At 41.3% G+C, this 118,030-nt stretch overlaps 1 protein-coding gene and 1 long non-coding RNA gene across 2 annotated transcripts; both read left to right on the top strand.

The window, feature by feature from the left end:
- Positions 1 to 40,384: 40,384 nt before the first annotated feature.
- On the top strand, positions 40,385 to 45,804 carry LOC130147045 (uncharacterized). Its single transcript, XR_008821081.1, has 4 exons — positions 40,385 to 40,815; positions 41,044 to 41,132; positions 42,203 to 42,436; positions 45,557 to 45,804. It is a non-coding gene; the product is annotated as an uncharacterized LOC130147045 (long non-coding RNA).
- A 16,175-nt stretch (positions 45,805 to 61,979) lies between these two features.
- EMCN (endomucin) lies at positions 61,980 to 117,761 on the top strand. Its single transcript, XM_056333804.1, has 12 exons — positions 61,980 to 62,225; positions 79,453 to 79,521; positions 82,209 to 82,310; positions 82,721 to 82,834; positions 89,752 to 89,868; positions 96,279 to 96,308; positions 99,327 to 99,380; positions 100,972 to 101,067; positions 102,767 to 102,791; positions 103,777 to 103,838; positions 114,737 to 114,799; positions 116,040 to 117,761. Exons 1-11 carry the CDS (start codon positions 62,165 to 62,167, stop codon positions 114,793 to 114,795), a joined length of 789 nt encoding a protein of 262 aa, XP_056189779.1. The 5' UTR covers positions 61,980 to 62,164; the 3' UTR covers positions 114,796 to 114,799; positions 116,040 to 117,761.
- Positions 117,762 to 118,030: the final 269 nt, after the last annotated feature.

Raw genomic sequence — 118,030 nt, 5'->3', positions numbered from 1 at the left:
TCTTATTTCTTTTAGGTCCTTCCCTAGCGTTCATTACTGTCCTTCCCAGGGGAACAGTGGATAGTGGGCTGGATGGACTTCATCAGTACATACTGATGTTAATGACCTATTTGGTCAAAGAAAATACGAAAATAAATCTGCAAAGACTTGAAATGGCCTTCTTCGCAGACCAAGGGGACTAGACCTGTAGCTCACACCTGATAATGTATTTGTCCTGTAGTAAAAAGCAAAGTCACTTTACACCCTTCTTTTTTCCAAGCAATGTTTTCTAAAACAGGAATGATACTCAGCTGGTTAAAAATGCCTATGGTGAAGACAGAGAAAAATAAAATTCTGATGTTTACGCAGAACGAGAAAGTGGTGAGTGTGGAAGAGCTACATGCCTGTTGGTAATTTTTCTGTGAGGTTGGGGGTGGGTGGGTGAGTGGGTGTTTTATAGAGAATATAATCTGGCCACCCATAGAGAACAAACTTGGACCTTGGTGGGCGGGCTTGTTTGCCTGACAGCGATGCAGCTGTGCTCTTTAAGGAGCAGCATCCCATAGGAATATAGCCCACAAAGCAAAACAGGCTGGGCTTTTTCTTTCCTCAGATTTGAACCACTTGAACAAGTTGGGGGGAAACATGGAAAGAAGGAAGCATAGCAGAGACAGGGTATTGCACATTGCTATTCAATGTCTGGAGCCACAGGTCAATGTATGCATCAGACTGCGGGTGGTGGCTCTTCTGCCCACAGCATCCCTGTGTCACCGCTGCAGCCCCTGTTTCGTAGTCATATCCCTACCTGCAACTCCCCTTGGTATGTGTCCAGTGACGTTTTCGTCAGTGAAAAAGCACAGCCTCAGCAGCTTCGCCAGCTTTCCCTCCCTCAAGAAACCAGTTTTCTGTCTGCAGCAACATGCAGTGTGGAAGAGTGGTTTCAGTATGTTTGCATTTCAGCTTGCTTGCTTTACTGATTTAGTATACATTACACCGATTTCTAGCAAACCCAAATGCTCACAAAATTAATGAGGCAAGAGAAGAGCATTATACATAAATGCCAAGGAGCAACCTGTGCCTCTGTCATTTATGGTTGTATTTCACTGTATTATGAAAGCTCCCATTGAGGTACAAACCTCTCCACGGTGAACAAGTTTTAAGACCCCAATAAAAATAAGATTGAATACAATGACCAAGAACTAGACACTTAAACAAACTGAAACCAGGCACATACTCACAAAAGAGTAATTATTTTCTCCATACCACTGTGCTCCTGTCTCTCTGGTGAGTTGCAAGGTGGCATGAGAGCAATCATCTTACTCTCTTGCTGGATTTCATAGCAGCCTCCCCAGATAGGACTTCAAAGAGACAATTAATGGGAAGCTTATCCCTGAGAAGGCTTTATTTGCTGCTGAGCACTGGGCACTCTCACTGCTCTAAGTCAACGGTGTCTCTCCCAGGGCAGGATGACATGGTTAGGTATGGGCACATGGGCCACTGCCATATCCTGAGCCAGACAGAGCAGAGCCAGCTGCAGTTCAGAAGCTGCATTAACTTCGGTCCCAGCCCTATAATGTAGCTGATTTGTTGGTCAGCTGCTTTTCAGGACCACGACTAGTTAGTTTCCTTATGTCTGAGGGTTTGGAGGTAGCCCTTGTGCTTCAGTACTCTGTATACCTCTGCAACAATTGCTCCTGGAGGACTTCAGTGTCTTTCTGCAACACATCTTCTGTTGTTCAAGCACTGATAAAGGCAGATGTCTTCAATCCCATCTGCCTGTACAAAACACTGATAAACACATCAAGTACCTGCTGGTTCATTCCTGTTGGTAGTCACTCCTTCCTGCTAGGGACCAGTCTGACCAACACTGCATAACATATTCTTTCTGTAGGTCTTGAATAATTATGTTGAAGGAGCTTTTGTCTTAGACCTAACAGTGAATCAGTAAATGCCTTCCCTCACTTCTAAGATCAGTACAAAGTCACAATCGTGACTCCAGAAGCCATTTCTCCCACTGAGATGTGCCAGATACCAATGCACGGCACCCTCTCGTAAGAAGTCCCTAAGAAGTAGGCAGCCGAGCTGTGCTGGCCCTGGGCATGAACAGCCAAGAAGGTACACCAGCATGGGAAAGTATCTCCTGCTTCAAAGCTTTATCTCATGGTTTTTTTTTCCAGCTGCTGCGGTGCTGCCTGAAGAGACTGCTGCTTCTCACATGCTGTGACTGCCACCTCCAACCCACCAGTGCAGGGGATCAGGTAGGTCCTCTCGAACATCTTTCTATCCAAAGGAGCCAAAACAGCAACAGCTGCTGCACAAGAGTGATCAGCTGGTTGTAACTGAGATATGGTGAGAGGCTGCCACTCTGGGAGGGCCATGGCCTCTGGCAGGGGGTCAGTGAGCAACACAGCTGCTGTGGGAGAACCCAAGCTATGTGGATGCACAAGATAGAACTCTGGTGTTTGTGGGACTGTGGTTTTCAGCTGAGAAATGTGCCAGGCCCAAGGTATCTCTTTATACTCTGCTCTGGTGTTGGCAAAAAGACTCTTGGATCAAGTAGAGCTTGGGTCTAAAGAAACCTGGATTTGACAAACCATAGGTACTTTTTAATTGCATCCTCATCCCAACTTCCTAGAGATTTTTGTCTTTTATTTCACAGTAGGGTGTCAATGTTACTGTGCATTTGGTGCACTTACCTCTGAATTTAATTTGTTCTCATTTCATAATTGAATCCCAGAGGAAACTTTGAGTGTACTACAGACAAACACAAGAGTACAGTCTCTTTTCCAGGTCTGATGTGTGCTCTGGCAGAAAGAGGTCTCTGTGGGTGCTCAGTCATCCCCAGAACCCAAATTGTCACTCTGATCTGATCACAGTTCCCAGCCCTTCTGCTTGAAGACACCTGACCATATTTCTGGCACATGTAACAAGCAAAAGGGGAGACAGGTGCTTTAGATTGAGACTAGGTAGTTCCACTACACAGATATGTGAGCTGCTCAAATGCTGCCAGAGGTTTCCTGTGGACTTTTTACTAATGTCTGACCTGCTGCCTGGATTCAGCCAGGAGGAGAAGTTTGCAAATGCAGGTGGTGGTTGCCAATTCAGGACTCCTTGGGTTTAGGTGATGAGTGGAGATGTTCAGCTCTTCTAGCAGATCTATGCCCAGGTGGCCTTCTGAAGTAGAGAACCATTAACTGCTCAGCTAGGGAGGCATTAACTGTGATGCTGTTACAGCTGCAGCTGACTATTTCAGGCTGTAGGCAAACTGTCCTATGGTGTCTTTTGGCCCCAAGATGCTTTCTAGGCTATATGGAGATTGCTACGGCACAGAAACCTTTGTCATGGCAAAAAAAATAATAATCCATTGAAAGTATCAGTGGGAGAAAAAGGGAATGACTGGCCCTTCAGGTTTGCTGGACTTGCTTCAGCCAGAGGTGGTGAGCCAGCCAGAAGGTAGGTGAGACATGGGGGAGCGAGCTGCATAGGCGCCTGCCAAGTCTGTGTACTGCAGCCTAAAGGACCCATCTCTTATCTTTCTCAGGTATTTTTTTAGCCTTATTGTTTAGAGATGTGATGCTTCCAGTAATGAACTTTGGAGGCCTCTGTGCTGTTAGGAGGTTGTGCTTTTTTATGGAGGCAACAGTTTGGCTTGGGGGGGGGGGGGGGGGGGAGGGGCCAAGCCTACAGCAGCATAGGTGCACAGGGCTTCCTGCTCAGCCCTGCAGCCCCAGCCGTCCCCTGGCTGCAGAGTAACCTGCAAGTGCTACTTTCAGTGCATTTTCCTCTGGCCTCTGCTGTGACTGCAAAGCTGCAATGAGTGGTGCATATCTGAAGTGTTCATTTTGGCCTAATGGTTTCTTAATCCTTAGCAGTCAGGGGGTGGGGATGATGCGCTGGCATTATATGAGCAGCAGACAGCTCTGTCCTCAATACCTCAAGGTACTCTAAATTAATGCTGATAAAGCTGGCAGCCTATGCTAATCCTCAACTAAATGCATGAAAACTGATTAATAAAACAAAGCTTCAAGCTCCAGCAGCTCCTGCATTCAGGTCACTGACCCTATTTTAAGAAATGGGCTTTTGTGCTCGTACGTGGTACCCGTTCCTGGGGTGAAGGGGCAGAAGTGACAACCAGGGCCAAGTACTGGTCTCTGACATGGCATGGATTGTCTCAAGTTCTTTTCCCCTGAACAGAAAAAAATTGCTGCTATGTATTCTTTTTATCTATTTAAATCCCCACTTACATCCTATTAAATGTTTCCTGATGTTTTGTACTGGTGTTCTCATTATTTAGTAGTGACAAAAGAATATATTTTGTTTCCAGGAGAGCAAAAGCCTTATTTTCTAACCATATTTATTTCACTTAGGAGTTTATTCTAAATGCAGTGTTACTAAGACTGCATAAACTTAAGCCAAGAGTGGTTTATGGCATGCTTAAAGTGTGTCTCTAATTTATTTATACTGGTGAGTTGGGCAGGAGGTAAAATGCATATTACTTCTTCTGGACACAATCTGAGGGCTTAGTTATATGTAATTCAGCTGAAGCTAATGAAATATTTCGGTCCAAGAAGCAGAGACCTCTGTCTTAAGGTCTCTGCCTCAAAGGGAGGGCAATGGGAGTCCTTCCACTAATGCTTTCAGGGTGTTGTACTTGAGAATCAGGGGCGGCAGCGTCTTGCTGCTGCCACTGCTGTGGTCTTATACCCATAGAACAGCCAGGAAATAATAAATAGCTGTAGGCTTGCTGTACTGGAAGACCAGCACGTTTGTCACCTACCCCCTAGGAGCTACCCTCATGATTGACTGCTTTGCTGTGATTAAGCTACAAAGAATTCAGAGATCCCACCAGCCTCAGTGCTGGGATTTGCCTTTATCCTGTTAAGAGGGCTGTTATTGTTATCATGTTCTTTGCTAGGACAAATTTGGTCAAATGTTCCATCCCAAACAATTTGAGTTTGTAACCCATCAACGTGGGCTCCCTCCATCCACCCCTTGGCTCTCATCCTTGTCTGTCTCCCTCGGGGCCAGCTGGAGCAGATGTGGCACAGGGTAATCTCCAAGGGTTAAATGCAGAAATTTACTGGTGAGAGCTTATACTAGCTGAAGTCTGAGCCTGCCTTCGTGAGCTGTTATCTCAGCAGAGGTGCCCTACCTTCTCAAAATGTTGGAAGGCAGACATCATTCCTTAGCCGCTTGAGCACGGGAATTCACGGATATTTTCTTCAGCCTTAGCAGGGAACTGTAAGCTGCAATTTGGATTCTCTGCGAAGTCCTCTGAGCACAAAGCCTTGCACCAACAGCTAACGCTCACTCCTGCTGCAGACCAAAGGGTACATTTGCAAGCAACAAAGATACAGAAAGCATTCATCTCGTCTGCAGTTTATAGACGCCACATAGCATCCCCAGCTTTGACTTCCAAGTGCATTCTTGCTTCAGTGCGAAACCTGTGACAGAAAATTGGATTTCACTGAAGTATGAGGTGTTCAAAACACTTATTCTTCTGTCTCACTTGAAAAACAGCTCTCTCTCAGCCCCAAGATATATTAATATCCTTCCCCTGTCACTTCCCCCAAGTTCAGCTACAATAGGAATGAAATTCAGTGGAAGTTGCAAGTACCAGATCATCTTTGTCAAGAGATGGCAACAAATCTTTATGGAGCAAGTTATATTTAATCAGCATTTTTTTAGACACTCTCAGGCTGGGTTTTTTTGTCCCAATTTTCTTTCTAAGGTAAAATTAAGTTCCATTTCAAAACTGGATGAACCTTCTGTGTTTGCTTAGTCTAGTTTTGACAGGGAAGCCTGAGCTAAAATAAGGCTGTGCTGGTCCTGAGCTCAAACAAAGGAAACTGAGGGACCCAAGGGGTCTGTGCGAGGGAGGGAGTGCATCTCCATCCAGTGTTGAGTAGAGCTCATCCCATATTCTTCCTGAGCACTGGAGATTTCACTGTGTGCTCTTTTCATGAGGACTAGCATGCAACCCCTTGAGGAAGGCATGGTGCATCTCATGTTGCTCTGTCAGAAGTAAAATCTAAATTAAGATGGAGGAGGTGGTGGGTTTCTAGCCAAGGAGAGGAGCAGAAAGACTTGCCTTGGAGAGGAATATAACCAGCAGGGCTCTGTAGGATTGTAGGACTTGCTAGACATTTCTTTTTTAAACCTACAAAATCTGAAAAGCAAATTAATAGGCTCTTTGAGTCATTCTGTGAAACCTGTAGCAAGTTGTGAAATTTTACTCAATGGCTAAACTTCTGTGTAAGTTTTTTGGGCTATTTTTCCCCCCATAGAGAGGGATCAAGAGAGAAAAGGAAGCTACAAACTGGGAAGGACTAATGCTGAAAAAGAGAGACTCTCTGCCAGAGTTTAATTTCATTCCACTCCAGCATTTCAGCAGAAAACCCATGAAATAGGTTCAGTCCCAGAAGGTTTAAGTGGGGGGTTGTACATGACGCAGCAGGTTTGCACTGGGCAGCTATGCAGGGTCCAGTGAAGGTCATCAAAGCCGAAATCTGGCACTAGAGGTACAAGGACACACAACTGTGCGTGTGTGCTGCATCCTCCGGGAAAACTGGGACAGTGAAAAAAGGTGCTCTGGGTAAAGAAAAATGAGCTGATTCTTGAGTGGGTTATCTCCGTTTTATGCTACGTCAGATCAAATCACCACTGTAATATTTGGGCTATTTTATCAGATCAAAATTTTGAGTGTTGTATACTACAAATTATTTTGCTGACATGATAAAACTTTTTCTACAATGAGAAATTATGAGGCATGGTACTGAGTCCCAGTGAAAGATCTCCTTATTTTCCTGGGATACCAAAACAGGGACTAGCCCTGGTTCCTCTGCCAGTTCCTTGCCCCCTCTCTGTTTCTCTGTCCTTCTTTGCTTTCAGTAAGTCAAGGCTTATCAGAGGGTCACGCAAGCATCCTCAGCTAGGGCTCTCACAACTGACAAGCTGCCCCCATTTTGTAATTTCTTTCCTTTCCCCAGACCCTTCTTTCGCTTTAAATTCACTGCAGGACCAAATAAACCTCATGTTCTTCCACAATGCTTTGTGCTGGGTTTGGGCTAGCACTGACAGCGAGCCCGTGGTCTTCAAAATCTCCCAAGGGGCCTGGATGCTGTTGCACAGGGAATCTGTACTACTCAGGCTCTGAAATACCCCAGCCACAGCCCTCCACATTTTTGTCAGGAAATTAAACTGGTTTTATGGGGGGGTGGGGGTGGAGGGGAAAGAAAAGAAAAAAAAATAATTTTTCCTCTACCAAAGAGACACAGTAATATCTTCTGTGCTCAGGGGCAAATTTCTTCTCTTGGATCAGCATGAAAGTTTGCATCTTGTGTTGGGAGCAGCTCAGGCACATGGGGAATGGGGTGGGGACCCATTTTCCATGCAGCTGCATGCAACCCTGAAACGCTGGTGTTGGTGTGGCAGGCCACTAGTCAGCCCCTTGAAGTCTAAGCTGAATAAGGATTCAGCAGGTCTAGTGATTATTTGAAATGCTTGAACTGGCAAGATTAATCTGGTATTTCAACCTCTAGACCCACAGCTTCCTGCATGGGATTTCTAGTACTCATTAAGTCTTATACTGATTGAACGCAGCAAACAGAAAAAGCCCAGCCATTCTGCTGTGACAAGGTCACAGAAATCAAAGACAAAACAAGAACCATTCCACACTTTTATGTAAGTAAAATTCGAATTTAGTTTTAAAAAAAAGAGGGTGGAGGTGGGGCGGGGGGTGGGTGTGGAGAATGCCTCTGTTCTTTTTCTCTCTCTTGTTTGTCCCATATACTTATTATTCTGCTTTCCTACATGACATCTGTAAGAGTCCAGCTTCTATCCCAGGGGCACAGCAAATCTTTCTTGGCATGACACAGAAACATAGTATTGGAGGATTCTTTAATCCGTATGGATCTGGTTCAGTTTTAAATAAGTCTGAGAAAGAATGCTGTTCAGTTCACATAAAAAACTTTTGTCCTTTGCTGTCAATGGCTTTTCCCCTTTCTCGTATATCATTATAGCATTTCTGTGCTGTCTGTAAGACCCACCTTTACATGCGAAAAAAAATTATTTTATTCCACTTGTATCCTTCAACTTACTCTAATAAGAAGTATTAACGTCATGAACATTATACACTGTGGGGTTCAAGCAGTCAGTATGAAAAGCCACATTAAGTGTAGGTAATCCGTGCCAGTGCACTGACAACCACGTTAGTGCTGAGAACCTGAGGGTTAAAAGAATGCTTTGTCCCCCACACTCACCCCTTCTGGAGGTCCCCACATGTCATACAGGGTCTGGAAAGGAGACGTGTTTCCCTGTTTACTTTAATAAGAACATGTAGCTCAGGGCTAGTGCTTTCCACCAAAGGTTTTACCAGAACCTGTGGCAGGTTTCTCTTCAGCATCTCCTGTCTGTCTGCGCCTACTTTGCTCCTCTTCCAGGGGTGGGGGAAGGAAACGTGCCTACATTTTAGGCACTGCCAACATAGTATAAAACCACTGATCACTGGTTTGCATCACATCAGGACTGTGATGAACCAGAGTGGCTAAAGGATGGTCACATAGCTTGGTCTACTGCCTTTCCTGCAAGAAAAATAATGTTTGCTAGGATGGCAGCTGTGGGAGGGAATACCTTTAAGCCTTGCATCTAAATCACTCGGACTTCGGCTTTAATCGCTCCTCCACAGGCCTGAATAGGAAGTTAAAACAGCTGGAGCCACAATTTCAGTGGTATACATGAAGGTGGTTAGTCTCTCATTTGCAGGATTTTTTTAAAGTGCTGAAGTATATCTTGTGGTAATTAAAAAATTTAGCCATTGTATGCATTACAGACAGGCAAAAACACTTGGGTGTTGGGGTTTTTTTCCTCCAAAAATCCAACTGAGCCTTAAATCAGAGTAACCAATATGACGTGTTTACACTTGAGAGGAGTGGGGGAAAACATAATTATTGCAAGAAAATACTGTTTTGACACCACTCTTTTTCTGCTGGGAAACTCAGCACCTGAAAGGCCTGGAGCCGCTCTCATGCAGGGAAGATGCTGCCATGCTGATGAGCTATGGCTTGTGGGGAAACAAGTCCAAGAGAGAAGTCCTCAAATTACCCTGAGTCTTGTGTTACGAAAAACAAAAGCAGCCTCAGGTATTTCTGCAAAAAAAAAAAAAGGATGGAAATGTGGTTATTGGGAGGGTGGAAGCTGGGGGAGATGAGAGCTATGAAATGCATTTATTTCAATCTTGTGAAGTACCATAGCATATCAAAGCACTTCAGAGAAAATTGGGAGAAATGGATTTTGACACAAATGTGTCTTCTGAATCAGCTAGATGCACATCTCCCTGCCAACATTATTCATAGGTGAACTTTGAGAAGTGCTAGCCTCATCAAAATGAAACACCAGATCACTTCTTCCCATCTCCAGACAAGCTAAGCTCTGAATGAAAATATATCGTTAGGTGCAGGAATGTGAACTTTGATGAGCATATAGGACTGGATGGACCTCCAGAGATAAGCTACTGATTATTTTTTTTCTGAGAGTCTGAGTAGCTCTGCAAGGAAAATGTAATTTTGTGTTACTGAAATATAATAAATTTCTCATTTCTTCCTATTTCACACAGGCCCTTACTTTACCGGCTACTGTTGCAAAAATAACTAGAGTGTTCATAACTGAGAATTTAAATGGAATATGAGGTGCTGTAATCCATCAGCACACTCAGCTTTTCTTGCATACAGGGCAGGAGGCTTATCTGGAGTAGAGGCAGAATCTCTCTTCTGACACTACCAGGATCCATTGCACTGTTATGAAGCTAAGTTATCTCAAACAAACAAATAAACTATGCAGTTCCTGGTGGTGTCAAGCAAAACTTTCAGCTTGTTAGTTTTTTTTCTCCTCCAGTTTTCCAAATGGGTGTTTTCTGAGGAGTTACTACCAAATGTAACTTACAACCACACTGGTCAAAATGTTATTGTGCTGCTCAAGCGGTGCAGAGCTGTGTTAATGCTGTGAAAGATGATGAGGGGTGAGCTGGGGAGCTAGAGATCAGGAGCTTGAACACCTACAGCTACTCTGGCCTGAGGAGTCTGCCACCTAGATGAAAGGAAAATGTGCTCTATCTTCACCTTACTGTAGTATGTTGTGATGTTGGTGAGATTTGTGTCTACCTGTTTGTCCTTAGTTAGAACACTTTCTTTTATTTTTTTGGATGTTTCTGTGGAAGGATTATAATAGAAAGAGAAAAAAGATATGAAATATAGGATTATCTTTGGAATAGAGTCCTCAGACCAACAAAGAACATATCTGAAAATTATTTAGGCAGATTTTTCAGTCTGCAAGATAACCTATTTTGCTGCAAAACCGTCAGTTAGCATTCCCTGAATACTTACATTTGATTCAAAACCCACAAAACTGTGCTCCAATGTGGTACAGGGAAGGTTTTTAAGATTCTCTGCTCTGATGCTGATGTCCAGAGTAGACCTGTAAGTAGCTAACGTTTACATGAACAACCCAGCTTCTTGGCTAGCTGTTGCCCATCGGGCATGCTCTGACCTCTGGCAAGGCTCTCCTGGCCCTCCAGTGCACACCCTCCCAGTCAAACCTGACTATTAAGTCTGGAATTTAGAAAACTTCAGGCTTTTTTGCCAAACCTAAAGAAAAGCCTTGTTAGTTGTCCATACTGGTGAACATTCCTTCAAAACCGTGTCGAGGAGCAACGCCCCATTGCCCCTACCTCTGCTGACGCTCACGGTAAAAATGAAAAACATTTCTCTGTTGACATCAGCGAGGCAAGGAGTGGGCCCAGCTTCATTCACACCCACACAGTATGTTTAATTAGAAACTATTTTCCTCTAGGAGCAGGCATTTGAAATTCTTGAGATGTTGCAATGAGCTTCAAGAAGGAGTTGCTGTGGGGTGGGGGTGTTTCAGGTAGGAGGAGGCAAATAGTGATTGGAGGAAAATAAAATAAATTAAGGTCTTGGATCAGGGTAGTTTTGTAATTATCCATAATCAAAGGCTGTTTACATGTTCTTCAGATTTTTCAGTAGTTTTGCTTCTCTTGCAGCATAAATGTGACTAGAATTTGGCTAAATCTGTTTTCTAACTGGAGTTAACATGGGCCAGGATTGCCCTGTGTCAGGGAACACACTGCAGCCATGAGGAATAACCGCCTTGTGCCAAAACTTGCTTTCTTTTAGATGTCCTCTTCTAGCTTGCCATGGACCTTTTCCCATTCTGTTCTTTCAGCCCCATTCCGAGGGAAATAGTTATTTATTAGTGTTGAAAAGAGAAGGTTTGCGCTCAGCTTAATTAGCAGAAACTGCATCCGTAGCCTGCTTACTGCTCAGCTGCCAGGATTTATGAAGGAGCCATTAACCGTTTGCTTTGTATGTGCAGGTAGATGGAATTACTGCAGATTAGAGCCCATGTGTGACAGTTTAATGGCAGAGGTAAAACACAGTTGAAGTCAGAGATTTCACAAGAGCTGTCCTAATTCGTGCCCTAATGATGTGCTTGGAAGTTTGCATTTGTAAATGCCCTCATGGCTTGCGCAGTGTACAAAACACAAAACTGGGGGGTGAAAGTTGATCTCTGACTAACAGGGACATCACAGGCATTAATTAAAATCCCATCCTTATTGCATCCAACGATACCCAATCCCTCCATATGTGAAGGCTGTAACTGAGATGACCTTCGAGAAAAAAGTCCTTTGAAAGCAGCTAGTAATTTTTTTGCAAACATGGGAGTGAAGTGTTTCTGAGGTTGCTCCTTTCCTCTGGGACTTATAAAGGAGAAATTGCCTTTGGCCTTCCAAAGAAACCACACCTCCCACCATGTCCATCATAGCTGGTGGAGCACAGGAGGGATCAGGAGCACTGACCAAGCACAAGTGCTGCTCTCAGTTAAAGGTGTGAGGGGGACTTGCTGGGAGGTACGAGCAATTTCAAGCCTTCTTATTAGACTCTTCAAAGTAGATAAAGATAGGCATGTATGCATGCATGCATAACTTGGTCCCATGGACACAAGCTGGACTGACAGCTGTTTCTGAAACCTGGTGATAGGTGTGGCAGGAGGAGCTGGTTTCCTGGTGGACTGGAACTGCTCAGAGCTGCCAATGGCAGTGGAGAAGAACCCAGGGGGATAATGAAAAAAGGAAGATGTGCAGTGACACTCCAAAGCACTCCAAATGCCCACTGCTTTATTGGATCCTAGTGGAGTCCTTCCTTCTGCTGCTTAATTTATTCTCATTACTCCATAGCTGTCTAAAATTGAGTAAAGCTGTTGCTACCAGCAGTGAAGATTAAGATGTGTTGTGCTACTCTTGTTTATTTTCCTTTCAATTTGGAGGATAATGCAGTGCCGAGACACAGCAGTGCTATGCTTACACCACAGCCCCCCATTTCTCTGTGGCAGTCCCTCGGCCCTGCTCATCCAAGCAGGGAGGAGGAGGAATGGGGGGGTGGCACAGGGACCTACCCTCTGAGCATCTCCATCCCAGGGGACAGGATGTTCAAACAAGCTGCTGTAGGCAATGCACTGTGTGCAGCTCATGAAGTGGAAAAATACTGCTTCAGACTCGAGGGTGGAGGCTATCATAGAAAAGATGATGGTGCTGTTTAGCCTCAGCATGCTGGCTGCCGAGGTGTTCTGCAAAAGCGCTGCAGGAGCGGGGTGACACTGGGGATGTCCGGGAGGGGCAGGGAGGTTCTTAAGGAGTGTGGCTATTTCAAGGGAGAAGGGTTCTTCTGAAGGCAAAAAAAAATACCTTAATCTTATGAAGGAGGGACTGTGTAAGAGGCTGTGAGCCAGTACCACTTCACTTTGCTGTGCCATGGGTTTAGCCCTCTTGTACTCAATAATATGGATCCGATTACAAAATATTACTAATCTGTTACTGGATATTTTAACAGCTGACTAACAGCTGCTAGGCTCATGTAGTCCCGTTATTCACTTGTAAATACAAACAAAAATGTTTGTTAGGAATTTCATGTTAAAATGTAGCTCTTCCATTATCAAACTTCTACAAAAGAATTCTGGTTTTCCAGGAAGGAAAATGCAAAGGAAATCTTTTCTTGCCATGGGGTTAGCACAGACTGAAATCTTCATATTTGAAGCATGGAAGCAAAATACTGTAGTTTGAGTGAGTTCAGCATTGACCTACACCACCCCCTAAATGCTTTCTCGGTGATGCATGTTTATGCCCGTTTTCCCCTGCTGCAGCTCCCCAAACTGTGATGTTCCTGTCCATCTGGAAAGAAAACGGCGCATGTAGCAGGCCAGTTTAACTATATCCCACAGTGAAAAATGCCCTCATTTTTTTGGGCAGCTGGCAGCCTCCTGGTGAGAACTAACCTGCCATAAAGTTCTTTATCTGAGGCCTAAGCTGCGCAATAGGAAATCCATTTAGCACGGGAAGCTCCACTGTGGGAGGCACGTGGAGAACATGCAAACCATAACTCAGGGAGGCACTGTTAGGCCATGCAGAAATACTATTTCACTTTGAAGGGAGCCAAAGCAACATATTTTGATTTGCCTCAACATACACAACTGAAACATTTTGTTTCAGTCAAAATTAACATGTTGAAAAAACTTCAACTTTGCATTAGAATTTGTTTTTTACAGTCATTTTAAACAAACGTAGAAGTTCCCTTTTGCATAGGAATTCAGAGTTTTGCTCAGGTGTGACTGTAATCATCGATGATTGTTTTGAGATACTACATTCTGACAATTGCTGTTTTTCTGTATCAGTGGCTCATCACAGTAAGTTTTACAGACAGTAGCGAACTCACTTCCAGGGACATAACTTTTAAATGAGGAGAGATTGTTTAGTACTATTTACTGGCTGAAAACAGTGACCAGAATATGAGCTAACTGTGGCTTCCTGCTCTAATGTTTTCTTCTGGCTTCACCCAGAATTGTTCCTTTCTTCCTGACAATTTATTAGACTGTGTTTTTTTTATTATGGTTTTGTACAACTACTACTTGAGAAAGGGCACTATCCTTCCATTATAGGGCTTCTGGCACAAGGGGAAGCTGAGCATGATTACAGCTTTAATATGTGATCATATTATAATAAGGGTTTTGTAATCAGGAACCTATTATAGATAGATGACTTTTTTCCAAGATGCAAGTTAAAATGTCCTGGTTTCAATAAAGCTTAAAAAGCAGTGTTAAAGTGATCTGCTAGAATTGTATTTTGAGTAATAATAATTTCCAAGATCCCACAGTCAAGATCTACAGGCTCTTTTTATTTGGGGGAACCATATAATAAAGGCTGTAGTATCTCATGCGCTGTGGGAGTGAGTTATGTGTCCTCTGTGGTGGCAGCCTGTGATTATGGGGAGCCGGGTTTCCTCCTCACACAACTGAGAAACCAGAAAAAAGCTGTGGTCCTCACATGGAGCAATCCAGTTACTTGCTGTGTGGCACAATCATGCCTAAGTAACTGCTCCTGCTGATGCTGCAGTCCCAGGCGCAACCCAAAATGAAACCCCAGCCAGCAATCAATGACTGAACCAATGTAGCTAATTTTCTTGTACTCTTTTTTTTTTTTTTTCTTTCTTTTTTCTTTTGTGCAATGAAAAGAAATAATTGGATGCCATGGACAGCTGCTTGATCCAAGGCCTATACCTTCTTTCTCCCAGTAAAGATAACAGTGAATTCCATGTCATTGTCATCCCGTCGTCATCCTCCCCCCCCCCCTTTTTTTTAACGGTTTTTGAGCAGCTCAGTGGGAAGCTCTGAATCCTTCATGCAGTAGTAGGGAATTTATTCTACTGGAAAATTTACTGTTCCTAAAGACTGGAGGTGTGGCATTAAAAATCACTAAACCAGTGATGTTTACCAAAGACAATGGGAATAGTCAAGTTTTACCCTCTGGTAAATTGCTGGTGAGCAAATTCAAGCAGAGAAGATAAAGGGTCTGTCTTTGGTGGGGAGCAAAGCTCCATGGGCAACTCTACTTTCCCAGAAATAATGATGGTGTCTAAAAATATTAGTAAACGATGAGATGTTCCTCATTCCAGTGAGATTGTTACTGATTCTTACCATGAAAACCTCTGTTCAAAGGTTTACTGCAAAGGAAAAAAAAATCATGAATGTTTCTAAACTCACTCAACCTCTGGTTAAGGCCAACCTGTTCATTCGATAGGTTGTTATCAAGTGATTCTTAAACTGATTTATAGTCCTGGTTTCTGTGCTTCGAGAACTGGAACATTCGCAAGTTGAAGCTTACTGCTGAAGCTGGCCTGATGAGTTACTGAACCTTGAGGAAGATGGCATTGGGAGAGCATCTTGTTGATCATCTCCTCACTCAGGGAGTTATGAAGGGGTTTTCATAACAGAAGACAAAATTACAAGTAGGAGTTTAAAATTAGGCATGAAAATGCAGTCATTCTCAAATAGATTATAAAAATGCAAAATCCAAAGATAATAATCTGAGTGTAGGTTGGACAGGTTCTTGAACATTTTTAGATTGATGAGGGTCCTTCAAAGTAAAATTTCTGAAAAAATAGTGGAAAGAACAAGGTTGGGGTAAGAAAGAAAGAAGGCAGTAAAGCTCAGAGAAAAGTGCCATTTAAGCAGCATTTATGTTTGTCTATCAGATGAGGTATAGAAGATTCATGAAATGAGAATGACTCCTTTTATATGATTTTTTCCAAATTCAGAAAACATGGTAATTGTTCCATGCAAGCAGCAGAGAAGGGATGTCAGCCAGCTGTCCCAGCTGAGGAACCCAACAGTGCTGTTTCCAGACCAAGGAGGAAATGAGAAAGTAAGCCTGAGGCATTATAGGACAGTTGTATCTGGTAGTTAATTCTTTCAGATCTTGTTCAACAGTTGAGTTTTCCACAGGACAATATCCCAGACATGAGAGTTTCCAATCTATTTTGATTTAAGTGGCAGTGAGTTAGTCTATAGTGGGGGTTTTGAAAACCTTCTGTCTGTCAGAAGATAGGTCTGATGATCATTGTGTTCATATAGGATGTGGATAATTATAAGTGCAAATGGCATTATCTTGGGTGAATGTCCTTCCAACTGGCAGTTGCCAGCTCTGTGGTGTGCCTCTCCCTTTCTGAGTTTCATGCAATTTCTGCTCTAGACCTCAGCAATGCTGCCAGTGAGTTTCATCAAAACTAGTAAGTTACTGCAAAAAGGGTCAATTTTGACACTTTTTTTTTTTTTAAATGAAAAAAGTAATTAGAAAATTCTCAAACCAGCTCTCATTTCAAATTTCAATGTCATTCTTCCCGTAGAGGAAAAGCTTTTTGAAAGAAGAATTAAATTTTCATTTTACCTATCTCCTCCAAATGTGCATTTCCAGAGATGGATCCCTTCAAACACGAACATTTATTCTGAGCCATCAGAAGCTTTATCCTAGATTATTTGGGCTTCTTAGTTTCAGAAACACACAGCAATTGCTGGTAGTAATACACTGAAATTCACTGACTTTTTCATAGCTGGACCTTGAGTTTAAAGCCTTAACCACACACATGAAACTAAGGAGTAGAAGGGCTGGAGGATAAATCTCAAATATTCCTCTAGGCACAGAGAAGGCAAGGAAGTGAGCAACCCCATACTCTTTCCTAACTTGTGCCCTAACATACCCTTTGTACCTGGCATCAGGTAAAGAGGATGCTTGCAGATGAGTCACAAATATAGGGATCATTCCGGGCAAACTCTCATATGAGAGTTGCGAGCAGGGTTTCAGACCATGAACAATGCTGTCTGGTCATCCAGGCTTAGCAGGGTCAAATAGAAAGCATGTGTTGCAAGACTTCAGCATGTGGAGGAGATAGGTAGGACAGGAGAGCGTCTTCACTGGTTCTCCAGATTTCTCCTGTTTCTTGCTTGGTTTTTGTGACACTCACTTGAGCCAAGTGCTTTTCATTTAAAAGCTGATTTCTTGCAACCATTTTGATTTGTCAGGAATGGGGTGGGGCATAAACCCATAGACCTTTAAAAAGTAACTGCAGTTATGAAATATCTCTTATGCCAGCAGAAAGCCCTCAAACTGCTAATGAAAACAAACTAATTATTTGACCATACAAATACCTTGCTTTAGAGGGAGCCTTGGCATGCAAGAACTGTCACTCAGGCCTGTAATGACTGAACTACTGAGGAGAAAGGTGGGCAAAAAAAGACTTTATTAAAGACAGCAGTAAAGATAGTTCTGTACTGCTATCACAGGTGGAAACCCTAGTTATCTTCCCACTGGGTACTACAGCATCAGGTGGCTGAAAGAGCAAAGGAAGTTGATCTCCACATAGTACTTACGTGGAAAACCCACCATGACTTCTGGCAGATCTTGATGTTTAATTTAAAAAACAAAAAACCCCCAAGTAAACAGCACATGGACTCAGTATTGTAATTTAGAGCATATCTAGACAACAGGCCTAGCAGTTTCTAAAATTTAAAGCATCATATTTGTTCATTACAGGGAGTGCTTGGCTCATGGACACTGCCGCATGTACACTGTCAGGTACGAAGGTGCTAGTTGTATTTTAGGAGAAGCTTGGGGAAGAATGGAAACCTGTTGTTGCAATCAGCACAGGTCTGACAGTGGATGTTGAAGTTCTAAATGAAAAAAACCACCTTTTAGTCACATTTCCTCTTTCTGCTCCATCCTCAGCCATGACTCTGTCCTTAAGAGTGGTATCTCTGTTTAGCAGACAGTGAGCAGGGGTTGATGAGCTTGGGTTTTTAGAATTGTAATGTGGAGAATGGAAACATAAACCTTGGTAAATATTGAACGATATACTGAAGAATGTTTAATTGCTTTGAATTATGAAGTGTATCAGTCACCAGGGGACACAACCGGTTGTTTAAACTTAATTTTTACGAGGAGGCAGAAGTACAGACTGGAAGGGGAGGGGAATAGATTAAAGAATATTTAGATAAGATGGATGTACTCCAGTCAGCAGGGCCTGATGGAATTCACCCCGGAGTACTTAAGGCGCTGTCTGAAGCAGTCGCTGAGCCATTAGTGATTATCTTTAAGAACTCACAGAGGAGTGAGGAGGTCCCTAAAGACAAGAGAAGGGCAAACACAGTGTATTATATTTTAAAGAGGGGAAAAGAAGGACCCAGGGAATTACAGAGCTGTCAATCTAACTTAGGCCCTTAAAAGATTCAGGAACAAATCATTAAACAATCAATTTGCAAGTAGCCAGCTGATGGGGGGTGGGGGGGGGGTGGGGTGCACAGGGAAGAAAAGAAAAAAAAAACAACAAGGAAAACAGGCTTTTCAAGAATGGTTGACATCAAATCAATCTAATTTCCTTCTCTGTCATGCTAGCATGTCTAGTGAATAAAGAGGAAGCAGCAAATGCAATAGTGCTTGATTTTTGGTAATGCTTTTTGACATATATGACAAGCTAAAGAATATGGTATAGATATAATTACAATGGGGAAAGTGCATAGCCTGTTGAAAAATAGCTCCACAGCAACAGCTAGTGCTGGATCATGTCAGGGAGAGTATTTCAAGTAGGTCTTTAAGCAATTTGTCTTATACCCAGTTCTATTAAAGAGTTTTTATTGACAACTGAACAACAAGCAAACCCAGCTTGTGGATGACACAATTAGGAGATGCTACAAGTCCTAGGAGGCCAGGATCTTAATTTGAAATGATCTTCACAGTTTGGAGAAATTACTCTCAAATATTTAAATGCAATTATATCAGGAACAGTCCAAAGTGCTGTGCCTAGGAAAGAGAGATGGAGAGACTTCATGGTGGGGGGGAATAACCAGGCAGCAGCATGTGTGTAAAAGACTTGAGGATTGCATGGAATCATTAATTAAATGTTCTGGGTTATAAGAGCAGGAGTATCAGCCTTAAGACATAGCCCACAATTATTTTCCTTTCTTGGCTTCACCCATGGTACTGCATCCAGTTGTGGGTGCCACCTTCTCCTGCAAATAAAACAGGAAGTGGAGAAAATCCAGGGAAAACAGAATGTAGGGTGCTGGGAAGCACGAACTGGGAGGAGATGCCGATGGAATTGGGTTTGCTCACTTCAGAAAAGCAAAGGCTGAGAGAAGAACATGGCAGCAGACATCCAGTATAGAGGTGGGGACTGCGAATGAGACAGTGAGCAACTGTTCTGTTTTGTTGAGGAGAGGATAACAAGCAGAAATTATCTTGATTTACTGCTTAATGTCAGGGTGAGATGAGCTGGCGCAGTCATGCAAGGATGCTTCTTGCTGGCTTTTTTGTCTGGTTGGCTTAGTTTGGTTTGGTTTGTTTTTTTCCTTAAGACAAGTCAGACAGTGCCAGTTGGGAACCTCTGGTTCTGTGTCAGTGCAAAGAACTCATGCCACGAGGTTTCCTACAGCTGCACATTTCTACTCAGGGAGAAAAATCTAAATGTAAAAATGTTCTTAGCTGTTGAGTTTCCATTTTAATGTTGCTTTGACTATATGCCAGAAATTGTTTGATTTGATGGTCTTGCATTGCTCACCATGAAAATGTCAACATTTATTCTCTGTTACCATCCTCTGTATTGAAGATACTGCAGTATTTTAGTTCATAATAAGCCAGCTGGTCCATTACACATACTCTCTTTGTGAACATCAATTACTGCCTGCTTTAGTCTCTCCTTCTTTCTCCATGGCAGCATCACTCCAAACCTTATTTCATGGAAGATAAGAGACAAAACAGGCTTATATAAATATTAATTGAGAATGTTGTGAAAAGAGATTATCTGAGAATCTGTCCCTTGGAGAGAGCAGCAGAACAGACTGTTGCATTAAAAACATCTTAATGCAGCTCTCTAGCAGAACACAGACACCCTTAAATACTCTGAATAATCAAATCCGGACACAGGCAAAAACCCGAGGCTTTTTTGATGTGTTGTTGGCAAGGGTGCAGCTCCTGATTTCAGTAGTTAGGGTTCTGCTGACCCCTGTGTGAGTATGAGGGGTCTGCAGGATTCTGAGCCAAACCACTCCATCAGAGGCAGCCAGGGGAGCACAGGGACAGTCCTGTCTTTGCCACAGCCATCCCACGCAGATTTTCACGGTGCCTGCACAGCCTGCCCCATGCGTGAGCACTCCCTACTGCGAGGAAAACACTGTCTGTGCAAACTTCACCCTTAAAGCCTGGCATATGCTCTCCCACACCACCCTTCCCAGGTCATGTCAGTCTGTAGCCAAAGCTGCACAGCTGTAAGAGAAGGTTGCACAAGCATCTCCCCAAAAGCAATGGGAGCTTTGGACCCCAGACCCTACAGCTGAGCTGTGTTTGCAGCTACACTGTTACCCCCGCTGCCCGCTTAGGGGCATGTGGCTCAACCCACAAGTGGGCGACTATTTTTCCTAATGCCACCACCTAGTGCAGCCCAGCTGGTCCCTTCTTTAAATGATACATAGGCTACCCTGTCGCTGCAAGAAGTCACTGATTGTAGGGTATGTTAGCAATAATCCCACAGTTAATGTCTGCTGGTTTGTTAGAGCAGCGAACACCCTCAGCTTTGCTTTCAGCTATTAATTAACCAACCAGTCATTAACTGCTGCTAACAATTGATTTACAGGGAATTATTGCTTAAATAGCGGGAGGTATTTAAGAGGAAAATAAATTAAAACAAAGAACTGCTGGATCCTTGGGCACAAAAAGGACTCCTTGTAATATAGAGCATGGCTGCTACAGCTCTGTAATTACAGAGTGATAAACAGTCATTGGGAAGTACGTTCCTTTCCAGAGACAATGACATTATGTCTCCTGGAAAGAGCCCCTTTGTCTGCACTAATTGAATAATCTGAAATGAATGATGTTATCAGAAGCCTAACCGAGGCAACTAATGTTATATTTATAGGTTATCAAAAATGTTTAATCACAGCAGCAGTCTCTCCAAGATGTGTCATGGACACTGCAGCATCCAAAAATATGATTGAGGGCCGGTGCAGCACATTATCTTAATTATAAAGGAGAATTGCAAGTTCTTGCTTTGGTCTCCCTCCACACTGGCAGAACAAATGAGACCTATTAACCTAAGTGCAAGTGAACACTGCCTCCTAATGACATTTTTTCCTCTCCGTGGACAGAGAGTGAACAAGCGGTTGCATTTTTTTTCCTAGGAAATAGTGACCCAAATAAATTTTTGGACCTTGCAACACGTGGAATCCCACTCACAGCTCCTCCTGTTGAATCTGCCTGGGTCTGGGCCACCAAGATCAATGGGTTGACTAAGTGGGCATTGCTGAGCAGGTCAAGGTGCATTTGCCCTTTCCTGGCCAAGTTGAGCCATGTTTCACTGCCCTCTCCTCGAGCGAGCACTAACAAAAATTCATTTAACATGGAGGCAAAGGGAGAGGACTGCTGCTTTTTCAGACCTGAGACTGTCATTTCTCTTACTGTGAGGTTCTGTGCAAGATGGACGGACAAGGCATGCGAATGTATCACCAAAAAAATAGATCCTGTGCTTGGACTTTTGAGATTGTTTGCTTTTTTTGGATGTATGTCAGTTTTCCCCCTCACCTGCATTTCTGGGAATTGGTTTCTTGTTAAATAAGCTAGCAAACATGTGACCGAGCCTAGGTGGCAAGCAGTGCCCATGGGGGAGCTCAAAAATAACTGCTGGAGGGGTTTTGTTTGAGGGTGATAAGGACAGTGAAGTAGCTGAGGGCAACACCTGACTTGCTAAAGGAAAAAACGGCACATCTTTGGTCACTTCAAGAAAGTTGGCAAAGCCCTGAGCAGAGTCCTATTCTTACAACTCCTGCCAGCAGCTGTGTCCTAACCTATAGCCTTGCCTCCCTCCCTCTCATTTGTCTGGGTAAATCAGGGTAAATTGTATACCTGAGCTGTGGAGACAGGCAACACTCCCAGTTTCAAATCTTCAATCAAAATCTCAGGATTTGTATCCAAGGTTCAGAAATGCTGCAAGGAGATTTTCCTTAATCCTGCAATGAATGCAGATGTTTTTGAATAAAACTTCAAACTTCCAAGCCTTCTCTTGTTCAACTTCAGCTGCTTTGATGAGCATTTATTTGGTTCGAGTTTACCTTTGTTATGGATATCCTGGAAAGGAAAATGCATAGGGACTTCTTGCTTTTGACAGCTCCCTTGCCCTTTCATTCATTTATAGCTACAATAATATGTAACTTTTTGATTATGTGTGAAATAAATAGCTGTTCATGAAAGGCTGTAGAGAACAGCAAAAATTGAATAGGAAGTGGGGACTGGGGTATTTTGTGTTTCTTCATCCTTCCATTCCTGCATGGCTGGATCTCAGTATGTTTCTGTACCAGGAGGTGGCACCGATAATCGCAGGGATCTGCAGCAGACCTGAACAGAAAACCGGCTGGTCAAACCTCTTTGTTGATACGATATATGACTACAGCTGTGTGAATCCTCACAAAGGTCCACATGTCTGTTTTGTCTTTACTTAGCTGTCTGCAGAAGAATGGGAGGCAGCCTGTCTCCAGCTCAGATTTTCAAATCAGTCCCAAAAAGGCAGTGCAGGAGTTTTATGGATTATTATAGGATATGAAAAAGTGAGGACAGCATCAGTAGCGTGGTTCCCTAATTTATTTACAGTACTTCAGAACATCATCAAACTGTTATCAGGTCAAATGTATTTAATCCTTCCTAAATATGCCCGAGAAAGTTCTTATGCTCCTAAAGGCGGCAAAAGCATTACCAGCATGGTTTTTGGATTGAAAGCTCTTTTGTGATGGTTGTAGAGCTAGAGCAAACAAACAACTTCAGGCACTGCAGTGCTTGACTTCTAGGTCCCAGAGAGAGAAACCTAGATGCCTGGGACAGGGTAGGTGCTTTGCATCTCTGGGTAAATCAATAGGTATCAGAGCAGGGAATCTTATTCGAGATGTTTCTCAGACTTTGGTCCATAGACTGCTGGTACTCCATAAGATATCAAGAGGTATCCTGTCTAAGAACTGCAAAATTATTTTTAAACACTCATGCATGCAAGCAAGGAAAGAAGCAAAATGAAAGCAGGAAGTGAACAATCAGCTGTCAGCCAGCCTGCCTGAGTTTTGGTTCTGCACTGGGTAGTCCTTGGGAAAAACATTTTTTATGTTTTTTTTTTAAAGGTCTGGAATCATTCTTGTTTCCAGAGTGTCCTCTCAGGGCTACAAGAAAGGCCAGCAGCTGCCTGCCTTTCCTGAAGACAGGGGGTTTTGTCCCCTCAGTCTTTTGGAGGGCAGAGAGGGCTACAGTCTTACCTTGGAAAATGTGAAGGGTGCTTGTGGTAACTCTTGCTTGAAGGCATTTTGGAGATACATTGTTCAAATCTCCCATTGGCCTAAGAAATTTTAAAGCCACATTTGTGATCTTCAAAGAGAGATTTGTAATTGCCAAGCTATAAGGGGATGAAAATGAAATGTCTTCCTTGAAGCTCTCTCCAGAGTTTCCTCATCTTGTTTTCAAAGCCTGCTGGAAGCATAAGCATGAAGTGCTGACATACGGCCGCTGTGCTGGTCCAGACATGGACCTTTCCTGCACATAAGCTGCTTCCAGTGCTTGGCTCAGCTCAGGCAGAGGTAGCTGGGAATCTCAAGCACAGCCCTATTTAGGCTTACCCTGGCATGCATGAGGCGTAAGATGTAGCAGTAAGAAAACTAAATAAATTGTAGTCTGTTGGGGGACTCTATTTTTAGACAATGTGACCAGTTTCTGTGGGATATAAAGCCCAGTCTCTCACTAGACACAGCCTATACAAGTCAAGGTGCAAACTGCCTCAGGCCTGGGAGCAAGCAGTGTCTCAGTTTTTCTATTTTAGTTCTGTGTGTATGAAGGAACCATAAAACTAATAAAACTACGATTGATTCAGTTTATCTAGTGGCAGTTGCCTCTGATTGTATCAGCAGCTCCTCTCAAAACAGTCACTATAATAATGAAAAATATCTGTAAGTATTTCAAGATCTTTAGGGACAACAAATGCACAATTTAGTCCAAGAAGTATCCAAGAAAGAAGTGATTAGGGGGAGGTCATACTGAATTACTTCTCCGGATGGCATCTCTCCATGCACATCAGGACTTAACCACAGGCCCTATTCATTTTCACACCTGATCTTTGCTCTTTATCCACATCTCCCAAGATCAACAGGGATAGCCTGTTGAACAAATTTGCTTTGTCCTTTACCTAGGCTTTGACAAACTCAAAAGAAAATGCCTTGCCTAGACAGTCAGCACAGTTCTCTTTTTCTGCAGAGGAACTGACTTGTCATTTATTTAATGTCATCTTTTTTCTCACATTTAATCAATATAAATTGTTCTCTATTGTTCCTAATTCAACTTAATGAAGTACTGCATGTTTGAAACAGTCATAGAGCTGATGAGGTAGATATAGGTAGATATAACAATTACTTTGTTGTTTTTCTCTGTTGATACCTAATTAATGCCGTTTTTTTCTGATTTCAGCTTTAAGTTGGATTTACAAATTCAAGGGACTTGATGCAGGGAGAATGATTACATCACTATGTTATTGAACAAAAATATTAGAAAAGCTGCTAAAATCCATGCCAGAGCATTAGTAGTGGCATTGAATTAAGCTTCTTTTATGTTCTCTCTGGTCAAATGAGGCTTTTTGGTGACTGTTGGAGAATTCAGGTCAAGCTACAGTAAGAAAAGACTCCAAATAGAGCCTATCAGCAATTTTAAGACCCTGATTAGTTTGTGGTTTCCAGGTAACCGAATGATTTTTGTGTGAGCTGCTGCCTGAAGTCATGGATAATCATGGACTGGCCATTGCTTTATAGTATCCCTTACCCTTTTTTGTTATCTAAAACACAAGAAGCATTTATTCACCCTCTCAATTATTCTTAGAGGCTTGATGTGTCCTTAAATTCCTGTTTAAAAGTCCAAATATATATTTCAAGGGTCGAGTGCTCACAGTAAAGACCAGGAGGAGGAAAGGTCTGTGGCGAGGGCTGCGAGCAGCTCTGAAAATGCCTGCAAAGGTTTTCCTGACTCCAAACTATGCAAAATATTTGAGCGGAGGAGAGAAGAGAAGGCTAACATTTGGATTAAGAATTGTTGAGCACTAAGTGTTTTTGAGACTGAAGATCTGGCAGCAAATAAAGTGAGCCAAAGTGTAGCTTATCTGTTTGGCTCGATTTCCAGGGCTGGCAAGTCCCTTGTCCAGGAAGCGGAGTGATTGTTGAGGGAAAAGCAGGGCTGGAAAAACATTTTTTTTTTCACTGAGGATGCTTTCACAGGTGCTTTTCCCTTTCGGTGATTATTCCCAAACAGGGTTTCTTTCCTTCATCCATGTGCAAAGCTAACCTGCATCTTTGTGCCAGCAATTTGCTCTTGAACGGCCACTTTTTGACAAAATATCAGGGCAGGGGGCTTCCCAATAGCCTTGAGATTGGTCCATAGTCATCTGGACTTCTTAACCAGCACCTCTCACCAGAAGTTAATTCTGTTTCACCTACAGTACTTTGTTCAAGCTGATTCTTGAACTGTTCCATACCAGTGGAACAGTTAAGGTATTGACAAATAGTAAAGCATAACAATGACATCAATTGAAAAAGCAGATCTTTCCCTCCACTGGTTTTATTTAAAACATCTGAAATGATTTCTGCATAAGTCGAACTCCTCAGTGAAGATAACATTTCTTAAAGAAAAAAAAGAGTCACAGGGCGTGAGAGGGAGCTTGCATTTTTAATCAGTGCTGGAAGCAGTGCATAGATGCAAAATACTTGTTTCTGTAAATTCTCTATAGAGAAGTGTTCTGTAATTTCCTGGGGATGGAATGAAAGACAGAGATAAATTCAGCTAAAGAGGGTTTAATAGCCTCCAAAACACTCTTAGGATTTTTTTCAGCCATCTTGTGGTGTACAGTTACGATGCTATGGTGTTTAACTTCTGTATGCAGACAATACCACTCTGAGAATGATAATTTGATTTCTATGGCTTATTTCCACAAGAGCTGGGCAGGTTCATCATATGACCAATCTTGCCACACCAGGTCAATTTGATATTTCAGCTTAAATGGCTCCAAGACCAGTGAAGGAATAAAGAGGAACACTTTTAGCATCCTGATCTTTATCCAAAACCTGCTTGCATATAGAGGAATGATTTCTCAGAAAATTAACACTTGCTGTTAAATATATAGAGGTGAGGGAGACCTTTTAAATTCAATGTTCACATCCTTGTGTGCATTCTTTTCCCAAGATTAAGATCCCTTGGCACTCAGTGCAGGAAGCTTCTCCTGTCACCTAATGAGCAAACTTGAAGTACACAGAAATGCAGATATGCCCTGTGAATTAAAAAAAAAATATATGCAAGTGACAGGATCCTGATTCAGGACAGGGCCCAGCTACCTGCACTTGTGCTTGCCTGTTGCTGTGAGACAGTAGCCTGGGTTTTTGGATGGCCTGAGAGAAACTTGAAAGGCATTGTTTTGAAGTACTGCTGGCTTTTCCTACAGTTCATTGCAGATCTTGTTAGGAAATGAAGGAGGGGAAACTGGGCAACAGCGCTGCTCAGCCACGAGGAAACGCACAATGAGCATGATGAAGCCAGCAGCTGCAGGACAATGTGAACGGGCTGGGGCTATTTTTGTTAGATGTGAACAATCAACTGAACGTGTGAGACCTTATCATGTTCCCTCCCTGCCTTCTCCCCCCTTTCTTCAACACTGGAAAATTTCCCAAAGAGAAACAGCTTTCCTTTTCTCTTAGCAAAGTTGATTACCATAATAATTTTCTCTTTCATCTCAGAGCAGGTTTGTTTTGGAAGTCTTTGATGGCTTCCTCTGAGCGCAGTTATTGTCTTGCTGTGACTGAGCGACTTGCAGCTGGGTCATACTCGGCACTGTGAAACCTAGAGCAGCACTTGCCGGTATTTACGAGTGGGTAAGGGTCCTCTCACCTCTCACTTGGTGGATACGGAGGCTGAAAGCATTTGTCCCAGAGTTATCCTCATGCCAGAAATCTGAATTTGAACTGGGCATATCTTTCACAGACAGAAAATAAACCGCAAGCGTTTGTTTGCATCCTATCAGATGTAATGAGAAGGAATACATAATTAAGATGGTAATCAGTGCTCCACTAGCCACATTCCTCCTTATCTTTATGACTTTCTTCTCAGAACTGTCCTTTTAAATGCCATAGGAATATTATCTTCAACTTACAAATGGAAAAATGGAGGGACATACGCACATGATTTATCATGTTAAGTGAGAAGGAAAGAAAAAAACATATGTTGCTCTTTCTGAACAAAACTACATTCTTCCTTTATGTTCAGACATAAGTGTATAACCCCTCCGCTATAGTTATGTCTCATAATGTCAATGTTCTGTGTGCCAATAACAGATATACTACCCTAGATTCTCATACTTCATAAATATGAAAGGAATATTAATCTGTAAATGAGTTTTTCTAACATCTTGTGATATTTCAAGCATGCACTGAAGCAGCACTTCAGGTTTGCTGTTAACAGTTTTTTATCTTCAGTTCTTCAATGTGTAAGTCTTTCTCCCTTTATTAAGCAGCCTATTAGTCACATAAGATCAATACTTTCTGCACTTCCACCTATTATCTTAATGTCACTGAGATCTGGCTTGAACTTGATACCACAATTCTTGCTACTACTTAGATTTCATTATAATTACATGTTTACATTGGTAGCAGTTCAATCAAAATTGGATGCGTTTGTAACATTTACTGCAATTTAGATTAACACCTTACTTCTGCTTTACTACAAGGAAACCACTAAATTGACTGTAATTCCTAATCAATATAGCTATTATTCTTAGAATTTAAATAGGTTTTAAAGTGGTCTTGCCCATGCTGCTAAAGGTGGCATGGATGTCCTGTAGTTTGTCATCCAGCTACTGCAGAATCCGTTTCCAGTCGATTGTTTCATTCTGCTTCCAGTTACCAAAACCAGCAAGATTTAATTACAGGCTCTTCTTTCCATTTCCCACTGCCTTTCCTTCACCTGGACTTGGTTTAATGAGCAATGACATTGTATCATGAAAGCAAATCTTGAAACATCTAATGACTGAATACATCATAACATATCCATGCCTACTGCAGAGGAGATGATGCTGGTGGGTACAACTGGGTGACTCTTTCTTTAACCTCTGCCTCCAGAGGGTCACTAACTTTCTCTTACCATCCCACCTTATCATCTCATTTGGGTGAGTTCAACTACTCACTCCACTCCACTGTCTCCAAATATGCTTCTCTGTTCCAGATTTGTCTCTACCAGTTCACCATCATTTTTCTCAAAATCAAGTGCAATTTCACTGGGAACAGTTACAACTCAGGCTCACCTCAGCACTGAAAATGAAGATCACAAGTTTACTCAGTGTGGCAAAGTCAATGCTGTGACCTCACCAGTCATACTTGAGAAGCCTTAATGTTTGTGATCAGAGTTCACAGTTTAGGAATTTATCCTCCATTTCTGACTGGTCTACAACACAATGACAGAATTTGCAAGCATTGCAGTGTCATGGTCTGCACCTTGAATAACTATTTTTGTCAGTGTTTTGGCTATGGTTCAGCTGAGGACCCAAGTGTGTTTCTAAGCGTCACCCTGCTCCCATATCAGAGGGCACCAGTCCCTACCCAATACCTCACTTTTTCCCCCTCTTGTGGGAATAAAACCCAGCTGCAGCAGAACAACGTTTGTTTGGACCAGCCACTCATCTACACAGCCAGGTGCTTTCTGGGCATACCTTGCTACTCAGCCACTGCTTAGCTCAAATGTGTCCAAAAGAGATTTGATGAACTTCTCTCCCTCTCATTAACCCTCCCTGATGCCTTTGCAGCCATCATGAGAGGAAATTTGGCCTTGCATGCTTAAGCACAACTTTGGATAGACACACAGCGATCCATTGATCAGATGTAATGCAACATGCTGATACAGACTAGCACTTTGTAGGCTATGCAAAAGCTCTCACTGAAAATAGATGCCTAATTCTCATTGACTCCATTTCTGTGGCTGCTTGGCTTCATAGTGAGGGAAGCTTTAAAGGAGGTGCTGGGTCAGACCCTGCTGGGGTTTGTGGGGTTTTTTTGGATGTAGCTCCAGTGGACCAAGCTGCTAAAGGCTTTGGGAAAAAAGCTATCAGACAGGTAACTCATGTCTAAATGTTATAGCACTATGCTTATTATTTGCTTGCTTTTTTTATCCCATGACTGAATATTTCTGAACAGAATAAAATGAGATTAAGGAAAGTCTTTTAACAGCCTACGTACTTCCATAACTTGGTTTCCCAGGTTTCCTAACAAAAAAGATGCTTCAAAACCTCTTCCCTGAAACAGCTGGAATGAAACTTATTTCTTGGCCCTGTGACCCTTCCCTGGAAAGACTGCTGCCCTCTGACTTTGGCTCTGAATTGCACAGTGAAATGCCTAGAAACTAGAGCCCTGTTTTATTGGTGCTTCTGGGTATTTAAGAGCTCTTTTATCAAGGAGAGATGACAGTTTTCTTTTCAAATCAACTCACTTAGGAAAAAAAAAAAAGACGACAGGGAAGGAAAAGCTCAGCTCACACAACACAAAGCTCATTTTTTATGTTGTTGGAGACAGACAATACTTCTCATTGATTTCTCACAAGTCTGAGTTCAGTAAACCTAGGATCCCTTTCCACTGTCTCAGAGGCAGTGAATTGAAAGCAGGTTGCCAGCAAATCCTGAATATGCTGGGTTTTCCATTGTATAGGAGGAGGCAAGGTTGATGGGACCCCAACTACCTGACTTTAACTAACACTGAGCCAGCTTTGGGAGCTCCAGTGCAAGCAGACGGGTCCCTTCAAAGGCAGTCACCTCTCTCTGCTGCTCAGTGATTTCTTAGGCACTGAATGCGTGGGTGTAAATGATGCCAAAGCTGGGCTAACCAGATCCTGTCCCTTCCTCTGAGCAGCTTTTCTGTATCTAATGATGGAAAAAAATCTTTCCCATTTCCAGTCCCTGTGCCTGAGACTGTAAATGTGAGTCCTTCTCCCAGTGAAGAAGCTTGACAGGTTAGCAATGGCAGGTTGTTAATACTTATGATAACTTCAAGTACAATATCAGATTTGTTGCCTGGCTTGGGGTTTGTCTAGACGGATTGTTTTATTACATAGCAGATGGTTTGGAAATTGTTTGCTGTGACAGAGCTCAGTGGAATTTGAATTCTGTATTCCCAGACCAAAAAGGGGTTGGTTAGGGAAGGAGGAGCAAAACTCCCACGTTTCCCATTCAGATTGAAAAATGCATATATGTGTGTGTATGTGTGTGTGTATATATTATTGAGGGAAATGAGCTTTACTGTGCTGATCACAGATCCTTAAGCAACTCTGATCAATTGCAGGATGAATTTCCTTAGTACACCCTCAGGGCCAACATTGGGAAAGTGTATTTATGATCTCTGAGTGTTTAAATTTTACAGTTTTGAGCAAGATAAATAAGCAACAGCAGGGCATATTGGCTGAAACAAAAAAATTGCATTGATTCAGATTCTGGTATTGGGTAATTGGATCTACTCTATTTGGACCCGTGTGGGCAGAAGTTGAGGCTGACTCCTTTTCAGAGAGGTCTGAGAATAAAGTCTTGCTGGCAATGATTTTGGATTTCTTTTCTGTTATAGGCCAAACTTCACGCACTCAAATTAATTCATTTGCAGGGAAGGCAGCAGCTCTCTCCCCTCAGAGATAGCACAAGGCTCTGCAGATGGGCTTTGTGTGTCAATATGGACTTAAGTGTGAAGTTTTAAACAATTTCCCCTCTGTCTTTCCTGACATAAAGGTTCCCCAGGGAGGAACTGGTTACTGAGTCAAAAAACTGTAAATGTTGTGAAGCAATGCCTGTTCTCTGAAGAGATGCAAAGCTTTTGTTTCTGACTGCACAGGAATGAAAAGCCATGTTTCTGAGCAGAAGCTGGGCCATCTGCGTGCACTTTGAAGTATTTCAGATTTTATACCCGCAGTTAGAGTATGTGCTGATAGAAAGAAGATCAACAACAGGTTAAAATTGACAGCCTACAGGCTCTGTTAGTATAGCTGCGGTATTGTACAACCATATTTTGGACTTGGGTTTCAAAGCTGAATGGTGTTTCTGGCTTCCTAAGTTCTCTGAAAGTGCATCTGTGGGGGAAAATAGCTGTTTCAGGAGCAGGGAGCTGAAGGGTCAAAGGCTGGGCACCTTAGTCTAGGGTAGCCAGCAGAGCTCACAGGCTTGCTCAGCAGGGCTTGGGTAGGAAATCCCTCATACCACTTTCCTCATCACCTAGAGCAACGGGAGAAGCAGCAGCTCTGAGTGTGACTCCCTCTTTCTCGGGGGATGACATAATTGTACACCAGGCTGTATTTATATCTGTGTGGGCAATCACATTTTTAAAGAGCATTATGCACTGCTTTGGCTATTTCTAACCTTGTTTAATCACAGCATCTGCTAAAATGTCAGGGAACTCTCAAAGGTCACATCTGGCTCTGGTGGGCAAAAACTATCAGAGTTTTTGTGTCACCTTTTTAAACTAGACCTCCACCAACAAACCTCTGACATTTTTGTGGGGTGTATTCATCAGGAGGAAGAGGCACCTAACTGCAGGCTTGTACTTCTATATTTGTGCATTTTGAATTCCTTTTTCATCACAGGATGATCCTGGAGTGAAAGATTTTGGACTGGATTTTGAAGCAATGAGCTATCTACCATACTATCTTCACTCTGTAACCAAGTATTAGCAAACAATTTCATACAAAATAATGTATATCAGTAATATAATTAGTGGTAATAGTTTTTGTGCTTATTTTTCATGCAGAATCATGCCAGTGGCAAGATGCTTATTCAGGGAATAACAGATGCCAAATTTTGCAGTGATATGCCAACTAAACTATCTGCTGACAGTGACTGATGCCTGCCCTGGTGCTGAGGGCATGCAAACAATGTGATACTTCAGTCTCCAAATAGTTTGAAGGAGAATATAGGCCTTATGCTATTTTTTTTCTATAAAGGCATGTGTTGTTCTTGTCTGACATTGTTTTACCAGTCTATGGCTGCTACTCATCAAATAATTGACAAAATGGTAACACCCACATTTTGCAAATGCCTTGGTTCTCAAATATTGGGTTGCATTTTTGACTGATGTTAGGTCTAGCATGAATGTATGTACATGATTAAGGGATTTAAGGTTTATCAGTCAATAATACAGTGGCATCAGGATGTCTGGAGTTAGTGCTGTTGATTTATTTAGTGCAATTCCCCAGAAAAAGTAAATGCATTTTTTTTCTGCACACTAGAAGTTAATGCTTGATGGTAGCTGCACATTGCCATAGAAACCAGGGCAGGTTCCACTGTAAGTCAAAGGTTAATTTATAATTATTTTAAAAATCATTGCATTCAGATGCATTAGTTTAGACAGAACTTGTCCAAAACCTCATTTCTTACCAAAAAAAATCTATCATTCTATTCTAGCTCTTCCAAAAATACATTAACACGGCTCCCGTTTGCTTAAGGCAGATTCTCCATAAGGTGTTATACAAGATAACTGTCTGGTTTTGAGTGTTTGTAGCTATGTTTGCAAATGACAGAGTGACTGACAGCACAAGCTCTCTGTGGGATGGCTGTGGACCAGAGCACGGGTGACTCATTGTGTATGATGTTGTTTCGCACCAAAGTGTTTGCTCTATATACCGAACATGTGTGCGAGTCAATAGCAAAAAGTTCAAGAGCAAACACAGCTTAGGTGGATATAAATTCACACTGACTAAAATCATTATGCCCAAGTCAGAAAGCTAATTTCATCGGAGGGTAGATGACAAGTGAAACACCCATTTGAATGCCTTTTTAAAGCAGGAGATTTACTTGGGATGGTTCCCGTGTCCTCCACAAATGCTTGAGGGTCAGGCAGTGTGAACAGAGGGTCTTGGCATTTTCTTTAACAGAAGTCTTTTCAGTATGGGGACGGACATAAGTGAGTTTGAGTCCCTGCTCAGATCTCCCCCATACAAGAGCAATACCCAATAATTAGATACTGTTTTTCTCTTGGAAGCACAGACTTTTGCCAAAGACTGGCTTTCTCCCCCACTTGTCTCCCTAACTTCCTTTTCAAAGTTCAGCAGAGATCTGAATAGCTGTTTTTGCATTGAGCACTATTTATTTGCTGTGTTGCAAATTAACCCTCCCCTACAGCCCTTGCATGTCTATAAGGCATAATTAAAACCAAACTCTTTTTGATTTGATGACGCTGCTAACATCCTCCTATGAACAGCCCCATTCTCAGGCTGGCTCAGTGGTATGGAGGTGCTCCCCTCAGCTGGCTGCTCTTTCCCCAGCTGAGATAATAAGGATTGTGAGAACAATGTGACACTACCTCAGTCCCTCAGGGGTGCTTGACTGTACTTCTGGGCCACCTCTTTCATTAAGAAAACTCGCCACAACATATATTGGAAGATTTCCAATCCCAAGGGACATTGTACTGAACATATAAAGGTGATATCACTTATTGTGCCACCTCTGAACATGTGGTAAAGGGACACAGAAATATTCCTCTTATCTGACTGGTGTATAACAAACTGTTTTTACACAAATGTGGGAGATTAAACTGTCCGATTTATGTCTTAAATCAGGTTTCTCATGGGGTGCGGGTGTGAGCCCACAAAGACTTCAGAGGTCTTTACTGGGCTTTGACTTGTGGTCCATAAGAACCTGTTGTAGGTGAGGGACTGGTTCAGACAGTGCTGTCTCATAGGGCGCTGTGGGGTGAATCTCCCACTGGTGCTTGCACAGAGGCTCTTGTTTGTGATAATGTGCACAGGGAGCCGTGGGGCAAAGCACATGCACCTGGAAGACACCTTTAGTCAGAAAGCCTTAAACTCATCCCCCCAAGTCTTTGGAATGTCATCCCAGACCTTTTCTTGCAGCCCATGTGTTTCTGGAGCCACGTAGCCAATGAAACCGAGGGGTTCATACCCTCATGGGGTGACCTGAGACACAGCTAAGCTTTGTCAGCTGCAAGGCTCCATACGAGGCAAGGACAGACAGGGAATTCCCATTTCCTCATGCTACAGACGGGCCACAAGGCTGCAGTACCAGCCCTCCCTTTCCTGAGCTGCAGCAATGGTAGCTTCACCCCGAGAGAGCCACCTGCTGGGAAACTGGGACCAGCCCAAGGGACAAATCCAATCTTGGAAAACGGCCAGCAGAACGGCATGCTGATCAGAGGGGTATTGCAGAGCTCTGCTAAGAGATCCCTCAGAGACTTGTAAAAGCATTTTAGCCCACCCTAAACCTCACAGGTTCTCTCTTGGAAAAGACAAAAATAAAGAGACTGGGACATGCCTTGAAAAGCATGGGCACCGGAGGAGCATTGCCATCTTCTGCAGCCCTGTCTGCTCTGCCCCTGTGTTGCTTACAAAAGGTTTATTATTGCTGTCGTACCTTTAGAAATATGGCACTGCAAATCTCTGAGGCTGGAAAAACTGTTTTGTGATGACATTTAAACATTTTAAATGTGGCATATATGTATCCAATTTCCCACGAGGTGTGGGCAATGTGTATGGGTGTGAAAGAGCCTTCTCAAGAGCAAGAGGTAGAGAAGTTGTTCCAGTGTTTCATGTGCCTTGGTCAATTTGTTTTTAATTAGAGATTCGGGGTTTTTTCAGTTTCCATCCTCCAGCTCAATTTATCAGTCTGTCAGTGGACACAGACACTGTACGTGCATGAAAGTGTTTGCACGTCAGTGAAGATTTCTGAAAGGGTACAAGCTACTGTGAGCCATCCTATTTTGCTGCTAAATTCCATGTCTCTGATGGATTTCCCCACACTGTTGCTAGGAGATGAAGGTACTGCCTAACAAAGGATATATTGACAAAAAATTTTCCAGAACAAATCTATCTTGTTATGGTAAATATAGCCTCACATAAAATGGATATTGCAGGATTTACTTCCCTTGTAGTGGCACTGGCAAAATTACACACATCAAGTTAAGGTGAAATTTCCCAATCATGAATATGTTTTTGGTTTTGTTTGTTGACATGAGGACTTTCCGTGTGTTTAATCTCAAAGCACTGTTGCCTTCCAGTGTGTTTTGTTGCTAGGCTAATAGGATGAACACATCTACGTTACTGTTTTTCCCTCTTCCTTTCTCTGCTGCTTCTCCCTTTCAGGAAGAAATGTGGCTTATTACAGTGGTTTCCTTTTTTTCGTGACTCTTCTGGGAAACATGGATTTCTTTGCTTATTTTAAAGCAGGGAACAAGTGTGCATGACTCTGGATATGTTGAGATTTGGCATAGAAACAGCCGAATGCAATGGAAAAGCAGATCAGCCTCTTGCTTTACAGCTCTAGGCACATTTTTAAAAGAAAAAAACAAAACACAAAGTTGAATGGAAATCTAATAAAGAGAGGAACTTCAGGAATTCTCATGGAAAGATTACGTTTCTAGAGGATGAGAAGTTTTCTCCCTTTCTTGTGGTGACGTAATGAACAAACAACAAACAGATCAGAACATCAAACGCCAACGTGGCTGAAGTCACACAAAATAAAACTCTTTCCTGGTGACTAAGTTTAGCTCTGGTGTGCCGATTAAATCTGCTCATCGACTGCAGTCCCAGCAGTTCCTATGCCACCATAATGGTCTCTGGCTCTAAACCCATGTAAGTAAACACTGTCCAGAAAGATGTGAAGGCTGAAAAAGAGATTGCCTCTTACTTTGCAGGGGAGGAAAGGAGCCAGCGAGAACCCAATCCCCTTCATTTTTCTACATGCATCATTGCACAGAGGGAACAGACAATCTGAACTTTTTTGTGTTAAAACTACCACATCCCTTCCTCCAGAGCTGTGCAAGTGTTGGTCTGGGTTTTTCACATCTCGCGTGTGAATCAGCTCAAGCAGGTGAGGCTGCCTGCGCAGACCAGTGGCAGACATGGTCCCCTCCTCCCCCATTCATGAACATGTGGTGTTGAAGGGAATTAAGGCAGAAATCATCACTTCCTATCATCTCACTCCTTGACCAGTCCTCTCCTGCGACACACCATTACCTTCTGCCTCACAGGGCACAATGAAGGTGAACCCACCAGCTGAGCAGAAAAATGCACATAGGGAAGGAGGTGACATGTCAAGCCTGGAGTCACTCAATTGCCATCCATCTTGGCCGCTCTTTCTTGCTTGGGGAGAGAGGGAAAAGCTGGTTTTGTGATGTTGATGCAAATGCCTTTGGGAAGCACTCTTTCCACCACAGTCCTGCACATCTGCATCAACTGCTGCAGCACTGGCAGTCACAAATAAAACTTGCCGGAAGTCAGAAATCTGCATTTAATTTGTCTATAAACTTGCACAGGATTTTAACTGGACACAAATGCATTCAGATGTTATCTCTACTTGTTTTGATGGGCATAGGAGAGGGGACAACTGAGAAGGGCCTTCCAGCTCTCAATGTTACTGCACAAACCCAGTTTTCTGCTGTAATATCCTGGGTTTAGATGCTTACGGTTTAGCCAAATGTTACCATCTAGGATGAGACTGACCATTCTGGGATGGCCCAGAGCAGCACCCGCGAAATATAAGTAAAAATAAAGTGATGTATTTTTTTCCAGAACAAAGCCAAGTGGGGGAAATATTCTGTTCTATATTAAAAGATCACTTCAGTCTCTTTGCTTTGAAATTTGGCATGGTGGTAGCAGTTAGGTCACAGTGCTGTTTGCTGAACATATGGCAAACCAAGCACATTTAGCCAAAATAAAAAATAGCAACAATAAGCCCTTACAGTACAAGCAAAGCACGCTTGTATTCAACAGAGACTTTGGATCACATGACTGCATTGCTTAAGGATTTGCTCCTACCATATACACCTGGAGGGTTTCCCTCCTCTTGCAGCTCTGCAGGGTGTGGATCCCCTCCTGATGGACCTGTTCACCAAGCCTTGAGCACCGTGTAGGAGGCACCTTATGCGCAGAGGTACAGCTAGGGGGTGGGTAATGGAGCAGAGCTGGGAGCTCAAACAAACTCCACCACAGCTAAAGTAAAACTCCAGTCTCTGCTAAGTAGCAATGTCCTCTCTGGGCTGGGGGCCACCTGCAATGGGATGACATAATGCAAACAAGCAACACAGCCAGTACATTACACCGGGCAACCTGGAGCGGAAGGTTTGGAAAACAATCTGTTTGATGGAAAAAGAAGGAGAGCCATGGAAGGAGAAAAGTTAGCCAAGATGACAAAGGAGATTTTGTGAGGAAGGGAAATTTACTGGTTAAAATCTGAATGTAGATTGGTAAAACCAGGAGCTCTGAGGAGGAATAACAATTTGCATATTAAAAAAGGACTGTGGCACAAGGAGCAGTGACTACCAGGAGACAATGAAGTAACAACCTCAAGAAATTAATAGAACAGGAAAGGAAAAACAGAAAAGAGAGAGGCTTTCCTTCTTTTACATTTATGCCAAGTGCTTTTTTTCTTTATGCAGCATGGTGCAGTTCGTATCCAAGGGTGACTCATGGCAGTGGTTAAAAATCAGTGTGAAGTCTTCTTCAGCTCTTTCCAGCTTTAGGCTGAGCACAAGAGTAACTCTCTTTGCCAGACTCACTGGCTTTTGCCATCTTTGTGGCACTGGTGACTTCTTTTTGGAAATGTTGATAGGGAGATGGTTGTGAAGCTCCCATTTTCTACTGCCTGTCATAGATCAGCAACTTGCAGCAGCTCCCAAAAGCCATACGTACACCATTGCTCAGCTTTAGAGAGTTCCCAGTGTTGTGGAGGGCAGCGCTCCATGCCCATGCCCTCCATGGCTTTTCAATGTCAGCAAAAGCTGAACAAGGACTTTCAAAGCACTCCAGTCTTTGATAGTTTAAATGGTGCAATGGCTACAAATTACTGTGGAAATCTTGGTGACTAGGGTGCATTCACAATGGAAAATTTATGCTTACCAAAGGGTTTCTCTGAAAGATGCTCACATGTAGGAGTGACTCAGCATCACTGCCATTTGTCAGATACTTACTGAACTTCAACAAATTGTCTTTGGCAGGCTTGAATCAGCATGCAATAAGTTGGTCAAATGTGGCTGAACTCTGTGGCCCCTTAACTGTGAGTTAAATATATGTTTTGTTCCACTGAGTGTTTTTGAACAAACGTATTTTATAGTGTGCTCCCTGCAGGGTGGGGACTGCCATTGCACACATATTTATTTAGCTCACACATTGGCAAGCTGAGGTGGAAAAAGATTTTTCACGGAAGCTGCATAGGAGAAAATCCTAGCTATATGCAAGATCCTATTTCTTCTGTGATCCTGCCCTTACAAGGAGTAACCATAATTCTTTTCCTATCCATACCAAATTAGATATTTTTTGGTACTTGAATATAGTATTTATCTGCCTTGTATGGCTCCTGACTTTGTGAAGAATGGATGGCCCACGATAGCAGTGGGCTGCTCCGCTGAGCATCTCAAAGCTTGCTGCAGTGGCTTTAGTCACTTTAGTTTCTCCTATGTTCCTAATGCTGCACTTCCAAAATCTTAGTTTATTCAGCGTGCCTGGGCTACAGTCTTGTCTCCTCCTTTTCTATTTCCTTCCCTCCTCAGTTGACCCATAAGTGTTATTAATTCAAATACGTTTCAGATACTTCTGTTCACTGTAACCAGTTTATAGTGCTCTTTACAGAAATGGTTGGAGCTGACTTCAGGTTTCCATTCTGTTCGCAAAGAATTGGTATTTAGAAGATTTCTGTGATCTGTTCAGGTATGTTGACACAAGTAAAAGATTCCTTAAATTGTAAATTGTCTAAGATGGGAAGACTCCAGAAACAGAAACTATAGTTTATAGTTATCTGTAAACTGTGGAATAACAGACCATTTCCTGACTGAAATATGAGGCCCTACACACTGTATGACACTCTTCATACAAATGATACTGAACTCTTAAAAAGCATTACAATGTCCTAAATAGATGTTTGTTGTTGTTTTTTGGTTGGTTTTTGGGTTTTTGTTTTTGGTGGTTTTTTTTAGGGGGGAATATCTCTCTTAAGGAAACTTTGTTTTCTCTAATCAGACAGTAAGAGTTAAATGCATTGAAATAAACATCTTTTCTAGGTTTTCTGCTTCAATATGATGTGGGTTTTTTCAAAGAAAGAGTTTATTTATGAGGAAGTAATTGGTCATTAATTCTTGATTGAAATTACCTCAGTCAGTCTATTAGCATGAACTTCAACATGTATGAAACCAGCCTGTTCTGTTTTTCAAAGCCACACTACAAAATTCTTAAAGCACATTAACAATCTTAAAGTTGTGTTCAGTCACTGAAAAAGTTTCTTGTTCCCTCTTCTGCATTCTGGATTACTTAGAAACCACAGTTGCACAAACTGTCTCTAATGTAAAAAGTAATTTCTAATAGCAGGACCATAATGAATATCTTCCAAGAGAACGATGCAAAATTAACCAGGTTCTTTCTAGCAACATTTATTCCAAGTAGATGGAATGGGATGTCAAATGTCGTTCCGCAATTTCTTTGAGAAGTAAGGAAAAATATTCAAAAGATCCTGTTACATACTTCCATGATCAAAAGATGACTTATCTGTGACCAACTAACCATATCAACAGGTATGAACTGAGAATTAGCTGGGGGCAAATATTCATTCTTTTTTAGCATTCATTTGGAGACATACTGGTTGTTACTAAAGCTAGCACTAGCATTATCAGCTGTGAGTGACTATACTTTTGTTGTGTTGCACTTCAAACACTTCCAGTATCTAAACGTGATTTCACTTGCTCTTCATCCAAGCAATCAAGCTGCAAATGGATTTTTCCCCTTTCAGTTATATACTAACAAACCTAATATACAGCATACGTCATTAAAAAACAGAGAAATTCCCGTGACTTCAGGTATTAACGCCCGTGACATACTTTGCCTTTGGAAGCAAATCTTTGTTTTAAGGAGGACCAAACATATTACTGAGCTATATACCTCTCTTCTGTAAGGAGTATCTCTTTAGCTACCATTTAACTTGTTTCAAACAAGTGACATATGAGTAGGACTAGGGACATTTTACCGGTTCTGCAGAAGTTACCTTAGTGTTTTCTGGGGTTTGGTTTTTTTTTGCTTTTCCTGGAACCAAAAATATTCCCAACAATATTTTGTTCTGAAATGTTATATTTAAATCACTTGCTTGGTCCTCTCCGGTTGCATGCTTATACCTGACAATTCATTACCTTAAGCAATGGAGACATTTCTGCACTGACTACAGTAAATCTTTGGCAGTTGTTCCTGTTCTGACTGGTTCTGTGCAAAATCACCTCTTACTCCTTTCAGAAAAGACAAAATGTGGTTTTCCTTAGCAGAGTGTCTTGAATTCTTAATGGGACATGACTGTGATAGCATTGCTGTGGTCTCAGTTCAAAAGGGACATTACAGTTGATTACAAATTCACAAAGGCTGTAATATTCATTATTATTAGATCGTATTTCTCCTTGATTATTATCAGATCATGATTTTTCTTTCTGCCTTGCATTTGTCTCCTGATGACATGGTTATCCTCCCATACAACCGCTGTTTAACTTATAAAAATATACAGGATAAAATTATATTTGGGTACAAGTGTGGCATGCAGAGCAATCTAGCTGCAGTGCTTTTAATTAGTCTACAGCTATTTTGCATATCAAATATATCTGTTTGAATTTCGGCAGGAGGTGATGTAATTTAGATACAAAGGCTGTAAAGACATGTGGAGCCCTTTGTGTTTAAAGATACTGCTTAAATGTAAACCACTGCTCTTTGATATACACAAGGTTCAATCAACAAAGTGGCTTGGAGAACATCAGCAGCTTTCAGCCGAGATGAAGCCAGTTGGGTCCTCACTGAGGAAGAACATCTCCTCTCCTGTCCTCCCCAGATTCTTGCTCAGGACCCCCAGTTCAGGTTCCTCAGCTCCAGGAGCAGCCTAGCAGAAGGATCTAGGGGAGGATCAAGTAATTTTTTTAAATTAATTTTCTACCTTTGTTCCTCTCTTCACTTCACACACAGCCTTTGCTGTAATACAAAGAAAACTGGCTTTCTAGCATGCTTCCAAACCCAGCGCTGGACATAGCGCTTACTGAACCCTTGCACAAAAGCCATGCTGCTGCAGCTGTGTGGCAATCACTTGCTGTTTACATAAACATTAATGATGAGAAGTTTTTCTTTCTCTTCCTTGACAGGTTTGCAACTACAAAGAAAAAAGATCTGGGGAAATACTGTGTTTAAACTGGCAAAAGCTCCAAAGAAGAAGACACATCTATGATTTCAGGTGTGCACTTCAGTACAGCAGCATAAAGGGAGAATTTTTCTCTTTCTCACTTGTTTTCAATTTCTTTAATTTTTCTAAATAGTTTAATTAGTTCAGGTGATTTAAGTAATAATTACACTGCTTGGCTTTGCTCTGAAAAGATCTGAGTGAATCAAGTTTTCCCCTTCCTTTTGCAGCAAATTAATAATGTCAGGACCACTTGTTAAGCACGAGGGAGCTAATCAATCTAAGCAATAGATTAAGAGAAAATGAAGCCTAACCCCAGAGTCTGGTAGCCACAGCTAGCTGCTGGTGTTTTGGTTCCCTGCATGTTGCAAGGGAGAAGGCAGCATGTAGCATAAAAACCAGAGGTTTTTCCAAGTATGGACAAGGAACGTACTTTGTGGTTGTTGTTGTTTTTTAACGATACCTTCACTTCGGCACAAAAAGCCTCACCTTTCAGGTTAGCGGCCAGCACCTCCTGCCCACCACAAGCAGAGAAAGCATGGCTGTAATCTTAACTAAATGTTGGTGCCATCTGGTGTGGGCTGGGGAAGTAGCAGGGATCTTCCTCTGGCAGCACTGTTGTGCTAACAAGCTGCTGTGAAGAACCAGCTGGGTTTGTTTGGATTTTGTGTTTTTTTTCTTGAGAAGGAACACCCTACAGTTTGATAGCCATGGTGTTTTATCCCCCGAGGGAGGAAGTGCCAGGGTCGTTCCTCCTGCTGCCTTCCCCAGGGCTGTGAGGAGCAGGGCCCAGCCAGGCCTGGCCTGGGGCAGCACTGGGCCCACGGGGCGGCCAGGCAGCAAGGCCCGGGCACGCCTGGTCCTTCACAGCTTCCACTGCTGTTAAGGTATGCTTCAACGCGGTTAGTATTTATTAACAGAGACATATTCAATAACATAGTTATTTCATGGCTTTGTTTTGCCATGAGAGGCTGGAAGCACTGGCTGGCTGAACGCCAGCTCAGGCAGGGCCTGTCAGTGCACAGCACTCCCTACGGGGGCTGTGAAACCCTTAGCTCCCCTCAGGAGAGCAGCCCTGCACAGCCCTGCCTCATGCTCCTCTCCTGTCCCCTTTCACCCTGCAGCGCCTGGGCTCGTAGAGTAACTTTACCCACACTGTCAGCAAGACCAAAGGCTTCAAAGACACGAGGCCCTGAAGAAGGGTGTGAAAACTAGTGTCTGGAGAGAGGATGGAGAGCCCCCAAGCTGTGTCCTTCATAAGGGAAATCGGCACTGCTGACCCCTCACTTTGCCTTCTGCATTGCCCAGCCAGCATGTGTGTTCTGGAGCCGGGCCGGGGAGAGGTGCCCAGGCAGAAGGTACGGCTGGTAAGAGGGGTCAGGCATGGTCAAGGCGTGGGGGGAGGGATTGGAGTAGGGAAATGAAAGCATTACAAGGGTGGGGGAAGAGCATGGGAGGTGGAAATGGAGAGAGGGGAGCTACCTGGATAAGACGAGGCTTTGCTAACACATCTGCTCGCAGTGTGGCATGTTGGATCCTCAGAGCGACATCACCCTCCCCACTTGCTTTCTTAGACAGAGCATGGCTAAAGTCCTGTGGCTACAAAGATATGGTTGTTACTGAAGCTCCTTTTCCTGCTGACCTTGATTTCTCTCCTGTCTGAAAGTTTACTGGCATATCCACATATTACAGATTTTGGGGGGGGTTGTTCGTAGGAGTTATTTTTACCATCTAGACAATTTGTGATGTACCAGGAAGGCAGGCAGCGGCATTGCTTTTATTTTGCCGACAGTTGTCATGATGGGTGGTGACAGTAGAGTTTCCATCCACTGTGTAGATGTTAGTTATTTGAGTGTGACATGACCTTCAGATTAGATAATCATGGGCTGTTGTTTTTATCAGATCTGCCAAGAAAAAAGATTACTTCCTTCAAAACCAAATTAGAATTCATTATTTTTCCCAAGGAAACTGCATACTTTTCGGGTAAAATAAGGAGATGTTTTTGTGACTGAAATCTTTCTTCTCTTATATATATGAAAGGGGTAGAGCAAAATATGGCCTTGACATTTCTTAATGATACTGTGCAAGTGTGGTGCTGTACAAGACCATAGTTCCTGGGATCCTGGAGCTTAGATAATATAGGCACAGGCTCGTATGTAATTTGCTTTTTAATCCACTATACAATTAAAATATTTATTTCGCAAAGTAGCCAAGAGCTTGCCTTCAATCAGGGATTACTGCAATTTGTTTGTATGTGAAGAAAATATTCCAACAGTTGCTGTCAGTGTTTGTGGAACAACAGCCCACAGTCTGCTTGGGTTGTGTGCCTAAGCCGTCTTTCTTTTGTGTTGCACATTTTGGTGTAAGATTTGTAGAAAAAGTAAAAGCTTAGCCAGTGTGTCTGAATATCGTAGACCCTTGCACACTGTGTTCCAATTGTGCCATGGTTTTCTTCAGGGAGTATGTGTTAACTGCCAAATATTATATTGACATCAGGAAGTGAGCTTTCTGCTACTGGAAGTACGTGCCAAGTATAGCATTCCTAAGTAAATATGGAAGCAGAGATCATTGTTTATGGTCCACCTATTCACCCATCCAAACCTCTGTACCCTGATATCCGAAAGCAAAAGGGAATTTCAAAAGTATACGAGACCACTTTTCACATTTGACTTTGGGCCTGATCAGGGTCCTCTTGAAATCAGTGGGCAGAAAAACTCTTACCCCTTTGTAGCAGCAGCCCCTTCCAGAGACTTAATTCCTCGTTTGGAAGCCTGAATAAAATTTGGCAGCCATCTCAGGTGAACTGAATGAGAAAAAATTTTCAGCATTATCTTAACTCTGATTCCACCAATTTGAGGCAAGTCAGACCTGACCACCTGAAAATACTCACTGTCATTATTTTTTTTTTTGTGATAAGTCATCTGAAGTTTCATGAAAGACACTGATATCGTAGAAACAAGCACCAATGCTGCAGCCCTTACATTGTTCTACACAGTAATAATGGCTGTCTTCCTGGGTTTTGACCTGAGAAACTGATGAAATCGCTTGCAATTTTTACATACATATGTGTGTACATACATGCAGTGCGGTACATTAGTAATATAAAATTAATATACATTTGATATAACATACCTGTTAAAATGAACAATACCTGAAGCAAAGAAATGTTTAACCTAACACTCAGCTCAGTTCTTGCCCCAGGAGAAGCTCCCCTGAGCTTTGCCTGAGTAAAGAATGAGAAAGAGAAAAAAAAAAAAAGTTGTGGAAAGTAATACACCTCTGTAGTTATACAAATAACAGTTTTGTTGGGCATATATGTAAACTGTGACCATGTATTCGAGGTTTATTTGAGCTTATTTGGTCCACCTGCCTCAATTGCCATAAACATTTCCATTTAAATATGGTAGGCAGTTAGTATAGAGAAACATACTGATTATTTGTAGACTAACGATTACACCCACATGGATGCTGCGGGATGCATTCGGTTCATTAGTTCAAATGGACCCAATCCTGGCTGTAACAGCCAAGGAGTCCTGTGTTATCATCTGGTGAAAAGAAAGAGGCTTTCTTATATCCAGATGGCTTCTTGCTACCATTCTGGCCTGGGAGGGCAGCGGACATTCAGCACAGGGCAGAGTAATGTCAGAACACTCCAGCTTTTACCACCCAGCTCTCAGAGAAGAAAACTGGGTTAGTGCCAGATTTGCTTGCTTTTCCTACTGTGATACACAGCCAGCACAGCTCAACCGATCTAAAAGATCTGGGGCATTATTTAAGTTTCTATCAGTCTCTTACAACAGTTAACTAACGTCATTTGTTTATTTGGGGAGCTAGAGAGTTTCTTTGTGGCTGCTGTGTTGTTTATATCCTATTTGGAGATGTTGCAGGATGTTCTTTAAACAAAAAGCTTTGACCTTTTATTTTTTAAAGCCTGTGCAAAATAATCTGCTGTACATGTGTACCTTGTGCTCACCTGCGTTGCTTTTGCTTTCACATACTCATTTATGTTTCTGTAAAAAGAGGTTTTCATCCTGTGCTTATTTAACACATGTATATAGCAATGTTTCTATTATATATTTAATGCATTTATACACTTATATACCTAAATACATAAAGCTATTAAATCCCTTCTCCTCTGGGGGCTGTTACAGCCTGCATTTCAATAGACATTTAATACATTTTAAAGGTCCAATTAACGAGCTTTAAAAGTCCTGGAACTCCACAACTCAGTTATGCCACACTATCTATACAAAGATTTGTGAGGGTAGCTATTACTGCATTGTATGACTTGTTAAGTGTAGCTGAGTGCAGTGGGAGCCAGGGAGGCTGTGTTTTGATCATTACATTTTCATAGCGTCTGCTTTTTTTTTTTCACATGGAACTCACATATATGTGGTCCCTTCTATTATACATCATGTACTACTGTAGTCTGAGCTTTGGCTTACATGTTTAAATGTCCAATCTGTTCTTAATGGCAGGATGAAGAATGATGTTTTCTGTCTGTCCTAGGAAGAAAGCATATCAAAGGTATTAGTTTTGATGGCAGCATGCTCTACTACAGACACTTACTATCATAGAAATTACTTAAGAAAATTCTTAACTATGATTTATACTTGTATGACTGGAAAGAAAGAAAATCAATTAGTGCTGTCTATTACATAGCCCTGAGCTAGTAATATATAGGCAACAGATCCTATCAGTTCTTCTGGGATTGCCAATTATCCAGCTTGGATGGTACTAATACTATTAGTATTTGGGACACAATTCTGCTAGGAAAATTCCTTCAGGACAAAGCTTGGCATCTCTGATTTCAGAATGGAAGAGTTGCAATGGGAAAAGAAAAAGGAAAGAATGAAGCTTAACCACCATTTTAACTAAAAAATTGCCTTTGAAACTGAAAAATGATGGTATTTTGTACTGAAACATTAGTTTACTTAAAAAGATACTAAAAACACATTAACACAATAATGATGCACATCCTCTTTATGTGTGATATCACATCCTGAGCAATTTGCAGTGAGAGAATTCAGTGGGATAAATGAGTGAGAACTGAAGTGTGACTCAGGACTTTCACCTGTAGCGACAGACAGTGTTGCTACCGGTACCTTAAACAAGCTTTTAGGAGGGCAATACCAGGCAGCCAACTTAAATAAGTGAGGAGTTCCTCGCTTTGTTTAGAAGACAAGTAGCCAATTTTCTCCTCTCTACACAATATCAAAGTGATGAAATTGGAGCAGGCAGAAATTTTACTAAGTAATTTGATTCAAGTTGTGTCAGTCTGAAATAAGAATAGAGCAAGGCATTTCTTCCCAGGAACAAAGATGTGCAAAATACAAAGACACGTATGGGTCACAGAGTGAAGTTGGGAGTTGGGTCTGTATTTCCCCTTCAACAGCTCCAATGGTATTGTCTTAATCCCTGCTGCTGTTGCTCTGCTGGACCTATGATGGACAAGAAATCAGTTGTGAATCTTAGCAGTGGCTTCAATGTCCTGTGACAGTTGTGTAAAATGCATGATGTATATGATTCTTCCTTGTGTCCTGCCCTCCTGTTCAGGCCAGGACTATAGCTACCCTTCACTTTCACAATCATAAAAAAATAAACTTGTGCATAGTTAATTCCAGTATCTCAGCTAGTGATTTGGAAATAATGCTTGACGATTAGGTGTGATTTGTAATCCAGAGAATTACAGGGGACCAGAGGCACCACTCACCTATCCTGTCTTAGAAATTCCTGTCTTGTTCACATCAGTCCTGAGACCTCTGTTTACAGAACATTATGCTGAATTTGTTTTCATTCACTATTTAGTTGCTTTGACTGAAGAACCTTGACAAGCTGAAGAGAGAAAAATAATTTTATCAGTTTTGTTTTGAAAGCTTTGGAAGAAAAAGCAAAGAGAATTCCTGAGAGGCTACAGGAATTCAAAACTAAAGAGCAGAAGACCATGGAGGAAGGCTCACAGTTATGTATCTGTGTCTGATTCACATTGCTGGGATCTTAGTAAAAGTGGTTTTACTGATTTTGCTGAGAGCTAGGCCATGTCCTTTTACTAGACAGGGTGACATTATGCATCTGCTAACGGGGCAATAAGACTCTGAAAGTTAAAATAGGGATCTTTGGATACAGGGACTGGACAAGCACAGGTGATTGGATCCTGTTCAAGAGAGGGAAAACAAACAGGACAGTTGGATATTCTTGCAATGTAAATAAAGGATGTAGGAACCCAAGGGCAGCTCTAGCTTCCATTAAATTCAGTAGCTGTTTTGCCACGGCTCTTAACAGGCCAAGTGTTACAGCCATTAGAAGCCAGCTTTTGCCCCTTTCCACATTACTGAGAAAACTCCAATTGACTTTAGAGAGTGAGGAATTATGCCACTCATGTTATAATACAGAAATAATGTTTAGCCTGTTTGTTTTGTGTAAAAACTGATACAAGAGAAGAGCCCAGATATAAAAGGAACTAGTTGAAAAAGCAATTCAATGAAACTGTGGAGCTGCTTTTAGTATTTATATGTTAAAAGTATCTTTTGGAATAATCTCACTGAACATACATGAGTTGTTTGAAGATAAAAAGAAGTCAAGGGTGGGATTTTCAGCCTGGATTTATCCCTGTTCCTTCTCAAGTCAATTGGATTTCCACACTGGCAGGTCAGGGAAGTGCTGTATAAAGAGAGCATAATCTAAATCAAAGCTCTCTTACAACCCCCAGTCCAGTGGGAGTCCTTCCCCAATGCCAGTTGCTTCAGACAACTGTTTTAAGTGTCATAATTTCTATAATTTTTCTATGGCTGACTGCAGTGATATGTCTAATTATTGATATTATTCTGACCACTAATGAAAACACATAGGTAGGTAGAGCTTATTGTGCAAGAAACTTGAAAAAGTTATTCCAGCCACCTTGAATGGTTCTTGATCTTGTCTATTAAAATTATCCCATAAATAATCAAGGGCTTCCAAAGAGACAGGTCAAAACACAGTTAAATTCCAGGCACACAGTTGGACTATCAGGCAACCCTCCAGCTGGGACATGAGGATCCTGGTGTGTTTCATGATCTGAAGTACGTTGTGAACATAACATTGCCTGATTTTTTTTGAAGCAGTACAGTTGGAGAAATCATCTTACTGCAGGATATTTCCAGGACGGTTTGGAATGCTGCTTCATTTATACCCTTGCAGACATCACAAGCTCATTTAAGATACATACACATTTGAGTTCCACTACACTGATTTGTTTAAATAATATTTTTTTAAAAAAGGAAAAATCATGACTCAAGAGGTGCTTGGAAGATGAACTTTTACATAGGAACACCCTAACAGGTATCTCTGATCTTACTGGAACAGGGGAAACGTCTTCGGAAGCTAGGGCTCATTGGAGAGTTTTACGGAGTGAGTTTGAGCTAGTGCAGCTAAGAGACACCTTGGAGAAATCACGTATGACAGGTCAGAGAAGAGAACACCTTCAGACGTATTTAAAACTTAAATTTTCTTATTTTACAGCTTGCTTTTGTAATAAAAGTAATCTGAGCTGGTAATCCGTCACCTTGTTTCTCAGGCACACAGAATAAAGTGGTCTGTCAGGCCATGAAAGCAAGACAAGGCTGGTAACCACACGGCTGTGGCCTGCTTGTCTGCTGCAGAGTTCATTGGAGAGTATCACTAAAGATGACAGGTATTCCTCAGAGAGCCCTGTGGTCTGTCAGGAGGCACTGAAGGTGTTTGTGGAGGACAGTGCTCATGTTGCCGTGGCTTTCCCATGGCTGGTGAGTCTATCTTACACGGGCATTACTTGACTGCAGCACTATGCACACTGCTGTGCAGACTTACCCAGCAAAGCTCTAGCTGGGGATGAAAGGAAGGAAATCAATGAATCACCAAGAATTAGCACACAGCCCTTCCTGCTTTCGTTTGAGAGGTTTCGTTAAGCCTCTGACTAATGAAAGAACTGAAAACACACACAAGGCTCTGGTAATTACTGAGGGGCTCCACTTTAAGTAAATCATAGGTGGAGTATTTTCACAATTGTAATATTTGATTTTATAGCTTCCTTTGCTGCAATATTAAACCACGCTTTAATCTTCACCAAATCAGCCACATTCATGAAGAACAAGCTGATCTTGCATTTCAGCTACTGCAGTTACCTTCCACCAAGTAGTTCTTATCAATTTACTAACTTTATTTTACCAGCAAGGATGGTGCAACTAAAGCCAGGATGTGGCCATCCCTGAATTCACAATTCGAGTCTTGCATACATGGCAATGCTGCAGCAGAAAGCCCTTGAAAATTCATTGCAAAGTTTTGTAACTTTGAACTTGGGCACAAGTATGTACTAAAATATGTGGAGCAACTGTGTATGTGTGAGCTCTTGAAAATACTGCTTTAACAGCCCACTGCATTTGTTCACTTAATCTGTGCTGTTTTACACTGTCATCCTCATTGTGTTTTCTTCATGGCCCTGCCAGCTCTGCTGCAGTGGATTTCAGAGGGTCAGTAGTTCCAGGAGATAATCCCAGACATTCTACAAAGTAGGAACCCCACTCTCCTGTGAAAATGTTTTCTCCTTTTATCTAAGGGATATTTAAGGGTTTAAGCTCACATCAGTTGCCTTTTAATGTTTGTTTTGTAATCTTTCTCAGACATCTCAGAAAAAAAAATTGCCACTTTGGTCGACTCGCTGAGTAGGGTGGCTACAGTCAGGAAAGCTTCTTCCTCATGCTATTTTTAGTGCCCCTTTGGATTAATTCCCTACCTCTCTATGACCAGTCAACACTATTATCCTACAGTCCACATCGCAATCCTGCAGAGGATGACTTACATTAATTCCTTTAGACATACAAGTTTTACACTAAATTCAATTAAGGAATTCAGAAAGGTTCTTACTCTTTTTAAAATTATTCAAATGTAGTCATTAAAAAAAAACTGGACAGAAAAATACATAATATATTCACTCTGAGAACTCCAGAGACAAAACCTTCCCTGGTCTGTAAGGAATGAATTAAGACAAATCAGTGCAAGGTGTTCTGAGAATAACCAAAAAGGACATAAAAAGGCTGTCCTAATTAAAATAAAAAGTTTCTAAAGGGGGTTAGTAAAATGGTTACAGCTTTTGTGTATAGGCGAGGCTTGAGAAAATAAGAGCATAATTACATTTTTATTTGAAAAGAGGACTTTCTAGGAATTGAGTTATACATTTGGTTTTGATTTGTGCTTCTGGTTTGGCTTTGGCTTCTGTTTAAGATTTTGACTAGGTTTTGGTTTCAAGCATAGCCATACCCTGGAGTTAAGCTTCCTGTGTTCTGGAGGGTCTCAACAAGGAAAACAGTCTCGTTAAAAGCAGCCGATTAAAACAGCTTATTTTTATCTTTCAATTCCCTGTAGAGTGTCCTGTTACTAGTTATGTAGCAAAGACAGATCAAGGTCTTCGAAGAAAAAGGCAGGTAGTCTCAGCTGCTGGAGTGTATGAGATCCCTGGGGCCTCAGGGGTCCCTTGTCTTGCAGAAGGTGGGAACGGTGCCACTGCATGGGCTGAAAGCTATGTGAAAGCCCATGAAGCCCTACTGGAGGCTAGGCAGATAGGCCATGGGTGCCTTTTGCATAGATAATGAGAGGAAAGGAAGGAAGTAGCTGGGGGAAATGCAGCAGGACCTCAGGCAACTTCACAAGAAGGTGGAAGGAGGAAAGGAAGCAAAGCTATGGCTGCAGAGTTGTTCTGGTGCTTAGGGCTCCACCATTGTCCCTTTCACCCCTCTCTTCCACCTACAGAATAGTAGATGAATAGAATAGAATAGAACAATGATGAAATTTGGGGTAGTATCTAAAATGGAACTAGGAAATCAGAGCCCTCCTGATTTTGTGTTTGACCTAGAAGTAAAACTTTAGTAGTAACTGAAAATCCTGGCGCTCTTATTTGTCCTTGATTGAGAATGCATGACCAAGATTTTGGGCTTGAGAGACTAAATTAGGCTCCTAAACCTCACATTTAGGTGCCTAAATAAGCTGCTTTCCCAGAACCTGCTGGGCAATTACCAGTAGCAAAGAGCAAGCTACTAATCTTGGTAGCTAAAAAGGATTTAGGAGCCTAACATTAGACACCCACTTTTGAAGCATGCTGACATTGAGTTTTAGTAATTCCTGATTTAATTTGGGGGGGTTGGGTTTTTTTGGAGGGGGAGGGTTGGGGGGGGGGGTGGTGTTGGGTGAAGTTTTTCCCAAATACAAGCCTGAGACTCCTTTTGATGTCTTGTGTTAAATAGATAGTGTTTGGAAAACATTTTCCCTCAGCCATCCCACAGCCCATCATGAAACATTACAGGAGTTCAGACATACTGGCTGAAGACTGCCAGAGGTTCTCCCTGCTTTTACTGACCAATGAAATGCATTTGGCAAAAAGTGATAACTGCATGAAACTGAAGGAGTACCAGCCAGCTACAGATGTGTGAACACTATCTTAATTTTTCTCTCCTGGCCAATTATTTATCTTGGTTTTATGATCTCCAAGAGAATAATTTGGCTAGTGAGACCTTAGTTGTGTAGGTTTGCCAGGCAGTCATATGGTCAGAACCCACTCCAGCTGGGTATGTACCACATTGCCTGTTTCATAAATGCGGAAGAATATTATTTGTTATCAGTGCAGGGGAGAAGTGAAATCTGACGTATGAAGATGTAACAGAGGGGTGGGGGGGAACAAAAGAGAAGCAACACATTGCAGGGAAATGGAAGGCATGTCAAAAATGTTGAGGACTGGGATACAAAATGTTTAAAGTCTCACGATACTGAAAGCAAGACAAAACGTAGTGTTTGGATGAGTCTTTACCTCCATGGTGTTATGGGAGGTGCACAAACCAGGGAGAACTGGCAACATTACTGTAAGTGCCTTCTCTGTTAATTACTATGACATATCTATATGCAGTGGGGTACTCTTTTGTCACTCTAACAGTTGAGCATTCAGGTATCTGCGGGTCACATTAACAAGGTCATTTGCGGCTCTAAGTGACAGGTGATTCCTGTATAAGGAGCAGCTGAGTTGCACAAGGCCAGTATCAGGTGTTTTGGTTGACATGTAAATCACATCTGTCTGTACCTTTTAAAGTAAATATGATGTGTGCTTCTTGTTCCATGCTCGGTTACTTAGTATTGTCTATATACTCGTCTTCATGCACAGTGAATGTCACAGGCCAATCGTTCAGTGAGTTCACAACTCAATCCTAGATTTGATGTGATGGAAAATTCCTGTTGTTGGTGGTATCGTTTCTAACTTGTAGGTTTCATTCTGTCCCATAAATTGGGCTAATGCCCAGTGAAAATAAAGATCATCCTTATTCCATGTAGTTCCTACTCTGAATGAGGCCAACATACTGATGTGTGTGGGAATGCAATATGAGGCTGGAGTAGGATGCAGGAGATTTGCAGAAAATAGAAATACAGGACTTCACATGCCACAGTTCCTTCTCCAGGGCCTGATTCTGTGAACTCTTGCATGTTTAACTTTGTATGTTAGGATGTCCAGCTGAATTTCATAGGAATAATCATTAGACATTCAAAGTACAGATTTGTTAACCTGCCGCTAAAATAAGCATAGAATAGGTGTGAGCAGAATTTTCTGAGGTGATCAGCCCTAATACAAGGTTGGTTTGGGCTTTTTTAATTGACTTCACTGGAAGCACAGTTAGGCCAGTCTGGAAAGATTTGAAGAATATGCCCTGGAACTTTGGCTGGAGAGCAGATCTGGCCTGGCTTGAGTGCAGATCTGGTCTGGCTCAACACCAGAAAACATTATTTTCAGTTAAATTCCTTAGCAGATATTGCTATTTACTCTAAAAAATGTATACTGAAAAGACATATATTGCCAACTCTGAAGACGGTCAAATGTTAAAAAAATCATTTATTAAACAGATCTTTCAACAAAAAGTAGAAAAACTCACTAAATAGCTTGATAAACAGTAATCCATCAGCTCTACTCTTTGAAAGATTTTGTGAAGACGTTCCCATTTTAGGAGAGGGAATAAAATAAAATCATAGCCTGAAAGAAGCATATTTCTGAGGCAATTGCAAATGTTGTCAGTAACCAGCAATCTAGACTGGATGAAGACACCTCCCAGTCATTGTTATTCTTGAAGGATTTTGTGACTTTTCCTGTTGTTTTGTGGTGGGTGGCTCAGTGACTCACCCCAGGGCCTCCCAGCCGAACAACAGGATCCCATGGAAATGAAGTATTTCTAACACCAATTGCTACAGAGGGATTGAAGTGCAGGAGCCCTCCTCCCCTCTGTCAAAAGCAAGGAGTGATTGCTATAAACTACTTGATCAAAGGAAGGAGACCACAGAGGAGGGGCTGGTCATGTGTTGTCAGTGAGGTGTTGCTCCTCTTGCCCCTTGCTCATTGGTATTCTGCTGGAGCACTACTAAAGTCTAGATATTACTTCCTGAAACACATCTGTGCTTTCTGATGCTTTTTTTCTTCCAAGTACTGAGATAATTCAGCCTTAGTTGTAGAGCAGATCCAAGCGCCAGGTTATATAGTGATTTCCAGCAGCTATAAGCTATGCTCTGTTGTGCAATGAAGATGATAGAAAAGGCTTATGCCAATTAAATAAAAATTTTAGGTTTCCTTAATGAGTAGTGGAACAATTGCCAGCACTTTACATTTCTCCTAATATGGATGAAGCTATTCTGCAAAACTGAGCTTACTGTCATACAGTAATATCTCTGCAAAGAAGGAGTTTTGTGTTACCATTACATCTATTTCAGTAAATACTATGATACAACATGTCACTTCACAGGTTTTGGTTATTTCTACCCATCTTTTGTTAACACAGGGATTTGATAGTCTGTGTATGAGGAATTGTCACCTCAGCTAGCCCTTGACAGACTTTACATTTCATCTTCATGGAGTAACCCCCCAGTCTCCCCAGCTGTGGTCTACACATGCAGGCTGATAGCGGGCCTCTGTATCTGTGGGTGATGACAGAAGTTAGATAACCAGTGGATTAATAAACTGATGATACATTTTCCAGACTGAAATTCTACCTCACAGACTTGCAGGATAGCAAGGGTCCTACAGAAATGTGACTCAGATATCTGCCATAAACCATGATGCGTTATCTCTGACAGATATTAACCTGGTTTTATATGCTTTTGATGATAGCAATACTCTTTGTCTTCAGCCCAACTATTCAAACAGTAGAAAGCTGGATGAAAACAATATGCCATAGTTTTATTGAGTACTTAACTTCCTTCATGAATCTGATTAGGGTACTCAGCCTGAAGCTACAGTTGTGTGGACTGCATTGCCCCAGCCTTGCCATTGTTTCTCCTTTCTTTTCCCATCCTTCAAGAAACAAAAATAACTAGTCTGTAGAAGCAATTAATGTCCACCTGCTATTCCCAGCACTAAACAAAAATGAAAGCAAAGTATCAACTTCAGGGTCTGACGTACTGAACTTCAGAGTGTAACTCCACCTCATTTACTGGAGCTCGCTGGGGGTTTGCTTTTTCACTGAGCCATGGCAATTAACAATCTCCTAACCTGATCCAACTGTAAAGGAAAACATGCTGTCTTAACTTGTCAGAGCATATTACGTAGGTTATATGTGGTCCTGTTCTTCATGGATAGATGTAGGAGAGAAGCAATTTTTAAAAACTGTTCTTTGCCTAGTCATCTTCTTATGGTAACCCAAACTTATTTGCATAGGTCTTGACTCCAAATCAGCATTTTTTAATGCTAAATTGAGATATGGTGTTGTTGCTGCAAACACCCATGGTGCTAATGTCCGTGAGCATAGTTTTATAACTCTATGACATATAACTATATGACAGTGTATATCATAAAGTTAATTTAAAAAGGTGATTTGCATAATATGTAGTAGTTTATTAACAGGTTTTTGTTACTACAAGCATTTTCCATTGCTACTGAACAGTTCTAAATACAGTATGTGGCAGCACAGACTGCTGGTAGTCCGTTTTTGTCCATTGTTTGGGCGGGGGGGGGTTCCCCTTAAAATAGTTTTAGTCTTATCCCAGCTGTCTGCAACAAAAACTTCGGTGAGTGTAAGCAGAGATGAATGTGAATCAGTTCATTCCTGATGACAAACTGTCCAGCAATATAACAAATTACTAAAAGCATGTATGTGTCAAAATTTCTGTGCATTTTCCAGCTGTGGATGATCTGAAATACCTGCCTTTAGCAGGTGCCCAAGTTGTTTTTATTTTCAGTTGGCTACTCATTACCTAACTATTACATGCCATGGAAAGCATTTAGTCCCCTATTGCTGAGTAAATTGGAGATTAGAAATGCAAAGAACAGGAAAATGTTTATGATATCTGTGAAGGGGCAGATACACAGTCTGCCAGGAAGCTGAAATGCTGGGGGTATACTTTGGCACAGGGATTTTACCCACTTTTCTTGGCGACGTTGTTTCCTTATCAGACCGGACATGCATTGTATTTTGCATGTGTCAAAAACTGCTAGCAGGACTCATTCTGATAGCAACAACAGGAAGTGTGAAATACACCAAAGGAATGAAGGCTTGGGAAGCCTGACACTGAAGAGCAGCAGTAATAGCTATTCTGGATAAGGAGGTTAAGCCACAAAGAGTTCAAGCTAATCAATGCTGGAAGTTGGATTGGGCGAGATGGTAGATAGCTGCAAAAGAAAAAAAAGCACGAGGAAAAATGCCAAGCAGAGAGGTTGTCTTAAGTTCGAGAGCGGCTCTGTGCAACAAAATGTCTCCTAGGCATTGTCTTGGAGAGTAACGTAGTCTCAGATTCTTAATATGTGAATTCTGGCTTCTTGTTATGAGTTCCAGAAAAAACTGTTCATTATGAATTGTCTCTTTACCTCACTTTCTTAACAGAGTAAGATATGCAGGAAATGAGTGTGCTGGCCCAGCAGTGCCTGCATAATCTCTATCTGCCCAACATTAAATTCTGCCCAGCTGCCAAATCTCCTGTAACTCTCCCTTTTTCCAGTCCCACATCCTCCAGCTCAGAAGCTCCCAGGGTCCTCTAAGAAGTAGCCCAAACCCCCCACATCTCACCTTGCTGACCAAAAGAAACAAAACTGGGCAATGAGGACTCTGGACACATTTTTTCACTGACTCCTTTTATGAGTGGATGAAAACATAGGTTTACAATAGATGTTGGGACACTAGCACAGCCTTAGCATTGGCTGCTGAGAAAGCTATAATACTTGTATTTCAGTTCAATAGGCTCTTTATAATCACATACTCTATATGTGATATATATATATAATGCTCTAAGATGGTCTTTTCTGGCACTAGTCATCTGAAAACACAGCTGACACTGTTAAAAACTATAACTTAGACAGACTAATGCACAGAGTATCCCCTCATGGGACAGACAAGAAATCTGATACATTTTTCCACTGCTTGTGCAGAGGAAACCAAATGGAAAAGAGAAGCCACAGAAATTCAGCTCGGCAGAAGCTTAATGTCCAACAACATCTTGCACAGGAAAACTGACAAGTACAGTTGGAACAGAAAGTACATCTTGCTTTTCAGTACTGAGGTCCACTGCAGTCTCATACTACTGCCAACTTTTTAACCAGGCCCAAGAAGAAAGAGCTCATTGTAGTTTACAACAATAAAGAAGAGATATATGTCTGGATAGATAGTGACTGGGTTTATTCAGCCTTTTGGAAATTAAGGCATGATTCAAACACATACTTCTGTTTTGTTTCCTCTGAGACAGCCAATCGTATAATCATTCCATGCATTTCAAATAACATGAAAAACTGAGACTGACTCACTGTTTCCCTTTTCATTAGCTCAGGACAGGATGCAAAGCCTATAAACACATTCTGTGTGGGTCTTTACATGACACGAAGTTCCTTGCTCTAATTCTGCAAGCCCCGTTTTTTATACCCCTAGAATGACTGTTTATGGTCTCTCTCTTCCAGCTCTTCTGATTCCCTGTACATAAGCATGAAATATGACTTGAGGCAGCAGCACCTTTCCCTTCATAGCTTTCTTCTTTCTGTCACTGTAGTTATGCTTAAGCTTCTCTCTGACAAGCAAGATTTAAATAACCATACACCAGTAACCCACCAACAGAGAAAGAATGGACCTACAATGGTGTCCTTAGAAGAATCTTGGCTGTTAAGTAGCCCGTTGCAACTCCAAGTGAGGAGCTCACAAAGTCAAGAGAAACCACAGGGTGACTGGTCGAAACAGCCAAGTACAGCTTTTCAAGTGCATAATCCAGAACTGAGTAACTTCTGAAGCCAATGAACCAGGTCGTTTGGTATAGGGTAAATTGGTGTCCTCTGTTAACATATGTTGTCTACTGGATTAGGAAATAAGGACTGAGCACAAAAATCAGACTGTCTTTATTGATACCCAGGACTCATGAGACTGTGAAATAAACTGTGGCTTAGGATGGAAATACAGTTTTGGGAATGGAAACATGAAACACTTAAGTGCAGAGCCCTCTTTCTATCTCATGTTTTGGTTGCAGCAGAATGGGAGCGTACAGTGAGAGAGAGATGGACGGAGATATCTCAGGAGCGTAAATTTGCTGCACCGTTTTGATAATGACATGTAACTCTGAATACTTCAAACATACAACATCCTTTGAAATTTGGCACTCTAGCAGAGTGACAACTCCATTTCTACAAATATGGTCCTGACTTCTATCATTTGCAAGTGAATAAACATTGAGTCAGTTCCTTCGAACATATTTTCACTCCCTGTAGTACCTCAGTAGAGTTTCAGGTATGAAAGAGTAGGAAAAAACAGTGACAGATATCCTTACAGAGTCTGTTGGTATTGCAAATAAAAAATACTCAAGCCTGATAGCTAGAGTTGCAGTAATTTTATTAGATTTGTCCTTGAAAATATCTTTCATAAAAAGAGTACTGAATACAGACTAAATGCATTCTGATCTTCAGTGCTTACCTAAAGGCATGTAGACAGAGATTTAGTGGAATTTTTCACTTTAGCGCCTGGCTCTGAATCAAATCAATGAGATTTAAGCATTTCCATGCTACAAAGAATAGGTGGCTATCTTGGGTTTTTTAAGCACTTAAATACATTTGCAAGCCTGATCTTTCATATTTTTACTGTTATTGTGTGCAAAGGAATTTGGGCAGTGACATTTCTATTCCCTGAGATGTTCCAGTTCTTCCATAAAAAATTCAGAACAAAATAATCTACATTTTAAAATGTCCTTCAGCATGAATCTTCAGAGTAACTTCTATACATATCTTGGTTTCATACTGTTATATTCAAGTTCTTTGGAGTTCTACTATATAGTAAAATTTTAATGTATTGTAATAGCCTAAACCAAGTACTTTTAAGAACAATTTTTAAAATATCAGAAAGCATAATTAAGCAATGTATTTCTACATGATACAATTGCATTTTCAATGTAAATTTACCCTGCTTAAGGGAGTATAACCAAATGTACAGGTAAGTCATAGGTAATTTCTGATAAAATATCACTTTAGATATATTTGCTGAGATACAGATGTAGCAAAGCAATAAGAGTTTGAGTCTTGTCTGCCTTTTTCCTACCATGCTGCTATAAAAGTGAAAATAAGCATCAGTGGAAGGGATAGCAGGCACCAATGGGAAAGGCCAGCAGATTTAGTCAGTGTGTTTTTCTTCACTTCAGTAAATCATCAAAGACTGTGTATCTTTTGTATCTTTTTATTTTTGCTTTTGTGAAGACTGATGAATTTACTCTTTGCACGCACATTTGAAACTGCCAGTAGCCCACAGCAAGACAGCATAGCTGTCCGTATTATTTCCTGTTTTTTGCAGTGGTGCTTCAACCATATTGAATGATATGTAAAATTTTTACATTCTCTAAATCTGAAAAGGATTATTTGAACCTCACAGGAGAACTGTGCATAAAAGGGCAATGTTTTAGTCCAAGCAATGTGAACTAAGAAAGAATCTATAAATATAGCCTAAGACTAATAAATCTGTAACTGCAAATCCACCGTGGCAGTAAAGGGTTTCCTTTAATAATGAAATACCACACTGGCAAAAATAAATATATAACTCGGGCTACCCCAACCATTATTGGACTACAAAATAACAGTATTTTAAAACAGAGAGTCCTTTCATTCTCTAGAGTGCTCTTTGGTCATGTTTCAAGTTTTCTTCTGCAACTAGGAGGGCTAAAATCTTACTTGAAAAAATGTGGAAACTGAGACTGTCACACAGTCACTTGTTCTGGGGCTCGAAGTGAAACTCCAGATATTCCAGCACTGGCAGTAACACCACAGTTGGCAGCAGTACCGATGACCAAATTTCTCTTTATAAAACAGAGCACATGTTGGCACTGAAGCTAAGTTTCTTGGTTTGAGGAAAGAAAGAACAACATTTATTCAATAAAGGAAAACTTATTTGCTCATAGGGAGGAAAAGAGAAGATTTCTCTTCAGTAAACACATAGAGGAATAATCTTTTGCTACAAAGATCACTGGAAGCTTTTAAAAACTTAACTGATTTCTTTTTAAAGGGAAAAAAAAAACACGTTTCCATTGACAGGAGTTGAGAAAATCTCTTTTCTGCAGCTCAGATACTCCAAGCCAGAAGCTACATCTCAGCTTTGGCCAGAGTTTCTCTTTCAGTGAATTACTTGAGCTGCTCCTCTTCTATTCCTATTATTCCTACTCTGCATGCTGCTGCTATTCATACCAAGTTTGATCTAGCAAAATTTAGCTGCCTTTGATGTTGATGTTAGTGAGCATCTCAGAGGGATACAGTTCTCCTGATGCTTCAGGGAGGCAGTAAGTTGCCTTAGGACTTTCTGAGGTACAACTTGAGTTGTATGACATGGTGTAAGGCAAAGACACTTGGTCCTTTCTCTTTCCCTCCTAACCACTTCCATGAGGTTGGGGAGCTTTTTTCCACACTGGTACCTGTGATATGGGTAGCTACTGCAAGGCTGCAAAACTCTGTGCCCGTTCTGCCTTCAGTGAGTTGCAGGTAAACACCACAGTCATCTTCAGCAGCAGCAGAACACTGAGGAGTCCTTGTGATGATGATGCTCGGATGAACAGCGCAGAACTGAATCAATATTCTGTTAGGCATTCAGATAGTTTCTCTGGGTCTCAAAAGCTAAGGAAGGGTTCCTGTCCTCAGGCCTCTTAGATTTTGCAGAAGTTTCATTTCAGTCAATAAAATAGTCCTGAAAAAGGATACAGAAAGAAATATTAACACTTGAGGTGGTGGTTTGGCAATGCTGTAAATAAAAGGTTAGAGTCCCTCTTTTGCATCAGAAACAGCATTAACCTGGGATGAATTCACTCCCTATGCTCATATTTATCTTTCTGCTTGAAGGCTTTCTGCTGCAAGTAGTTACTGCTTTTCTAGCCCATTCTAACTTTAGGTCCTATGTTGGCACAAAACTAGCATAAAAACAGAGCACTGATGCTAAGTCCCTGCCATATGCTTCGACCAACTTGACAAAAGTGTCATTGTGTGGCCCAGCTCTACTCTGAGTCAAGTTTGTATTACTTTGATGGTGAAAACCGTCTCAGTAAGGAGAACTTATATGTTGGCATCTCTCATGAATGCAAATACCTAAGTTTGTCCAAATGAAGAGCCAGAAATTCATTGTCTACCATCAGATTTCTGTTGAGCACCAGCTTCTGTCACCTGTGGTAGGCAGAGGATGTGTCATAGCATTAAGATGTAGAAATATAATTTCTTTAACTAAACAAAAGTTATTCCACACATGATGTTGAGCTGCTACTGTTTTCCTCATTCCATAAATAAAACAGTGCTGTTGCTGGAAACACTGTGGCTTAGCTCCTAGGAGTTCCTGCATGTGAAGCCCTTCCAAAACTTCCCCTTATAGTGAGAAACAGTCATGAGGGAAAAAAAAATCTTGATTACTGCAATAAGTAAAGTTGAATATTTAATGAGTCAGGATGTTTGTGAGGTCAAGCTTTCCACCAAATTTTCCTAAAAGTTGTGAGAGAGGGAGATGAGCAAACATAGTGTAACGCATTCTCATTGTGGTTGAAATTTTGTGATTAATTGCCATCAGCTGCCTTGAATCGTTAAGGCACAGAGCACAAGAGTATTAAAATACCATGTTTTGGTAGCCTTTAGCTCTGCAGCTGTGTTCAGGTTTCTTTCACAGAAGTCAGAGGAATGGCTGTGAGAAGGGGATCAAAATTTCCCAGATCAGCCTGTCCTGAGGAGAAGACAGCGATTCTGCCCTGGGTTATGAGATGACCCAGGTAACTGGCTCACTATGGGGAGTGTATTCCTACCTCATGGCACAGCAAGTACCTACACAGAAGAATAAAAAAAAACTTTCCATTACTTATGGAGCAAACACACTCAAAGCTAGTTGCAACTTTTCAAATTAAAAAAAACAACACATAATACTACCATTTTTTATTTAAAGAAAAAACCCACATAATCCAGCCCTAACTCTGTGGAGACCAGAGCCTCTCCCTGCTGGGGGCACCTTGCAGGCGTCACTTCCTCGCCTAGTGCTGGTGGCCCCTCACATCCTCTCTGTGGCAGGATGGCAGCTCTCTCTCTCTGGGAAGCACTCTGCCTTTAATGTGAAGCAACTGTAATTTTCAGTAAGGCCACTTTGTGCAACACAAAGAAGAGCCAGGTGAGGGCTCCGATTTCTTGTTTTGCTCCTCCATTCCTGGCTGTGTTATCCCCTCACCCCCTACCTGGGCTCCCTCACTACTCATAAATGTCCCCTTTAGAAGGATCCCCAGCTACAGTATGAAAGTTGGTGATGTATAGCACATTCTAAAGAACGATTTGCCTCAGTTCAAAAATCTTCCTGACCTCGAGGCTGAAGAAGAACAAAATAATGCATTAACAAAAACATGGTTCACTGCCAAAGAAAAGGAGTTCCTGTAAGGACTGAAACAATAAATCTCCTCCGCACTGAACTCCCAGAGGGAGTATGTTGTGTTTCCTCCTGTTCTTTATCAAAGTCCCCAAAATAAGCAGGAATGGGCAGTGGCTAGGCACAGTCTCTACACACCTTTTTCCATGGAGTAATTAAGGCCTGCCTCAGAGTGAGAGAGCACTCCCTGCCCAGCTGTGTGAGGGAGAGCTGGCAGCACCACCACCACCAAGCATGAAGCTCCTGGGGATTGCCTTCTTTTTCCTAGCCACACTCTGTGTTTGCACTGTGGGAGGTAAGTTCTTTGCCTTTTTTGGATAGACTTGTCACATCTGTGGGGTGTTTTGTGAGCAAAAGCTTAGCTGTCAGTACCTGGATGCCTTTTTAGGCCCCCCCCCCCCTCTTTTTTTTTTCTTTTTTTTTCTTGGCAGTTCAGTGATTTAAAAACTGTGTTGGAGGAGGAGAAGGTACTAACTGGTAGTTGAGTTGTATGTATTCTGCGAAAAACTTTTTTGCCATTGTATTTTTGTGACAGCTCTCTTTCTAGGTGTCATGAAGCTCCTCAATCTGAAAGGAGTTAAAAGCAGAGGTATATTTACAAAGGTTTTCTGTTCTGTTTTTCTTCTTTAAAATAATGCGTCTTTTGTAGAGATGGCTTTAAGGGGAGAATTGAAATGTCTGTCAGATTTGCAAATACTGCTCTTGCAAATCAATTCTATCCTGATGGATTTTCCTGGCACTATGCCAGTAATGAGTTTGACCAAGGGTATCTTTCAGAAATTATTTTAGTTTTGCCCCCAAAGACATAGGAGCTTACAGCGGTTATTGAGTGTCAAATAGTGAAGGATGCAAGCCTAGGCGTGATATTAGTTACTGAATACAGTATCTTTTAAAAATTATTCTCAAATGCACAGATTTAACCAAACTTTGTGGTGTTTATATGGTCACTGAACTGCTGTTTTCATTATTCTATCAGACCTTTAAAGTGGAATTAATTAGTAAAACCTGAAAGGGTGAAAGAAACTGCAACAAGGGCCAGAGTCTATTGTCACCTTTGTCAAAAGATACATTTGAAGTCCAGTCTTCTTTTTATCTGTACTTTCATTTGCTGGCCCTCTGGTGTGAATACTTATAACCAAAGCTTCTACAAATGCCTATAGATTGCCTGTAAGGGATTTTATGAATCAGAAGTTAAAAAATTGATAATACTGGATTAACTGATCTAAAGTTAATCAACTTTCACTCAGATTATGTGTTAAAAGTCTAGAAATCTTTTGTGGTGAAGCTCATGTTATTACTTGAGCTAACTGCTGTTAGGAAAAAAAAATCAATAAAGGAGATTAAAAATAAGATTGTGCCACAGAAATAACTGCTTTTAAAACTGTTAAGTAAGTAAAACCCCTGAAAGTCTGTGTTGAGGTACTATTTATTCTCTGTCTGCTACTCCTAGTATAAATAGTCTTCCTGTCATTGTTAAACCTTTAATTTCACAACTTCTGAAAAGCAAAGTGGAGTTGGATCAAAAGAAGCATATTTAACACAACAGTCCATAAAGCTTATCAGAAAGCAACATGCAAAAGTGGGAGGAATTCTGTCAAATTTACACAATCCTTTCTTTAAAAAGGATTTTCCCTCCTCTGCGTGATATGAATGGGGCAGACCTGATGACAATGAATAAGCAAATTTTATATAGGATACATTTGTTTGGAACAATTCTGGTTCTGTAAAAATATGTTTTTTTAAAAATGCTTTATTGCAAGGTAGACATGGTAGTGAAATCCTGTTGGTAAATTCAAATTAGAAGATTAAGAATATGTGTGGGGAGATTTGCAGTATGTCTCTATCTACCCTGTCAAAGTACATCATCAGGTCAAGCTTCCTTTAGGCTAACCCATGCATCGACCTGTTACGACAGAAGCAGTTTTATTGTCTGTTATATAAGGCTGGACCAAAGTCTTTGGATTTCCCCTGTCTGTGGTCTCAAAAGTGTCCTAGACATCTGGGCTGTAACAGCAGGATCTTATGACATGAAAAGAGGAATGGATGGTAAGGATGGTGGCATCAGTCTCCCTCATGCTCCATCTCCCTTTTTTGAACATTGGAGACAACAGCAAGGCATTTCTCCAGTTGCTCAGAAACATTTCTAGTATTTTAAAATTATGCTTAGTAAAATTTAGAAAAGGTCAAATCACACCCCAGCATTTTAATACTCCTCCTCCCAGGTTTTAGGGTAGTTTATCTTCAAAGCTTACCAAGACAAGTAATGTGTGGGCTTGCAGCCTCTTCACATAATACACATAAAATGCTTGTCTTTTTATCTTTTGTAAATCATGCAGAAGTGGTCAAGGATGTTTCCACTGTGGTTAGTAAAGAATGCACCAAGTCTCCTGTGGGGCTTGCAAATTTCATGCCTTGTCTTCAGCCTGTGTGCTGCTGGTGCTTTCTTGGTAATTTTCTAATTCATCTTAGGATCTTGCATCCTCAGAAGTCCCTAATGTTTTGGTGGGATCCACCCTCTGTCAGCAAATTACTAGAGGCTTGGTTGTGTAGAGATATGCAGGCTGACAGCATCCTGACAACTGTCCCTCCTCTAGAGGCTTTTCTTAACCCTTTGAGAGCTAAATAACATGCTTAAAGCAGGAGTTCCTTTGTGCTCATCTCAGGGTGTTCAGTCCTCCTGGCATATTGTCCTTTATTCTTACCTGCTCCAAAATGTATCCCAAACGGAAATTCTTTCTGGGTTGGTTCATAGCATTTGCAACTATAGACAACAGAATGGGTCAGACAATATATTGCCAAATGATAGGAATCAAATGTAAATGCTCTTGAGTAATTATTTTTAAAATGTGTAAAGATGAAGTTTGTTCTTTTAAAATAAGAGGGCAGAGGAATTGACATGTGCTTATAATGTAAGTGCTTAGAGGTTACCTCTTCATGTGCCTTGGCCTTGTAATACTACATGGCTATGGCTATATACCATAGCAGATGTCCTCCACAAAGTGCTTGTAGCACACAACAGCTTCCTTCTTACTCAGACACCCAGGTTTCTTTCTTGCAGAAATGACAGCAGAAAAGAATGGCGTTGTGCTCTTTTTGGCATCAGTCTGGATGTGTTCAGGTTATTCACTCAAATACAAAAGCTGGAACGTATTGTGTTGTGGACGTACAGTGAGTGGGTTTATTAACGTCTGATTAGTGACCCCTGTTGACAGCTAACAGTACCTTTCTCCAAGAGTGCTCTTGTCAAAATTTATGGCACTAGAAAAAAACTAAGGGTGTTTTTCATTTTGGAAAGGTAGCAGAAAATCTTGGTATTGAGAGCCTGGTACAAAAGCACTGAATCAATTTGGACCTGTTCCTTTACACAGTGGACCAACCCTAAATTATGTGCTTCCCAATCCCCCTGCTTCCCCATTAACGGGATGCTGTGGATCCTGGGACATCATCCCAACCCTACAACACAGCAGATTAATCCCAGCTCCCAGGCTGATAGCTTGAGAACAGTTACACTAAACCAGGGCTCCTGTAGCGATCACATACATTTGCAGCCACCTGAACTCTGCTCTTGTTGATGTTAACCGGAGGAGATGGACAGCCTTTTCCTTTTCCATCTTCTGTGCTCTCAGCTCACAATCCTTCAAGTCTTTTTAAAAAATCATTTTTAAAATTAAATACTAACTAAACTGTTTTGAGCATGTTCTCCCCTCATTCTTGGTTAACGTTTATGGCTGTGTCCTGGGAGACACCAGCAAAGCACAGGCTATCACAGTCAGATTGTTTGTCTCATCCCTGAAAATTTGAGAAATGTGAATAAACTTTAGATAACCAGCTGCTTTTTCATGACTTTAGATTACTTGAACTCAAACTTTCAATGTCTTGAGAGTTTGCCTGTTGTGAAAAATATGTTTGGGGTGTTTCCACTGTTCCTAGCACTTTGCAAGAGTAGCTTTCTCAAAAATCAAATTGTGGTGCTGGAGCTTACTGTAGCTTTCAATTGAGATTTTCTTTTCTTGCACAGATTTTTTTTCCTTCTTCACCCACCCCACCCCCACCCCACCCCACCCCCTGACACATTCCTCTCATTCATTAGACTTTTCTTGTATTTGGCTGGTTTTGCCTGATGGATTTTAAAGGTGTATTTAAAACTGAACAGAAGAAAACTGCTTGTTCTAGCCCCAAACCCAAATGCAAGTTTACTGCATTTACTGAGGACAGAAGCAGATGGCTTGATACCTGCTTGATAAGGAGATTATGATTTGCAGCCAAAATAAATGGAAACTGAATTTGAAGGGCAAATTGCCTGCAGTATTTGGCTCCAAACCTGAGAATACATAATGCCATATAAAATGCCCAACAAATGGTTGTCTCTTCTGAAAATTTACCAGAATGTTTTGTCTTTTATTTAGGTGTCTCTTTTATTCAGATTGAAACCTAAAGTTCTTATTAGTCTTTACTCCTCTATAAATTAGGAAAAAGGATCTGCTAGGGCTTATGTTTTGGTTTGGTTTTGTGGGTTTCTCCTAGATAGGAAAGGACCTTGAATTTTGTCTTCAATTGTTTATACAGCTGAGTCCTATGTAAAAAATCTGCAAAAATACAAATTAAAAATAATCTTTAAGAAACTCTTAACCTGGGAAAGGAATTCTTTTTAACTGGTACCATTCAGTCGCCAGGCTAAGTTCACAGTCTAAAGATGAGTAAGGCCCCACAGTAAAATCACATGGTAAAGTTTTTTACTCCTTATTACTTGTGTTCCTCATTAAGGAGGGCTGGGGTGTAGTTTGTGTTTTTTGGTGAGACAACTCAAGGAAGACCCTTTATTGGTTTTATTTTGCAGTTCTCTAAACAGAGAGACAATGTTGGATTTGTGTGAGTAACAGCTGTTATTTCCAAATACAAGTCAAGAATTAAGGACTTGGCTCCCCTAGAAGATAAACATTTACTTTTGATTTCAGCTAGCATTCTGAAAATAGGTGTCCCAAATTTAAACAGCAGAGTCAAAACCTTGAGTCACACCATGTTCTGCCGTGCAAGCCACTGTCATTTTCCCAGCACCTGATCTGGGTAGCAATACCTTGGCATTCATCTCATGAAAGTGGATCTTTGGATGCCCTAACAGCAGCACGCTGTATCTGCAACAGGAAAAGTAGTTTGACACAATTTAATATGATGCTAGCTCTGTGATGTTCCTTCTGAACCTTCCTCCCATGTGAGAAAGCTGTGCTCTGATGATCGCTTGCTGATATAATCTGCTGGGCTATTGTCCCCTTGCAGGAGAGGTAGGAAGGGGATAGGAAGCTCTCTGATGCCACCTGCATGTGTACTAGAGGCTGGTCTGGAGTCATTCAAATTATTTACAAATAATTATTTTTCCTGGCAGCCAGGCTGGACGACAGCCCCTTTCAGGCCAGACTAACTAGCTAATGCTCCAAAGGTTACATTTCAAACTAGCAATAGGGCAAGCATTTTTGACTGCTTTTATGTGGAAAGTGGATGCTTGCCTGACTTTTTTACAGGTGCAAATCCTAGCCTATTTATCAAGAGAGTATTTTTACAACAATTTTTAATCTCTCTTTCCAATGGCAGTAACGTGCTCCTCTGTGTTAGCTGCATGTTGTAGATAGCAACGTATCTCAGGTTGCTGAAACCACAGAGCACATGGCACATAGTTTTGCATCATATTTATCTAGTCTAACCTTTCTGCCTTGCCTTATCACTGTAACAAAATTACACATTTTGCTGGGATGGGAGCAATACACCAGCCTTGCTGTATGAATATTTCTGCAAGATATGTAATCATTCTAAGAAGCACATTCATTTTGTCTTAGTACTGTAATTTCTCAGTGTGGTACTTGGTTTGAGGAGTGTCAGTGTAATTAAAACTTTAGGGTTAAATCAATTAAATCCCTGATTACATTAATGAGACATTTATGCTTCCTGCAGATTTCTTTTTTCATAGTCTTTATTAGGAGATTAATATTGTATTTGGGCTTGACAGGTTTGGCTATTGAGGCAACAACTGATCAGAATGGCAAAAGCTTTGGATTAGTCTGAGGAAAAGAGTGCCAGGAGATTTACTAACCTTTCTGTCCAAGGATTTGCATTATTTTCTACCGTAAAATACCTTCCTTACTTGTTGAGGCATGTTTTCATTGCATGATAATTATTCAAAGTGATCAAAGCCCCATTTATTGCTTCATTTTTAACCAGTTTTCCTACTTTTTAGCATGTTCAACATTGAGTCTAGGCTTTTACTTGAAATACAGTATTGATAACCTTCTAAATGTTTAATGTGTGTGGTGCTGTCTATCCCAGTCTGAGCATAGTCTGAAATCACCTTTCTTTGACAGATGAATTACCCCTCCTCATCTCAGCATGGGTGTTATATCATAGCAATATAGATGATGTAAATATCAGTGTTTGCAAACTCATTCAAAGGCTGTGGAAGCAAAACTATCACCAAACATTGTTAGGTGAAATGGCAAAAATGTTAAGGATTGCTCTGGCAAGAAATGAGAAATTCAAATATTTTCACTCCCAAATGCCCCATGTCGTGTTAGGTAGAGAGGGGCAGCTTTGGACATGATACATGGCTAATGCTTCTACTGCCATTCCAAGTCCCCAAAAGCCAAAATGTGGGCTTCCCCCACCCCCAGAATTAGACTCTCTGAAAATCCTGTGAAGTTGTCCAAACCTCATTTACCCTTGACTCCTACAGACAGTCATAAAGGCAGAAGTCTGTGACATGTCAAAAGAAATATCTGGGGACCACATACAATTTGATTGTAGTTACTCATTTCATAACCAATCACAGGATGATTAAAATCTTTTTCTGAAAACTACTGAATTCTTTGAATTATGGAGCTTTCTGAACTTACTATGGAGTTTGTCTGCTTTGCCACAAAACACATAGGTCTTAGAAACTGTAGCCAACAACAAAAGCTGGCTGCCCAGAAAGGTTATTACAGTAGAGCAGCTTTGAGTTCTCTCTAGGAAGTTTGTTTCTTATAAAAGCAGTGTGTTAGTATATTTACTGTGGTTCAGGAGAGAGCAAGTGTATTTACCAAACTGTTGGGTTTCAATTGCAACAACTCACTAGAGTAGTTTCCAAGGTGTAACAAGAGGAAAAACTTAATGAGAAGTCTATGCCAAATAACCCAATCCCTCAAATGTGCCAATGACAGCAAGGGAAGGACACAGCACAGGTATTAGAGGCAAAAACCTCCTGGTCTAGGACTGCACATTTTATCCTGTCTAGTTCAAATGGCTTCAGAAGAATCCAATATTTCCCTCTGCATGCCATTCCCCATGCTAATGGAGTCATGTAGCTAGTGTGTCTTAAATGCTGTTGAATTTAGGTGAACTAGTGGACAATTTATCTTACTGGCTTGGTGACTCTTGCAGTGCACTGTCTGCTCACTCTTTAATTGCTGTCACCTTGCGTTTCCACAAACTGCCAGAAAATACTATTTTCAGGTGCGAAATGTAAAATGGGAATTGGTTATTTATAGAAGAAATGGCCAAGGGATAAGATGATCAGAAGAGTTTAAGTAGGAATGGAACAACTCATTCACAATTGTTGTAATTGTCATGGGGAATAAAACTATGCTAATTGCCAATAAAAGTACAAGTGATGTCTATAGCTGTTCATCGACATGAGATGATCAGCGCCAGGCTCACCATGACTTCCTAGTGCACTGTCTGGGACCCAGGGTTTTGACAAGCCTGAGCATCTGACTATGGTCCACTTTCTGCTCCACTAGGAATGTGGTTATCGGTGGAGGTGCTGGCATGGCTATCGCACTGCGCTTTGGTAGTGTAGGTCCTCAGTGCTGACTCTCTGCTTCCAGTGCTCTCCTAATATTAACTTTGGTTTTTTAATAGGAATACTTTGGAATATGAAGCATGTGAGAAAAGCATTTCAGTTTCACATCTGAGCTTAGCAGTTGTATCAGATTGGTAGGAATTAAAAATAACGTGAGTATTCAATCAGCTTGGCAAGATACTCACAGCTTTATGACCTGTATGGGCCAGTTACAGAAATCAGGTATTTTCAGAATATATCCTTCATCCTTGCATATAACATAACTCCAGTGAGACCGTTCTCCACTTTGGGCTTGCAAAGCCCAATTTGGGCTTTCCATTTGGGATATCCTGTACCATTTTAACCTTTTTCTAGGCAGTGTGGGAAAGATGAAGAGGGACTCAACCGAGCATGGAATTACATTAATTGTAGAAGTAATTTGCAGTGTTTTCACAGAAGTTTTCTGACAGGAACAGGGTTTTGGTGCTCCAGAGGCTTTCAAAGCTTTGTCAGGAACAGAGTGGCATGGGCGGGTGTGGCTGAAATGGGTGTCTAGGCTATTCCCGGATGTGCTAAAAATAAATACATCATAGCAGACACTGCAGTGACCCTTTCCTGAATTATACAATTAGTCATGTTGCTGGAGATGCATTTGGATCACAAACATAGCACAAAAGAACTATGATTTTACTAACTGCTGCAGCACATTGCGAAAGAGAACTACCGATTGACCTGGGCTCAGCTTCCCCTCTGGCTGTTATATATCTGCCCTACCCAAATGCACTCTTTCCTGGGAAACAAAAATAGGCTTGCAAATAGCATGGTAAGGAAAAAGCATCGTTACTGTCTTCTGGGTGGGGGTGACTTATACCAATGCTTCTGTTCTTTCTTTTTGCAGGGGAAGGGGCTCTCTTTCCTCTTCTGTTCAGCAATGCACAATATTTAAAAAGCTCTTTCTATAGAAAACTGCACCCATTAAAGACATTTTTCAAATTGATTTATCATGGCTAACACAAGGGGGGTGTGTTAGTTTATTTTTCATACTATAAAATAACCATTAGTAACTCCTACCTTTTATTTTACACACAGACAGACAAATACATCACCATCAAAGGGTGACAATCCAGGTTTAGCTAGCTTTAAAGGGTTTAATTAAAACCTATTTACTAGGTTTAACAGGTTTAAATAGAGAAGTGCAGAGCTTGGAGCCTTTGTCCAAGGCAGGCTGGAGTGCTGATGAGCATGCTGAGCACATTTATTATTTTATAGAGTGCAAACACTGTGCTCATCCCTCTGTAGTACACAGTAATAAAGACATCCACCAAGCTTCACATAGGAGCAGAAAGTGCACTGAGAAAGCTGGTGATTTAAAAGCTCTTGGTAGAGATTTTGCATTTCTTCTGAGTTGATAAACAAAACCATGAAACTGGCTGCTAAGTGCCCAGATTTCTATGTCCACACATGCAGAGGGGCAAAGCATGCTGTGCTTGCATTATTTCAGATAATCAATAAAACACAGGGGCACTCATCCAACCCTTCTCATTACTGTTTTTGTTGAGGGGGAGCCTTCAACAGCCTACAGCCATGTTAGCTGAGGCCGGTCCTTGGCAGCTGCTTTTTCAGCGTGTGTGGTGGCTCCCTGTTTGCTGGGTGTTTTGACCAGGTTTTATTGGAAGCAGTGCTGTTTGCTTGGGGAATTAGTAATTCCTACCAGCTGCCTGCTAGTGCTTGGTGTTGGGTCATGGTAGCTGCATGCGTGGGTGAGCAGGAGGAGCACTGGGGTAGTGCTTCCTATCTTCTCCCATTCCCTGCTGGGGAAATTGCAGCACCTACCTCCCTTTCCTTCCTCTCCTCAGCTCTTGCTGCCGGGTGCCTCCCGCCTACCTGGTTTGCATTTCCTCTGCAGAACCCAAGTCCCACGTACCCCAGTTGCTGCTGTTTGTTCCTAGGCCACACAGAAGCAGCCCTGTCCCTGTCTCCCTTTGCAGCTTTGCATTTATGGTCTTCCCTAACACCCTCCTCTCTTTCCTGTTTTCAGGTGCTTTTGCTTTCTGCAGGGAGGGTGCTATGCCCTTCTGGCCCAGGAGCTTCTCCCTCCTGCCTTGGTGTCTTTCCCCATGCTCTTGCCCATGCTTCTTCCCACTCTTCTAGAGCAGATTGTCTCTGTCCTGTGACACCAATCTGCAAACCAGGACCAGGAGCTACAGCGCAGAGGTAGAAAGTTGAACTTAAATGTAAGATCTCAACATGCTGGATTTGTATAGTATGTTTTCAGTTTGCTGCTAAAGAGGCGTGACTGAAAGGAAGGTAACAGCTTGGCAAATGGGAGGTGGTTTCCCACCTCCCTAGGCAGCGGGAGTCACAGGCTTCCAGATGGTTGGCATCAGGTGGCGAAGAATGTGGCCTCTCTCCCTGCCTTATGGTTTTTAGCATTACCTGTTTCTGACTACATCTTACAAGGGTTCACCTTAAACATGACCAATGTAGCTTTGTTCAGGATCAACACAGTCCTTCCAGTTGCCATTGTAAGATATTCATAGCGGAGAAAATCCTGAGTAGAAAAAAGGCTTATGTTGCAGAAGGCTGCATTAAGAGCATTTGCAGAAGTGCAAAAGCATTGTGAGACCAGGCTGGAAAAACAATTTGAAATTCTGACTTGTGATGATATTGCAGTGGTGGTGATTCAGCATGGGACTGTTATTAGGCATGCACTTTCCTTTCACCAAGTGCTGTCACAGAACAAACAGTTGTGTGCAGATACTATTACAAATACATCTGAATGCATGTGTGAGGCATGCCATGCCTTGTGTATTGCTTTAGTACACCAAAGAAATATGAAGACAAGAAGGTTGTGTACTTTTTTTGAGTGTGCTTGGAGTTCATGAAGTTTGCAAATGGCTTTGTTTAATTTAACATCCTTTACTACACATTGTTATCAGCTCCAGCTGATGTAATTCACTGAATTACATCAGAACCTTGGTTCCCACTTAAAATACAGCTGCCCTGACCATACAGGGAAGATTCAAAGTGTGAGCCCTTAAATATTATATGTACTAGAACAAGTATTACTTCTATGAAACTAATACTTTCAGAACAAAATATCTGCAGGTTTTTAATATTTTTATTTTTGAAAAATTCTGGAATGTTCATAGATTTTGTATTTGTGATCTTAAGGGTTTTGAATAGGAAGAAAAGAGCTGATGGTTTTGAACAATACTATTATAATTGCACTTAAGCCTCTTCTAACAGTACATCCCAAATGGAAGTTTTTGTGATCTGGAAGCATCTATAATTTTTTACAGTGCTTGCTGGCTTTCTAAATAATTTGCATAGTATGGGTTAGTCATTTTTAGCCAACCAGTGGCTAAACTATGAACACAACACTTTTTTAATTTTTGGGTGGTTTTATATCACGATTTCAGTCTTAACAAAATACTTCAGATGAAGCTGAAAGTACTACAGGGACCACTGTTCTTAAGATTTATCAAAGTACTGTAGATATATCCCTGTGCTCTTAGAAACATGCCTGTCTTGAACCTGCAGATTTCCTGGCAATACATTTCTCTTGGTATTAGGTAGCTCTTATTTGTACGTGTGTATGTGTGGAAGCTATATGTAGTAAAAGTAAAATAAACTGCAGAAAAGCAGAGGGAGGACTGAAATAACAACAGTCATCTAAAATTAATCCCATTCCTTGCTGTGTCCTACGTTACAGCTTTCTGCAGTATTTTCAGAAGGTTGATTCTGCACTGAACACATGCTCCAGACAAAGCAAAATATTGAGAAAGCCGAGATCAGTTGGAAATGCAGACTTTGCAGGTTGTATCCATATTTTTAATCTAGAAGATCCAAATGATAAAAACTGCAGAAACAGTTGAGATCTTGACCTGCAAATATCTCTGTTTCTTGCATAACTCCATTAATGCTAGAGTGGGGTGCCATTGTGTGTTGCGGTTTGTAGTCCTCTAGAAAATAAGAACACACTATTGTTCCTCTTTTACTGACTGGAAAATGGGACACAGGGAGTGTCTATATAGTAAAATGCATAGAAATACCCAAGCTGATCTGAATGAGGCAGATTAAGTTCCAGGAGCTCCATCTAAACTGATTAAACTCTATTGTTCAACATAGCCATTCCAGGGAGGATGGAGCAATCTCTACTCTGCAGTCATAGCCATTTACTTTGTTTGTGATGATACATCCAAGAGAGCTATAAACTGGCAAGCTCACACACTATTTATGGTAGCACAATAATACCTAGTGTGGATGCCACAGACATCCAGGAAGTCGGGTGGATCCTTGGAGAACTAGCCAGCACCGTATAGTTACAAACCACCCATAAGCATCAGTGGCAGCTACTTTAAAGCATCTTTGTATCTGTGTTAGCAGAATATTACCCTGAAGCTGTGCAGAAAACGGATCCTGGGTTTCCTGAACACTGCTTGTAGCACTCCGCCTTCTCCCCCTTGACTGGAAGTGCAACCTGGGCCTCTGCAAAACATTGCTGAGGAGGCAAGCCCAAGAGCACCTAAATGCTAAACCTCACCAGGTAGAAGGCCCATGTAGAAGGCCTATCTCTATTTTCTTATCAGAAATTAAACCTTAAGTTTGATCCCTAAATTAAGATGTTCAGGTGCACTTGAGTTCTGTTTGGAGGGCTTGAGTAGGGTTTGAGCAGCGCCTAAAACTTGCTTTTGTTCTCTGCATATGGAAGTGGTGTTTGTGCAAGACTGGTTGATGGGAGGTGAACCACTCATGTAGGCATACCCTAATTTTTTATATTTTTTTTTGAGGATGTGTGAACATTTACACAAAAATACATTACAAAAGAAAAAATAAATTTATCTCAAGGTTTAAGGTAGAAGGTCACGAACTGGGAAAGAAATATGGGTGAGGAATGAAAACAGAAATAAGAGAAGTGTAAGAACTACACTGAGCCTGAGGAAAGATCAGAAAGAATGAAGAGATGAAGCAGCAATAAATGAAAATGAAAGAGAAAACATAATAGACAACAGAGCTCCAAGGTAAGAGTAAACAGGTCGTGTATATTGTCAGCGAGCAGCTATTTATTGAGAACTCTGAGAATATCAGTACCAGCTTTTCTCACAAGGACAGCTATAACTTTCTCCAGAAAGGGCTAAATGTCAGATGAAGTGTACAGTCTTTCCACATATACCACTGGAGGAGCTGTTACAGGAGGCTCTATCATGGTTGTGGGGGATGGCAGAATTCTCATTTGCTTCCTGGGAAAAGATCACTATTTATTTCTGATGGTGTGGAAAGATAGAAATCAAGAAAGAAACTGACTTATCTGTGACTTGTGCACAATTGCAAAGGCCCAGAGTCACACAATCAAGCATAATGTAACATAATATACAATAACCAAACATAATATAACACCACCACCTGTATGTTCTGCTTTATAGCCTTGAAGCAGGGAATTAACACGTACAGGTTTCCTCAGGACACCTCTTTGGTAATTGTTCCCAGCTACAGCCTTTTGGGTATTGGTCTGGTTTTGAGTGAGAATATTTTACATCCTCATCAGGAAAATGGTTAAACACTAGCTTCTGACTGTTAACGCCATCAGCTTGACACGGGCACTGGAAAACCTGCAAAGTTTCTAATCCAAATTTCCCTTGCCTGTTACATTTAGTTTCATCCTTGGTGGATATAAGGAGAAGTTTATTACTTTGTTGCAGCCCCTCACCTACTTGAGTACTGTTAATCATGCCTTCAATTAATCTTTCCCTCTCTGGGCTAGCAAATGCAATTTTTGCAGTCCTTCCTGAGAGGTCATTTTTTTCCTAGACTCCTGATGATTTTTATGGTTCTCCATTAACACCTGCTCCAGGCATCCACCCCATTTTCAATGTCCCTTCAAAGCTGCACCAATTACTTCAGCTGTGGCCTAACCAGTGTTCAGCTGAATGGAGGGATTTTAATATGAACATATGCTCCTGTCTACCTAGTGCACGGTCAAGTGAAAAAATGTCAAACAGGCCATTTTTTTCTGTATTCTCACTCACTATTCTGTGACTATTCTCACAGTCAGTATTTCTGTAATGATAGTGACTTTTCCATTAAAATAATTTCTTTTCAGAATCAGGTATTTATCACAAACTGGACAGCATTTAAATTCAGTAATTCATGTAATGAATATAATCAATACATATTTTGAACAATCTATTAATTTTTAAAAATGTTTTTGTTTTGACTTTTTGGCGTTCGCTTTTTTATTAGCTGTTTCATGTGGTGTTTTAAACTTAGTGGTTTGTGCCCTGTAGTATCCTGTAGTGTATAAACAGAATTACTGATTTAACATCATGCAGACATTTCTGCTTTTTTTCTGTCTTGATTATAGCAATAACTGGCACCTAATTAACACAAGGTCAAACCCTGATTATCTTAGTCTTCCCAGTGTAAAGGTAAAGATAATGAGAGAGAGGGGGAAGAAATTGTGAGAGCTCCAAGCTCAGACCTTGGAGACAGAAGCCTGCATCAAAAGCTGTAGTTTGAGGACAGCTGTGGCCGTTGGTCAGCCCTGGCTGAATTCAGGGGCTACTTCTGAATTTTAAAAAAGAAAGTAGGTTCAGTGTTTCAGTTCATTCATTTTGAAATCATGTCTGAAGACCAGTTACAAATGATTGTACTGTTGTTTTAATCGTAGAATAAATTACCATTTAAATGCAAGCCAGAAAATACAGTAAAGGGAAATTCTATGAACTTAAAAGAAAAAAACTCAACAGTTACTCTTTTTTCATTTGGGCCTTGTGGCCATGGATCAAACGTTTTTTGAGCACTTCTTAATTTCTTATTTTTCACTGACACTCTTACTGTCTTACTGTCTCTGGGCCTTCCTGCCCTTCCCCTCTCATCTTCTTCCTGTCCTGTTATCTTTCTGCCAGTTTTTGTTATCTACTTTCAGACAGATTTTTTTTCCCCCTTTTGGATCTTACCACCACCATCCCTTTGTTCAGCCCAGTGTCACATCTGAGCACATTTTAGCTCTGTGCGTGTTCTGGAGACACAAGGGTGCTACATCACAGGTTACCCATGCTCTTTTGGCTGAGTATACTGCCAGCAAGCATGGCAAATGAGAGAGGTTTGTGTATGGGAGCAATTGCTGAGTAGATTTTGGCTACTCCCACGTCACAGTACATCAAGGTGCTCTCTTATCAAAGGGATCACTGCACCTAAATTTGCCAAAACCCAGGCAAGTGTAACTTTACTTGGTTGTCATTCATCTGAGCCTGCAGCCAACCTGACGTGAGCAGAAAAGTGAATCTTTCTGTCTGTTTGTCTAGCAACAGTCTCTAATGGGCCAGAATTATGTTCTCAATCATTTTTGATCTCTTGCTTTTATCCCCCATAGGATTCTACTTAGTCACAACTTAACACTGCAAATAAGAGCATAATAAGCCACCAGTTCTAGCACTTCTTTTAATCAACCAGTTCCCCCCAAAATCCTGGTGAGTTTTAAGCATTTTTGCATGTTGATTTCAACTTGTTTTTAAAGTAGACTTAATTATCCATCATTTTAAGAAAACAATTAATTCATAAACACTATTCTACTCTGCTAATCAAATTTACCTTAGTTTATCTCTAGCCTGTGATAAAATCAGCAAATTGTGAATCATAACAAAAGTGTGACTTAAATTCTTATTTTTTTTAGCTTTAAGAAAACTTCAGCCTGTCAACATGGTTATTAAATGGAGTGCCTTTAAAGGATGAATTATCTAAGTATTGCAATGGGCTTTCCAGAAAGTCATGCGGAGTTAGGGGAAGAGTGAGTTAGGGAATGAGCTAATTGGCCAGCTAGTGCATTCAGCTGGTGTTACAGTCATGGTAGTTACTGGGAGATGTTATAACAAACCATATGAAATGTAGGCACTGTTGAAAAAACATTCTGTTTTAGTGCTGTGGCCTTGTGGCATGGGGAATTACAGGAGCTTTGTCAGCAGCTCATAATGAGAATGAAGAGATGGAAAAATGCTTGTTATTTAGGGAAACAAGACCGCTTTTTCGTCTATTTGGATACGATTTGTTTTCAGAGTATTTCAAGTGTGGGTTATAAAGCATTATTCTGACTGGTTAACTACATGGCAGGAAAACCGGTATTTTAAGGGGGCTGTGCAGAGCTTGACTGTGTTCACATATCCTTGGCTGGGGCAGCAGGAGGCACGTAGGGAACTGGTTTAATTTGATGTGGGATATGCCCATATCAAACTGGGCCATCACGTGCTCTGACAAGGCATTATGAAGGCAGCAGCATACTTAGAGAGGATACCCAAGAAAGTGGGACTCACTGGGAAGAGGCAACATCCCAACTAAGACTCATTACAAATGCACAGGTGCCAAGAAGGCTGATAACACACTGCTTGAAAAGGAGGTAAGGGTTCATCTGACTAGACTTTAATATGTGCCTGCAGAGCTCCTGCAATTGCATTATGTATTTTTTTTTCCCAGGTTAGATCTGTGACTCTGGCAGGCCTCGGGTGGTGCTCGTGAAATGTTAATCAGAGCGCAGCATGCTGAGCAAAGGGAACAAAGCTGACTGTTCTGCCCTGTATCCAAAAAAAAGAGAGAATGCCAGGAGATATTACCATGATTGGAGTCACACAAGAATAGTGACATGCTGTCCTGACTCAGTTTTGCTATGTCTGTGTTACAGCATGTTAATGCAGCATGACAGAACATCACACTCCAGACCTGAAAGCACTGGAGGATTAGTTTGTGCTATTTTGCTCTCCCATTCAGTCACAGAGCTGATCTCTTCCTTCCCAAATGTGCCCATCCTTGTCTCACAGCAGTGTAAAATGATTGAGAAATGCCACTGTTTCTGACTCAATGTCAGTTTTTCACCCCCTTCCTCACACCCCTAACTAAAACATTAGTAGAAAAATACAAAGACTGAAAATCTTATTTGAAGCCAAAATTCTAGTTGAGTTACACTGTTACAACTTTTCAGCATAAGGAGAAGATACAGAAATTAATTTACTTTAGGTTTGGTGGGAGTTTTTTTGGATGCTTTGTAACACTGGAGACTTTCACCTCTATCTTGACCTAGAATTTTTAAGACTGGCATCATTTATTGCAGTAAACTCCCAGCAGCTGGAACACTGCCTTGAGGGAAATAGGGAAAGTCAGTCATTACTCAGCCTGGTGCTTCCCCACCCATGTTCTGTGAATCCTCTTCTTCTCCTCACATACAGGGATTAGGCTGACGCTGAAAACCCCTCCTGAATTGTTTGTACTAGCCAGGAAGCTAGTACAATTTTGCTCCTCCAAGGCAGGGAAATAGGTGCTTACTCCTGCAGTCAGTTATTTTAGTTAATCCTCCACCCTGAAGACCCAGAGCAGCTGTGGTTGTACTCAGGGAGAGGAGGAGCTAGAAAAAATACCTGTAATTGCCTCAGGGTTTTTTTCCAAATTACTCTTACAGACACTAATACCTGTTGGAAAATGACCCACAGTCCAAGGGAGGATACTGTAGCAGATGTTCCCTATTACAGCAGTGAGGGAAAAGCTAAGAGATTTAGGATACAGCTTGAAAAGATTGCTAGAAGAGTTACATGATTTGGTTGCTTTGCTAATAGGCTTCTGAACTTGATTTTCCAGGAAGGTCCATGCTGCTTTCTGCCTTATATGTTTATGTAGTGCTAAATAGATCTGGAAGGTGGCTGAAGTAATGAGATTCTTTCTGTGTTTATTTCAGAAGACAGTAGTCCAGCCAGTACCACCGTCAATGCAACCGTTTTTGCATCAGCATCAACATCAATAGCTGGTAAGAGTTCAAATTTGCTGTTATGTGGTATTCTGAAGCTCCTATTGCCTTTTTACCTTTCAGCTTTTCCAGGTGCTGGGAGAAATTAGGTGAATTAATTCATGTAAGGTGATCATAGAGCAATGTATTTCCCTGGGCCTCTTATAAAACTCTGTTGATAAGAAAGAATTGAGAGGTCTTAGTAAGGAGAGAGTTAATTTGAGCAGGCTGTATTTTTTGTTTCAAGTGAAAAAGGCTGAAATTCTGTGAGTTCCTGTGCTCTCAAGGAGTGGTCCAGGCTTGATCAGATATTAACAAATTAGCTAAGACTCATAGTTCAAGGGTTGTCAGATTAAGAATAATTTGGGAAACAGCACCAGTTAAGGGCTATGGCAGCAGGGAGTAGCTGACATGATGGGTGTTGAGTGATGGAAGAGGACACGAACTTTGATAGTAAAGAATTACACAATATATGTCAATGTTGGGTCTCAGTTAATAGGAGACAATACATGTGTATAAAGCTGTCGTTTGCAAAAATGCTACTGATAACTTCTGAAGCTATTATTATTATTATGAAGCAGATAACTGAAGCTATTATTATCAAGATTCACTTTTGGGGACAAGGTGGTGGCACCAGTGCCTTCACTTTCAAAAACTACATTCCTTTTCTCTTTTGTTTGTGATTGTTTTAACTAGATCAAACTTAAAGTCCTAAAACTATGAAGACTTAAAAGAGAAAATACCTGCTTCAGATGGTAAAAGCCTGTGATTCTGGTTTACATCTTCAACCGACCCATTCAGTTCTCTTTATTCTGTAGCTTTGTAGCTATGAAAAATCAATACTGACCATATTTCATTCATGTGAGCTAAACAACTTCTCCTTCATTAGCCTGAATATTGAAGACTGTTGCATTTAATAAGTGATGGATGTGAGAGAAGAAAATTTGGACACAGGATTCTATTTTTTGATAACTAGAGATGCTAATGAGTCTGGTTTGGAGCTGAAAGAACTGAGATGAATATGATGTATACACTTGAATTGCTAGTAATGGAGGTGAATAAGATGCAGCCAGGTGAAATATGCATATGTTATGTTTATTACAGCAGAATAATTAGTCCTTTTCAAATTGTATTGCAGTTCTTTTATGTTTCAAAACCCCTGATGTTCATGGCTGTTTCAATAACATTTCATAAAGGCTCAACACCTCACAGTGAATGAGCTCTTGCAACGTTTCACTGAAATTTCTCTTGCAGCTTTTTGTCACAGAAGGGAAAGCAGTATTGTTATTTATGCCTATGAGAAAAGCATCAGAAGCCTGCTATGAGATTAAAGCACTTTGTGAGTGTGGAGCAAGGTCTGAACCATGCCCATTTTTTGAGGCAATGGTATTCTAGGTGAACAGCCAGCAAACTGAAAGTGGAGAAAGAAAGTCGAAGTTATTTTTTTATATGTGATGTGAATGCTGATGTGAACCCTGCATTAAGAAGTACTCAAGTCACATGAGAGAAAATGATGTCATGATCTGTTGCTATTCTTTCACATATCCCATCCATGAAAAGTGCTAGAAGACGTAGTAGGACACATGTTGGATTGTTGTCAGGGATTTAAATGAACCTCTGTAGCTGATAGTAGCACCTTCTGTTAGTATTCAATTACAGAACTGAAAGCTGGGCTCTTAAAATTATTAGTTATAGGGTTTTTAGCTCAGATTCCTCAGCAGCAATTTGGCCAGTCTGTTCCCTTGAGCATGTGCCAGGGGTACATAGGACCTGCAGTATGCCATCCATGCACAGCAGGATGTGCTGATTTAAATCTTGCTATCACCTTAGTGACGTTTGGGCAGCTCTGCTCCCCTCTTTCTGTACCAGCAGCCGCTGGAAGTGATCCCTGCTGCCTGAGGGAGCCCTTTCCCCTCCCCTTGGCTTCCAAATCTCACCTCTCTGGAGGAGAGAACTACCAGGAGTCACCACAAAGGGCACCAAGTTCACCTTGGGGAATATCACTTGCTAGAGATTACTATTCATCTCATCCACAACATCCTAAACTCTGCTGCACACCTTGGAGGAAGGCCTACTGGATGCTCTTTTTCCCCAGAAATCTGAGTGCAGAGGAAGAAGGTCTGGAAAAGCTAGCCAAAAAAGACTCAGCTGGGGCTCGAGGTGGACAGCAGAGAGAAGAGGAAAAAACTGCACAAAGACTAGTAGAGTCTCTCCTCTTTTGGGTCTTTACCTGTAATATGTAAGCTGTGTTCCTGTGTGTCACTCATGCCTCTTTCTGGGGAGTTAACGTCTCTCCTATTGAACAGGTATGCAGCAAAGTGCTGGTCAGCAGTCTAGTCCAGCAGCACAGTGAACCCATCCACCCATGCCAGGCCCCTTTCCCCGCACCTCTTTCCTTGAAGTCCATGTGAAGCATCTCTGTATAACTCCCAAAGAGCGTATACCTCTGCTTTAGAGGATGGCTGGAAGGTACAGCTGCTGACTTTCAGTAGGCAACTTGCAGATTGTCCACTGGCCAAACTTTCCTTCTGATACCAACCATGTGCGCTTTGAATCCTCTTTAAAAATGTGTGGGTAAGAAAGTTCTGCAAGGGCCAGACTTTAAACAGAAAGTCACTGCCTTTGTGAGAGAAGGTAGCCAGAGGTATGTGATGTTTATTTATGCATGGTAAAATAAACCAATAAAGATGTGAATGCATTTCTTGCAGTAACGAAAGATGTGAACCTAACAACTTCACAAGCAACAACTTTGCAAGTGCCAGTGCTGACAGCAGCTGCAGTCAGAGCTACAAATGAATCCATCACAACCCGTAAGTGAAAATTTCTTGGAGATAATTGTTGATGCTGTTCCAGTGGTCATTCAGAAAATTAAGCAACAGTGCCTCTTGGCTTGAGAACTTTTTACAGATAGTGAACTCTTGGGTGAAACCGTGTAGGTGTGCACAGGATCTTCCTCCTGGCTAGGCTGAAGGCAGCTGCAAGCTAGGCCTTGTAATTGTATTATTACAGGCTTGTCTTCAGTGGGATGGCCCATCTATGGGACAGGGAGTGGTTTTCTTTGCAGTGAAGGGAGCTGTCCCTGTTGGTCTTCGATTTAAATGAAATATTTTTTTGATAATTTAAAACTAGGATGCAAGCATGACAGTAGGTTTGTTTTGTGTGTATGCTTATGTGTGTATACAAAATTGAGGAAATAATCTGAATGTTGTTCCTTTATTAGACTCCACACCTTCTTCACCTAATGCTACACAACAAATAACACAAGGTATAACAACACAACCACCAGTAAAAGCGACCACTACAGCAACAGATAAAAGTGACAGCACAACAAACAGTAAGTGATAATTTAATTCAGCCATTCTGATTCCTTGTACACTACATTTCTATAAAAAAGGTGTGGAGCAATAAAAGGAGGTCAGAAAGAGTAGTTTGAATTATGAATTTGGATGTTTGGGGAAGTAGAACTATTCATCTTAATATATTACATATTTTTAATAGATCTTGCCCTAGAATCTTAAACAAAGAATATTATACCTTTAATTTGTAGTGGAGGTGATCTGAAACCATTACACAGGATTTTAATCTCCCTGTATTTGGGAGAGATGGATTTGGAAGGGATTAAAATTTTTATTTTCTTCTGTGTTATTTTCTTCTGTGTTTGTTTTTTTTAAATAAGTATTTGCTTGAAAATAAATGATTCTATGTGATTGGAGTGGTGTCAGAACAGTCCCCTTTGGGGTTTTTTTATTTTTATATATGTTACAGTGGTACAATTAATTATATTCAGCATTATTATGAGTCACAATACTGAAAGCAGAGAGGTGGTACTAATTACTCTGCATCAATCTTAGAAAATACTTTTATCCCCCATAAATCTTCATAATAATGCATGTATTGGCCCAGTGCATCAAACTGAATTCCAGAAAAAGAAAATGAAAAAAAACCAACCCTTTTTGTAAAAATCCCACATATCCAGCAAGTAGCTGGATTAATTTAAACAAGTTTAACAACCAAAAGGAGATCAGATAAACTTCAGATAAAATTCAGGCTCATTTTTTTGTCTGTAAACTGCACTGTAAATGTTTTCTTAAGTCTCTTGCTCAAGTGGAGTTTTTAAATATTTGAATTATTTATATTTAATTGACTGAAAAAATTAACAGTAAATACTCCAGATATTTAACTAGGCAGTCAGGGATACACCAGCATTCTCAGAACTGATACTTAGAGCATACTGAATTGTGACAAATGATTAGAATTTGGCTTCTCTTCCCCTGATTTCCTTGTCTAAAAAGGGACACCTATGAAATGGCCTGAATGATTTCTTTGTGCAAATTCTTTTTTAAAGCCACCGCTCGCAGACCTGAGCCTGCTAAGCTGCCTAGAGAGCAATCACCTTTTCACTTAGTGGTTACGTCTTCTACTGATGCAGCTTTCCCACTATGCTTGGTGTAGGGAGTAGTGTGATTGCCAGCCTGAAGTCTTTTGGTTTGGGGCTTGGCTTTTAAATGCCAGTATCGGTGACTCACAGAATACAGTCTGGCCAATACATAAGCTCCTGAAGTGATACTGAAAGCCACAAAGAATCTTTTTAAGCTTGCATTTGTGACCCTGTGGTTCTGCCAAAAGCCACCAGCATGGCACATTGTATTACAGATGCAATTCCTAGTCTTTTTTGGTTTGGCGGAGGTTCCTGGCTTGTGGGTACCAGAGCAGCACAGCCGCCTGGAACTAAACCTTGGTGACAGGTAAAGCTCCTGGCAGAAGAAGGCAAGCTAATGAGGAAAGGCATGTCTGCCACTGCAGCTTAGCTCTGGCCACTGGTCTGCACTGATGCCTCAAAAAAAGGGTGCTGGGAGTGCAATGATGCTGGAGGTACGATCGGTCTGGGCATGAAGTTTTCACCAATGTGCTTCCTTTCTATTCCTCTTGTGTTCTTTGTTCAGTCCCTAGTTGCTTAGAGTTTTTAAAACTCCTGATTTAAGCTGGAAAAAAGACCCAAAACTTGTGATAAAAATGGCTGATAAATGAACCTAAAAACAGAGCTTACCTGCCTCTCAGTCCCCTTTGTAAAAAGGAAGACCAAATAAGACATTGAGAACTGCCCTGCATTAAAAGACTTAGTATTTTGTTTCAATGCTAGGTAGTGTTTTGAAAAACTGTGTATGTGAAAACAAATTTAAGTGTTTTTTAAGACAAAATTCTGGGCTACCTTTCAAGAAAGTGATACCCTTGGCTTCAGCACAACAGAGTGGGATGGGGGACAAGGTAGTGGCTTTGGTACTGGGCATGGCACAGGGGCTGGGCAGTTGCATGGCCAGCCCTTGCAGAAAACCCACAGACCCTTCAACCACCATCTGGCTGCTGGCTGCAGCCATCTCTCTGTTTCCATCCCACATGTTGGCACAGCAAAGCGCTGTTTGCTTCATTGCATCTTCCCAGCCCCTGCCGGCATCCCCAGCAGCAGCACAGGGCTGGGGGAGTAGTACTTCCTGAAGCGAGCACAGACATAACAAAGAGTTCTGCTCTCAAGAAGGACAGGAGAGGAACATTGCTACTCTCTCTTTCTTTTTCACTGGCACTCACTTCTCCCCCTTTTTGGGCTGGCTGTATAGGACTAAGACAGAAATTGGCAGTGCCTTTATGACACTTCAAAATTTCCTTTACTACACCTGATTTTTCATAAAAAGCAGGCACCTCTTGTTTTGTAATGGAGGCCATTGACTTCTCTGCTTCAATCCCTGCTAAAAGCTTCAGCAAATGGTCACATTCATGTAGCAGAGATTTGACAGGGCTTCCTGTCTATGTTATAATTTCTCCAGCTGCTGTCACCTTTTATTACAGATTCAGGAAAAGCCCCCAGTTCTCCATATGCTGTGAAATTCTGCAAACGACTTTCTTTTTTTTACTTTTTTTTTTTTAAGTCCTCAGTATTCTTTTCCTCTGCGCGACATAACTATAATCTCTCCCTCTTTGCCCTCCTGCCCTGTCTATTATATTGGAAGCCAGAAATTAGACTTGTCTCCTTAACCTTCTGATTTATTAATATAAGAGTTCAAATCCAATAGTTCACATTTAGTGAGAGAGTGACTTCACTTGTGCAGTCCAGGTCCCGAAATAAGAATTTATATGGTGCTAAACTACAGCAAGTTGCATCTGCAATCAGAATTTCATAACCTGGAACACTTGGAGTTATCAAAGAGAATACAAAATGAAATGCAACAAAAAATTATGTTCTTCCTCCCTCAGATATGGAGCAAGCATCTTATGCAATGTCAGTGCTCAATGTATTATACGTAAGAGTGGATTTTTGGCTGTTGTGTTTCTGATTTATTTCATGCTGCTCTCCTGGATGATGATTATTGTGGTGCAATGAAATATTAAATATTAAAAAGTGAGAATAGGAAAGAGCAGAAGAGATACTTTTTCTCTTTTTATCAAATTACTTGTAATTACAAAGGAAGCTTTACTTAAAACTACCAGAAGAGGGTATTGCTCAATTGTCCTCAGGTTGTTACCACGTTATAGGTAAACACTGAGTGTAGTTGGCTGCTGAGACATGTTAGGCAGAGAGATGTTTTAAAACATACATTTTTAAATACTTGGGGTTTTTTGCGTACCAGAAAAAGTAAAGCTGGCAGACAGCAGATGCAATCAGCTATGGGTGTAAACATTAAAACTGAGATCTGCTTGGTTACCTCCCTAGCCAATTTCCGTTCCTCTGAATGGGCATGCAGTTGTATTGGTTTTGCTGCGCTGGGATTTTTCAAAGATTTCATTAATGCATTCATTAATGCAAATTGTTTCTCAGGCTATTGATTACAGGGGTGAGGCCTGTATCTGTCTTTATGCTAAAGAGACAAGCTCAAGGGAGAATGTTTAGCTTCCTATCTGACAAAGCCCTCGTGCTGGCATTTTAACATGGTTTGGGTGCAGTTCTTCTGCCTAGTAAAGGTATTTCCTCGATTCATTGATTGGCCAAGTAGGGTTGTAACACATACAGTTGTCTAAATTCTCTGCAGTGCGTAAAATATATGCAGAGTATTTACTGCTTACTTGAAGCATCTTATGATTTCAAAGCTAGTTAAGTAATAGCCTGCTGTAAAGAAAATTTAAAGGACTGTTGGATAATGCCAAAACATATGTGGATTATATGTATGTTAAGTAGAAAATCATGCTAAGATCAAGTGAGGATATGTGTCCAATTTCAGCTGGTTAAAGAAAATGAAGGGTTTTCAGAGCACAAAGAGTAAAGAAATACCTGAGGCTCAGAGAGCAGCTTTGCAGAGCAGCTTCAGGTTCCCTGCTGTTGATTATCCCTTTGACAAATACGTGTAACACACTGTCATTTATCTTATCAAAATATGCGCAGGGAGACCTGCATCACCACCAGGCAGTTCTGCCGCTGCAGCAATCATCCCCATTCGGACATTTTTATTCATAATCAGCCGTTGACAACAAACGCATTAACTGATGATGTGAGTGCCTTTGCAGCAGCAGCAGCCACCCTTCTCTGCCGTGCTGCTTTTCTGTGAGTCCAGACCTCCCCTGCCAGGCAGGCAGAAATCTTTGCTGCAGCTGGCTGAGCCAAAGCGTGATGAATTACTGCAGCGATGTGTCAGTGGGGACAGCAGAACTGAGTCACCATGTGCCTGCGCAGAGTCCCCCGCCCGTTCCTGCACAGAGTACAGGCACCGCAGCAAGTCTCCTTGCGCTGTCTTCTCCTGTTGAGATCAAATTAAACCTTGCATAGATATGAGTTATGTCAGTGCTGCCATAGTGTATGTGAGCAGTGGCTGGATACGGATGCTTCTGTTTCCACAGGCTTTTGGCACAGAAGCTGTTCGATGTGTTATATGTGTTAAGGGTAGAGCCTATGCTGTGTATTAGGCATGAGGCTTGGTTGCTGCTTAAAAGCTGGTTCAAAGCTGCAAGTCAGCAGAGAATTGGGTTGCTAGGATTTAATCTTACGGTAGTACAGTGGAATTAAGGGAACCTTCCTCTCCAGTTTGCATTTTTTCATCTTGGAGTTGGAGAAAAATGGCACTGACTTGTACTGTAGCACATCCACTTCTCCCCTTGACACTGGGAGCACAGAGCCTATTCTGCAGTCTTGCTGAAATGCAACAAGCTGCATTCCAGGCCCTAAGTAAAAGTGTGAGTCATACCTGGTGCTACCCAAATCCCAGGAAGAATCTCACCCAGGCTGAATTAAAAAAAAATTAAATGGAAATGCTATCATCCCTCCTGATCCCCCACAGAAGCATATCCAGTGCACAGCCTGTGTTCCTGAGAACGATCTGTTCTTGCAGCTCCCAAACACAAGAGGAGCACCCAGGGCTGAGCTGCTGCCAGGACTAATAGGACGTCTGGAACGTGTGATCCTCATGGGAAAACAGCTCTCCATAGGGTTGCAAGGCAACTGGCTGCCTCCCTCCTCAGCTCTCCCACACGCCTGATTGTTTTGCAGTGTTCACAAAGTGTGTGTTCAAATGCCTCTGCACATGAAGGCTTACTGTTATTCTGGCCTTACTTTTCATTGTCCCATGCAAGCTTTTACTAACTTATCAGGGAGCCAAAAGACAGTTGCTGTTGCTGTTACAAGCCCATGCATGTTAAAGGGAGAGAGAGGTTTTTTGGATTTCTTACCTTTTTTTAAATTAATCTCAGATTCAAATTCAGCACTTAAAATTTGACTCTAAAGCAATCACAGTAAGAAAGAAAAGTGGAAAAAGTTTGCTTTTAAAGATTCATGCAAGGCTTCTATGATGACAATGCAGGAATTACTAAAGTTCTCAGATCTCTGCATTATACCATTGTAAAAAGTGAGGTAAAGGGGCCTTTTACACTTATTTCTACTGCAGATTAGGCTTGCATAATGAAGGGGTACAATGTTGAGGTTTCTGGAGGGAGTTGACAATGAAATTACGGTTCTCATCACTAGAATCCCAGTGAAAGTTTTAGGCATTAAAGCTTGGTTTGCATATTTTTCAGTACAGTTTCCTTCTATGTCTTGATCTTCAAAGTTACCATCCCTGGCTGTCCAGCTCCTCTCAGTTCCCAAAGCTGTATGAATCCCCTGAGTCCAGTGGCTTCAGCTCACTCTTTCTTAGCTTGTTGATTTTTGAAGCTTGCCTCTCCAAGGTATTGCACTTAATAAACCAGAGGGGAAGGGAAGGGCCAAGTTAAAGGTGTGTGGTGGTAGAACATGGAACTTTGGGTGTTGGGGTTTTTTTCCTAAGAAAAGGGTTCTTTGAGGGGCCAATCTGGTAATCAGAATTTCTGCATAAAACATGGGATGAAGCATTCCTCAAGATTCACATGTTGTGTGTGAATGGTGTTGCACTCGTTTGACTAAAACGTTTTGAAGTTGTTATGTTCCAGTGTTTGAAACTCATATGAAGAGGCACTGCAAGTAGTTTACAGCTCAGTCACATCTCTGATTTATATCAGAAAGGAAGCATAAGGTTACTCTTGGGCACCCATATGTTTTATTCAGTAGGCACTGTCCTGCCTGTTGTTATGCTGAGGTTTGAGTGTAGACGTAGGAATTATCAGCTGTGCTGGAACAACTATCAGCTATGCTGGAACAACTGAAATTCTTTCTTGTCATTTGGTGACCTTCAGTTCCACGGGCTCAGGTGGTGCCCTGCACCATCGTCTTGGACTCAACTTAGGCTGCAAATCTTGTGACACAGATGGCCTTGATTCTCTATTGACTGTGAGAGAGCAGAAATAAGACACTTTCATTTTTCATATGTTAATTTTCAGGGATATATTATTTCCTAGGCCTTAACAGCACAGAACGAAGTAATTAACTCTGCGCTTATTTACAATCCCTAAAACTTTTTATGATATCACGTTATGTGACAGTTGTGGCTGAAACATGCTGCTTTTTTTTTTTTTAATGAAGGTTAAAGATAGAGGGCAGTAAGCTAGCTTCGCTTCTGCTCATGTTGCTGGTGGTGCAAGACTGTCTAGTTATTTTGGGCTCCCAAATCAAAGCTCTAGGCTGTCTGCTGGCCCAGATGTGAGGCTGTTTCTGGTGCTAAGATGTTCTTTAAAGATGCCTTGACTATGCCAGCAGTAACAACTCCGTTGGGATGGTTCATTGCTTGTCAAGCAGTTACCAGAAGTTGTTTCTGGCCTTAAGTCTCTTCTATGATGGTGGAAGCATTTGTCTGAGGGATGGTCTAAGATCTAATACAATGCTTATGCAGGTGTATCTAACCTGAACATCTGTCTCATTTCCAGCTACACAAGCAAGTGGAACACCATTGGCACAAAATGAGAGTTTGGGTGCTTCAACTACTATGACATCGTCTTTTACAATCTCTCTGCAAAAAAACACTTCTGCTCCTGGAACCTCAAGTAAGTCTTGAAAACATACACTCTGTTTTCTTATACAAACAGTTAAAAAGATGCAAATAGTTTCAAATCTCTTTTTCATTTGTTGTGCATTGTTCTGTAAGGAGGGCCACCTCCTTATTCATGCAGGGTACACTGTGTCCGTGTCATCTAGCTATGAAGTTATAATGAGTGATGGGTGAATTTCAAAACATTCAGTTGGGATACTCAATATCATTACAGGAAGATATAAATTACAAAAGATAATAGCAATCTTTATATATGCTGTATGTGGTCATTGTGTAGCACAGACCGCCAGAGGAGGTCATCAAGATAAATCCTCTGGCTGCAAAGCAAAGGAGACAAAGGAGAAAACAGCTATAATTTTTACAGTTTTTAATAAATCTGGAGGGCAAGTTAATGCATATTACCAATTAAATGATATTGTTCAAAATACAACATGGTCACATACAAGGTCAAAAAGATATTAATCCTTCCCAACTCCAGTCTGCTTTTATTGTTTTTCTGGGTGTGTTTTTGTGTGTTTATCCACTAAGCCACACTGTGGTGAACGTAGATGCCAGATCATATGACTGATAATTTCTTATGCTTCTAACTGGCTTAAATTTCCTAGACTTTGAAGAATCACTTATTCAGGGTTTTTTTAAGGTCTCTTGAGCCTTCACTTCACTCAGTACTTTCTTTCAGCTACTCGTGTGTAAATCCAATAAGGACACAGATTTTGTTTGCGTATCCCAATTATTATTAATGTGTAACATCCCCCAAGGGATACAAGACTTTTTACAACCTCTGGATTGTGTTTGTGGGAGGTAAGCATGCATGTGCACTGTGATTTCTTCCTCATAGAGGATAAGATTGGATATAAAGGTGGTGTAATATCACATGCTCAGTATGCACTGAAATGCTTAGAAGCATGCAAAAAGATATGATAATAAGCTGTCTAAGGAAGCTGGGATTTTTTCATTTTTAATCCAAGGCCACTAATTTAGAGAGGATTCTTTGCAATTATTTCAATAAGCCTATGCTCCTTAATGTATATATTGTGGTCTTGTAGTTACCTGATTATCCTGTTAGGTTTGGTGTCTTTTGGCAGACACATGCATGGTATGGAAAATGTACCATTGGTATACTGCAATAAAACAGTAAATTACCATGTTTTTAGTTGAAAGGTTCCCTCACGCAGGTAAATTCTCCAGGTTGAAATGAAATTGTAACATATATCTGGCTATGGATCACACATTGAGTTACCTATTGCATTGTTTGTGCAGTTACATTTTACATCTGACATTTACCCAGAAAGTTTTACAACCTTCCTTGGGACTGTTTGTGAAAGTCATCATCTTACTCAGCTCACCTTGCTGTAAAACCAATAAATGTTCTTGAACTCAGGGACTACCTGAGATGCCAGTACTGCAAGTGCCTGGCTGAGAAATAAAGGCCCCATCTATCCAGGGGGAGCGAGTCTAGGTGCTTGGCATAGCCAGTACTTTGAGTTCCCATAAATCTGCCATTTCAAAATCGCTTCTTCCTGTACCATGATTTCCACATTTACACCTTTCCTGTCTCCTTACAGCACCAGCTCCTTGCTTCTTTCTTGCAGCTTAAATACACAAGAAATCCCATTACTCACCCTGATGACTTAAGTAGCTTACTGAATGAATGCACCTTTCAGCCACCCTTGCGCCCTTGTTCTCTATGTTAAAGACTTTAAGAAAAAATTGTTTGATTCCCTCTAAACAGCTTTTTTCTCTTATACGCAATCTCTCAGGGCCAAGGGAAGCCATATGCTACGCCCTAATAACTTTTAAAGCAATGCAAGTGTGAAGCCGGTTGTTTCACTCTGTGCTGAGACTAGAAGAAATGCTGTCTCTCTCACTGTCATTAGATTATTTTTTCCCAGCTCTTTCAAATTTCACATTCAGGGACTTACATAGGGGTTGGATAGCTTTTGTTCACCAGATCAGCGGCTGGTATGCACAGTGATGCTGGTGTTGCAGCCCACAGGGGACAGCAGAGATCACAAGCTGAAGGCACCCAAGCCACAGCTTTTGCGTGGGAGCTCAGGGGAAGACAAATTAATGTGAGATTGATCCAAAACAGAACGTTTCTATTTGGTGTACTCAACCAAAATAATTCAGCTGGCTAACCTCAGTGCAAAATAATATGTGTAGTTTTGAGTCCACTTTTTTTTAAAAAGGCCATTTTGGTGAAAAATTCCTTTCTTGCTGTAGAAAAACAGGGTGGGGAAAAGCATATTTTGAAGAGGAATTTCCAATCAGCCATATCAAAAGATCAGAGTGTGGGATGAGTGCCACAGTGAGCTGGAGAGCAACTGAAACGAGTGGGAGAGCCTAGGAAAGAACTTGGAGAAACATCAGAGAACAGTATTGCTGTATTAAAGAAGATTGAAACCACCAGCCATGGAGGAGGGGCTGCATAGTGCTCACCCAGGCTAAAGAAGGCAATAGAGACTGTTTTAGCAAAGAGAGCAACCTGCATGCGTGCCATTGACACATACACTTCCTCAACTTTAACTCTGGCTGCACGTATAATATACCTCCTACTCATTCTCCACCTCCACAGATGATTGCTTTTTAATATTTAATTTTCTTCTTTTGTTTAATTAATGAAAAATAAGAAATTTAATGGATCAGTCAGAGTCTAACTACATCTGAAAAACTACAAGTAGTGTAGTTTTTATTTCTGTGACCTAAACAACAAAAAATCCGTAAAGCAGTATGAGCTTAAGTTCACCCAGCAGGGTGATAAGATCAGAAGATCTATTATAATAAAGTGTCAGATGAATCAACCTGCTGCATCTATTGATATCTTTATTGCACTCCTCCAATTATAAATCCTACTCATTTGATTCACAGGAGGCATCTCCCTAAGAAAAATTTCTACGAGTAAGACAATGAGGGTTTGACTCCTTCTGTACACAAACTGTGTAGGAACTCTGGATAGTGATATTAGGTAAAAATTACCTACCATATCTTCATCTTCTTCACAAAGAGAGACACACAAAAATCAAAGTGTCTGAGAGATGGAAAATATAGCAAAGCCTCAGTTAACGCAACTACAGATCTATAGCATGGTCAGGGCAAGGAGGGGTTTTGAAGTTCTTAATTTTGCTTTGATTTATATTGTGGTATCCCCTCTGAGTAATCAGCCAAATTTATTCATTTGTTTTGCCAGTGAGCACAGTTTCATGTGGCTGCCCTCCAAAAACAGAAGCAGCAAACTGCAGGGTATCCAGGCTGCTTAGGTAGCAGTCGTTGGAGAACAGAGTGGGGAGAGGTTATTTATTGGTCTCTTTCTCCATCTGTCAAGCTTCTAACCAGCACTGAACTGACTCAGGCAGGTATTTTCAAATCAAACCACTGTCACGCGCCAAATTTTTTATCCTTTTCCTCCTTACTGAACAACGAGGATTCAGCACACCCAGTGTTGCACACCTCACTTTTCATGATGAATCTGGAAATCTTCCCAGATTATTTATGCAAAGCATCTGCCCCCTAACTCACAGCCCCAGAGGATGTGGTAAGCTCTGAAGAGGCAGCTAGAACAACTACAGTAACTATGTTAGCAAGTGAAATGCTGCCTTTCCTTCTACCTTTCCCTTTTTTTTAGAACATGTGACCCCATCACCAAAAAGGGCACTGGATGGTTATTTAGAAAATGCAAACTGAAAGCACCTGCTGAACCATCTCTGATAAGCACAGCATTGTGTGGCAGGGGTGAGCAATTTCTGAACAGAGGGTGAGCTGGCACCTTGCTTGCATACTGGAAGCAAGGGGAGAAAAAGAAAGGCATGAGATTTTTCCTATTTAATTTTTCATGCTTTAGCTGAATCTGGGTGACATATCTTTGCAAAAGATGCTTGTTTTATTGTGTGTAGATGTGTGAAGTTTTTGAAAAATAACATAAGCTCAGGAGGCTCCGACAGTCCTTGAAGGAAGGACAGGGGGCTGCTTTCATGTTTCCTACCTGGGATCATTTCTGCTGTCTGTGTTTACTGAAGTGGTGAGGTCTGGCCAGGGCAGCAGCGTGGGTTTGGGTTGTGCCTATGGGTACTGAACCACAGGTCACCCAACCTTTCCTGTTTGCAGAGCCTGTCACCTGCATACAACTTTGACAAACCTTAAGTCTCTGGGGTGAACTTTGGCTTTACATGCTTTTTCTGTTTATTTTTTTTGCTCTAATCTGATCCAAGATGGTTCACTTTGTTGGTGAGAATGAAGGGAAAAAGTATAATTATGTTATAATCCTTGTGGGGGGTGGGGGGTGAGGGTCTTAGGAAAGCTCAGCTCTCCTCAGGCTTGGGAGACAAGGTTTGAGCTTTCATAGAGAAGTGACCTATTTGTAAGACTTGACAAGGTCTTCTACCTTTCTCCAAGGATATGCACACACAGGGCTTTACAGTTTGGTGTATTTTTTCCATGGGATCCCACTCCTTATAGGTTGAAGGAAAGGCATTATTTGGGTAACAAGCAACCATATATTTGGATGTTTCCTTAATGCCAGGTATGTGTCCTGCTGCATTCTGCACTGTGTTATTTCAAACCTCCTTTGACAGGCGAATAATTAACTTCAGGAAAGCTTTTCCTTGGCTTTTGTTGTGAATGTTGCCCAAACATGCTATAAACATTGCCTAATGAATCATCACAGGGATCCTCTCTGAGGAAGGTGACATTGGTTTTTGCAGATGGACTGAGGACATGATAAAGGGCTTAAGAAAGAAGTCTCCTCTGGACCCTAGGAAGCCAGGGCAAGATAATTGTGTACCTTCAGAATATTTAGCATTACTAATATTTAGTATGTTCAAGAAGAGCTCTTAACTGCTGACTTCTAAGCACTTGGCTTTTCAACCTGAACGTGCTTTTCATGCATATTTGTGATCAAAATGCAGTTAAAGCTCTGTCAGATATATCATTAGCAAAGTTTTTATTTGCACCCCAGTGGCTCAAGTGATCCATTTTTAATTGGGTGTAGAGAGGAGGAAAAACAAGAGCAGCCATTCTTGTTTTCAAAGTACATTCACAGCAGTAGAATAATGTGCTTCCCTTCTGTTACAGCTCCAGTGGTAGTAGCTGTCTTTGTACAAAGCATCAGTCCACAGCGCAGAAAGTGCAGCAAGGGCATAACGGTGGATTTGTACTCCCTGGGGATCCCGGTTGGAGGAGGAGCACTGCAGCCCAGGGCACTCAAGGGAGAGGCTCGATGCCTATCCAGAGTTACAGCTGTCACACCGCTCCATCTGTGGTCTCCCAGCCTGGAGGATGTGTTGGTGTGTCACATCCTCCTGGGGAGCTCCCAGGGCAGGGTCAGATGCACTATGTTCCCCACAGATGCTGTGTCAGCAGTGAACCCTGAAAAGAACCAGTGAGGGGGCTTAAAAGCCCTACTGGTGCCCTACAGTCTAGAGAAAGGTGATCAAACACTGTAATTTTAACCTTAAAATAATGAGCAGCTGCTGAGGATATAGTCCCTGAAGGATTTTTTTCCATGGTAGCTCCAGTAATCCAGTGTGAGAGGCCTCCTCAGGCAGGCAGAGTGCCAGTCACTTGTCCCTGGCAAGAGAGTCTGTCTTGTACAACAAATGTTTTGCTGCTAGTTCATGCAGGTGGATAGTCTTGAAGACATGGACGAGTTAGGTGTCCAGCTCCCTTTGACTTTAGAGAGATCACAGAAGAGATTTAATGCAACATAATAAAAATCACTGTGGGAGAATTGTCTGTGGTTAGCCTCCAAGTCTCAAGTATTCATGGTTGCCTTAATTTCCAAGCCTGCTACAATCTAGATGCACAAAAGCAGCAGCACACTAACTAAAAGCTAACAAAAAACTTGTGAAGTGGCTGGGGGAAGCTGACAGTAGTGAGCCAGTAAGCATGGTGTACAGCACTCTGCAAGGTCCATTTCTTCCTCATTACCAATGCCTTTTGCTCCTGCTGCTCGGCAGTCTGCTAGCCAAAAGCACCAAGATAATTAATGAGGATTCATTTTTAAAGGATTTTGTGACACTTGAAGACATGTCTCAATTAGGCATTTGAGTTTCTTTTATTAAAACACTTATTTGCCAGTTTAATGCCAGCTATTCACTCCCAGGCACTTATTTGGTTTTGGCAGGAGGAATGTTTTAGGAATGTATCAATTAATTTGGGATTTTCTTCCTTTGAGCAGAATAGCTAGCGTAGGCTGAGCTTTGGATTCTACTCCCTTTTATAATGGACGTCTGCAGACTTTCACAGCTCAGATTTTCTGGGCTTGGGAACAGTGTCAGTGTGTCTGTTCTGGGGCAGCATTTCTTGTGGGGTTACTGAGCACATTGCTGGAGTCTGCCAGTTTGTATGCTGTGAAGGATCTGGACATCTAAAACAGATACTAATAAACATGTTCCTTCTGTTTTATTGCAGGCCTTCACGTGAGCTCAACAGAATCGAAAAGTAAGAGCAACAGAAGAGTGTGCTCTGTGCACACTGGTGAAAAGGGCTGGCGTGGGGTGGGAGGGGGGCGGCCTGAGGAAAGGAAACATTCAGGGAACAGGGAGGCTCTGGGGGAAGAATGAACCTGAAGTGTAGTACAGAGAAGCAGAGGAGTGATGCTCAACTTGTAGCAATGAGTAAGTTTGCTGTGATTTCAGATGAATGCCATGTTGGACTATCAGATACTGAAAAGAAAACAGGGTGGGAGCACAAAAAAAAATTCAGGCCTGGTGTGCTGCAATGGGAAACTGATATAAATAGAGTGTTTACCAAGGAGATTGTTCTTGTCAGTGGCTCTTATTCCTCGTCCTGTGCTTAGAAGCAGCAGGTCCCAGAGTAAGGCAAGAGTTTCCTGTGCTAGTGAACCTGTAGGGTCCCATTTTCCTTTCTCTGGGCTTATCAGGAAACAGTTTCTTCTGTACTGATCCCTGCAGTTCTTGCTGCTGCTGCCAGCAAAACCTGCCCCCCTGTTACCGTGATGGATGTATTACTCCAGTGAACTGGTATTCTGATCCCAGACATTCCATAGCTGGAAAATATCTTCCAGATTCACTTTCCAGATTCAGAGAAACTAGACAGGGTGGGCTGGCTTGTGAGAAACTTTAGTGAATGAAGTGGGTAACTGAGTTAGAGGTTTTAATTCCTTAATCCATTTCGTTCATTCAGTAGTGCTTCTTTATAGCCATTGTATTTCTTCTTGATGGTCTCAAGTAGTTAAAATATTGTTCTTTTCTGCATTGCTCACATCTTGGTCATTTGTAACAGAGAACTAGGAAAACAACCAGGATTGGAATCCTCAGTTTTTCTCCTGAGGAAATGCTGCACAATGCAGGGATACACATTCATGTTTTTCAGTGTAATTTGTTTCTGTTGACATTTTCAGTCAGTATCCAGGATAACTCATTGCCATGATAATTGCCTGCTTGCCCTGTATATCATGTAGTATATCAGGTAAAGTAGCAAAAAGGGCAGTAGCATTTCCCTGGGAAATCTAAAGCAATCACATGGAGTTATGAATTCAAAAGAATTATTTCAGTCACTTGATGATGGCTCACATTTTCCATTCTTACATTATCACCCCTCAGCAGACAGGCACTATGGGAGAGAGAACTTCTGTTGTTCTTTTCTGTGATTTTTCAGAGATAAGGGTATCAGACAATGATTGTTTCCTGTGCTATAATATCAGAATGTCTTGGCTGTGGCTGTTTTGTTTAGTCATCACACAAGCACATAGTAAACGATCATTTTTCCCTAGGAGGTTTCAGACTTCAACTAGAAAAATGAAAGGGGGGGGGGGGATAGGGGGTGGCAAGGGAAGAAAAATAAACAGAGAAGCTAAACAATCCATCCAAAATTCACACAGCTACACGAGCAGAACAAAAATGAAAACATGGCGCTCTCAAATCTTTCCCTTTGCACTACCAGTCAATCCAAATAAATTTTTAAGTAGGACCATGTGGCTCCTAGTTACCTGGAAAATCCAGTGTACTGGCATATCCAGCAAACCTATGGAGAAACTGGCCCCTGGCTGTTCTCTGCTTTTCTCCTCTTGCACCAGTAGACAATGTACTTTCACATATCTGAACAGACTAGTATGTTGTGAGAATGGGAATATGGACAAAAGGAGAATAGTGGAGAAAAAGCAATCACCAAAACATTTCTCAATAGCAAGCTCGAGTTTAAAATCAGTGCAGCAAGGAAGAGGGAGTCCTGCACGGTTAGGACAATCAAACCTTGTTTGTTACTCTTAATTCAGCGATCTAGAATTACAAGTACTGTCTATACAAAAGCCTCTGTAAAATTAGGGACGTATCATTCAGAGTCTTTGGAGAACAAAATTGTATTCTAGGTCTCAAAATTACCCTGGGAAACTTGTTTTAATGACTCAATTTCATAGCTTCCACCCATCAATTTGAGCCTTCTTCTGTTCTTTGGAAGAGGAACTGTGCATCTGTACAGGTACGAGACATGAGCGGATACCTAAACAATGGATCAGAGCCTCCAATAAAACCTCAGTGGCTGCTCTCATGTTCTAACTACTTATATATGGAGTTATACTCTCTGCTAGGACCCCTGCTTAAGAGACCACGTTCCTCAGGAACCTTTCTTTGAGAGCCATTCTGATATTTAAATGAGCAATGGAACACTTGGCCTTGCATCACATTTTTCCAGCTGGTCAGCTTCTTCAGTGGCAGTAAGCACACATCTACTCAAGCCTCTACTCAATACAGAATACAATCCTGTGTGCTGTATAATGTAACTAGGGCAGCACCGATGTCTAGTTTATCTTTTTTCTCTCTGGAAGTTCAGTGATTGTTTTTCTACAGACTGTATGCCACAAGGTAATAAATATTTTGGGTTGTTGATACCTGACAGAAATTCAGATTAGCACCTGAAGGTAGAAATGCATTCCTTTAAACCCTGCCCTAAAAAACACCCCAGAGGCTGCCAACACTTATTGCTGTTCCCAAATGTGGCAGAGAGCATGCACATCCCTTTATAACACTCAACTCTCAAGAAAATCGCTAGCTACTAATATTGCAGTTCTTTGGACTTCTTAATCTACTATTAGCACTTTTTTTTAATCAGCAGTGAAATATTTTGGTCTTTCTTCTTTTGGGGGCAGGTCTAACTTTCACTCTCTTGCTTGTTTATTTGCTTGTGAAGAGTTCTCTCCTAATGTCAAACAGTACCTTAACCTCCTGAAAGTGAAAAAGTTTGTAGCTTATAACCTGTAAGCGTGTGTTTCTTCTAGGCAACACTAGATAAACTTTTCCACCTCTCTTGCCAAGTCATCCAGGTATTATTGAGAAGAACTATACCTGTGGAGCACCAAATGCTCCAGAACAGGGGCCACAAAAGTTGTTTTGGGAGGGTAATTTTGGGGAGGGGGTGGTGTTTGGGGATTTCTGACAATGACATGTTAGTTCTGGCAATAACATGTTAACCTGAAAGGCAATATTTCTTTTGCAAATCTAGCTTTTGACAGTCCTGGAAACAAGAAAGTGCCAGGGAGTGATATCCACTATTCTAGTGAGTGTTCCTACTTTATTGTCCCGCTTTTGAGTTTTCAGTCCATCAGTTTGGCTTTTGATGAGTGATTGGAGCAGCAGAGAAATGAAGCTGGCAGTTTTATTTCTATGCTTACTAGACATAGACTCTATAAAAAAATTGGTTTAACTGTTACAAAACTCCTCTCAAAGAGAAACAGCTTAACAAGGTGACACCACTGTCATTTGAGAACAGCATGATAATTCCCAAGGATTGATTTGAAGTAATAAACCGGGGTGGGGGGGTGGGGTGGGGGGGAGGAAGTGAACAGAGTCATCTCCTGTGAGAGAAGACAAAAGGAAGCATATGAAAATGTTGATCATATACCATTATGAGTACATAGTATATGAATATATTGTTATGAAAGTATTATATGAAAATCTTGTTCATATTGTCATGAGAGACAAGGACTAGGAGGGAGTCTCCTGAAGACTCTTCAAGCACTTGATATTTGCATAAGGCATGTTTCTTAATATTTTATTTTAGTATTATGCATCTCTAGGGCAGGAGTGTTGCTGCAGATCTGCTATTCCCACCCGAAGTACTGGCTTAGCAAGATATGTTTGATGTTTTCCCACTGCAAACTAGTCTCCAGGTTCTTCCTCTAGTTCCATCGATGCACGTGCACATCTATATGAATATTCAATATTAATTGCATCAAGAGCCATCAAAGATGATACTTCAAAATACCGGGTGGCCGTTATGGCTAATGCTGTGGAAGGCTGCAAGAATGCAGCTACAGCCTCCCCTGACACAGGGCTTAGGCCAGCAGGCAAGAGAGAGGCTGTTAAATGTGGCTGATAGCTGCCAGAAAAAAAAGACAAATAGGGAGAAGCTGAGCTTATATATTTCCCCGGGAAAGCTTCTCTTCATTACATAATTCTTTCCTTTTTGCTTCTTGGCTGGGAAACACCTGTCAGGAAATGGCAGATGGTGGGAAATAATAAAAGGAAAGAAATGTCCTCATTTAAAAATGAGATCTTGCATTTTCTATCCCTGGTTGTAACTGCTGTGGGGAATGTTACTGAATTATGTAACTCCTCAGTGTCTTTCTGGGTGTACAACTTTAAAAGAGGAATAATCGCTTCAGTTGCTGAATTTCAGATGAGTCTTGTTTTCAAAAAAGAGGAAAAAATAAATTGCATGTATCAAAGATTTATTCCTGAAACACGACTGTTTTGCAAAACCTTTGGGGGCCACCAGCACTGGGGGTGAATTGTGCATATTTTGATCAAGACTATGGTGATCCCAGTGGGCCAGGTGCTAAAACTTCACTCTCCTGCAGAAAAATGGGTGAAACCAGCTCTACAGGGCAGCGCAAGTGTCAGGGAAGGACTAAAGGGTGGGGGAAGGAAGGTGTCTAAGTCCTCCCTCCACAAGGGCTGTGAGCCTGAGGCTCAGTGGGTGTGGGAGGAGTAACAGGAGCAGCAAGTTGCCCTGTTCCAGAGGAACTGCTCATGTTTGGTGTTGTAGAGCTGGAGATGCCTCTCGCCTTTGTGTGTGTGACTGCCTGTACATGAAGGCAATGCAAGCCAGGGGCAGCAGGCAAAATTATGTTGTCCCTCTTTTCCAGACATCATCCTGCCAATTGTCATCGCCTTGATAGTCATTACGCTCTCTGTATTCTTGCTGGTGGCTTTGTATAGAATGTGCCAGAAGAAAACTCCAGGTATTTGGTTTGCTTTCTCTGAAGGTGGGGGAAAAGTGCTTTTTATTATTATAAGATCTCTGGGGTTTTTTTTACATTACCTCAACCATAGATGTTGCACTATGATAGGAAAGCTTCTTGTATTTCAAAGTATTTTGCCTGAAGTAGGAAAGTAGCACTTCATTTTCAGAATCAGTAGGAAGAACAGAGGGAGCAAAAAATCTCTCTGATTTTTTGAGAATGTATAATGCTGTAAAGCTTTTTGTTCACACTTTTGCAGCTACAAAGAACTAACAAACAGCAGTGCTAACACAATCAGTCAATTGGGCAGAAAAAGACAGTGAAAACTAAGTTTAGAGATATTGTTTAACAAAATTGCTCTATTTATTTTATCTCTCTTCTAGATACAGGCAAAGAAATATCAATGCTTTCTTGTAGGAAATACCTGATATATACATACATATACACACATATAAAGTAAAATTTTCCAGTTACAGTATAATGTACATGGGAACAAAATCCTGAGCAAATAGTATTTTCAGAAACAGTTGTTTTGACAGAGCAGCTAAAGTCAGTATCTGTTTCACTGCTGTCCATGAAATACTTAAGATAACGGGGTATAATTCCGCTAAATTCCATTTGCCAAATGTTTCAAAGGGTTGCCCAAGTAGGCCACAGGCAAGTGTAATTTTCCATTAAGTGAAAACCCAGATCTGGATCTAAACTGTGGGTTTTCTCTCCCTGTGAGCTGGCATGAGTTAGGAGACCCGTGCAAAGCTTCAGCTGTGAAATCACCAAGCCTTTGAAATATAAAATCACAACAAGGTGTTGAAGCTGTACACCAAAGCAAACAGTGCGTCACAACCAATTTAGCCAATGACATGGAAAACCAGACACAGATAAACAGAGGAAGGTGTGGTTTTTGCTTAGGAAATTACTAAATATTCAGAATCAAGAGATAAAGATAGGAGGTGAAGAACGTTTCCTTGCCAGCCTCCCCATGTGCATATGCCAGCAGGCACAGTACTAGCAAATTCACTTGGAAGCAAGAGTAGATAGATATCTGTGGTGCTTCCCATAGCATTTGCCCAGGTCTATCCAGTGTGCTTCCCTCATGGATGGAGAGCCTGTGCCCAGTGCCACAGGGCTAGAATTGGCTCCATGTCTCCAATGTAACCCCCTGGCCCCATATATCTGTCCACACTTGCACATAAGAATAAAATATATTCACTGTATGATTAATTTTGGGGAGAAACCTGTTCCTCATCAACGGGGATGACAAGCTCTGTTCTCAGGTGTTGTGCCAGGTTAAAGCCCCCAGAGCATACAGCCTGGCACCTTGTTCCCTCATCCTGTATCTTTTAGCTCAGTTGTTATGTACTCAAGAACCATGGCATACTTGCCTCCTTTGTGCCAGCCATCTGCGTATTTGAGAGCAACAGGGAAAAATATGCTTCTGTTGTGCTCTTGTGCAAGTCGCATATCATTCTCCCTAGTTTCTAGAAGTATTGATTTGAGCAATATCAGTTCACTTTCATAGATGAAATGGTTATCTTTTGGGAAGATGAACTAGAACAGTAACAATTACCATTCAAGCTGGTTGAAATGCAATATTGCAAAATCGCAACTAAGCCTTCTGCTAGCAGCTGCAATTGCTGTGTTTAAACATTTACTTGAGTTTCAGCAGTCAAAATGACACTAACTTTGTTCCCTCTTCCAGAGAGACAAGAGAACGGCACTGAACAGTAGGTTGAATCCTGATTTTCATTGCTTTGAGATCTATCATGGGGCACTTGTGAATGCAGCAGATTCCACATAAGATTTTTTTTGATCTTGCTCTGTTTAAACATAAGAAGCAGTGGCCGGCCCGAAGACAAATATCCTGTTAAGTGATGCGCTTGCAGTTATTACACACCTGTATGCATGATAAGCAGCTGTTCCAGCATGGATAGAAATGTGATGGCTCTCAACCGTTTTGCAGGAGATCCTTTTGAAATCAGTAAATGGCTTATGATGTGCCACAGGGCTCATTCACCCAGTCTTTCTTCTCTTTTTCAGTTTTTCCTCGATTGATTTTTTTTTCCTCCATCCTTTCCTATCCCCCTTCTCTTGTTCATCTTTTCTCTCTTCAATTATTCTGTATTATTTTTATTTTTCTCATATTCCCCATTATTTTATGTTCCTCTGCCCCATCTTCTCTCTACTAGTCCATTTGCAGAGGGTCAGTTAAAACAGTATTGGCATAAGGAGTTTGAGGAGAGTGAAACTGAGAAAGATCCATTAGAAGATACCTGCTAGAGGCCATTGAGTCTGGCTGTGGCTTCTATGTTTTGTATTACCAAAAGCACCATTTGGGCTGTTGATTTACTTGCTAGCCCTGACTCCCTGAACATCTGAAGTGGTCCTTCTTGCATTTCAACATGGCTAAAAGCTTTGTATTGGCAAAGAAAAAAGATGACTCCCCTCTTTTTCACCAGATGTACTTCTTCTGTGGAGCACTAGATTGAACCTGGAGTCATGCAACTTGATTTGTTAGATATTTTAAGAGAAAGGTGTCTTTAGAGGTATTGGTATATGATGTTTTCCACCAGCAAGACTTAGACAGGATCCCATGCAACACCCATTTCAAGTGCATAGGTGCTGCCTTCTCCAGATCATAATCTTAGAGGTTTGTTTGGCTGACCAACATACATGCTGACTGTCTGCTTAAATGTTTTCTGACTTCAACAGGGCCCAGTCAGATAAAGAAGGTGTCAAACTTCTTTCTGTGAAGACCACTTCTCCTGAGACTGGTGAGTTTCCTCTGTGTGTACATCTGCCTTCATCTCTGAGCACAGAGAATAGTAGTTTTGGGATGTTGTTTCCAATAGCAAAACCATCTTCAGTTCCTGCCAGGTCAAAGTCACTGCAAACAATTCCTTTACAGTGCAAATCTCCAGATTGCCTGTAGAGCTGCAGTGCAGCTGCATTGTGTGTGGTATCAGTATTTGGGAGTGAGAAGTATGACTGGTTTAGGGACAATATTTTTTTTAAATCATTTAGTAAGTGATCTACAGCCAGTCATGTTCAGGAGTAACTATATTCATTATATTTATCAGCTAGATCTGGCTATACAAGGAAGTTTTAGGAATCGTAATATCCCAGGGGCCAAAATGTTTCGGACTCGGTGCTGTAGGTAATCAGGTCTCTGCTGGAGTTGGTGTTGGCAGTGTTCAGTCAGCCCTGTACCCAGCCACCCTTTGCATTCAAAATCCTATGCAGTTACAGGTTCTGCAAGAAACTGAGCAGCACAAAGTAAGACTGAGGCAGAACAAAATTCTGACCAATCTGATTCCCAGCTATTCGACAACAACAACAAAAAAACCCACCCATACACACACACGAAAAATGAAACCTGTCATGGCAGAGCTACTCATGATGAAACTTTCCCCCTTCACCCGCTGAAGTTTGCTTCCTCAGTCAGGTAGGTCCCACCTTTGCTCTCACCGCATCCACAGAAGTCCTCCAGGAAAAACAGCCTCTTACTTTATGCTTTTTTAGGTATAAAACACCCTTTTTTACAGTTTTTGGCTGTCTGTTTCCCCTACTGACATTTCAGAGGTTTTCTGCTAGCTGTTCTCCCTTTTCCTCTAAATTTCTCGGGAAGTCCTCTGAAATACAGCACTTGATCTGAACTTCTACTTGCTGGAGGGGCACAGTTTGGACTCTCAGGCCTTCTTTGCAACTCCCAGAAACTTCTGCACAATCCAAAAGACCCAAAGGGCAACCCTTGCAACAAACCAGAGTCATGCAGGGTCCCTGCAGCCTCACTGACACAGTGGCATGCTAGGAGGCTAGAGAGGGAGGAGAAGGGCCTGCACCACTGCATAGTGCATCAACAAACCAGAGTCATGCAGGGTCCCTGCAGCCTCACTGACACAGAGTGGCGTGCTAGGAGGCTAGAGAGGGAGGAGAAGGGCCTGCACCACTGCAGGGTGCATCGTTCTTCCCCACTGCTGCTAGGCAAATGCAAACTACACCTTGGCACTTTAGCCACTGTGCTTTGGCACTTAAGTGACTGCACTTCAGAGCTTTGTGATTTGGAAATGCTGGGGGGGGGGGACAGGTTATATGTCTTTGGGAATGGACATTTAACTTTATTTTAAGGGGTATGGAGTTGTGTGTATGTTTTCATTTAAAATCATAATCTTTTCTTTGAAAGCTGAATGAAGTCAGAAACTGGAATTCATAGACATTTTTTTGATTGATTCTGCCCTCTGACCAGTTTCAGCAATAAAGTAACTTTATTGGCAGCAGCAGAATTATTTGTGTTTTATAGCAGGGTAAATGAGAAAAGACTCAGGCTCACTGTTTCTTTCACATGATGAGGTTGGGTGCTTGTTAATCAGTTACTGTTTCACCAAGTATCCGAATATCTTCCATCCAGAGGATTTTTTATATTCTTTTTTACTGAAATATGATGTATGCATGCTATAATTGGAAGGTATGAGTCATAACCACTTAGAAAAAAGATTCTTGCCGCCTTCTCATTAATACAATTCATATTTAAACTAGCTACCATTTTCTCTTGAGTTCATACGTCTTCACATGTTTCAAAATTAAACATGCTTTCACAGAAATTGAAGTCCTGTTTTTCCCCAGGTTTTTAGAGACACTTCTTAAAATAAAAGCACTCTGAAAGAAGGGCCCATTTTCTTACAGAAATATTTCTCACTCATACAGGTACTTTTGAATAAGTTAGGATGCCTGCCCATTTGAATAAGATTTACTTGCTTCATTAAAAGCTCTCAGGAATAAAGGCAAGTTTTTCTTACAGTAGAGATACAAACTTGAGAGATGGTCCTTCTTACAACTGCTGAAAACCATTGCACTGTGTAAAGTGCTTTACGTGTGTTCTTCTTTTGCCTTTTTAGACACATAAAATCCAGCTCATATAAAAGGTGAATTAATTGTCCAGCCATTTAGAAAGTGTATGTTGTAGATGCCTTTGATTGTACATATCAACAAAACTACAAAAGGTTTTGACTAAAACTAGAAAGTTCCTAAGAGCAGCCTTACCTTTACAGATAGACCTACATCATCCTCTATCAATAGGCTGTTCAGCTGCCATAGGTCAAGCATGCATGCAACGAAGTTCTGCTTTGACATGTGTTCAGATTAAGCTTTATTATAAGTATACATTATTTTTTACTTTTTATTCCAAACAGAAGATTTTGAGATTACATAATTTGTTAGAAATATGTAAAAAACATATATACAAAACAAATGAGGATATGACCTGCGAACTGCTCAAGCAGGCAACCTAAAAAAACCCTGTGTCAGGTTGTGCATGATATATCTTGATCAAAGGCTATGGTGAATTTAATCTTGCCTTATTTTATCTATCTAAAAACTAAGCTGGCTGCACAGAGTCAGTTGAAAGAGATGTATGTGTCCAGAGGGCTATTTATCCCGTCTGCCTTGGACATATTTCTTGAACTGGAATGAGCGGATGACTGACCTATGGAGGTCCATTGACTACTGAAGGATCCAATGTTAGGACTTCTAAAATTGGGTTCTGGCTGTAAATTGAAAGAAAAAGGAAAGACTCCTCTTTCAGAAGCACAGCTGAATTAAATTTCATCAAGAATATTATTTCCAATACCTACAATTAATGTGAAAGAATACAGGAAAATAAAACAGTGTTCAATTAAGCCTGGACTAAAGTAATGGTTTTAACGGAGCAGTATCATCAGGAACACTAGGTAAAACTGAGCTTTAATATTCTCATTTTTTAAAACTCTTCTTAGAAAGATAGAGCTGCCGATGGCTATAAGCTCTAAGGCAGAGTTGAGAACTGATGTAAAATAAAAAGACAAAACTAAACATCTTGGATTTTTCATGTATGTTTGCCAGTGAACTGCAATACCTGATGTAAGATAAGCCTGTACTTGCATTTTTTGTGAAAACTCAGCTTGGATAAAAATGCTCAGGAAACTGAATAGTCTTGAAAGTTTTACACTATGCAATTGCAGGACTTACTGCAGCCATTATGTGTTCAATATACAGGCAGATTTAGGGTGGCTTTTCCTAGGGAGAATAAATGTTCTTTTACAATACAGAGCTCTAGAAAGTCTACCTGCAAAAAATATTTCTTATTTGAGATTCAACATAGCCCACAGAATTGCGTGTTTGGCTAGTCAGTGGTAGATATGTTTCCTGAGAATATAAGATGGAGGGTTTTACTTGATTACTAAGAGATCAGTTCCATCATCCATGATATTAATGGTAGAGTATTACCTATCTTGAAAACAGAACTAACTTCTGTGAGAGTTCTTGTGTATTTCACTGGAAACCAGCAAAGGTATTGATCACCTTTCAGGACTCATGAAAAATGTTGAGGGATGGAAATTCCTCAGTAACAGAAAGGTTGAGAAATAGGAATTGGGGTAAGGCTACTCCATACAGATGAATGATGCATGATAGAAATATTGATACCTGTGTAATGACTTGACCATTTTCTTTTATGGTCTTTGCCTGCAGTACCCATTCTAGAGCAGGTAAAACGTATGAAGGGCCTTTATAGTAGCAGCACACCAGCTCAATATTCAATATAAAGTCTCATAGGAATGTGCAGGTGACATAATATTTCAGTTGTTAGGTATAATCCTGGCACCTAAGCATAAGCTGATTCCTTAGGGCATGCTATCTAACCAGTGTGTGGTTTTTTGAGATTATAGGGTATAATATGACTTACTTGGCTTTCAGGGGTGTTGTCTGTTCTGCACTGAATTTAGTGGAAGGATATTAAATGTGTCCCAGCTGATGTGGCTCAGATTTTGGTGATGCACCTGGAATGGAAGGTGGCTGGAGAAAGGTCTATGGTATACATCTGCATTAGGGCTTCCCAAGACACCCACTGAGAACACGAATGAAAATTCAAATGTTGCTGCTAAACAAAGCTGGGAAAGTGTACCAGGCAAACATGGGTATTTGAGGAGACAGCTGGTCTGTCACATGTGAAACAATCTTAACTTACTGTAATCACACTGGAGAAAGGGCTCGGTCAATATCTCAAGATGCTCTGAGGTGGCAGTGCAGTACCAAATAGTATGAACTCAGGATACAGAAAACCCAGCATTCCCCATATGTTCCACATCTCTTCCAAAAGTTGCTGCTGTTAACAATTCTCAGGTTGTTATTACTGTTATCTGCTGCTTCAGCTGGATGTACCTTCTGCCTATAGATTTTTGTAATATTTCTCGGGTGCATTCTTTGCACAAGATGAGCTACCTACCTTGAAGATATGTGGGGTTTCATGGCATAGATTAATTGGACACCATAGTTTCAGTCACTTTTGAAATGACCCTAGTTTGTGCCTGTGGCATTCCTCTGGACTTCCTGAATTTCCAAAGCCTTCTCTGTAAAAGCTTTGTGGATTCCAAGCCTTTGACATCAGAGGCTGGGGACAGTACTATACTTAGCAACTGAGTACCAAAATCATCCCCAAACAAAAGAAAAACCCTTGTTCTCATTCATCACAAAAACTTGCCTCGGTCATTGGAATACACGTGAAGTTCAGCACCTGACAAGACAGCCCACTGTGGTGCTAGGGTTTGGACCTGGAAAATCTTGTGGTCTTCTGAAATAATGTAGTTGAATGACAATACCTGCATCACCGCTTTCCATGAATCTGCAAATGCTGAGACTGTTTAATTGTTCTGCCTCACACATCAGACCACAGATGTGGCTGTGGTCCAATGCGACGAATCTGGAGCTGGGGCAAAGGATTATTCCTCCTTGGTTTCTATTATGCTGAGCACATCTGAGGATGGACCATGGCATTTAAGGAGGTAAAAAATCTTTATGTCTTACATCATTAAGGGCCCAGTCCAGGGAAATCTATCCCTGCCAGGGGACATGGTTCCGTAGCAGGCCATGGGATGGGGGATGCATTGGTAGTTTCATCTCTCTCTCATTTTGGCTAGGATCCAGTGGATGCCTCTAGGAGCCAGTGAAGAAGCCTGGTCTCTAGGTGAGGCACTTTGTCACTGAAAATTCCCTTCCTTCCTCCTCTTGCTTGCAAAAGAAGCAATGCAGGTCAGCGAAGAGAAGTCTTCTGGCATGCTGCACGCTTAGAAGTGGTAAGAGCAAGAGTTCCTACTAATGTGATGATATGATATTGATTATTCCTTTTTCCTCTTATGAACTGTACTTTCAGTGTCTTTTTTTTCTTTTTTCCCCTGCAGGTAGAAAACCTAGAAACCGCTTCACAGAAAAGGATCTCCTCGCAACAGAGAAATAGATCAAGTACCTGCTTCCCTTTCCTTCTCTTTCTCATTTTCTGATACTCTATTTTTTTTAACCTTGTATAATGGCCTGAAGTTGTGTTTTCTTTCTTCAGAGAAACTGAAGAATAAACTTCCTCAGCCTTTTGCAGCTCAAGACTGAATTCTGTTTGTGTTTACTTGCACCACAAAGATCTGACTGCACACATTTCCAGCTGAGACTTTTGGGCAAACCTGTAGTCTAAAATTAAATAACACCTGCTTCCTTCTGTATTTCTAATTCAGTTTGTGAGTTGTGCATATTTGCAAGGGTTTTCAAAGCAGTCTCTTACTGAGACTGCTGAGGGTCAGGTGATGTTTTCATCTGTGCAGCATTTGCTAACTTTCCAGCCTGCAGCTTTCCGAGATCCCCCTCTGCTGGGGGAGCCACCTCCCACCCTTTGCTGGCCATGCAGCAGAAATTGCATTGCTATCCTTCGCCCAAATGTTTCTATATGTGGTCTCTGCCTTAGTGAACTGCACAGATCCTTCTGCTGATGGTGGCAAGGAGCAGTTTGCAGGGACACTGGTGAAGTGCGTGACAGGGAGCACTGCAGCATGAACTGCACAGATCCTTCTGCTGATGGTGGCAAGGAGCAGTTTGCAGGGGCACTGGTGAAGTGCGTGACGGGGAGCACTGCAGCATGTCGCAGGGGCTGGACCACTGGCCCACACCAAACCCAGCCAATGCATCCAGGTGCTGGGTCCTGCTTGGTGCTGTTCTCCGGCATCTGTAATGCACCCCTCTTTCTTTTAGTTCAGCATGGTAAAAATAGATATTTAGATTACTGTGTCTGCAGAGGTAGTTTTATACTTTTATAAAAAAATAGGTTTCTGCAATCTTATTTTATGAAAAAGTTGCTTTAATTCTTTGCTCCAAACCAGATTGCTGCCCTGAGCAATACGTCAGCAGCAGATATTACAGTGAAATAACAGTGCAACTCATTTTTTCTTACAGACAATGTAATCTGAGATGCAGTACAACCTATTTTTTATTTCAAAACCTATTTTTTATATCCTTTTTCTTCCTGCTTTCCCAATAATGTCAGACAGTTGTGCCCAGGTCAAAAATTTTCTGTACTTGTAGTGATATGAACTGTTAACTCTCTTCATGTTCTGCAGTTATGTGTATTCTGAATAATATATAAAGATTCTGAAACAAATGGCGGAGGGGGGGAGGTGAGGGCCAGGGGGGTGGAAATTACAGTGGGATTAATACAATAGCCTTCTGCAAATGTGAGGCGAAAAAATGTTTGTTTCAGAGTCCCACTACTTATCCACATATACTGGCACCAAGATGCAACATCAGTAGTCAGAAACTAGTATATCTCTGAGAATGAAAAATCAAATCAAATACTGCAGAAGTGAAATTTTAATTAGAAAGCCTTGTGTTTTTACTGAAGTACTGTTCCTTTCCTGGTTAACATCAGAATCTGTATACCCAGGCTACTTCCCATGCCCTTAACATAAATATGTTAAAGGATCAGGAATTATGAATACAAAAGTTTTCCTGTTGCTTCTTCCTTACCCTTGTCCTTTTTAAGTATGACTGCGTTTTAGAGGGGGATGTATGCAGTGTGTATTGGATCGGGCCCCATGGCTAGACTGCTAACTGGGTGAATCAATGATCAGGACTCCAGCAGAAGAGTTTGAGGGGTGACACATGGGAGGCTGTGCGTATGAAAGAACGGTGACGTATTACAGTGGTTGCTAGAGCACCTTCTCTTTTAATATTGAAGCTAAGAAGCTGTGGTCTGAGCCAGATGTACCTGCTCAGGTCCTGGATCTGTGGTGGCCCCAAGTCCTGTCAGTGAGAGTGGCTAGCATGAGATGTGGAGGGAAGGATAACAGATAGGGAAGGTGTCCAGTAACGTGTTCTCCTCCATAGCCTTCCAGCAGTCTGTGGCTTGGAGATGTCCTGAATCAATGGTTGTATTTTTGGTGCTTCATAGTTCTCAGTGGCTTTTACTTTCATGAATTTATCTTACCCCCTGTGGCACCCACAGCCTCCCTCGGCAGTAAGTTAGGCAGTTTAACTACAGTTCTGTCTGTATTATATGACATTAATGTTTAGAGACTTCATTGTGCCTATATCTTTGTGTTTACAATCCAATTTCAGACAAAAATGAACAAACAGGTGTAACGTTGGAGGATGAGAGGGAGAATAAAAGGTTCAATGGAAGGGTTTGCTTGTCAACTAAAACTTCCATGTCAGTATCAGTCTCAGTTTGTTTTCCAAATATTCTGCGTAAGGCCTCTTTCTCAAACTGTGCATCATTTCTTTCAGTTTTTGTAGAAGTGCGTGATATATATGAGGTTGGCTTCTCGCTGCCCTCTGCCAATCTATCTGAGCCCACAACTCCTCCTCCATCAGGAGAGGTGTCACAAGGCAGGATCACAGGTAAAGGGGGTCACATTGCACTTGCAGCCGTGCAGTTGACAGCACTTTAACTGCATCAAATACTTTCTTCCAGATCCCTTTGTCTCCCACTTTACTTACCAAAATAGGCAAATGTGCAATGGATTTTCAACCCATTATCAGAAAACTATTGCCATAGTTCCTATCAAATTGGATCACCCGATAGCTTTATGCAAGATGCTGTGTAACTATATTGTGAGAAGTCAATAACTGTATTGTGATGGTTCAAGTCTCTCTTGATACCTTCCATCTCCTAGTGTACAACAGAGTTTGTGTGTCATCCTCTCCTAAATGCATAATCCAGAATCAACAAAACCCAATTTTTCACTGATGACATTGTCCAGCAGTTTTGCATTTGTTGGTGTATTTTGCATTCTCTCTCAATGACAGCCTTCAAAGCATGCAGGTAACCTGTCTAGACTGGTTGAGTACTGCCACTGCAATGCGTATTTTCTCCATCAGCAAACAGTTCAGTGTGAGATAATTTCTTCAGTCGATTAAAATATCATCTGTTCAAACAAAATACTAAACACAAGTATTTGTTTTTCATTTCCCTTATGGGAAGCAAGGTCTAATCCATTGTTTTCAGTGGGTGATGGTCTGGGGGCAAATTTGGGGTTTTGCAGTCTTGGAATTTTTCTGTCAGTTAAGGCTGTTTTGAGATCAGTAAAACTGTCTCCCCAATTGCAACTAACCTGAATGTTCTTATTAATTTGCTTTTTGTGTTGCAGCTGGATATTTAGCACAACATCAAACTGCTGAGCCATTAGACTCCAAAATCGTTCTAGACACCGCTCTGTGCAGTTTCAAGGCGTACTGCAGCCCTGTGTCTGAAACTGTGTATTACCCTTGTTACTCTTGAATAGAGAGCATCTCTCTGACCATTTCTTCTCAAGTATATAACCATTCTCTCTTCATCGCTGAATTGTTAGTTGGCACTAATGATTATAGGACCTATAAAGCAAATATCTTCAGACACATTTGCAACCATGGAGTAGCAATAACTTGGTTTTGTTTCAGAATACTGGCAGGTTCCCACTCTCTTGGGAGTGCAGGGGCAAAGCAATGAAGAGCATCCCTGCCTGCATTGAACCCTCATTGAACAATCTTTGATATTATAGGGGACATTGACCCCAGCAATAGTTTGTGGCAGTTCACTCTTTCCAGGGATTATGTGTGTAGCATCAGGAGACCTAGGTAGGTTACGTGAGTGTCTGTGTGCTATGGTCTTATGGGACGTGACCCAGGGAGCTGTGCTGGCTCTGGAGCTTGTCCTTAGGCATGTTATTTTCCTGTGGTGCAAAGTCTTCCATTTGAGTTTGGCTAATTTCTGGCATGGGCAGAACAATCAGCTGAGAGTGGAACTGATAACAAAGTATTGATATTTATTACAACTGTTGAATATCATCTTCTCCATGGTAATATATTTCTCAATTCATTTTTCCTCCACCTTCTTTTTTAAACAATCTTTCCAATTTCTCCCTTTCACACTCTGTTAAATTTTCCATTTCTGTATATATAACAGGAAAGTTAAAATCATGCAGAAGGAAAGAATAATAAAGGAAAAAATAAATAAAAATAAATTTTAAAAGAAATGAGAGTTCTTGAAAATCTCATTCATTTGTTAGTGCAAAACTATACAATTTTGAACTGGTTCACTTTATTTTAGCTTTTAAAAACAAAATTTGTATCTAACAAAAATTTTTCACATACCAAAAATGTATAAATCTTGTTGAAATGTTTGGGGGTTTTCTACCAGAAACTTGTGCTTTCCTTTTCTCTAAAAAATTATATTATGCATTATTGAAGTAGTTGCTGAAGGCCTTTTTAGCTGAAATTTAACATCATCATAACTTCTGAAGCTCTAACTTAGCAACACTTATAATGCTTTTAAAATAATTTTATCCAAAATTGAACACTTGGGAAGCAAACACCGTTTCCTCACGGTATTGTTGAAAATTTTTCAGTGTTTCTCATTGAACCCTGTTAGATACCAAGTTTTCTACCCATCTCCAAAAAGCTGCACTAAATTGAAGAGCCCTTTTTTGCTGACAAGAAAAGCTGTCTGAAAGCCATTGACAAGTCTTTCCTATTTTCTTCAGGAATGCAACTGTTCAATTTGACTGCTAATTATTTAAATGCCTAATCAGTGAATTTGTTATAATCCTAACTTGTACTACAATTCTCAACCCCAGGCTATAGAACATATGCAAGCTTTTTAATACATATTCACTTTTACCAGAATGTAACACAACTCCTCACTTCCTTGCCTCTTGCACATGTCAGGCATTAAATTGTCTCCTGCAGGTGAGCAGAGAGGCAGAAGGCAGTTTCCTGGAGGCATTTGGGTTTTCCCACCCTTATGCCTGTTTCCATGGAGATCTGTCCAGCCTGGGGATGCCATTCCCCATTCATCAACATGTATGAATCTCTGACTCAAAGAAATCCCACTGCCATTCCTGGGACACACGTTTGAAAATAGGACAACTGTAAACACGTCGTCATCTGGAGGCTTATTTGTCTGCCTGTGACTGCTGGCAGTGGCTCCACTTCCCCAGGACTGAAGTTGTTAAATGTTGATTTTTCCTGCTTTGGAGGAACTGAGCTGCTGTCCGTGATAACAGCAAAAATTAATTTTATAGTTGTACCTTTATATTACTTAATGTTCTAATCATAGTTACAAATGAATGAAAGTCATACCTTTTCTAACCCTTCTAATCCCTTGAGAACTCCCTTGGAAATACTTTGTGGTAGTAACCCACCACTTGAGAGCAAAACACAGGGGAAATAAGCTACAAAACAGTGAGAGCGTAGTAAAAATCTTTTGTGTGGACAGTTTTTGCTGGTTAAGTAAATCTTAAAACTGAGTAGTTTGTATGGTGGTTGGTAATGTATTCCTGCTAGACTCATTTGTCCTTTTGTGTTTGCATGTTTAATTAATACAAATATATTTTCTGTTTTGTAGGAGAGCACTCATCTCAGGGGAAGAATAAAACTCGGCAACTATCCACACCTCAGCAATAAATGTGTGAGTTTATTGCTTTTGTCTTACACCCTGTAACATAGCATTTTTTAGTCTCAGTATTGTGCCATGTAACTAAACAAAAGGGTTAAAAATGCAACACAAAAAGAGCAATGGCTTCAGTTGGTGGCAGCCTCAAGGAGCAATGGCTTAAACAAAGCTCAGCTTGAGCACAATATCATAGAATCCCAGGCAAACTGAGTGACTGAAGAAGCTGCCACCTCACAGAGGTAGACCTTTATGGGCACAGCATTTGGCTTTAACTGTGGAGCATTCCCTGGCTGTAATTCCCTAGGTGAATTTTCTTTTTTGTTTGTGTGAGAAGTAAGATATTTTTAAAGGCACTTACCTATAAAAAAAAAGGAACTTGGTACCCAGAAGTGTTCAGCTCCTTCGGTTTAATGAAAAATCTGTGTCCATTCCACATCATGCAAAAGCAAGCACTTTCATTGAGGTGGTTTATTATGGCTGGAATTCCTTGGTGGCTAATGTAAAATTGGCAGGTGTTGGACAGTAATTTTATGTGTGTGAGGGCAAAGATAGTCAGAGCACCTCTGAAACCCACTGTTTGTCATGTGCGCACTGCATTTTCCTTCATGTATGAAGCTTTCTCAGGCACCACCATCTCCACTTCCCACAAAGTTACTTCTCTTGTTTGTGGGGAAATGGGGTCCTTTGCTGAGGGTGGGGGAAAGAGGCAGGCTGTGGGAAGGGCCCTGCAGGACCAGGGTAGTGCAGGAAGGTAGAGGAGAAGGATGGCCTGAGGAACTAAGTGTCACAGCGTATGTGGGATGGACTGCAGAGAGGCAGCTAGGCTGGGCCTGGTTGAAGCCCAGCCTTCCACCGTCACTGTAGGATGAAGCCCCTCTAGAACAGGTCCCATCACCCTCCACTGAGAGATCTGGTTGACCAGAAACGTGGAGACACCCTTTGACAAAACATCTTTGGCCTATTCTCATTTTCCCCAAGATGTACGAACCGAGCCTTCCTGATGCCAACAGTAAGGACAAAATAACCTTCTTTGTCCCTTGAATTAGAGCAGCAGACTGTGATTTTGCCTACATTACTGAAAACCCAGAGGTGGTTCTGTTTGTGCAGATGCAGGACAATATCCTGGACAATGGATTTATTCCTTATTGTCTATCCAATATTGGATTTACTCTATGTCATCCATTTTTAATCTACTCTTATTTTCCTGAATGACCTTACCTGGAATAATAAGCTTGAGATACTGTTGTCGTTTCAGATGTGAAGCAGCCTATTTTATCACAGTGTGCAGGAACTTCCCAACCAAAGCTGCAGTTCCACTGGAAACATGGAGTAGCTGAAGCTTTTTACCAGGCAGGACATTTGCATCAATGACCGGCTTTTGACTTCTGAACATCAAGTGTCTCCTGTCCCTTCTGGAATGACATGTAATTTTTTGATGGCTTAATAACTGGCATATCATATGTATTTATTGTTTTCACATATAGTAAAAGCAGGAAAACTTTCAAGAAGATTGAAGAGAATGTAAAAATCAGGCGATGTTTGCATAGTAGTTACTAAAAATGTTTTCTGCACATACAGGAAGGAATATGTTAGCATACTTTGTTGAACTTAGTAGATAGGGTTCTTTTAATTGTATGTAGCAAAATACAAACAGGGCCTGACCCTTGAAACAGTACTGGGAAAACTGCCACTATGAAAATTAATTCAGTGATTTCCATGAGACTCCTCACTGTAGCACACACTTTGCTTGTCATAAATGTTTACAGGATGGGGTGCCTGGGTGAAATGCTGAAGCGTGTGCTTTTTTCTGTGAAGGGGCTATATACCTTGCACTGAGGCTCTTTGAAGTTCTGTAAATTACTGAATATGATCCTTGTAATGTAGCAGGCGATATAGTTTATTTTCACCTGTTCCTTGGCTAATTACATTATGTGTGCTATAAGTACTTCTCTTATACAGCCTGGGACACACAGCGGGGATCAGCAAGATAAGCAATTTTACAGATGAACTTCTTCCCGCTGTTCTGAGTAATGCAGGGGATTCCTGTGGGTTATTGAATAATTCTGGAAGTTCAAAGAGTGTTTCAAGTGCTAATTACAGGCTCTCTTAATTTGTACAGAGCTAGCAATTCAAAAATATCAAGTAGTGCTATCTGCATGTATCCTACTTTTCTAGAACTATAAATGTCTGAAAATTGTATTACTGTGAGCATCTGCTCAGTCTCAATCCACTGACTCTGGTAGCATGCCAGGAGCTTCCGTTGTTTTATTGGCAAATGGAAAGAAGACAACTGGTGGTGTAAGTGCAGGACCAAGAGCCAGGACGATGATCAAAATTTTGATACTTACTGATACAATGCTTTTGAGGAACTTCGCTCTCCAATTTCCCTCTCTGAAATAATAAAACTTACCTAGTGGTATGGTAGGAGATTGAGCAAATTGTTAGTTTATGTTTATACACAAAGCTGAAAAGTGTTCATTTCCCTGTGCTTCACTGTTGCTCTTATCGCCACTTTGATGGGTCTAATAAACCTCTGTTTTAGCGGCACCAAGAGAAAATTTTGATGAAGTTCTGTGAAAGATGGGGAACCAACAAGTGTCCTCCATGCTGCAGCTGAGCTCGTGTGGTTCATTCAAGTATTTCTGGATCACTTGGGTTGTTCAGGAGCAGAGGAGTCTTGGATACCTACTTTGGAAGGGTCAGGCCATCTGGAAATACTCTAGGTGGCATCTGCAAGTATTCAGATTCCTGATTGCTGAAGTTTCCTATGAAAAAAGCAATCATTGTGGATTTTGATGTTGATTAAAAAAAAAAATTTGTAGCATGATGCATCATAAAAAAAGTACAGTAGAAAAAAGCAGAGAAAGGTTGTGAAATATATATATATATATATGTGTTTGCACAAAATCTGTTCAGGAACTACCATGGTGTGTCAAAAAAACCCATTTTAACTGCCTATTAAAAGCTATCCTCTTTATTAAGTGACTCTTTCTTTTTGCAGAAATGCAATTCATTACCCATACCTAATAAAACTATTGTTAATTACTCTGCATTCCTGTAGCAGAGTGTGCTGAACTTTTTACAGTGAGCCTAGAGAGCAGACACTACATATTCTGGGCATGGTGGTGGCAGGGGGAGATGAGACCTTGCAGAAGGCATGCTCTGGGTGGCAAGCAGGGTACAGAAAAGTCCTCCTTATTACAAGAGTTGAGGGTAAGAGAGCAGGACTTGCTGCAAATCATGGTA

Source organism: Falco biarmicus, chromosome 1, assembly GCF_023638135.1.
Source record: "Falco biarmicus isolate bFalBia1 chromosome 1, bFalBia1.pri, whole genome shotgun sequence".
Classification (NCBI taxonomy): Eukaryota; Metazoa; Chordata; class Aves; order Falconiformes; family Falconidae; genus Falco; species Falco biarmicus.
Note: the sequence above shows the minus strand (reverse complement) of the source record. Positions and strands in the feature narration are given on the sequence as shown.

What these genes read in the sequence shown, in the direction of transcription:
- EMCN (XM_056333804.1), top strand. Translation starts at nt 62,165, where the DNA reads ATGAAGCTCCTGGGGATTGCCTTCTTTTTCCTAGCCACACTCTGTGTT. An exon ending in CTGTGTTTGCACTGTGGGAG is followed by an intron (nt 62,226 to 79,452) that starts GTAAGTTCTTTG and finishes TGTTTATTTCAG; the next exon opens with AAGACAGTAGTCCAGCCAGT. An exon ending in CAAGAGAACGGCACTGAACA is followed by an intron (nt 102,792 to 103,776) that starts GTAGGTTGAATC and finishes TGACTTCAACAG; the next exon opens with GGCCCAGTCAGATAAAGAAG.